The sequence below is a fragment of the Budorcas taxicolor genome, chromosome 16 (assembly GCF_023091745.1).
Source record: "Budorcas taxicolor isolate Tak-1 chromosome 16, Takin1.1, whole genome shotgun sequence".
In the NCBI taxonomy this organism is placed as follows: Eukaryota; Metazoa; Chordata; class Mammalia; order Artiodactyla; family Bovidae; genus Budorcas; species Budorcas taxicolor.
Window position 1 is genome coordinate 38,317,811 of NC_068925.1, and position 118,053 is coordinate 38,435,863.

General features: G+C 40.0%; 3 protein-coding genes and 1 non-coding gene across 7 annotated transcripts; 1 reads left to right on the forward strand and 3 right to left on the reverse strand.

Annotated features, from left to right (window-relative positions):
• Positions 1-12,499: 12,499 nt before the first annotated feature.
• METTL18 (methyltransferase like 18) lies at positions 12,500-13,713 on the reverse strand. The gene has a single exon (XM_052654209.1). The coding sequence runs from the start codon at positions 13,616-13,618 to the stop codon at positions 12,500-12,502; it is 1,119 nt and encodes a 372-aa protein (XP_052510169.1). The 5' UTR covers positions 13,619-13,713.
• A 3,941-nt stretch (positions 13,714-17,654) lies between these two features.
• FIRRM (FIGNL1 interacting regulator of recombination and mitosis) lies at positions 17,655-67,975 on the forward strand. Its single transcript, XM_052653423.1, has 25 exons — positions 17,655-17,765; positions 23,217-23,256; positions 24,435-24,523; positions 25,903-26,007; positions 26,508-26,648; positions 27,409-27,574; positions 30,389-30,473; positions 32,841-32,979; positions 38,552-38,632; positions 43,410-43,474; positions 46,386-46,534; positions 46,773-46,902; positions 47,991-48,177; positions 50,313-50,395; positions 50,742-50,793; positions 52,281-52,370; positions 56,797-56,982; positions 58,772-58,894; positions 59,979-60,074; positions 61,434-61,547; positions 63,146-63,250; positions 63,867-63,947; positions 64,775-64,894; positions 66,613-66,792; positions 67,278-67,975. Exons 1-25 carry the CDS (start codon positions 17,655-17,657, stop codon positions 67,299-67,301), a joined length of 2,742 nt encoding a protein of 913 aa, XP_052509383.1. The 3' UTR covers positions 67,302-67,975.
• On the reverse strand, positions 31,367-31,473 carry LOC128061912 (U6 spliceosomal RNA). The gene has a single exon (XR_008200763.1). It is a non-coding gene; the product is annotated as a U6 spliceosomal RNA (small nuclear RNA).
• Positions 66,966-108,725, reverse strand: SCYL3 (SCY1 like pseudokinase 3). 4 transcript variants are annotated; one of them, XM_052653424.1, is made up of 14 exons: positions 108,584-108,725; positions 103,901-104,118; positions 96,215-96,400; positions 94,281-94,394; positions 92,118-92,174; positions 90,925-91,027; positions 89,610-89,721; positions 87,494-87,571; positions 85,133-85,272; positions 84,299-84,483; positions 72,053-72,224; positions 69,554-69,712; positions 68,095-68,765; positions 66,966-67,460 (listed from the first exon to the last, which is right to left on the reverse strand). In XM_052653424.1, exons 2-14 carry the CDS (start codon positions 104,063-104,065, stop codon positions 67,236-67,238), a joined length of 2,367 nt encoding a protein of 788 aa, XP_052509384.1. In that variant the 5' UTR covers positions 104,066-104,118; positions 108,584-108,725; the 3' UTR covers positions 66,966-67,235. The 4 variants fall into 4 exon arrangements, with proteins under 4 accessions (XP_052509384.1, XP_052509385.1, XP_052509387.1 ...); XM_052653426.1 differs by having other exon boundaries at positions 67,342-67,646; XM_052653425.1 differs by lacking the exon at positions 87,494-87,571.
• Between the last annotated feature and the right edge of the window lie 9,328 nt (positions 108,726-118,053).

Below are 118,053 nucleotides of genomic sequence, written 5' to 3' on the forward strand. Positions count from 1 at the left end.
ATTGAGGACTGTTTGTGAGCATTGAGTGTCATTTGGGCATTTTTGCCAATTGGTTCTGATAACTGACTATCGTTGAGGATCATTTGTGTTGGGGAAGTGTTTGTTTGGGACTCCGTACCAGTCACCAATGGAGAGGGTTTATGACAGATCTGTTGTTTGATGTGTGACTGGGTATTCCATTTCTGTGATTGACATTATTGTTGCCTATGTAAAATGAGAAAATCAGGTTCAATTCATTAAGAAAAAGTCAAGCTATAAAACTATGACTATAGAAAAAGAAAGATGATTTTTTTCTGAACAATGTATGACAACAGTATTCCTTAGACTCCAGAGAAAATTGGTTAAGATGAAACTCTTTTGAAATTACAAAACTTGTTCTTTTTGCATATGCAGTTAGAGAAACCTGGCTTGATAAAACATTTTTTTTCAGACACTAAGAAAATGAATATGCCTAGGAGAAAATTTGAAGTTAGATTTTATCATGTCCTTGAAATACAAACACAGACCACTTTGCCTGGGACTCTAACCTTGGGTTAAATAGTAAAAGTTTAAGCCAAGGGAAACAAAAGGGAAGCCTTTTAACATTGAGAGTATAAATTCAACTATTCTGACTATTATTAATAAACTGATAAAGTTTAATCACAATGTCTAATTTATGAAATGTAAAAAGGTGAAACAATGAGATCTCTGTTTGTCTGAATGTCTATATGTCTGAATATGTGTTTTTGTCTTTGGATAATACTGCTGAGGTTAATTTGTAAAGGAGATCCATTTAATTGGCTTAAAAAATAAGTGCTTACAAATCCAACAAATCTAAATGTATCTACTTTTGTTTTGCAAGACCAAGAAGGAAACTAAAAATGTTTGGATTTATAAACACACCACCTGTACCACATTTAGGAAAAATTTTGATATGAAAAATGTATGTTTTTAGAGGTTATGGAATATGTTCTTGAATTTTCCAATCATAAAATGCTGGTATAACATTTCAATCACTTGTTTCTTGTTTTTGTTAAGGTTTTTCAGGGTTAAAACTTGTGATGTGTATAAATGATAAGGGAAGCATTTCAGTGTGTAAAGCAAGTAGGATATGTGTGTTTTCAGTGAAGAGAAGGTATAAAGAATGGAAATATTTTTTTGTTGAGGAAAAATGATAATAATTTTGTCCTACAGTTGTTTGTTTCTGGATGGGAAAATACAGGACAAATTTGTTTGGATCCATAAAATGGTAAAAGATTTGTGAAAAAGAAACTTTGAGAAAAGAATTTTGTACATTGTCAGGATTAAGATTATGGAAAAATTGTCCAGTAAAGTTGTCACAGAGGATAACTGCTCACGATGTGCAGCACTGATGGCTTTAAGTTCACTGCTTAAAGCACATGTCCAGTGTTTGTGTGACAATTGGGTATAAATGTTAAAATGCATGGCTTATAAAGTGTTTCCCTATGAATATACTTCAGAGCCTCTCCATGATACCTGATTAGTTTTCCCCTAATGTGGACAACTAGGCAGATACATAAACATAAAGGAGGTCTAGAACCGAGGGACATGGATAGACCCAGAGCAGACCACTGAGCCACCCTGGCAATGCTGGGAAAATATACTGATTATCAACAATTTCTATGGAAAGATTTACAATTGAAAAGGGTAAATGATGAAAGAAATTTTCACATGTTGAGGTGTGGGGAAATCATTCTGGCTTATGCATGATTTACTTTGAACTTTGGGCTAACCAAAACAGCCTATTTGTGGCCTATTAAATGTATATCGTATAACTTCCATGGTGGCTCAGATGGTTAAGTGTCTGTCTACAATGTGGGAGACCCGGTTCTGATCCCTGGGTCAGGAAGATCCCCTGGAGGAGGAAATGGCAATCCACTCCAGTACTATTGCCTGGAAAATCTCATGGACAGAGGAGCCTGGTAGACTACAGTCCATGGGGTTGCAAAGAGTCGGACACGACTGAGCAACTTCACTTTCACTTTCAAATGTATATTGTACATTTGCTTTAACCATTAAGAAAAATAGATTCAGAGAACAATACAAAGATGCATTTTGATTATTACCCTCATTGTAATATGTCTAGTAATTTTCAAATGTTTGTCCAGGTACTATGACAAAGTAATATTCCCTTTCTTGCTCTGTGCCTCCACAAGATTGAGGAGTATCAAAGAAAAGGGGGGACTGAACCAGAGCAGGACCCTCCCCGCTCCAGAACCTCCCCCCAGGTCCTCTGCCTGCCTTTTGTCTGTGGAAAACTTCAGTCAAAAAATAACTTTAATCAGAGAAATGAGCACATTCACAGACAAAGGAAAACAGCCAAAGGAGACCAAATAATAATAATGTACTCATTAAGCATCTCAAGGACCTTTAGTTCCTTCTCAAGGGCTATAGATAATATTCTGAACCATGTCCTGTGAGCTGTCTGATAGATAGCAAAAGGCCCACTAGCAGAAGTTGATTACATGATGACCAGGCTGTAGCCATGAGGTAAGCTGCCCAGTTATGAGAACTGACCTCAAAGAAATGGAAAAAACCCAACCCTGGAACTGAAGATTAATTGTACCTAAAATAACCAGGGGTTTCCCCAATGGCTCAGTGGGTAAAGAATCTGCCTGCCATGCAGGAGATCCAGGAAACATGGGGTTTGATCCCTGGGTTGGGAAGATCCCCTGGAAAAGGAAATGGTAACCTGCTCCAGTATTCTTGCCTGGAAAACCCCATGGACAGAGGAGCCTGGCCGACTACAGTCCATAGGGTCACAAAGAGTTGGATACAACTAAGCACGCAGGAACGACATAGCAAAATAACCAAGATGGTGCTTGTCAGATCACCAATGACCAATCTGAGGATGACTGTCAGAGCTGACTGTACTGTTTCTGCATGTAGCCCCCTCCCTCAGCCTATAAAGCTCTCACCTCCTCCTTGTCAGGGGTGGTGGGGGTGGGAAGGGGGTCAGCCTTTGGACAGATGTTCGCCCTCCTCTCCCAGTTGCTGGCATCTGAAATGAAGCAAACTTTCCTTTCCACCAGTCTGGCCTGTTTATTGACTTTGGGGCAGTGAGCAGCTGCACCCCACACCTTTCGGTAACATTACTATAATACTCCTGAGAGGCCAAAACATCATGTGCATATTTATGTGTGATCAAACAGTGGGCCCATCTAAGATGTCTTTTTTTTTAATTGAAGTATAATTGATACACACTATCTTAGTTTCAGATGCACAACATAATGACTCGATATCTGTATATATTATCACAATCAGCCTAGTTACCATCTGTAACAGACAAGGTTACAAATTTTTTCTTCTGAAGATAACTTAAAAGACTTAATTTTTAGCAACTTTCAAATTTGAAATGCAATATTATTGACTATAGTCATCATTGCTGTATGTTACATTCCCATGATTTATTTATAACTGGAAGTTTGTACCTCTTGATCCCCTTCACCCACTTCTCCCACCCCTTCAACCCCCTTCCCCTCTGACAAACTGTTCTCTGTATCTATGAGTTTTGTTTGTCTCCTTTTTCAGATTAACAATGAACTATCAGAAACAGAAATAAAGAAAACAATCCCATTCACAATTCCATCCAAAAGAATGAAATATCCAGGAATAAATTTAACCAAAATGCCTCATTAGACCAATTATGGTAGAGCAATTCACATTCAGGGTCTGACATTTAGCTTTTTCCTTTATTTTTAAGGAATCAGGTAAAATGTTTATATGGTGATAATAGAAGTTAGGAAACTAAAATTACCAAGACATAAAGATATCTAGTGATTTATATCTCTTTCTGCTGAATTACAACATTATGGGATACAGGACAAAAGAGTTTCTGAAGTATTTGGGGGGAAGTTTATAGAATAAGATATTTTTCTTACTCTGAGAAAATGAAAAATGTTTAAAATAAATTTAACATTAAAACATTTAATGTTTAAAATAAAAGGTACTAAGATGTCAGCACACTAGAAACGTGTGCCACTCTTCTGAGAAAATGTTTCTCTGAGCTATTTTCCTTAGTAGAGAGACTCTTTTTGGTTCTTATTGTAAAAATCTTGGAGGAGCTTGAAAACAGCAAAGCAGACAGGAGGCAGAGTTCAATTCCTGAAAAGCTAAGGGAAGAAAAGCGTATCACTGAAAATGTAGCTCCTTCTGAAGATTCCTTAGACACAGAGGTGGGGAAGCAATGATTTAAAACAAAAACAAAACTGGCATAGGGATAGGCTACGGAGAATGTGGTGTGCCAGTGACTAACTGGTCTGTTTTGAGCTTCTAGGGCTTTATTCTACCTTCTTTTTTTTTTTGCTATGCCAGGTCTTCACTGTGGTACACAGGTTTTAGAGTTGAAGATGCAAGGGCATTCTAGTGTTGCAACATTGCTGTCTTATTTGCCCCAGGGAATGTGGGATATCCATTCGCGGAAAAGGGATCCAACCATGTCCCCTGCATTGGAAGGCAGATTCTTGGCCACTGGGCCATTAGGGAAGTCCTCTATTCTACTTTTTTATACAAAATCTTTCCTAAAAATTGCTCCCCAGCCCAAACACTTTTTTCAGGCTATTAAAAAAAAGTTCAGAGTCAAGTTTATAGCAAGAAATGATTAGCTTAGAACAGCAAAGACCTACAAGAGGTTTGAGTTCTAGAAAATTTTAGATACCCCTAAAGAATGCTGTCAAGTCTTGGCCTTGTCTACCTCAGATTTCCATTAACTGAATGAGGATGATACATTTTTCTATTTATCTCTTTGACTAATTTTCTCACAGTGGGTGGGTTTGTTCTTGGCAGGTTCTGGGGCATTGATTTCTTTGTAGCCTCAAATGTGACATATGATCAGGCTGGTTGAATGACTGCTGTTCATCATATTGGGACCAGGAGTTGAATCTTGCTGGTGGGGACCTGCTGAATTTTAGAGCAGACTGAGAAAATTGCTAGAGCTACACTCACGCTATATGGCTAACTGGATATGCTGTGTTAGGAGGCTTTCAGAATCATGCACCTGCTATGCATCTGAGCCCTCCAGGGAACCTCTAAGACTTCTGGATGGGGTGATATGGACAGGTTTCAGTCGCTGTCTGCCTTCATTGCTCATGTTGACAACCTCTGGTGCAGTGTCCAGTGTGCAGGGGGAGATCACATGGGAATACTTGTCTCGGCAGCTCATCACCTAGTTCAAACATTTCCTGTGAGTTCACCTGCTGCACAGTTAGATCCCTCCGACCTTAATGCCATCAAACTGTGCTGGTTGCCCCTGACAGAAAGGCTGTAAATCACCTTGAGAAAAGAAAAGTAAAGAAAAGCACTGTCTCTGACAGTTCCTCACTTCCTGTATTTAGTGGATGCTACCTGATTCTCTTGGTGTTCATCAGTTTATTGCCCATTTTCCAATCCTTTATGAGTCAGAAAGTTGTGGAAGTTTGTAAGGCTAAAGCGCAGGGCCACTAAGAAGTGTTAAGGGGCACATGGAGCTGAAAACAGCCCTATTGCACTTGCCAGTTCTGTTCTCAACCTGAGGCTGAATCTGCCTGGAGGGCATGCAAAGTCGCTTCAGTTTTGTCCAACTCCTTGTGACCCTATGGACTGTAGCCTGCCAGGCTCCTCAGTCCATGGGATTTTCCAGCCAAGAATATTGGAGTGAGTCGCCATGCCCTCCTCTAGGAGGTCTTTCCGACCCAGGGGTCAAACCTGTGCCTGTTATGTCTCCTGCGTTGGCACCCAGGTTCTTTAACACTCGCACTATCTGGGAAGCCTGCCTGGAGGGTAGAGTGTCTTTTTGTTTACACAAAGGCACCACAGTCTAGCAGCAGCATGGCCCAAAGCACTTTGGGTTCCAAGACACCCAATACATCCGATTCTACTGCAAAGGCTTATGCTACACACTGCCAAAGGCAAGGCTTCACATTGACTTTTTCCATCCCATCAATATATACCATGGAAAAAGAGGCAGCATCCCCTTGATTGTATTTTTAAAGATCATAATAACCCTCCTGGCCACTTACCTTGTTCTATAAGGGATAAGAGTTGTCCTTTTTGGATGCTTTGACATTGCGGAGCATGAAGGATGAAGAAGAATGCATCTTGGAAATCTGTTGCTAAAAACTCAGTCACATGCCGGCTATGTTCTGCCTTCAAACTTCCTGTTTTTCAGATTGCCTGTGCTCTTAGCTCCCTTTCCATTGCTCCACAGAGGCTCCCTGCCAGTAGCTCTGAAACTGAGGAGGGTGGGGATGGGGGTGTCTCCGTGCAGACCCGGAACTGACACACTGCCTTTAAAATGTTTAGGTTACTAAGCTGTTTGTTATTATTGTAACTTTTAATGTTTCTTTCAAATCAAGTATTACTCCTTCTCCTGAAAAAGCACTTTGACAACTTCCTGTATAGAGGATGAAGTTACTTTTAAAGGTTATCTGAGTTCACTTTTAATCCCTTAAGAAAACAGCAAAGGGAATTGTGAGAGACTATCTAATTGTGATAAACCGTACTGCGGCTTCCCCCAAACATCCTGGATGACTAGAAGCTACATCCCAGAGCTGCAAAAATGGAGTCTTTTATAGCACAGAGAACTTTCTCTGCTGGGCTGCACGCAAGTTATGATGGTAATTTTGAATTGCACTTAACCAAAGAAAAAATTTAATATCAGCAAATTCAGTGCAACCATAACATAGGATGAGAAGTTCAGGAAATTCTGGCTAGGGTGTAAGCAAAGAATCAAGGTTATGTTGTCACACAGGTTTCTTATTATTTCTTTTTATTCAAATAGCTATTCATTAAACTCCTATTTAACTTATATGCAGAGTACATCCTGAGAAATGCTGGGCTGGAAGAAGCACAAGCTGGAATCAAGATTGCCAGGAGAAATATCAGTAACCTCAGATATGCAGATGGAACCACTCTTATGGCAGAAAGTGAAGAGGAACTAAAAAGCCTGTTGATGAAAGTGAAAGAGGAGAGTGAAAACGTTGGCTTAAAACTCAACATTCAGAAAACTAAGATCATGGCATCTGGTCCCATCACTTCATGGCAAATAGATGGGGAAACAGTGGAAACAGTGTCAGACTTTATTTTTGGGGGCTCCAAGATCACTGTAGATGGTGATTGCAGCCATGAAATTAAAAGACGCTTCCTCCTTGGAAGGAATGTTATGACCAACCTAGATAGCATATTGAAAAGCAGAGACATTACTTTGACAACGAAGGTCCGTCTGGTCAAGGCTATGGTTTTTCCAGTGGTCATGTATGGATGTGAGAGTTGGACTGTGAAGAAAGCTGAGCACCAAAGAGCTGATATTTTTGAACTGTCTTGTTGGAGAAGACTCTTGAGAGTCTCTTGGACTGCAAGGAGATCCAACCAGTCCATTCTAAAGGAGATCAGTCCTGGGTGTTCTTTGCAAGGAATGATGCTGAAGCTGAAACCTCAATACTTTGGCCACCTCATGTGAAGAGTTGACCCATTGGAAAAGACTCTGATGCTGGGAGAGATTGGGGGCAGGAGGAGAAGAGGACAACAGAGGATGAGGTGGCTGGATGGCATCACCGACTTGATGGACGTGAGTTTGAGTGAACTCCAGGAGTTGGTGATGGACAGGGAGGCCTGGCGTGTTGCAATTCATGGGGTCGCAAAGAGTCGGACACGACTGAGCGACTGAATTGAACTGAACTGAAGCTCTAATAAAACCTGAATAAAACACTATGGATGGTACTAAGAAGTATCCGCTAGCTGAGCAGCTGACCCCATCTGACCCATCTCCCCTGAGGACAGAACAGCACACCTATCATTGGCGACTGCATTTGACAAAGACAGTGTGTCAGCTCCGGGTCTGCAGGGAGACAGCCTCCTCCTCAACCCTCCACAATTTCTGAGCTACTGGCAGGGAGCCTCTGTGGGGCAGTGGAAAGGGAGCTAAGGGCACAGGCAATCTGACAAATGGGAAATTTACTTTGTCAACAAAGGTCCGTCTAGTCAAGGCTATGGATTTTTCAGTGGTCATGTATGGATGTGAGAGTTGGACTGTGAAGAAAGCTGAGTGCCGAAGAACTGATGCTTTTGAACTGTGGTGTTGGAGAAGACTCTTGAGAGTCCCTTGGACTGCAAGGACATCCAACCAATCCATCCTAAAGGAGATCAGTCCTGGGTGTTCATTGGTAGGACTGATGTTGAAGCTGAACCTCCAATACTTTGGCCACCTGATGCAAAGAGCTGACTCACTTGAAAAGACCCTGATGCTGGGAAAGATTGAGGGCAGCTAGAGAAGGGGATGACAGAAGATGAGATGGTTGGATGGCATCACTGACTCAATGGACATGGGTTTGGGTGGACTCTGGGAGTTGGTGATGGACAGGGAGGCCTGGCGTGCTGCAGTTCATGGGGTCGCAAAGAGTCGGACATGACTGAGCCACTGAACTGAACTGAAGGCAGAACACAACTTGCATGTAACTGAGTTTTTAGAAACAGATTTCCAAGATGCATTCTTCTTCATCCTTAATGCTCTGTAATGCCAAAGCATTCAAAATAAAAAGACAACTTAGAAACTGAAGGTAAAGTAGGGGGCAGGGTTGTGGAGGGAGAGAATGAGGGTTGGCCTTGGGCAGTGAAAGTTCTTAAAGCTATTCATTTCTCCAGGTTCTGAACTGGGATTTGTAAACTGTAAAGTCTCAAACCCAATTTTTAACAAAAGTGAATAAGGCTTCCTACTTGATTGAGGAAACAGGGTGACTAAATACTATGAGAATTCATGACCATAATAATTTCCATTTATCCATAGTAATCATGTTGATTTGTGTGCATGTGGTTAAGTGCAGCATTTATTGAAAGGCACCAGTATAAGAATGGGTGGTTCATGCTCTAAAACTCCAAACTCCCTGAAAGTTTCCCAATATTCACTATGATTTTTAAAAAGATTTCTCTTAGAGAGATACTACTACAAACCCTGCTCTCTAGTTGGGGAAACTGAATTTTACCCCAAGTATTGAACTCCAAAGCTCATTGTCTTGACATATTAATAGATGCTTCTTTAAATGATTCAGCTATTTACATGACAAAGTGTACTATGCTATGCATCCTTCTCTTGGATTTATATCCATAATTTTATCTCTAGTCTCTTTCGCTGCTAGCTATCTTAGGTAGATATGCTCCCGATCAGCGGTCACCTCCAGAATTATCTTTAATGCCCAGGATTATCTAGTTCCCAGGACTGGGCTTCTGTTTTGACTCCTGCTGTTTTCACTAGGTCCGCCTCCCTTGGGGCTGAAATTGTTCCCTGAGCCCCTGTTCAGGGCCGTGTCCCTTCTACTTCTGGAGAAGCCTCCTGGATGACACCTCTTTGGGTGTCTAATTCATCACAGAGAACGGAGAGATATCTGTTTGTCTCAAAATCACTGATGCTGACCATTGTCATGGGACTCTATCTAATGCTTTGCACCTCCTCAAATAGCCAAACCTGCTGTCAGGGCTATCCTGCCTTATCCAGTAGGTGGGTCTGGAATTGTAGCTGTGACACTGACAGTAATCATGTCTTAAGTACAAACATCTTACTACTACATATTTTCTCAGCAGCTATACCTGTGCATTCGGAGAAGACAATGGCTCCCCACTCCAGCACTCTTGCCTGGAAAATCCCATGGAAGGAGGAGCCTGGAAGGCTGCAGTCCATGGGGTCGCTGAGGGTCGGACACGACTGAGTGACTTCAGTTTCACTTTTCACTTTCATGCATTGGAGAAGGAAATGGCAACCCACTCCAGTGTCCTTGCCTGGAGAAGCCCAGGGGCGGCGGAGCCTGATGGGCTGCTGTCTATGGGGTTGCACAGAGTCGGACACGACTGAAGTGACTTAGCAGCAGCAGCACCTGTGCATTTACCTGAAGGAACACAAATTATGTGTTTATAAATGACTTTCTTCATACTGTAGGTTTATACATGTATATATGCACACATATATATATACATATGATAAATGCATTAAGGGTTTATTTTGTTTCAGTTCAGTTGAGTTGCTCAGTTGTCTCTGACTCTGAGCGACCCCGTGGACTGCAGCACACCAGGCTACCCTGTCCATCACCAACTCCTGGAGCTTCCTCAGATTCATGTCCATTGAGTCAGTGATGCCATCCAACCATCTCATCCTCTGTCGTCCCCTCTCCTCCTGCCTTCAGTCTTTCCCAGCATCAGGGTGTTTACCAATGAGTCAGTTCTTTGCATCAGGTGGCTGAAGTATGGGAGCTTCAGCTTCAGCATCAGTCCTTCCAGTGAATATTCAGGACTGATCTCCTTTAGGATGGACTGGTTATATCTCCTTGCAGTCCAAGGGACCCTCAAGAGTCTTCTCCACCACCACAGTTCAAAAGCATCAATTCTTTGGTGCTCAGCTTTCTTTATAGTCCAACTCTCACATCCATACATGACTACTGGAAAAATTATGACTACAAAAAAATTCTTCTAGTGATTTATGTAAATAAGTTGGGGCTTCCCAGGTGGCACTAGTGGTAAAGAATCTACCTGCCAAAGCAGAAGACATTAAGAGATGCAGATTCTATCCCTGGGTTGGGAAGATCTTCTGGAGAATAAAATAAAAACACAGCCCATGTGTGTTCTCACAAATCACATGGACAGAGGACCCTAGCAGGCTACAGTCCAGGGGGTTGCAAAGAGTTGGACATGACTGAAGTGACTAAACATGCATGTAATGTGGCTTTCATTTCAGAATAATAAAAGGGTCCTAAAATATTTGGCATTGTAAGCCACTGTTAAGAGCTCTGGGGTGGTGAAGAGTAAATCTTCACCACCTTTTAAAAAAGACTTTAGTTCAGATTCAGGTTCTGAATATGAGGACTGTGATAAGGATCAAATTACCTTCTTGAGTCTCAACTTATCTATAAAATGGAGACAGTAATTGTAATTCAGAGCTGTTATGAATATTAAACGTCAGTGTATGTAAATCCCTTCTACCCTGCATATAGTAAATGCTGAAAACTGTTAGCTATTATGATCATTATTAAAATACGGATGATATATACCTTGTAAGATTATAAATATTCAGCAAGAAGTAGACAAGCTGCCTAATTTATCACATTTCATTGAATCCGGGTTGTACCATTATTTTAGTTACCTCCAAGAAAGACAAAAAATGCTGCCAGTTGCACAATAGATAGTAAGGTTGAAAAATGAAATGTTAGTCGCTGAGTCATGTATGACCCTTTGTTACCCCAAGGAGTGTAGCCTGCCAGGCTCCTCTACCCATCGAATTCTCCAGGTAAGAACATTGAAGTGGATTGCCATTCCCTTTTCCGGGGGATCTTCCCGACCCAGAGTTTGAACCTGGATCTCTAGCATTGCAGTTAAGTAAGGTAAATTCCAATTTCAGGTACGTTAAGTGTAAAAAATTTTGCATTAAAATAAAAAATACTTTATCTCTTCTTCTCTTCCCTATTACTTAAAGAATGAAGAATGTTTACTTCTTAGAGTCTGAAATTTTGTTTTCAAAATTCTTTTTTTCTATTCTTTTTCCTACCAAGACCCTAGGATCTCCTACTTACTTGGCTACAAAAGGGCTACAAGCACTGTAAGCTTTATGTATCACTTTTATACTATCACGATTCCCCTTTATTTCTTCCATCTCAGTGTGAATTCAACTGCTCAGCATTCTGATTCTTGTTATATAAGATAAATCAATATTTTAAAAGCCCAAAACCTCTTCCTAGTTACTTAACACCTCCGATCTAATATTTAGGTTCAGAACCATTTATTAATGCATATGTACACCTTTGGGCTTCCCAGATGGCTCTAGTTGTAAAGAACTCACCTGCCAACACAGGAAAGGTAAGAGATGGGAGTTCGATCCCTGGGTCAGGAAGATCCCCTGAAGGAGGGCATGGCAACGCACTCCGGGATTCTTGCCTGGAGAACCTCATGGACAGAGGAGTCTTGCAGGCTACAGTTCATGGCGTCACAAAGAGTTGGACATGACTGAAGCAACTTAGCATGCATGCACGCACGCATGCATGCCTTTAAAGTGAACAGCATGGTGATTGACCAGGCACTCCATGGGAACAGAAACAAAGACTGGGAAGAAATTCAAACATGAAGTAAGAAATGGCAAATTTATATGCCAAAGGTGGTAGAAAGGTTAAATAGAATGAAAGTGGAGAATAGAAAACTTTCTCACAAAATGACTTCCTAGGAAATCTCTTCAAATGCTCAGAAACACTAATTCAAATGTGAAGTAAGAAATGGCAAATTTATATGCCAAAGGTGGTAGAGAGGTTAAATAGAATGAAAGTGGAGAATAGAAAACTTTCTCACAAAATGACTTCCTAGGAAATCTCTTCAAATCTCTTCAGAAACACTCTCTGTCTCACCTAGCAAGTAAAGTGTTGTATATAGTTGGTCTCTTATTTGGCTAAACAAAATTAAACATAATAATTTCAGAAATAAAATAATAGAAATCAGAAATAATTCAAATTAAGGTTTTGGTTATTCTGTTTATTTCACTTAGGACACTCAGTGGACATTAACTGGGGTACTTAAAAGTCATTTCAATTAGGCACCTCTTTAGTCCTTCATCGATTATTTCAAGTGTTTTAGCCTCAAATACATTCCTTTCTTCTACAAACTTCTGAAAGAGATGAGTACCTCCACCCACACCAAAATAATGTACTTTGCTGGCCAAAAGCACCCGTCCATTTTTATCTAACAATCTAAGGAATGTTTGGTGCAAAGGACCATAATAATCTGGATTGTAAATAGTTTCTGAGGTAAGAATGAGATCGTATTTTTCAAAGAGTTTTTCACTGCTCAGTACAAGCTTACAAAACTCAGACCACTCCCCTGAAAAGAAGCGGCATTTACATAGCTCTTGTGCTACTGTTGATCTCCTGAGTCTTTTCACATCTGGTTTATTTACATCATTTTCTTCATCTTCCAAAGTGGAGTTGGCCACTACATTAGGTAAGGTTACTTCATCAATCACCACACTGTTATAATCTTGAAAATGAATTTCTTTGGCACCTCCCTTGAGTGCCATTATACCCAGCAACCCTGATCCACAACCAAGATCCAACACTTTTTTCCCAGCAAATTTCACTTTGGCCTTTGTCAAATATGCCAGGAGGTCAAAGGTACACTCCCAGATTTTCAAGCCTCCTTCATAAACACCTGAAATCAGGTCAGAGTGAGAAGTAAAGCTTTTTGAAATGATGTTTTCTCCAGGGAAGTTCTCTTTCAACAAGGTGGTTTTCATAATTGATATGTTAACGTGTTGGAGACCTGGTAATGTTTCTGTGACTTTATTTTCTAACACTTTCTTTAAATCTTTAGGCATAGCATGCTCTTTGGCAACTCTCAAGCAGGGCTTTTCCTCGTGTGGTTCCAAGTTACTTGAACTGTTAGCTGCACCAAATGAGCTGTCTGGGTCTTGAGAGGGAGCCTCATTTCTCTCTGACTTATGTTCCCACAAATGGTCCTGCAAGTCAGATTGTTCTGTGGAACATTTTTTGTCTCTGTGTGTACCTTTCTGTCTTTCTGAGACTGAAGACTCTTGTGAGGAATGTAGGGCCAAAGCTCCATCTCCAAGAGATGTTAATTCATCTTCCAGATGGTCTTCTATAGTGAAATTAAATTGAAAAGTCATTCTCTCATAAAATGCACACAACCGTTAAACTCTAAGGAAACTTCTTGAACTTCTGGAGAGAACTGATGACACACATGTAAACCTGCCTCAACTGATTATTCTGTTAGTTCTGCTGAAGGTCTATTTCTCTTTAGCTGCTTATACAGTTACAAATATTCAGAGCTATTTCCAAATGACTTTTTAAGAGGTCTTTGCTCTTCTTTCAGTGCAGCTCTAGAGAAAAAAAAAAAATTGTTATTAAGAAGCAAAGTGACACATTTCATTTAAATTGTTCTTTACAGCATCGGACCTTGCTTCTATCACTAGTCACATCCACAACTGGGTATTGTTTTTGCTTTGGCTCCATCCCTTCATTCTTTCTGGAGTTATTTCTCCACTGATCTCCAGTAGCATATTGGGCACCTACCGACCTGGGGAGTTCCTCTTTCAGTGTCCTATCATTTTCCCTTTTCATACTGTACATGGGGTTTTCAAGGCAAGAATACTGAAGTGGTTTGCCATTCCCTGCTCCGGTGGACCACAGTCTGTCAGACCTCTCCACCATGACCTGTCCGTCTTGGGTGGCCTCACACGGCATGGTTTAGTTTCATTGAGTTAGACAAGGCTGTGGTCCATGTGATTAGATTGACTAGTTTTCAAAAGGTCAGTTTTCATTCCAATCCCAAAGAAAGGCAATGCCAAAGAACGTTCAAATTACTGCACAATTGCACTCATCTCACACACTAGTAAAGTAATGCTCAAAATTCTCCAAGCCAGGCTTCAGCAATATGTGAACCATGAACTTAAAGATGTTCAAGCTGGTTTTAGAAAAGGCAGAGGAAACAGAGATCAAATTGCCAACATGCAGTGGATCATCACAAAAGCAAGAGAGTTCCAGAAAAACATCTATTTCCGCTTTATTGACTATGCCAACACCTTTGACTGTGTGGATCACAATGAACTGTGGAAAATTCTGAGAGATGGGAATACCAGAGCACCTGACCTGCCTCTTGAGAAACTTGTATGCAGGTCAGGAAGCAACAGTTAGAACTGGACATGGAACAACAGACTGATTCCAAATAGGAAGAGAAGTATGTCAAAGCTGTATATTGTCACCCTGCTTATTTAACTTCTATGCAAATCATGAGAAACGCTGGGCTGGAAGAAGCACAAGCTAGAATCAAGACTGCCGGGAGAAATATCAATAACCTCAGATACGCAGATGACACCACCCTTATGGCAGAAAGTGAAGAGGAACTAAAAAGCCTCTTGATGAAAGTGAAAGAGGAGAGTGAAAAAGTTGGCTTAAAGCTCAACATTCAGAAAAAAAAGATCATGGCATCTGGTCCCATCACTTCATGGCAAATAGATGGGGAAACAGTGGAAAACAGTGTCAGACTTTATTTTTTTGGGCTCCAAAATCACTGCAGATGGTGACTGCAGCCATGAAATTAAAAGATGCTTACTCGTTGGAAGGAAAGTTATGATCAACCTACATAGCATATTGAAAAGCAGAGACATTACTTTGCCAACAAAGGTCCGTCTAGTCAAGGCTATGGTTTTTCCAGTGGTCATGTATGGATGTGAGAGTTGGACTGTGAAGAAAGCTGAGTGCCGAAGAATTGATGCTTTTGAACTGTGATGTCAGAGAAGACTCTTGAGAGTCCCTTGGACTGCAAGAAGATCCAACCAGTCCATTCTAAAGGAGATCAGTCCTGGGTGTTCTTTGGAAGGAATGATGCTAAAGCTGAAGCTCCAGTACTTCGGCCACCTCACGTGAAGAGTTTACTCATTGGAAAAGACTCTGATGCTGGGAGGGGTTGGGGGCAGGAGGAGAAGGGGACGACAGAGGATGAGATGGCTGGATGGCATCACGGACTCGATGGACGTGAGTTTGAGTGAACCCCGGGAATTGGTGATGGACCGAGAGGCCTGGCGTGCTGCAATTCATGGGGTTGCAAAGAGTCGGACACGACTGAGCGACTGAACTAAACTGAACTGAAACATTCCACCCTCCCCCACCAACAGCTTTTCTATGAAAGCTGTGGAGAGAGAGGGAGACAGATTTGGAAACACACACAGCCTTCAGGGTTCAAAAGCTGAAGATTAATAAACTCTAAAAACAAATAAAAGAACAGCAGCAGCAGCAACAATTAAAAACAATACAGTCCAAAATTCTCGGGCAGAAAATGATTCAGCTTAGTGACTGTCACGGCCCTGCCCAAACATATAATATTTAAACTCTTAAACTGCGAGAATCTCTTCAGTCTGAGAGGTTAACAGGCAGGAAGGCCAGGGGTCTCCAAACAGAGGAAATAGTTTGCAAGTGTCAGACATTTTTCTCTCTCTTAAGCGGCAGGAGGAAACAAACTAGGGATAGTTTTTCCTTCTCTATACAAATTTAAATGGAGGTTTCTCTTAAAATTCTGTGCTGCCATGACACCTGGTTTCACCTGAAGTTAACTACTCTCAAACCTAGAGATAACCAATGCCTTTTTCTTATGGAAATGTTTATCTTAAACTATGCTAATGTACTATGCATTTATCCCAAACTCTGTCTTCAAGTCAGTTCTGCCTTTTGGCTCAGAACCTACTTGATAAACCAGTATGTTATACTCAGATATTGTTCCTCTAATCTATGTAAATGAAACTATTTGTATGATGATCTGCCCTTCAAGATTCAAGTTAATCATTTTATGGCCCAAGATAAACCATTTGGTGCCAAGCTTATCCCAAAATGCATCTTATGGGTGAGGAGCCTGGTGCCATTCTGAGTTTTGAGATATTCCTTTTCCCTGGTGGCTCAGAGGTTAAAGTGTCTGCCTGCAAGGTGGGAGACCCGGGTTCAATCCCTGGGTCAGGAAGATCCCCTGGAGAAGGAAATAGCAACCCACTCCAGTATTCTTGCCTGGAGAATCCCATGGATGGAGGAGCCTGGTAGGTTGCAGTCCACGGGGTCGCAAAGAGTCAGACACAACTGAGCGACTTCACTTTCAGTGACTATATATATAACATCAGGGGGGGGGGGTACTCTTTCTGCCCCCTTCTGATGCCTATGTCAGAAGCTTTCTCTATCTCCTTTATGCTTTAATAAAACTTTATTACACAAAAGCTCTGAGCAATCAAGCCTGTCTCTGGCCCCGGATTGAATTCTTCTCCTCCGGGGGCCAAGAATCCGGCATTGTGATTCAACAACAACCTTTCACGTCTGTTACCATTTCAAGTAACAGGACTTCAGGACTGTATTTTGCTGAATGAGCATCCCTTTAAAAACATGCACAGGTATGCTGATGTGTGTAAATTCATCCAAATGACCTAACTACAAACATTTAGCAGAGATCAGCAGCCCTAAGTGTACTGGGAGTGAGGTAACTCTGGAGTAATTAGTAAAGATTAGCTTGACACAAAATAAGGGTACTGAACCGTGTGGAGAGGCCCGTAGAAAATGGAAGCAACTTAATCAAGAGGGTCTTCTCTGTATCTACTGTGTTAGACACTTAATATATACCATGAGTTCAATCTGCACACCAACTCTGACAGGTGGGTCTCTAGCCCCATTACACAAGATGTACAGAGTAGGGTCAACACATTCAGTGGGTAGGAAGGCGTCTGTTTCTATCCCACTTCACCGCGGGACTTGCAGTCATTCCTGGCCGCGTGCCCAGGTCAAACCCAACCCCAAATGTGCAACCAAAAAGCCCCATGGGATGGAAGGTTGTAAATCTGGGGACTCTCGGCCCTCACCTTCCCCACAGCGTCTCAAAGCAACGTTGACAGCGACCCAAACTTGGAGATGCTCGTCGCCCGGCGGACTACCGATTCACCTCGCGGAGAACTCCGGCCAGATTCGCCAGACCGGAAACGTGCACCAGTGAATCGAGTCCTCCGCAGGCCAGACAAGCCCGGCTTTCTTCCCAGTCGTGTGGGCCCGGGCTCACCAAGGAAAGCGGCGTCCTTCCTCTCTATGGTCTTTGTTCGCAAGGCCTGCCGGGACGTTGGGAGTTTCCGGTCTTGGCTCTGGCGGGAGTGTTTTGAAGCCTTGTTGCTGGACGGAAGCATGTCTCAGGAACGCGCTGTCCCGGCGAGCGCGGTTCCACTGGAAGAAATAAGTAGCTGGCCGGAGGAACTATGCCGCCGGGAATTGCCGTCTGTCCTGCCTCGGCTCCTTATATCCTTGTCATTTCCACCTGGAGAGGGCTGTGGGGCCGGTCTCCAGCCTTCTGTCTCATCTAACGCGTTGCGGGCCTTGTTGGGTCCATGCTACTTCAACCTTCTCTCTTTGTTGACAGTGAGATGAGTAAGCGAGGAAATGAAGGGCGAGCGAGAGCCGTGGGTGCTGAGGCCAAAGTCACGCTTGGCTTTGGCATTGGGAGGGCTCTCCGGTGTTCTTACAATGGTTTTCGGCAGTGGATATGCTGTTTTCTTCCACTTCTCTGGGCCTTCAAGTTGCTCTGTACGTGCAGTTAAGTGTGATGACTTTTGCCTGGTGGAGAGCGGGGGAGACAGGAACTTAGCCTTGAGCTGTAAGGTGAGCCGACTCTGGGTGAAGGAGTGGAGACCGAGATACTCCGAGCGCTCATCTCTAAAATGGGTGGTAGAATCGAATTAAAGGACGTAGTTCTGCCATGGTGCCCGGTGTGTAAAAGATGTTAAGCAAATTCAAATGTTATTCTCGTCCGGTTTTCAAACCTCTTGTTTTATTGCTGGTGAGGAGTTGCTTCGTTTACTAATTGGGTTTCATGTGCTGCGTTTGAGGTACTTTAATGACTGCTTTGTTCAGGTGCAGGCCGTTTAGTAGTTGAATCCCTTTTTGGTTGCAAATGTATGTGGAGGCCTAGCCCTTCATGTTAAAGGGTAACTTTTTTTTTGTTTTTAAACAGCTTTGAGCACAGAAAACTTAAACATAAAACTGCACTCAAAAACAAGACCTTCACTTGAGAAATTCTGAGCACTGCACAAATAATTTTTTACAGATAAAGCCAAATGTAGATATTACTGTCACAAAGAAATCATTCACCTGGACACTGGCAAAATCCCACTTCAGTGCCAAAACCCTTTCTTAATTGTTGTGCAGATATGGAATTTCTGTCCTAAAAGATTTTTGATTCCTGCAGCAAATAGCCATCCTTCTCAAAAACTTCATAGCAGGCAGGGTGTTAGGCTTAGGGGGAACAAAGAACATGGTTCCTCTTTCCCCCCTCAAGCTTATAGGGGATTTCATTAATTGAAAGCAAAAATTTTTATTCCTGCCCCCCCCCCCCCCAAAGAAAGTCAACATTCCCTCCTGGTTTTCATCTCAAAATTCAAAAGAACCAAATCCTGTTCTTTTGATGAAATTTTAAGTTTCATCTCAAAATTCGAAAGAACCGAAACGCCTAGGCTTCTTAAATGGTTTCACAAGCCAAAACCTTTAATCAAGTTCTTTCATTTCTGCCCTTAGACTATATTTTGAATCCATCATCCCCGTTTCCTGTTACTGCTCCAAACCCCCATAACCTCTCATCTGGGCTGTAGTTAATAGTTCTCTTGCTTCTACTCATGTCCTTTTACAATCTCTCCGAAAACAGTTCATATTGAAAGACATGTCATTTCCTTTTTAAGGCGCCCCTTACCACAAGGGCTTCTTAACAAATTAGGAATAAAATCTAAACTTTTACTTTCAAGTCTCCTCATGTTCTAAGCCTTGTCCTCTCCTACTTAGCTCACTACATTCTAACCAGAGATACATGGAGCTCACCTACCTTAGGATCTTCATGTTTGTTGATGTTCCATGTAGCTCTTCTCCCAGCCTTTGGTAGGTCTCATTATTCAGGTTTCAGCTCAAATGTGACCTGCTCAGGTAAGCCCTTTCAGAGTCTTCAGTTTTAGGTGGTTTCCCCAAACCCAGTCAGTAATACTTATCGCATTGCTCTGTTCAGTTTTCTAAAGAGCAGTCAGATCGTTAATAGAAATTATGTTGTTTACTTCGTTTCCTTTTTGCTTTTCCTCACTATACTGTGAAGTTCATAAAGGCAGGAATTTTGTTTTCACTGCATTGTCTCCAGCACTTAGAATAGTTCCTGGCTCATAGTAAGCATTCAGTGAAGGGCTAAAAAATTTTGTCATGTTTTAAAATGGCCTGAAGTCTCATTATATAATTTCGTTTTTCAGCTTTTGGTTTTACTACAACACTTTTTGACAAATGAAAGAAATTTTCTATAAATCCACAGTTCTGTCACCCAAACATTATTTTTATCTCTTGCATTTTACGTGTTGTTTTTCAGTCTTTGCCTGCATGTCTGCATAATCATAACTGAAGTTTAAATTTTGGAAGAGGTAAATATTTTTTTTTTTACCTTTTCTAAAATTTATACATGAGACAGATTCTGCCCTGAACTAAATTAGTTCTACTGAACTAAAATGAGTTAATGACCATGACTCATTTTGATTGCTGCTGTAAGATATGTAGTTGCAAAGTAAGATTTCAGAAGAAGAATGACTTCTTATATTACTGCGATGGGGTTGTGCTTTTTTAATTTTTCTGATTGACATATGCTTTAATAATTCTTATATTATTTTTACAGTAACAACTTTCTAACAATTCTTAATGGTTTGAAAGTGTGTAGTTAATAATGTGATTACTGTTAGCTTTTACAGTGCACATAGGATAGTTTATTATCATGTATTTGTAAGCTCCTATGTGCAGAAGTTTCAGTCTGATAAGGTGATAAGATAGATATGCTAATAACATGAAAAGTAGAAAATGATCGGTGACAGGTGTAGATACAGTACTATAGAAGTGCTAAGGAGAAATAAATTTGTTGCAGAAACCATGGTTTATTATGGATTGTTATCTCATCTGTCAGAAATATGTCATAATTACATATAGTTCGAAGAGATAAGTTTATCCTTGAGTGTTTTGAAAATAAAGTATTTTCATCCTATTGTTTGTTAGCCTAATTAGCATTACTTTTTTAAAAGCAAAATTAAGCCAGTAATTTGAGTCTAATTTTAGTCTCTTACTATCATTGCTTAAACTTCAAGAAAGGTCTTTGAAAATCTATTCTCAGTAGTGAATATCTTACTCAGTTCAGCTCAGTCACTAAGTCGTGTCCAACTCTTTGCGACCCCATGGACTGCAGTACTCCAGGCCTCCCTGTCCATCAACAACAACTGGAGTTTACTCAAACTCATGTCCATTGAGTCAGTGATGCTATCTAACCATCTCATTCTCTGTCGTCCCCTTCTCCTCCCACCTTGAATCTTTCCCAGCATCAGGGTGTTTTCAAATGAGTTAGCTCTTCACATTAGGTGGCCAAACTTTGGAGTTTCAGCTTCAACATCAGTCCTTCCAATGAACATTCACTGGACTGATTTCCTTTAGGAGGGACTGGTTGGATCTCCTTGCAGTCCAAGGGACTCTCAAGAGTCTTCTCCAACACCACAGTCCAAAAGCATCAATTCTTTGGCATTCAGCTTTCTTTATAGTCCAACTTTCACATCCATACATGACTTCTGGAAAAACCATAGCCTTGACTAGACAGAACTTCTTGGAAAATAATGTCTCTGCTTTTTAATGTGCTGTCTAGGTTGCTCATAACTTTTCCTTCCAAGGAGTAAACGTCTTTTAAATTCATGGCTGTAATCACCATCTGCAGTGATTTTGGAGCCCCCCAAAATAAAGACTGTCACCGTTTACACTGTTTCTCCATCTCTTTGCTGTGAAGTGATGGGACCAGATGCCATGATCTTAGTTTTCTTAATGTTGAGTTAAGCCAGCTTTTTCATTCTCCTCTTTCACTTTCATCAAGAGGCTCTTTAGTTCTTCACTTTCTGCCATAAGGGTGGTGTCATCTGCATATCTGAGGTTATTGATATTTCTCCTGGCAATCTTGATTCCAGCTTGTGCTTCTTCCAGCCCAGCATTTCTCATGATGTACTCTGCATAGAAGTTAAATAAGTAGGGTGACAATCTACAGCCTTGACTTATTCCTTTTCCCATTTGGAACCAGTCTGTTGTTCCATGTCCAGTTCTAACTGTTGCTTCCTCACCTGCATACAGATTTCTCAAGAGGCAGGTCAGGTGGTCTGGTATTCCCATCTCTTTCAGAATTTTCCACAGTTTATTGTGATCCACACAGTCAAAGGCTTTGGCATAGTCAATAAAGCAGAAATAGACGTTTTTCTGGAACTCTCTTGCATTTTCAATGATCCAGCAGATGTTGGCAATTTGATCTCTGGTTCCTTTTCTAAAACCAGCTTGAACATCTGGAAGTTCACAGTTCACGTATTGTTGAAGCCTGGCTTGGAGAATTTTGAGCATTACTTTATTGGCGTGTGAGATGAGTGCAATTGTGCGGTAGTTTGAGCATTCTTTGACTTTGCCTTTCTTTGGGATTGGAATGAAAACTAACCTTTTCTAGTCCTGTGGCCACTGCTGAGTTTTCCAAATGTGCTGGCATATTGAGTGCAGCACTTTCACAGCGTCATCTTTCAGGATTTGAAATAGCTCAACTGGAATTCCATCACCTCCACTAGCTTTGTTTGTAGTGATGCTTCCTAAGGCCCACTTGACTTCCCATTCCAGGATGTCTGGCTCTAGGTGAGTGATCACACCATCGTGATCATCTGGGTCGTGAAGATCTTTTTTGTACAGTTCTTCTGTGTATTCTTGCCACCTCTTTTTAATATCTTCTGCTTCTGTTAGGTCCATTACCATTTCTGTCCTTTATTGAGCCCATCTTTGCATGAGATGTTCCCTTGGTATCTTTAATTTTCTTGAGATCTCTAGTCTTTCCCATTCTGTTGTTTTCCTATATTTCTTTGCACTGATCACTGGGGAAGTTTATCTTATTGCTCCTTGCTATTTGGAACGCTGCATTCAAATGGATATATCTTTCCTTTTCTCCTCTGCTTTTTGCTTCTCTTCTCTTCATAGCTATTTGTAAGGCCTCCTCAGACAGTCATTTTGCTTTTTTGCATTTCTTTTTCTTGGTGATGGTCTTGATCCCTGTCTCCTGTATAATATCGTGAACCTCAGTCCATAGTTCATCAGGCACTCTGTCAGATCTAGTCCCTTAAATCTATTTCTCACTTCCACTGTGTAATCGTTAGGGATTTGATTTAGTGGTTTTCCATACTTTCTTCAATTTCAGTCTGAATTTGGCAATAAGGAGTTCATGATCTGAGCCACAGTCAGCTCCCAGTCTTGTTTTTGCTAACTGTATAGAGCTTCTCCATCTTCGGCTGCAAAGGATATATTCAGTCTGATTTTGGTGTTGACCATCTGGTGATGTCCATGTGTAGAGGCTTCTCTTGTTTTGTTGAAGACGGTGTTTGCTATGACCAGTGCATTCTCTTGGCAGAACTCTATTAGCCTTTGCCCTGCTTCATTCTGTACTCCAAGGCCAAATTTGCCTGTTACTCCAGGTGTTTCTTGACTTCCTACTTTTGCATTCCAGTCCCCTGTAATGAAAAGGACATCTTTTTTGAGTGTTAATCCTGGAAGGTGTTGTAGAGGTCTTCATAGAACCATTCAACTTCAGCTTCTTCAGCGTTACTGGTGGAGGCATAGAGTTGGATTACCGTGATATTTAACATCTTAATACTATAATACTAGTATCTCCCTTAATTTTTTTACTCTATGTATCAGCATTCTGACAGTTGGATCGAGCATATTCGTAAGTAAAATTGTCTTAATTGTATGATAGCTTTGATGTCATTAAAACTTGAGTCCCACATCTCAATACAGTTTCATATTCCTTTTAAATTTATTCTTCCTATTGTAGGGTTACAACTTTTGTAATCTTCAGTTAGTTAAAATGACCAATTACCTCAAATTATAGTACTTAAAAAGTTTTAAATTTCAGTCTGCATAGTGTTCTATTTGATAACGTGTGATAAGCACAGTGTACATTTTAAATATTAGTTGTTAAGCTGGTTAGATGTATAAAAAACATAATTTGCAGTCTACTGAATAACTCTCAACCTGTTTGTTCGTGTAGTGTCAATTAGAAAATAACTTTCTAAGTTACAAAAAGCTGATTGTTTGGGCATGACTAATTTGTTATTTGGAAAAGTTGACTTTATCTTCTTTCTGTCTTCATTATTCTTACTTGATGTAATTTATTTACTTAGAAGAAGTAGAGAATTAAGACTATCCTTTCTAGTTTACCAATATATTTTGAGTTCTTTTCTATTTACGTTTCACTTGATTGTGGAATATTTGCTTACCATCTTGAACCTATGTGCTGTGTATGGGCATATGGAGTCTAATTTTTTTTAAGTCACAGTTATTTTTTTATCCTGAGGTTAAGAGTTATGCACATTCAGTATAGAAAATTTGTTAACATGCAGAAAAACAATAATAAAACAATTATGAATCTGATATATTTCAGATTTTGGCATAAGACATCCTCATCTTGATTCTGTATATTCCTGCTAGCTTATCTGTGTATTACTTTTTGTATATACATGTTTATATATATATTAAAATCAGAATTATACCATTTGAAACTCTTTTCATTTTAGCTTAAAGTATTGTGGACATTTTATCATGGTTTTACATAATCTCTAACAAATGTTCTAATGATCATAGATCCTATTCAGTAGATGGACCTCATCCATTAACTGATCCTCAATTACTGGACATATACGTTGGTTTTTTTTTTTTCTAATTTTGGTATTATTTCAGGTTATTTAATTGTTAATAGTTTCTCTACATAGACTATGGCATTTTGAAACTGTTCAAAGCTTTTGGTTGTGTACTTACATATGCTTGCATTGGGAACGGATAGTAATCTTGTTGGCTGATATGACTTAATATTGTTACAAAATATATTACTATTTTCTTTTATAGAAATTCTGAAAATTATTGTGGAAATGTTTTTACCTCATATGAACCACCTGACATTGGAACAGACTTTCTTTTCACAAGTGCTGCCAAAGGTATAGTACTATTATTATCTTAATGTACATGTTTTCAAGGCTAGTAAAATCTAGCCTCAGTTTTAGGCCATTTATTCTTAATTTCTTAATGTATCACATGCTTGAAATACAAATAAAACAGTTAAAAATGATTTCATGTGAGAATATAATGGTGTTAGTGTGACTGTTATGTGAATAAACAACTTATGTTTTCAGAGAGTATGGATTTTTTACTAATTGCATTTTTATTATTTGTAGTTAATTTTAAATACTCATAATTTTTAAAGCTATTCATTGAAAATTAGGATGGATGATGAAGTTAGTTAGGTCTCTTTTTGTATCTTCTCTGTACAGTTTATTAATAATTGTTAAATTTCATTGTCTGGAAAAATGAAGCCAGAATTTATCAAAGCAGCCTTAGAATAAACATGTCTAGAATATTGGTAAAATCAAGTAAATTAAGAGGAAGCATCAAATTCACCACTGCATAGCTACCTTTTAGATATATGTGGTATACCTTTTCTCTGAAAAGCAGTGTCATTACTTTTTTTTTTTTATTATGAGAATTAAAGGTACTTTGCTGACAAAATGAGACTTTTTTTGTAATAACTTCTCTCTTATTAGAATGGACTTTGTGTAGTTTTGAAGCAAATAGTTATCAAAACTCCTTTTAGTCATTCACTCAGTTCTCTAAAAAGATTCTTAAAATTTGTTCTTGATACCAAAAAAAGTCTGGCTAATCTGTGGATGAAAAGGAGATATTGAGTGTTAACAGGCCTAAGGGAAAGAGTACCCTCTTTAATTACAGTGTGTTGTCAACTATGATTGTTCTTGTAGTGCAGTGTTTAGGCCACTTAACTTGTTTAGATCTTAATTTGGCTAACTTTTCAGACAAAAACACTTTATTCTGAGGTCACATACTGTGTCTCTAATGTAGGAATGGTGTTTTGAGTTGGTCAAAAATGGAAACTGGATAGAAAACAAGTAAATAGATAATTCAACACAGATTCGTTACCACGACCAGAAAATATCTGATTAATGTTCACATGGATGTTGATTGGTTAAGATCATCATCTTTTATTTATATACGTGTAAGAGTAGCACTTTTGTTACAACACCAGAACTTTGAGTGATCTCTTTATGGATGTTATTAGAGAAATAGAAGACATCAATTTTTGTTGAAGACTTTGTATTTTTCAAAGAGATTATATTGTGGAAACACTATACAAAAAATACTATACACACACACATTATTAACTTTATTAGGTACAGTTGTTATACTGGACAATATCCTGTGGCTATTAATAATGCAAAATCAAGTCAATTTTTTTTGAACGGTGTGTCTTTCCTTTTCTAGTGACTTCTATTACTGCTGTTTATGACCTGCTTTGTTTTCACAGACTGTGAGATTATTTGATGACATGATGTATGAGTTAACCAGTCAAGCCAGAGAACTGTCAAGCCAAAATTTAGAAATCCAGAGCACTCTAAGAAATATTTTACAAGTATGTCAAATATATTAGGAAGGGGGTTGGGGCAGAACTTCAAGAGTGTGAGAATTTTTATACTAATATTAGCTGTATACTCTTTATATAATAGCCCAATGCTAGAATTAAATTTATAGAATTAAAGATATGAAGATATTGTAGAAGGCCTAAATGAATTTTTATACAATTTTGTGCTTAATAAACATCTTAATAAACTTGTATAAGTTTAGACAAGTAATAAACTAGTATAAGACAAATATAATCAAGATATCATGCCCTATCTATAATTCCAAGGCATATGTGTAGAACGCCTGCCGTATACTTTGATGTGTGGGTTAGTATGCCAACTTCCTTTTTTAACCAAATGTCTAGCCAGTTTTAATATTTGTAATTCTGATAGACTAAAGTTATGTGTAAGGAGGAACAGAGGGTCCATTTTGTTCATTGCTATATCCCTAGTATACAGTTCAGATGCACAGAAAATATGTTCTGAGTGAAACTTCTTTCCTTGCTTCCAGACAATGGTACAGCTATTAGGAGCTCTTACTGGATGTGTTCAGCATGTCTGTGCCACTCAGGAATCCGTCATTCTAGAAAATATTCATAGTCTTCCCTCCTCTATCCTACATGTAATCAAAAGTACATTTGTACATTGTAAGGTGAGTAATGGGTCTAAGTACACTTTAAATGGCTTAGAATCCATGAGCAAAGGGCCTGAGTTGGTAGTGTTTATGTTTGTTCATAAGCTTACATTTATCCTGTGTTATTGCATTGGATTTTTCCACAGAGCAAACAGCTGTAAATGTTTCAAAATAAGTAGTTATAGAGAAATCTTACAAAGGGGGCTCTTGCAGTTTCCTTGTTGTTGTCTTATTCTATTTCCTCTTGGTAAGGAAAGAAGTGATATGGATTCATGTTGAGTCACAGGGATCCTGAAATAGTTCTGTTGTGGCACTGGTGACTCAGGTGAATTCCTTAACAATTAGGTGCCTATAAATGGACCTTGACCTTTGTTTAGTCCTGTGGCAGCTTTAAAGCAGAAAAGCTGGCTTAAGATTTGTGGGTCACAGGCAATTTTGATAATGCTATTTGTTGGGTGAATGTACCTCTCTAGTTACCTAATCCTTCTCTTTGGTGATAGGGTACTAAAATGTCATGCCATGGACCTAATGTTATTAATCTCCTTTTTTGTTCTATATTTGTAAGATCTTAGAAGTCAGAGATTGTATTTTATACATGCTTGCATCTCTCAAAGTACACTATATACGATGAAATTTCATTAAGCATTTCTTTAATGAATATGTCATTCAGTAAAAATATTAAATTTATAAGCTCTGATAGAATGAGTTAAAATAAATTTGGCTCCTGTGCATTCTCTGATTTGCTTTTTTCCTCTCATTGTTATTTTTTTGTGATCAGAATAGTGAATCTGTCTATTCTGGGCGTCTACACCTAGTTGCAGACCTTCTGCAGGCTCTTTTTAAGGAAGCCTATTCTCTTCAGAAGCAGCTCATGGAACTGCTGGATATGGTGTGCATGAACCCTTTAATAGATGAGCATGATGATATTTTGAATATGGTAGTAGGTGAGTGAGGAAAACTTACTACTTAGTATGTGATGTATATTGACTATAAACCATGCATCAACTAAATTATTGAACCCAATCATTGTTTCTAATTAATGATTCATGATATTAAATGTATAAAAAATTTAAATCCTACCCAGTAAACTTTTAATCTTTTCAATTTTTAGGTTTTATAGAGTTGATATTTGATGCATTAACTGATTTATATATTTAGGCTAGTGATTTTCCCTACTTTCTTCAATTAAGTCTGAATTTGGCAATAAGGAGTTCATGATCTGAGCCACAGTCAGCTCCTGGTCTTGTTTTTGCTGACTGTATAGAGGTTTTCCATCTTTGGTTGCAAAGAATATAATCAATCTGATTTTGATATTGACCATCTGGTGATGTCCACTGCTTTATTGACTACACCAAAGCCTTTGACTGTGTGGATCACAACAAACTGGAAAATTCTTTAAGAGATGGGAATACCAGACAACCTTACCTGCCTCCTGAGAAATCTGTATGCAGGTCAAGAAGCAACAGTTAGAAATGGACATGGAATAACAGACTCGTTCCAAATAGGAAAAGAGTACATCAAGGTTGTATGTTGTTATCCTACTTATTTAACTTATATGCAGAGTACATCATATGAAATGCTGGGCTGGATGAAGCATAAGCTGGAATCAAGATTGCTGGGAGAAATATCAGTAACCTCAGACATGCAGATGACACCACCCTTATGGCAGAAAGTGAAGAAGAACTAAAGAGCCTCTTTATGAAACTTGGCTTAAAGCTCAACATTCAGAAAACAAAGATCATGGCATCTGGTCCCATCACTTCATGGCAAATAGATGGGGAAACAGTGAGAGACTTTATTTTCTTGGGCTCCAAAATCACTGCAGAAGGTGATTGCAGCCATGAAATTAAAAGACGCTTACTCCTTGGAAAGAAAGCTATGATCAACCTAGACAGCATATTAAAAAGCAGGGACAATACTTTCCCAACAAAGGTCCGTCTAGTGAAAGCTATGGTTTTTCCAGTAGTCATGTATGGATGTGAGAGTTGGACTATAAAGAAAGCTGAGCACTGAAGAATTTATGCTTTTGAACTGTGGTGTTGGAGAAGACTTTTGAGAGTCTCTTGGACTTCAAGGAGATCCAAGCAGTCCATCCTAAAGGAAATCAGTCCTGAATATTTATTGGAAGGACTGATGCTGAAACTCCACCTGATGCAAAGAGCTGACTCATTTGAAAAGACCCTGATGCTGGGAAAGATTGAAGGCGGGAGGAGAAGACAGAGGATGATGACAGAGGATGAGATGGCTGGATGGCATCACCAACTCAATGGACATGAGTTTGAGTAAGCTCCAGGAGTTGATGATGGACTGTGCAGCAGTCCATGGAGTCGCAAAGAGTCAGAGACAGCTGAGCAGCTGAGCTGAACTGATATATTTAGTCAGTGTTCAAAGTAGGTTGTTTCTCCACAATGATTAGCAAAGAAAGCTGTGCAACCTTGTACCTTCTAAAGCAGTAGCTTTCAGAATTTTTAAGCCATAAATTCATAGTAAGAAAGTTTTCATTCCTTCCTGAAACACACATAAATACACATGTATGTGTATGTTTGTGCATGTGTATATATATACTACATTTATTTATTGTACATGAAATAATGTATTATAGTCTATTTCATTTTTAGAAAGTGCTGATTGCTCATTCATTAATTTCATCACTTGCCAAATGCATCATGTCCCAGAGTTTAAGAAACAGTACTCCATAAGGGCAAAGGTTGCATTCATAACTTCAGCATAAGGAGAGTAAGTTGGTTTTGTACAGTATTATAAGGTACCTTTTGCTCTGAAAAACCACCCCAAAATCCATTGTATTGAAGCAACTACTAGGGAGTTCCTTGGGGGTCCAGTGGTTAGGACTTGGGGCTCTCATTGTCGGGGCCTGTGTTCAGTTCCTGGTGAGGGACTGAAAATCCTGCAAGCTGAGTGGCACAGCCCAAAAAAAACGAAAAAAATATAGCAATTACTGTTTCATTTATTCATAGTTCTGAGTTAGTATTTTTAGGCTGGGCTGAGGTGGGACAAGATTTCTCTGCTTCACAGGGTGTAACTGGCTCACCTGGGTGTTTGTGGCCATTGACCTTACTCATGAGTGGTTGTGAGCAGAGGGAGGAATAATGTGCTGAGTCAGCCATGTGTACCCCATCATCCAGTAGGTTAGCCTGGGATCAGCTACCTGCTGATAGCCTCAGGTGTTGTCAGAGAAGCAAGAGGGTAGGCCCCCGTAGTCAGGCACTTTAAAGTCTTGGCTTGCCTTAAACATTTATTTTTGTCCTTTTGACCAAAGTAAGTTATGTGGCCATGTCTGGGGTCTGTGGAAGGGAACTAGCTAAGCTCATGGACATAGAAAGGGGGTTTATTGTGCTTACTTTTACAAATTATCTACTACAGGCAGAGTAGAAACCTTAATAAGTACTGTACAAATTTGTTGTGATTCTTCTTTGTTAGGTTTTCTTTCCTTAGCAATATATCATTTTTTATTAGAATATCTGCAGAATATTTCAGTTATAATAGGGCACAAATTTTATTCCACTGAACATTTTTCATTTTATTTAGGTCATAGAGGAGCTATAAGCATCAAACTTAATTTTCCATATTTTATAAAAACTCTAAATCAAAAGTGTGACACTTTCACTAATTATTTTGATGTAATTTTTAAAAACTATATTACTTATTTTAATAAATGTTAAGATCATTCATGAGATATTTTTAAACTCACTCCATATAATATTTCAGTGTCCTAAGAGTTCTTTTCTCTTTCCTTGTAGTTATTCATTCATTGTTGGATATTTGCTCTGTTATTTCCAGTATGGACCATGCATTTCATGCCAATACTTGGAAATTTATAATTAAGTAAGTTTTTGTTTTGTTTTTACTTTTTGTAATATATTTTCCATATCCAAAGTCTTAATTATTTGTAAGTTTTCTTAGATCGCATTTAAAACATTTTGTATGGGTTTGTGTAATATTTACTGACACTACTCTCTGATAATCCAGATATTGTACATGTAACTCCCAAACTAAATGTTACTTCTTTATCCTGCCATCTCTAAAATTAAAAAAAAGTTCTACTCAGTTAGCTAGTACATCTGAAATAATAGGGCATGGGTCTTAACCACTTGCCTACTGCTGCTGCTGCTGCTAAGTCACTTCAGTTGTGTCAGACTCTGTGCAACCCCATAGACTGCAGCCCACCAGGCTGGGATTCTCCAGGCAAGAACACTGGAGTGGATTGCCATTTCCTTCTCCAATGCAGGAAAGTGAAAAGTGAAACTGAAGTTGCTCAGTCGTGTCTGACCCTCAGCAGCCCCATGGACTTAAGCCTACCAGGCTCCTCCGTCCGTGGGATTTTCCAGGCAAGAGTACTGGAGTGGGGTGCCATTGCCTTCTCCATGCCTACTGCTACTAGTGTTTAACTATCAACTGTCCTTTTTCCAGGCTTAGGAAAGTTAATAATTATCATTAGAGCTGAATACAATCCCCTCATTATATGCTTTTGAGTTGAGTTTAATTCCATTTATAATTTTAACTAGAACATTGTGTGAGGTTACTAGGGAGAATGTCCATAGCATTCATCAGATTCTTGAGGGTGGAGGGAGTATATTTGAGATGTAAAAATGGTTAAGAACCTCTACTTTATACATATGCATAAAACATTAAAGATCAGTGTAACACTTTCAGGTCTTGGGTGCTTTTCTTTTTTTTTATTTTACTTTACAATACTGTATTGGTTTTGCCATACAGTGAAAAATATGGAACGCTTCACGAATTTGCGTGTCATCCTTGCGCAGGGGCCATGCTAATCTTCTCTGTATCGTTCCAATGTTAGTATATGTGCTGCCGAAGCGAGCACCTGGGTGCTTTTCTTGCACCAGGTCATTACATTGCCAATAAGTAATAAATAGTGCAGTGGTTAAAAGTGTCAACTCACAGCCATGCTGCATACACTTGAATCCTTTCTGAAATCATTTATCCTTTGGAAGTCCTAGGCAAGTTAGTTAACTTCTCTGAGCCTTAGTTTGCTCATCTGAAAATGGAAGTTATAACAAAAGTACCTTCTTTATGGGGGTATACTGTGTGGATCACAATAAACTGTGGAAAATTCTCAAAGAGATGGGAATACCAGACCACCTAACCTGCCTCGTGAGAAATCTGTATGCAGGTCAGGAAGCAACAGTTAGAACTGGACATGGAACAACAGACTGGTTCCAAATAGGAAAAGGAGTATGTCAAGGCTGTATATTGACATGATGGACTCGATGGACGTGAGTCTGAGTGAACTCCGGGAGTTGGTGATGGACAGGGAGGCCTGGCGTGCTGCGATTCATGGGGTCGCAAAGAGTCGGGCACAACTGAGTGACTGAACTGAACTGAGTGAGAATTAATTGAGTTTATCAGTGTGAAGTGCTTAGAACTCTGCAAGGCTAGTGAAGTACTCAGTGAGTTAGTCATACTACCATCACCATCAGGGCTTCCCAGGTGGTACAGTAGTAAAGAATCCGCCTGCCAATGCAGGAGATGCAGGTTTGATCCCTGGTCCAGGAAGATCCCCTGGAGAAGGAAATGGCAACCCACCTAAGTATTCTTGCCTAGAGAATCCCATGGATAGAGGAAGCTGGTGGGCTACAGTCCATAGAGTCGCCAAGAGTCAGACACGATTGAGCAACTGAGCACACATGCCATCACCATCAAATATCGTCTACTCTTGCCCACTTCTGATTCATTTTCTATTCTGCATTCAGACTGATTTGCTTCTAAAAAGTTCAATCAAATCATGTCACTCTACTGTTTAAAGTCCACCCAAGTTAGAGTAGATGTCTCTGTTGTAGCACCCTGAACTTCTCCACCTTAGCATTTGTCACAGCTGCAATCAATCAATTATTCTTACATTATTTAATCTTCTGTCTTGTGTTGGACCAGAAATTCCATACAGACAGGACAGGGATTGTGTCTTTTCATTCACTTCTCTATCTCCAGGCCCTCACAGACTCCAGTGTATAGTAAGAGTTCAATTAATATTTTATAAGGAGAAATAAAAAATTAGCAACTTAAGCTAATATGACAACTTCAGAGGTAAAGTCAGCACGTCTTAATTATGCCATGTCTATTATAAATGATGCATTTTGATTTTTTTATGTGTTCTATCAAATCATATTTTTATGGTCTTAAGTTATTTAATGTGTTACTTGTGGTGATTATATTTTCTTTTTTTTCATTTAGGCAGAGCCTTAAGCACCAGTCGGTTATAAAGAGTCAGCTGAAACACAAAGATATAATTACTAGCTTGTGTGAAGACATTCTTTTCTCCTTCCATTCTTGTTTACGGTTGGCTGAGCAGATGATGCAGTCAGATGCGCAGGTAAAAATGTGGGCTGACAGCACTGTGAGCAGTAGCTCCTTTTCCTTTGACAGTTATTACTACATCTATGGATCAGTTTACCAAAATGGGTTTTAATTTGTTTTGTTTTTGTTTTCAACCTGTGAGATTATTTGTAGCCCAATATTACTTTTCACCCAGACGTTACATTAGACTCCTGTAACTCCTCTACTTTCATTCTCTCTACAGTCAGTCTGTCCCTGCCTTTTAAATACTTGCTGGTTGGTCAAGGCATTCTCCTCAGAATCCTTTCAGTCTTTTCTACTCTTATGCAGAAGTCTAATTCCTTAGTGCTATTTTTATTTAAGGTTGTCTTGAAATAGCCACAGTGAACCTTTTCTTCACCAATCCATTGCAACTTGTAGAGAAGCAGTATACACATGTGTGTATGTGTGTGTATCTGTCAGTCTTCTAAACTTGGTTTATACTTATATATATTTATATTGATTTCAAAAAATAGTGTTGAATTCGCATCAGTTTTATAAAACAGATTGTATTCTAAAAATTTGTAATATGCTTATTGGGAATTACAGTTTATTTTTCTATAACTGTTATACATAGTCTGTTCTCAGACTAGCTCTTTAAAGTTTAACTCATAATAGTCCTAAATTAAAGGACCAAGCGTACTCATGACTTAACAGTTATAACTAATAATTTCAATGTGTTGTTATTTTTAAGTTGCTAAGTCGTATCCAGCGCTTTGTGATACCATGGACTGTAGCGCACCGGGCTCCCCTGTCCTTCACTGTCTGCTGCAGTTTGCTCAACTTCATGTCCACTGAGTTGGTGATGCCATCCAACCATCTCATCCTCTGTCATCCTCTTTTCCTCCTGCCCTCAGTCTTTCCCAGTATCAGGGTCTTGTCCAGTGAAGTGACTCTTTGCATCATGTGGCCAAAGTATTGGAGCTTCAGCATCAGTCCTTCCAATGAATATTCAGGGTTGATTTCCTTTAGGGTGGACTAGTTTGATCTGCTTGTTGTCCAGTGGATTCTCAAGTGTCTTCTCCAACACCACAGTTCAAAAGCATCACTTCTTCAGTCCTCATGCTTCTTTATGGTCCACCTCTCACATCCATACATAACTACAGGAGAAACCATAGCTTTGACCATATGGACCTTTGTCAGCAAAGTGATGTCTTTGTTTTTTGATATACTGTCTAGGTTTGTCATAGCTTTCCTTCCAGAGAGCAAGCATCTTTTAGTTTCACGGCTGCAGTCACAGTCCACAGTGATTTAGGAGCATAATAAAATAAAATCTATCACTGTTTCCCTATCTATTTGCTATGAAGTGATGGAACTAGCCAGGCTTCAGCAATACATGAACCATGAACTTCCAGATGTTCAAGCTGGTTTTAGAAAAGGCAGAGGAACCAGAGATCAAATTGCCAACATGCAGTGGATCATTGCAAAAGCAAGAGAGTTCCAGAAAAACATCTATTTCTGCTTTATTGACTGTGCCAAAGCGTTTGACTATGTGGAGCACAATAAACTGGAAAATTCTGAAAGAGATGGGAATACCAGACCACCTGACCTGCCTCTTGAGAAACCTGTATGCAGGTCAGGAAGCAACAGTTAGAACTGGACATGGAACAACAGACTGGTTCCAAATAAGAAAAGGAGTACGTCAAGGCTGTATATTGTCACCCTGCTTATTTAACTTATATGCAGAGTATATGAGAAATGCTGGGCTGGAAGAAGCACAAACTGGAATCAAGTTTGCCAGGAGAAATATCAATAACCTCAGATATGCAGATGACACCACCCTTATGGCAGAAAGTGAAGAGGAACTAAAGAGCCTTCTGATGAAGGTAAAAGGAGAGTGAAAACGTTGGCTTAAAGCTCAACATTGAGAAAACGATCACGGCATCCGGTCCCATCACTTCATGGGAAATAGATGGGGAAACAGTGGAAACAGTGTCAGACTTTATATTTTTGGGGCTCCAAAATCACTGCCGATGGTGACTGCAGCCATGAAATTAAAAGACACTTACTCCTTGGAAGAAAAGTTATGACCAACCTAGACAGCATATTGAAAAGCAGAGACATTACTTTGACAACAAAGGTCTGTCCAGTCAAGGCTATGGTTTTTCCAATAGTCATGTATGGATGTGAGAGTTGGACTGTAAAGAAAGCTGAGCGCCGAAGAATTGATGCTTTTGAACTGTGGTGTTGGAGAAGACTCTTGAGATTCCCTGGACTGCAAGGAGATCCATCCAGTCCATCCTAAAGGAGATCAGTCCTGGATGTTCATTGGAAGGACTGATGTTGAAACTGAAACTCTAATACTTTGGCCACCTGATGCGAAGAGCTGACTTTGAGAAGACCCTGATGCTGGGAAAGATTGAGGGCAGGAGGAGAAGGGGACGACAGAGGATGAGATGGTTGGATGGCATCACCGACTCAGTGAACATGAGTTTGGGTAAACTCTGGGAGTTGGTGATGGACAGGGAGGCCTGGTGTGCTGCGATTCATGGGGTCGCAAAGAGTTGGACACAACTGAGCAATTGAACTGATGGGACTAGATGTCATTATCTTAGTTTTTTGAATGTTGAGTTTTAAGCCTGCTTTTTCACTTTCCTTTTTCACTTTCATCATGAGGCTCTTTAGTTCCTCTTTGCCTTCTGCCATTAGAGTTCTATGAGGTTGATATCTCTCCTGGCAATCTTGACTCCAACTTGTGATTCATCCAGTTTGGAATTTCACATGGTGTACTCTGCATAGAAGTTAAATTTTAATTGGTAAATGAGTTAAATATTTTTCCATAGGATAACATTAACATCTCTTCCTGTCGTAGACCTGTGAATGGATACAGGAAATTCCTTTGTCCATTGTTCTTTGCCCAGCAACTGTGGGGGTGGGCCTGTGAGGATTTATTCAGTTCCTAAAATTGGTCACAGCTTCTAGGGCCGGGATGATCTGAAAAGAGAGACCTAGAGGAGCATGGAAAGTTTGAAAATGGCTTCTGAAATTGGTGAGGAGTAAGGAGTAGCTTTAGGAAGAAGCAAACCCTTTCCTTCTTGCTTCTCTTCTTTTTATCTATCCTCCCCTTCCATCCGTTTTTTCCTTTTCTGTCCCCACTTCCTTCATTTATCCTTTCTGATTCCCCTCACCTTGCTGAAAGGAGAAGGTATTTCCTTAACCTGTGTCAGTGGCAGAAAGGATGCTCCCTTTTCCTCCTTTATCGTGTACATTTATATCCTCCACCGCAGCCTCCTCTTTTCCCAGCTTCTATCTTGCTTATCTTGACACCACAGATCCCCCAGTTAGTACTTATTCAGAGAGTAAGATTAGACAAGTTCCTTGGAGAGGAGTGAAATGGGGAAAACTGAAGCCACCGTACAGTCTATAGTGGAAGAGGAAAGAGAAGTCCTGAGGGTACCTGATCAGGATGGCTGTTTGTACATAAAGTATATAAGTTCAGTGCATATAAACTCCTTGTATATGAAAATCAGAGAATTGTAAACTTTCCTAACTGTCCAAGTAGATTTTCATGTTCTTCCTTGTTTTTCTTTATTTATTTAGGATTCATAAGAGTAACTAGCACTACTTACTGCTGTCCATTGCCTGAAATGGAGCTTTGAAAAAAATCTCTGTAGTTTCTCCATTCTTAAGTCTAAATTTTAAATAGCAATGCCCTCTGCTGTTTACTATTGATATTTATTGAGGAGTCAAACTGTTTGATTAAACTCTTCCAAGCAGTTTTTTCACCTTGTTTTTAAAAATATCAGAAAGAAACCACTGGATTTCATAGGTAATAGGCTGTTTATGGAAACATATAGATGTATGAGTCCCTGAATTATGTAGTTGAGGCTGCTATATAACAAATGATCACAACTGACTGCAAATCAGGTGGCAGATTTATTCACTCGCAGTTCTAGAGGATACATCTCTGAAACATATCCGCAGGACCTTGTTCACTTGCAGACTCTGAAAGAGTCCACTGCATCCTCTCTCTTTTTCTGGCGTCACTGGCATTCCTGGATTTGCATCTGTACAGCTTCAGTCTCTGCTGCCGTCATCACAAGGTATTCTCTCCTTGTCTCTTCACATTATCTTTATAGTAAGGACACCAGTCATGTTAGATTGAATGCACATCCTACTCCAGTATGACCTCATCTTAACTGATTACATCTGCAACGTCCCTACTTCCAAATAAAGTCACATCCTGGGGTTTTGGGCATTAGGACTTCAACCTGTCTTTTTAGGAGACACAGTTCAACCCATGACAGCTCCTATAAGGGATGTTTTCTCTCCTAAGTCTTGAACATGGTTTCAAAATGAACTATTATATATAGACTTTGTAACAAGCTTTTCATCACCAGTAATTTAGACAGGGAAAATTTATTTGTAAGGCTCTTAGATATAAATTTGTACTGTAATTCCTACTTTTTCTAATGTAATGCTTATAGAAAGTTATATTGAGAAAAACTCATTTTAAATCTGTTGCCTATAGTTGGATTTATTGCTCACTACATTTAGACTTTATCAGTATTTTTCTTTTATCAGTACTTTAAAGAAAGGAAGAATGGCTCAATATTTTGAAACATTAAACACATAGCACACATTTAAAAATAATAATATACAAATTGTTTTGCAGCTTGATTTTTTTACTAAATCTATCTTGAGGCTTTCTGTATCCCTGAGGGTATATCTACCCAATTCCTTTTAATAGCTCTATGCCACTACCGTTTATGAATTTACCTTGGATTTACTAACCATTCTCCATTAACTGGAGAATTTCAATTTTCACAACATAAGAAAGGTTACATTGCATATCTATGCTGGTATTTCAGTAGAATATATTTCCAGAAGTGGAATTGCTACTGGGTCAAGGAGTTTTAATGCTCAAGCTTTTAATAATAATAATAATAGTAATGCAAAGAGGGTGTTATTTTATGCTCCCATAAATGTTGAAGTGCTTATTACTACACTTCCATATCAGCACTGCAATATTATCAGTCTTTTAAATCTTTGCTAATCAGATAGTCACCTTTCCTCCAGCTTCAAAAGATATGTAATTAGGTTGTAATTTGGAGGTTTTCAATATTTATTGGAAATTTTGTAGTTTCTTTTCTACAAACTGCCTTCTCATGTCTTTTACCTGTTTTCTTTTATATCTCATTCTTTTATGGGTTTGTAAGATCTTTCTCTTGCAGTCCATGGAGTCACAAAAAGTCAGACATGACTTAGTGACTGAACAACAACAGAGACCTTTTCCTTTTCGACCAGTTACTGATCCCCATATAGCAAGAGACAATTAAGATATTAAAGTTAGTTTCACTGTCAGGTCAATCAAATATCACCTCCTTTGCTGTTTTAGATAATTTTCAGTAATACAGACTAATTTTTTGAAATATCTTTATCATCATTGGGTGTGTTTTGTATTGCTTCTAACAGTAATTCAGAGAACAATTATTTTCTCATGGAAAATGTTTCCACTCTGTGTTTATTAAGAGATATTTTTAGAAAATCCTGTCTGATTTACAGTTTTAGCTAATTTCATGTTCTTTTCATATTTATTATGCTTTCTTACTTTCTTTTTTTTGAAACAGGATAATGCAGACTACAGATTATTTCAGAAAACACTCAAATTGTGTCGTTTCTTTGCCAACTCCCTTTTGCACTATACTAAGGTAAAGCTTATTTTTTAATAATGCATGAATGTGAAATCTACAATACATTGTAAGTTATCCTGTTTTTTAATTCCTGCCAGAAACAATCTCTTGAAGTTATTTTACCAAGAGTATATTTTGTAGGGTTTTTGGTTTAATATTGTTAAATATTCAGCATCTGTTATATTGTTTAGGTTGCTACCATCATATTGTTACTAGTTTTATTCAATTTTCTGAAAAATTTATTTTGTAAGTATAAATTATTTCTAGAAGCACAGATCAGTTTTTTTAAAAGATAATTCAGTTTATCTTTACTGTTGATAAATTATTTCTAAAGTAGGTTGTTAAAGTTTAAATGTTCAAGCTTATAATAATTTTAAGACCTGTGTATTTGGGAGTCATCAGGGTAGCATAGTGATAGTTGAAGATATATGCACAGAATAGGTAAGTTGTCAAGGAAGATTATTTAGAGAGAAGAGCAGGGGATACTTAGCAGCCAGTGAAAGAAATAGCATTTAAAATAAATGTTAGTAATTAAAAAACTATTGTTCATGTTGAATTTGTTTTTGCCCTTGTCTTCCTCCTTTTTTGACAAAAAGAGAAGGATCTTCAATGACTGTTTATTAGTCAAAATTCCATGACAGGTACACTGACTTCTGACACACTTGCCATCCTGGTTAGTGTGCTGAGTTTGTCCTCTGGGCCACAACCACTTACCGTAATTAGCTGCTCTGACACTGGGTTCCCTGCAGTTTGCAGGGTATGTATTTCAGTGGCAGAGGTACATGATGGGGAGGTCCTAGCTCCAGTGGTACTTTTGGGTAGTTACCCATCTGATATTTACTGATATGTAGGAGGTAAAATGTGCCTAATTATACTGAAGAGACTAAAAGTTGATCAGTTCTATGAAGACCTAGAAGACGTCCTAGAACTAACACACAAAAAACATGTCCTCTTCATTGTAAGGGATTGGAATGCTAAAGTATGAAGTTAAGAGATACTTGGGGTAACAGGCACGTTTGGCCTTGGAGGGCAAATGAAGCAGGGCAAAGGCTAACAGAATTCTGCCAAGAGAATGCACTGGTCATAGCAAACACTCTTTTTCAATAACACAAGAGGCAACTTTACACACGGACATCACCAAATGACCAATACCAAAATCCGATTGATAACGTTCTTTGTAGCCAAAGATGGAGAAGCTGTATACAGTCAGCAAAAACAAGACCTGGAGCTGCCTGTGGCTCAGATAACCAGCTCCTCATAGCAAAATTCGGGCTTAAACTAAAGAAAGTGGGGGAAATCACTAGGCCAGTCAGGTATGACTTAAATCCCCTATGAATATACAGTGGAGGTGACAAATAGATTCAGGGGATCAGATCTGGTAAACAGAGTGCCTGAAGAACTATGGACAGAGATCCATAATATTATATAGGAGATAGCAAACAAAACCATCCCAAAGAAAAAGCAATGTAAGAAGGCAATATGTTTGTCTAAGGATGCTTTACAAATAGCTGAGGAAAGAGAAGCAAAAAGCAAAGGTGAAAGGGAAAGGCACACCCAACTAACTGTAGAATTCTGGACAATAGCAAGGGGAGACCTGAAGGCCTTCAGGTCAACGGACAAGGCAAAGAAGTAGAGGAAAACAGCAGAAAGGGTAAGACTAGAGATCTCTTCAAGAAAATTGGAAATATCAAAGGAACATGTTGTCCAAAGATGGGCACAATAAAGGACAGAAACAGTAAAGACCTATTAGAAGCAGAAGAGATCAACAAGAGATTGAAATAATACACAGTAGAGCTGTACAAAAAAGATCTTAATCACCTGGATAACCATGATGGTGTAGTCTCTTACTCAGAGCCAGACATTCTGGAGTGTGAAGTCAAGTGGGCCTTAGGAAGCACTGCTGCCATTAAAGCTAGTGGAAAGATGGAATTCCAGCAGAGCTATTTAAAATCCTTAAAGATGATGCTATTAAAGTGCTGCACTCAGTATGTCAGCAGATTTGAAAAACCCAGCAGTGGCTACAGGACTGGAAAAGGTCAGTTCTCATCCCAATTCCCAAGAAGGGCAGAAGTAAAGAATGTTCAAACCACTGGACAATTGCACTCATCTCCCATGCTAGTAAGGTTAAAATCCTCCAAGCTAGGCTTCAATATTATGTGAACCGAGAACTTGCAGATGTTCAAGCTGGGTTTAGAAAAGGCAGAGGAACCAGAGATCAAATTGCTAACATTTGCTGGATCATAGAGAAAGCAAGGGAATTCCAGAGAAACATCTACCTCTGTTTCATTGACTACATTAACTGTGGATCATAACAAACTGGAAAACTCTTAAAGAAATGGGAATACCAGACCATTTTACCTGTCTCCTGAGAAACCTGTATGTGGGCCAAAAAAAGCAACAGTTAGAACCTTGTGTGGAACAACTGACTGGTTCAGTATTGAGAAAGGAGTACGACAGTTCTGTTTGTTGTCACCCTGTTTGTTTAACTTATGTGCAGAGCAGATCATGTGAAATGCTGAGTGAGATGAGTTACAAGCTGGGATCAAGCTTGCCGGTAGAGATATCAACAACCTCAGCTTTGCAGATGGTATCATTTTAATGGCAGAAAGCGAAGAGGAACTAGAGTCTCTTGATGCTGGTGAAGGAGGAGAGTGAAAAAGCCAGCTTAAAACTGAATAGTAAAAAAACTAATATGTCATCTGGCCCCATCACTTCATGGCAAATAGAAGGGGAAAAGGTGGAAGCAGTGATGTATTTCCTCTTCTTGGGCTCTAAAATCACTGTGGATGGTGACTGCAGGCATGAAATTAGAAGATGGCTTCTTGGCAGAAAAGCTATGACAAACTTTTTTGTGTGTTAAAAGCAAAGATAACATTTTGCTGACAAAGGTCCATATAGTCAAACCTATGGTCTTTCCAAAGAGAGCCAAACCAAAAATGACACCCAGTTACTTTGCCAACAAAGGTCCATCTAGTCAAGGCTATGGTTTTTCCAGTAGTCTTGTATGGATGTGAGAGTTGGACTATAAAGAAAGCTGAGTGCCAAAGAATGGATGCTTTTGAACTGTGGTGTTGGAGAAGACTCTTGAGAGTCCCTTGGACTTCAAGGAGATCCAACCAGTCCATCCTAAAGGAAATCAGTCCTGAGTGTTCATTGGAAGCACTGCTGCTAAAGCTGAAACTCCAGTTCTTTGGCCACCTGATGCGAAGAGCTGACTCATTTGAAAACACCCTGATGCTGGGAAAGATTGAAGGTGAGAGAAGAAGGGGATGACAGAGGATGAGATTGGTTGGATGGCATCACTGACTCAATGAACATGAGTTTGGGTAAACTCTGGGAGTTGGTGATGGACAGGGAGGCCTGGCATGCTGCCGTCCATGGGGTCGCAAAGAGTTGGACATGACTGAGCGACTAAGCTGAACTGAACTGATGATGGTCTTTCCAGTAATCATGTACAGATGTGAGAGCTGGACAATAAAGAAGGCAGAATGCCAAAGAATTGATGCTTTCGAATTGTGGTACTGGAGAAGATCCTTGGAAAGCAAGGAGACCAAACTTGCCAGTCTTAAAGAAAATCAACCCTGAATATTCATTGGAAGTACTGATGGTAAAGCTGGGCTCCAATACTTTGGCCACCTGATGAGAACAGCTGACTCACTGGAAAAGACATTGATGCTGGGAAGGATTAAAGGCAGAAGAAGAGGGCAACAGAGGATGAGATTGGTGGCATCACCAATTCAATGGACATGATCTTTGGTAAACTTTGGGAAGTGGTGTGGGACAGGGAAGCCTGGTGTGCTGCAGTTGATGGGGTCACGAAGAGTTAGACATGACTTGGGAACTGAACAATAACAACATACCCTTTTAAAATTAGTTCTTTTCTTACAGGGGAATTTTAAAAATAATTATCAGTTTATTTTCTATACCCTATGATAACAATTTATTTCTTTGACATTCTAAGGTATAGCATAGCCATAGTGAATAAAGCTATCACAACTGTACTTGAATCCCAACCTTACTGTTTCTTTGCCATGTGACTCAGCTTATTTGATACGTTAGCCTCAGCCTTTCTAGTCTATAAAATTGGGACAATAATATGTCGTTATAGTTTTTGAAAAGTGAAAGTTGCTCAGTTGTGTCTGACTCTTTGTGACCCCATGGGCTGTAACCCACCAGGCTCCTCTATCCATGGAATTTCCCAGGCAAGAGTACTGGAGTGGGTTGCCACTTTCCTCTCCAGGGCATCTTCCTGACCCAGGGATTGAACCCAGGTCTCCTACATTGCAGGCAGATTCTTTATTGTCTGTGCCACCAGAGAACCTCCAAAGTGTTAGTCGCTCAGTCATGTCCGACAGTTTGTGCCCCAGGGACTATAGCCCACCAGGCTCCTCTGTCCATGGAATTCTCCAGGCAAAAATACTGGAGTGGGTAGCCATTCCCTTTTCTAGGGGATCTTCCTGACCTAGGAATTGAATTTGGGTCTCTTTTATTGCAGGCAGATTCTTTACTGTCTTAGAGAACTAAAGTAATGTTTGTAAAGTCATTTCATGTCTACTGAGCACTTGGACATGTTCATTAAATGATAGTTACTAATTGTGGTTGTGTTGATAGTTAACAGTAAAGAATTTTAGGTGCTTACCCTCATTCTCCTTTTTATTTTCATATAAGAAAATTTGTTTTCCCTATGTGGCACATGTAGGATTTTATTTTATTTTGCATGCCTTTGGTGAAAAAATATATATATTAGCAAAGCATATTGTGTACAAGGAAGTGAAGAGAGTTGCTTTATTTTCAGGAGTTTCTTCCCTTGCTCTCTGATTCTTGCTGTACGTTGCACCAGCTTTATCTTCAGATATACAGGTAAGAATGCTATATGATCATTAACATGTAATAGAGCCATTTGAGCAATGCAGCCCTTTAGTGTATGTCATTTAGAAATCAAGTATCACATGTCAATGTATGGCAAAAACCACTACAATGTTGTAAAGTAATTAGCCTTCAATTAAAATTAAAAGCAAGTATCAGTAATTTTTCTTACTGATTAAAAGCAAGTTTCAGTGTATTTTTATATGCTTGCTTAAAGTAATTAATGGAGATGGAAGCTTTTCAAGAATAGATTTCATATGAGTTATATTTATGTTTATATTCTAACTAGTAGTTTTATACCCAAGTGATGAATAATTGGTCTGATGATAAATAACCAGAGGCAAAAAAAGAGGTTATGTTTACATGTATATATTTTGTATCAGCATACTGTTTTTATCTTAATTTTTATTTTACTTCTGTGAGATTTAAGTCAAGTAGTACTTGACTCCATCTTAGAAGAAAATGATGAGTTACAGAAAGTGTATCATAGTTTAGATAAGGGCTGAATGACATCTAAAATTCATGGTAACCTCAGAAGAACCCTTGATTTGACACTAAAGGACTCTCAGCTCATTCATCAGCAATCCTCTTATATTTCCTTAATCCATTTAGTCTCCTAGACAGCTTTTCATAATCTCCTCTTCTTCAAACATCTTAAATGTCCAGTACCACCTCCCCATGTCTGGTTGTCAGTGTCCTCCCTCTGTGTCACTTAGAAAGATGGAAGCAATATAAAGAGAACTTCCACATTCTTCTTCTGACATATCTATTCTGCCTGTGTCTTGGCCCACATATTTCCTTGTTCCCAAGAGTGAACTGACTGTGCGCCTATCTGAGGCCAGCCACTATTTCTGCATTGGATTTCACCCTCTCACATGCTCAGGGACCTCACTATCATAGTTGCTCCTTTTCCTTCTTGGATCACCAGTCCTCCCTGCCTTCTGGATCATTCTCACGAGTATACAGCATGCTGTTCTTCCCATCTTAAGAATAAAGCAGTCTCAGCTCTGCATCCGCCTGCAAATAAGCACCTTTCCCTTATTCTACATTTGTTACGATAAGACTCCTAAAAACAGCTGTCTATACCACTGTCTTTTTTGAAGCTATTCCAGTCACTTTCCATTCTAACTCTTCACCAGAACAGCTCTTGTCCAGGTCATCAGTGACCTCCACGTTGCTACGTCTAATGGACAGTTTTAGGCCTCATCTTATGTAATCTGTCAGCAGTGTGTAACACTGTCGTTCAGACTCTACTCTGTTGGCTCCCATGCCACCCCCCTTCTCAGCAGGTTCCTCCTCGGCTCTCCAGCTACTTCAAGTTGGATGTGCCCCAGCACTCAGTCTTCAGGCTCTTCTCTCTTCTCTGTAGTCATTTAGTCTCAAGACTTTAAATGTATATCTCTTCCCTTTCATGTCTAACCATCAGTCAGGACTAATTCCAATCCCTGTCTTCTGACCCTCCTCACCACCCCCCACCAAGCTTCCTCATTTCAGTTTAAGTAAGTAACTTGGATTTGCAAATTGACCAGGCCAAAACACCTTGCTGTCATCTTTGATGTTTCTCTGCTCTCTTATGCCTCATCTAGTCCATTAGCAAATTCTGTCCGTATAACCTTCAGAATAAATATGTATATATGCAGTATATAGATAAAGTGAATCAAACTAGGGTTTTCTGTATCATAGTTAGTGTTCCCATTTAGTTTATATTTTCCAATTTCTCTGTCTCCATTTTTCTTTTTTGATGTTCTTATTCAAGCCTTTATCAAGTGTAGTAAAAAAACTTTTGTAAAACATATATATAAATAGTGTGTATAATATATATATTTTAGAAAACTTATGAAGTTTTGCCTAGCTAAAAAATTTATAACATTTTGATTCCACTTGTTTGATTTAGTATGAATAGAATGCTAGATTTCTAATTTTAAAAAATGGATATGCAACAAGTAACAAAGGTTTACTGTATAGCACAGGGAACTATAGTCAATATCTTGTAATAACCTATAATGGAAAATAGCCTGAAAAATAATATATGTGTATATATATGTGTATAACTGAAACACCTTGCTATGTACCTGAAACATTATAAGTTGACTGTACTTCAATAAAATACATGAAAGTGAAGTTGCTCAGTCATGTCTGACTCTTTGCGACCCCATGGACTGTAGCCTACCAGGCTCCTCCATCCATAGGATTTTCCAGGCAAGAGTACTGGAGTGGGTTGCCATTTCCTTCTCCAAATATCAAGTGTTTATCTTAAGGACTTCCTTTTAAATGCTGTCATCCCTAGGATATTCTCATTTTCTGTCAAATTTGCCATAGTTAAAATTAACACTGCAAAATATACTGAATATGTATCTCATTTCACATAAGTGTTGATGAAGTTTAGTTTAAACTGCAGTTCCTGAGACATTTTCTCTGAAAGTCTTTGAATCTTCCTACAGTGTTAGTATAGTTTGTTCTTGTAAAGCTCTTGCTTCCAGGCATTAATTCATTGTCAGTTTAGCCTTCTACCTATTTGAAAACAACTTTCAATATAAGTAATTAATCCAGAATTTATCAGAAGTATCTTTCTTATATAAATTTTTACTAATTATTTGGTTCATATTTTTATAACTTTTTTTGAGAGTATCATTGTCAACAATGTATTAAAATGCATTAATATAATACTAACATTTTCTTTAAGATTATAAAATTTTAGTTGTAGAATTATAGCCATGTAGTTCAGAGGTTCTTCGTACAATTTTGGTATCAATTCAGTACTTTGAGTTTTGTTTTATAAAACACATGCTACTTAATTTTTAAATATATTTTCACTTCTAGGAGAACATCATTTTGCAGTACTTAGCCTCTGGCCAAAATTAGAAGGTAGCTATTAAGTGAATGAGTTTTTTCCCTTTCTTTCCAGTAAGTTTCCTCCAAGCCTGTATGCTGCTGGGATTTCTAAAGCACAGCAGGAGGAAATAGCTGGTACTTTCCTGGTTACACTGAGTCCACTCATCAGTCAGCTTCTCACATTCCAGCCTTTTGTGGATGTGGTTTTGGACAGTAAATTAGGTAAGCTTCAAAACACATTTAATTACAATGTGTTAGACACATGGTAATTTTCCCTTACATAGTAATCTTTTTTTTCAGTTTTAAAAATTTTCTTTAAAGTTTCTTCTACTTGCTTTTCTTGGAGTATATTTCTAACTTAAAAAAATTATAATTTTTTAATACAGCAATCAGAGTTATATAAAAATAGAGTATGTTTTTACCAATTTGCTATAACTTAATGTGTTTTTACCACGTGAAGAGCTGCCATGTGAACTACAGTTTCCCCAGTGTCTACTGCTGGTTGTCATTATGGATGAGCTGTCCTCTCGGTCTGAGGATGTGCAGGCCCTGTGGTGCACAGAGAGCCAAGTCTCAGAAGCTACGGCCAGGTAACAGACACGATGTTGTTTATCTCCGATCACATTACAATGGTTTAGAATGCACTGTTGTTTGCAATGACCTTGAAATTAAATTCTTTGTTATATCACATATTCTAATTAATAGTTACTATGTAGACCTCATACATATTGCTACTTTATAAAAATATAAAATACACAAATCTATGACAGGTGCTGAAAATATTTTAATTTTGTTCACTCTTTTTAAAGATATTGCCTAATAGTGTTATAAACATTGAGTAGAGATGTAGTTGATAACATTTAAAGATGAGCTCTGATAAATAGAATGCTTAGACACTATAAGGTATCCTCTGGGAAATCTCCCTTGTATTCATTCTTCTTGCCAATATCAGGCTCTAGTTCCTACACCTTGGCTGTTGCTGGGTTCTAGTTTTTTATCCTTTCCTTTAGTGGCATCCTATGTACCACTGTCAGGTTAGTCTTCCTAAACCCCAGCTTTTTGAGCTTGCAGTTCTCCTGCTCAGTAACTGAAGCATAATGTCCCATGTCCTCAGCTTTGCATTTAAAACCTGCTATTGTCATCATTAACTTTTGCTCCTTATCCTCTCTTTTTCTACACATATAACTTGCTTCTGTCAGACTGGTGATTCCTGTCTGCCTTTTACTCAGGCTTTGTCATCTTTACCTATTATATTTTGCTTATTTTTAATTTATTTTTAAATCCTCTATGAAGAATTCTTAAACCATTTCAATCTTAAAGTGACCCCTCTCTGTCTGTATAGTAGGGCCTGTTTTTTATTTAATATGATACCTAGTTTAGCTATTTAAGTTTCAGGTTCTTGATGAATTTTGTCTCAGACTTTGTATAGTTCTGTATTTTGTTAATCACTTGGTAAATGATAAAAGATGTATAGGAAAATTCTCCTTTAAGGAATTTCTCTAAATGTATTTTATTTTTATGGATACATGGATACATATTCACATATATTGGAAACTGTTACTGATACATACATCTTGAGACATTTGGCTTTGGTAAAATAACCCTCTGTAGTGTTGTTACACCCACTAATTATTAAATGTTAATAACGTTGGGTTCAATGTTCTCAATTTCCCTGCAGGGTGTCTCTACTCAAAGCCATTTTCTCCAGTTTTGAGCAGTGTTCTGGTGAACTCTCTCTACCTGTTCATTTACAGGGAGTAAAGAGTAAAGGGCAAGCCAAAGTTGCCATCACCTTGTATCAGCATGTTTGCATTCATCTGTGTACATTTATTGCTTCCCTTCATCCCTCACTGTTCCCTGAACTGGTAAGTTTGTCACTTGCAGGGCTAAGCTGAGATTACTTTTGCTTTCTTTTCACTGAAACTGTGAATCAGATATAGAAGAAAGTGTGGGGATAATAAATGTGTATGTATTTATTTACATTGGGGTATTGTTGCTTTAGAAGCCTGGCAGGCTGTAGTCCGTAGGGTCATATAGAATCGGACATGACTGCACATAGTTGTTTACAGGCTTCCCGGGTGGTGCAGCGGTAAAGAATCTGCCTGCCACTGCAGGAGATGCAAGAGATGCAGGTTCAATCTCTGGGTCAGGAAGATCCCCTGGAGACAGAAATGGCAACCCGCTCCAGTATTCTTGCCTGGAAAATTCTGTGGACAGAGGAGCCTGGTGGGCTACTGTCCATGGGATCGCAAAGAGCTGAACATGACTGAGCACTAATAGTTGCTTTACAACATTTGGTTAGTTTCTGCTGTACAGGAAGTGAATCAGCTATATGTATGCATATATCCCCTCCCTCTATTAACTCTGCCGCCACCCCATCCTACCCTTCTAGGTCACCACGGAGCACTGAACTGAGTTCCCATCACTATACAACAGGTTCCCACTAGCAGTTTTACATGGCAGTGCACATACGCTAATCCCAGTCTCCCAATTCATCCACCCACCTCCACCCCGACTGCCCTCCTTGAGCATAGTTCTGTACATCTGCATCTCTGTTCCTTCCCTGCAAATAGATTCATCTTACTATTTTTCTAGATTCTACATTTATGTGATATATATTTTTTTTCTGACTTACTTCACTCTATATGGCAGACTCTAGGCCCACCCATGTCTCCACAGATGACTCATATTATCTTATCCATATGTATCTATATCCTTGTCATCTTTGTCCATTCATCTGTTGATGGACATTTAGGTTACTTCCATGTCCTTGCTGTTGTAAATAGTGCTGTAATAAATGTTGGGGTGCATGTGTCTTCAAAAAATAGATAGAAGACCTAAAGAGACAATTCTCCAAAGAAGACACACACACGGGCAACAAACATGCTCAGCATCACTAATTATTAGAGAAATGCAGATCAAAACTACAGTGAGGTATCACCTCAAACCAGTCAGAATGGCAGTAATCAAAAAAATCTACAAACAATAAATGCTGCAGAGGGTGTGGAGGAAAGGGAACTCTCTTGCACTGTTGATGGAGATGTAAATTGATATAGCCACTATAGAGGTTCCTTAAAAACTAAAAATAGAACTACCATATGACTCAGAAATGTGTATTTATTTTTAACTGTCATTCTCTCAGCTTGCACATTTTATGCTTTAATTCAGTTGGGTCTTAGGAAATGGTAATTTTAAGAGTCCTGTAGTATTCAGATGTAATATTTAGCTAAAATACTTCAGAAAACATTTGGGGTGGAAAGGTATGGAAAGACAGTGTGAGAAGAAGAAAAATGGGTCTATGATTTCACCTAATTCAGTTTCTTAAAAAGAAACAGAGAATAGCAGAATGTAGTACCAAGTCTCCTACAGATCCTAGGCTTAATGTGTTTGTTCTTTTTTTAAAACTGGAATTGTTTGTTTTGGTTTTTTAAAAATTTTTGGCTGCACCGTGCAGCGCACAGGACCTTAATTCCCCAACCAGAGATCGAACCTGTAACCCCTGCAGTGGAAGCATGGATTTTTAACCACTGGACCACCAGGGAAGTCCCTTTTTACTGAAATTAGATTAGAAAAGATTCTGATAAAATTCTAGGGAAAAAATTCTTAAATTTTATTTAAAAATGAGTATCATTTATGATATTATAAATGGGTAATATTCAACACATATTAAATATTGTCTTTGAATAGGTTAAGACAGAAACAGAAGTATAGGCATGTGTATTATATATATTGTTCTAGAGACTTCAGCCTACATAGAGGATTTTTGTGGAGCCTAGTGACTGAGTTACCACATTGACAATCACTTTGCATCTCTATAGCCCAGTCCAGTGCTGAACATAATAAATGTTGAGGGGATGGCAACATATATTCTTTCAGACACTAGAAAGTAGAGCTTTCCTATTGAGGATATGTTGGGTTTTTTTGGATTGTGATAGTATTTTGTTGTTTTGAGAAATGTTATGTTAATGATAATTTATCATAACCATTTGTTTTTCATTAGGACACTGCTCTGTTGAATGCTGTTCTTAGTGCTAATATGATCACCTCTTTGCTGGCTATGGACGCATGGTGCTTCCTTGCTCGGTACAACATACTTTTTAAAATCTGGGGGTTGATTTACTGTAGTGATTGATAGTAAATGACTTTATAGTTGTAAGTTTATAGAAAATTAAATCTTGATAATCCTTTAACAGCCCCCCAAAATGGTTTGATTTCACATCACAGCACTGAATTAGGGACTGAGTTCCCTCTTCCTTTCTTTGGCTCAGATCAACAGAACCTATAGCTTAGGTCGTTTTGTATGTTGTGATATTCCTTTGCCATGGAAATAGCAGTTTTGAATATTTAGTGCTTTATGGTAGTTCATCTTGCTTTTCTGAATAAATTGTATAAATAATTGTATGAAGATTGGCTTCTCTTTCTATCACAGATACGGGACTGCTGAACTCTGTGCTCATCATGTGACCATAATGGCCCATCTGGTAAGTAGAATTGTAAAGCCTAAAACATTCAGCTTCCCATGCATTTCCTTTGGGGATCTGATAATCTTAAAGAATGTGAATATCAAAAGGAGAAATAGCATGTTAGCTACATGATTTTGACAGTAAATTAGTTTTTTTGCTCTGCATTAGTGCTGATGCTGAGCTTCCGTGGTAGCTCAGACGGTAGAGAATCTGCCTGCAATGCAGGAGAGACCCAGTTTCAGTCCCTGGGTTGGGAAGATCTTCTGGAGAAGAGAATGGCGACCCACTCCAGTATTCTTGCTTGGAGAATTCATGGACAGAGGAACCTGGCAGGCTTCAGTCCATGGGGTTGTAAAGAGTCGGAGACGACCGAGTGACTTAACACTTTCACTTTCAATGTTGATGCTATTGAGAAAGATATATTAGAAAGATTGTAACACTGGGGAAATTGTCTCATTTTTTCAAAATTTTTTGGAGTTTCATTGATCTGGGGAAGAAAAATTAGGTTGTTTTAGGATAAATTTAATATTGAATACAAAGTAGAGAATAGGAGTTAGCCTTAATGTGGATGACCCAGAGTTCTTACTCTCGCCTCCTTCCTCCTTTTCCTGGGCCCCTCTCTCCTGCCCCAGGCCCCTCTCTAATATGAGTTAGACATCCTGACTCTTGATTTTGATGTATCTCTTTCTGAGAGGGACTAAATGTGATAGTAATTGATGCCTTTTGGGTAAAGAAGTAATGTGAATAGATACAAAGAGAAAGTTAATGATGACTTATGTTAATCTTTTCAGTGTTGATCTTTTGCTTTTAAATCTCAAGATGTTTATGTTCCATATAAGATGGGTATGACTGGTTTGTTTTATTTTTAGTCTCTGGATTTTGATAAGATTTTATGTGGGCCATGTGTCTTTTGTTTTTTGTTTCATATATTTCTTGGTTTACCCTGTAAGGATATTGTGGACTAAATTCAGAGATGCATGATAACCAGGCAGCTGACATCTGTGTCTCCGTGGCCAATGGTCTGGAGTGCTTACCCAATTATTATCTAAATCCTCATCACATCTTACACAAAACAGTGACTTTTATGTTATTTATCTCATAACTACTTTAAATAAAAGCCCTCCTAGCACATTATGATGGGAATTTTAAATTCTTTTAATGACGCTTCCATCTTACAGTTTATATTCACCTCTGCACTTTTGTGCTTAGACTTAAAAAAATTTCACAAGTTATCTTTCAGTAGGGGGATTAACATATCAAGTTATAATCAAAATGGTAATTAGAAATAGAAATTCCAAAGTATTGTTTTTAAATATATCAAAATTGTTTCCATATTACAAAAGTAGGTTCACGGAAGAGAAAAAATTAGAGCAAAGTGCCAAATCAGAAATTAAAATTCCATGTTATTTCCCAGAAAGAGCTGTTGTTAATATTTTGGCATATAAAAGCTTGTAAAAGCTATATTTTAAGTCTTGATCTCTGTTTTCTCTCCTGTCTTTTCTCAGATAAAATCCTGCCCTGGAGAATGTTATCAGCTCACCAACCTATCAATACTATTGAGGCGTCTCTTCTTCTTCATGGCCCCACCCCAACAGGCAAGGATATCATCTTTGTCACTGTCTTTGAGCAGCTGCTGAGAATTGGATTCAGATACTTTTGAAGGCTTTTTCACCCCCATTTATTCTACATGTAAATGTTAACATCTGAATGTAAATTTTTAATATATTGATTGCTTTGCTTATTGCTTTTAGGTGGATTTAGATTTTGATGTTAAAGAAAAGCCAGAGCTATACTTTAACATTAAGTTAAAGTGATAAAAATAGAGCTTATTCAGAGCTGTCGCAATAGGAGAGAAGAGATTTCAGTATAGAACTGGGCTCAGTTCTGAATACAGCATAGACTAGTGTGAATCTAGGGTCAAGAAGCAGGGTAGGAGTCTTGTGGATAAAAATTCCTAAAAGGAAACATCAGAGGTAAGGGGGTCATTCTGGCTTGACCAGATTCTTGCTGAACACAGACCAGGATGATCAGATACTAAGGGTGAGGGATTCTTTCTAAATTTAGTTATGATTCTTGCTAAAACTGGATAATGCAAGACCCAGAAAAGATGGATACAAGCCCAGGGTCAAAGTCTTCTCAAGAAGAGAGCTAAGAAGAGCTTGACTCAAGATTGGTCAGAGAGAGTCCTTTTCAGTATCTTTACTGCAAGTTACAGAGAATCATTCTAACTCTGTCTTCAGAGAGAACAAGATGGTGGAGGAGTGGGTGGACGTTGAGTACATCTAACTCTGTCTTCTTTCTTCTTCTTTCTCATACATTTAAGATACTTGGAATGAAATGGTTCTGTATCCCCTGTCCCTTTAACTTATTTTGAAGAGCTAGAATATTGCTTATGCTCTAAATGAAAATGATATCTTTATCTTTTTCAAAGTAAACAAGTTGAACTTTCTGGGGAAAATTTTAAGTATGATGAGCCCTAGTTGTTTGCCATTGTGAGGAAGACAAGCTCTGTGTGACAGAGGAGATTCTCCAGTTATAGGAACCTTGGTAGCCTGGTGTAGTCCCTTGGATTAGTCACTTTGGAGCTCTTATGAGCTTTTTATAAAATACAGGTTCCAGGACCTAAGCCTGTGAATAGAATGGGTATGGAGTGGTGGCTGTTGGGTGAGGCTCAGTAACTTGTTTTTGTTATTATTAAATTCCTACATGATTCTGACATGGATACAAGCTGGGGAAACACTAGGTTAGTGAAGTGGGTTAAAGGCCTTGGTGTGAATCCTGGCTTAATATGACCTTGGGCAAGTCATTGTTTCTGAAACTGTTTCCCTGCCTACAAAGTGACAGAAATGTGTAACTGTTTTGAAAAATTTCGTAAGGATTTAGAGATAATATATATGAAATACTTAGCATAGTGCCGAGTTTAGAGGGTACTCAATAAAGGCTGAGTTATTTCTGACCAGAAGTGTTTACCCCAAGTCCATGCCTGCTTTCCTGCCAAGAGAGGATGGCAGGGCAGTGAGGAGCCACACTGACCTTCTGGCCCTCTTCCTTAGGTGTCTCCAAGGCAGAAAAGCACAGCAGGCCCACCTCATTGCCCTCCAGAAAACATATTAGGGTTGCTGTTCATGCCTCTCAAACTCCTGAAGAGTTGTCTGCTCCTAATGCAATTTTACTACCTTCCACTCCCCTGTCTTTAAAGGTCATACTCTTGGTTCCTGGTATATGGTTCTTCCTAGAAGCCCTGTTTCACTGGCAGGCCCTTCCTGAAGAAGTGGGATTTGGAAGAGATCCTCCATTTTCTCACTTTATAGGAATAAAATTCTTTTCCCAGAGTTGAGAAATTTTAACTTTTAGGATAATACAGCTCAGAATGAATTAGCCCCAAGTGAGTTCTAGAAGGTTTGTTATAACAAACTCTAGTGTATGTTTAGAGATCTCTTACATACTTCTCAGTTTATTTTGAAATTTCCAAATAATTGCAACTATCAGATATGAAGTTACAGATAAATGAGGGGTTACTTGTAATATTTTCCTTCATTTACTTCATTTATCAAATACTGATTTTTCCTGCTGTGTTCAAGTTACTCTATAACACTTAACAGTAAGGGAGAAACCTGAATTTGAATTCCTGTTCTGAGAGTCCTTGGGAGAGTTAGTTAATCCTAAAATTGAAATATTATTACTTAGATGGCAGTTGTGAGACTCAAGGAGATAGTGTATATATGCATCAGGTGAGCATTTAACAAGTGTTAGTTGTTCTGTCATGTCATGTCATGTCAGCTTTTTCCTTTTCTCTTAAGACATGATCCAGCATCTTAAAGGAAGCAGCAGGGAAACCTGTATTTTTTCAGACTATACTATGGACCAGGTTTTGTAATAGGCACTTTAATTCTTTTAATCCTTACCTCAGCCTTGTGGGATAGATGATATGTTATCATGTCCATTTTACAGATGAAGATTCAATAACTCAGGATAATTAAAGACCTTCTCCAAGCTCACACATAATAAATGACTGAGCTGGGATTCAGATACGATCTGTTTTGCTCCCAAGTCTGTCCTCTTTCCATGGCTCCCGTATTGTTTTTAGCTGGTTTTCATGCAGCTGCTTCAGGGGCCTCCTCTGGGATGTTGCCTCTGCCTCCTTACTCTCTTTTACCCTAGGAAATATGCTTTTTTATTTCCTGAGGTTACCTGGGCGAAAGGATATTAGTATGGTCTGGTTGAAGCACACTGGCAGCTGTGCTACCATTTTCATGTAAAGGAAAGATTATATATTTGCATTTTAAGCCCACTGGTGTATTTTTCTCAGTGTTAAGGAGGGAAGTCATGAGCTCTGCACATTAGATCCCCTTATATTTCATTCCTTGTGAACTGTCAGCACAAGCAGTTTTAAATCTTGAAAACTGTGTTGAGGCCAAGGTTTTCAAACCCAGAATAGTAAATAAATAAATCAGTCTTTATATGTAACAGATCTTGGCAACAGCTACCTATGTTGTCCAGGGTGTTACTATTTATAGTTCTGTTTTGGAAAGGGAACTCATTCACTCGCTGGACTTTAAGAAAGGTCTTGTTTGAATTGATGTTAGTTGGCACAATTCTCTTGGCTTTCCTGATGCAGTTTGGTTTCATGAATAAAGCTGCCTGTTGTAATTGATGCATAGCTCATGAAGGGATCCATTTTTCTGGCTTTATCAGCTGTCCCAGAAAATAGCCATGTAATTTCTCCCTTGTTTTGACAGCTAAGTATTTTCTCCAAACAAATAAAATTCAAATATAAATATGATATATAATGTAGAAGAGTTTCTCTGTCAGATTGAATATAGTAGTGTGTTTTTTCTTTTCTCATTTTTGATGTAAGAAAATTTTTTTTCTTTCATTAAGTAGACTTTGGATATTTGTAAATTGAATTATTCTTCTTAAAAATTACATCAATATTCCTAGAGTATACCTTAATTGGTAATTAAGTACACTATTGCTTTTGCAGTTTTTCTACCAGAAACTGATTTAAACAGTTTAGTGCTTTCTTAAAATAACTTTTGTTTGCCATTTTTATCTAGCCCGTTAACATGGCATTTTAGAACAGTACGGTTTTTCTGTTAACCTGGCAAACCCTTTGAATTATTTCAGTGGTAGAATTGTTTTGCCAACCATACTGTTATGAACACTTGCGAATGAGTTTCATATGTTGTCTAAAGTAGAGCAGAGCTGGCTAGCCCATTGGAAAACTGAACCTGTGACCTCTGCTTCTCTCTGATAGCTAAGTAGTAAGCCACAAAGGTTGGCTAAATCAATCTTGTTGGTGTATTTTGTAATATTACTGTACAAGTTGTTGAGTACACCGATTCTTAGGAAAAAAATAGACTTATTGGGTAGAAGCATTTAAATAGCTGATGTGACTAATAATTTAACATTTCTTAATGCATTTATTAGGGCTTCCCTGGTGGCTCAGAGGTTAAAACGTCTGCCTGGAATGCAGGAGACCTGGGTTCGATCCCTGGGTCGGGAAGATCCCCTGGAGAAGGAAATGGCAACCCACTCCAGTACTCTTGCCTGGAGAATCCCATGGACTGAGGAGCCTGGTGGGCTACAGTCCACAGGGTCGCAAAGAGTCGGACACAACTGAGCGACTTCACTCACTCACTCACTAATGCATTTATATAGTGTTCCACTTAACCTGTGTTTTTCAATTTGGAAACAAATGCAAAAACAAAAAATAACTAAAATGCTTGTTCATTTAGGCTACAGTGATCTGGTACCTTGTGACACTGTTACGCAGTTAAGAACTATTATTTTTTGTCATACCACCCACACAACATGTGGGATCTTGGTTCTCCTACCAGGGATCCAACCTGCTCCCCTTGCACTGGAAGTGCAGAATCCGAGACTTAACCATTGGACCACCGGGGGAAATCCCAAGAACTTTAAAAAAAGTATTAAATATCGAAGCTAATACTTCGCTTTGGTGTATCAGTTCACTAGACTGTCTTATGTTACTTTTGTTTTTTTAACAATTAATTTCAGGTGGAATTTATCCAGAAATTTCCCCCAAAAGAAACAGAAAATCTGCTTCTGTGGCAGTATATTTCCTTTCAGGCATTACCTGCTGAGCTTAGGAAACAAACTGCACTTGAGGTCAGCAGAGCAGGTATTGCATGGTGTATGAAGTGGCTAGGCAGTAACCGCACGCTGGAAGAACTTGAGTCTCTGGTAAGTGCATTATGATGGCCTTGATTCATTCTGTAGCTGTTTATGAAGCTGCTTTAGTTACTGGGGATGTGTTGTTAAAAAGACACAGTTTGTGCCCTCGGAATCTAGCAAGAGTTTCATATTTTTACACTGTAAGAGTCTGTGAGAAATGTACTGTTATTTTGATTGATGTAAATATGAGAGGGGAGGGTGGAACACATTGCGAAATACTTATTTGTAGTATATTTGCTGACATATTTCTAGATTTGGTAGAGAAGATTCTTCTTTTTGTACAACCCTCATTTTATGCAAATCTCTTCTGAGTCTTTATATATCTTTCTATTTAGAATGCTCCCTCTTAAAATAATGGAATAAAAAAGAAGTTGATCTGTAAGTCAAAATACAATTTTAAAAACTGGATATAGTACATGTTGTTTGGTGTTTATTTGCACATTCTTTGATTCATTCATTCATTCAGCATATTTTGAATGCTTATATGTGCCAAGCTTTGTTTTAGGCATTGGAGATAAAAAATATATCAAAGAACAAAACCAACAAAAATTCCTGCTCTCATGGACTTACATTCTTTAGCTGTAGACAAAGAAGTAACATATATATATATATATATATGTAAAACTTAGATACATACTATATATCAGTTTTTGATAAGAGACAAATCAAGCAAGGTTGGGCACAGAGCATTTGAAGGGGTGAGGGCTTATTTGCAATTTTAAATTGAGTTCAGGGTTTTCTTGAGACTTACATTTCTAAACTGAGTGTAAATGTTCTGATACTCTATTACATTTGACTGTAATCATCAAGATAATTTAAAGCATTTACATATATTGAAAGGAAATATTTCTATGTGCCTTTAAGAAACCTATTAAATACCTAGTTAGGAGATGGTGAGATTGTTCAGGTTTTGTATTCATACACAAATTTCTAAAGTAAAGACAAAAACTTCTGTATTAGATAAAATAAAAGCACCTATTTTCTAAAATTCAACAGATCTTTACTGTATGACCAAAACTAGATCAGCAAGTTATTTAATGTTTATTGTAAAAGGAAATAAGTAAATAATAAGTTAAAAGCTGTGTGGTGATTACATAAAATTAAGTGTGGTTGTTGAAGTATAATGGATGAAGGGCAAAATTACTGATTATTACCACATGCCAACCAACCCCATTCCTGGCCAGTCAGAGAGACAGACATTTGATATATCATTAAGAGTGAATCCAGGAAAAATTATCTTTTGTTTCAAATCCTAAATAGTGTACTTAGGTACGATATTTGTTTATTGAATGCAGTGTTGCTAAAATTTTTGAAGATTAATTATACAACAACAGCAACAATAATTTAGTAAACTTTAAAAGGTTGCTAAGTACATAATGTGAAAAAAATTTAGTTGATAAATAGTATGAATTAGCTTGACCATATTGGTCATTTGTATCAAATCTATTTATTAAAATATGATACAGTTTCCATTTTGTTAAATTTTCAACCTAAAAGGAAAAAAAATTTTTTTAGGAAAATGAAGCAAATGTTTCTGTGTATAAGGAAAAGTTGTTTTAACAAAATATATTGGTTGGCCAAAAATTTGAGTGTTTCTATAACATCTTACATCTTATTTGGCCAACATAATACATGTATTAAGACATCGCTGAAAAGATGGCTTTGGGTCTTAGAGATAGATACACTTCTAGTATTTTTATTAAGAGTTAGAGGTAACTCAAAACGTGCAGGTAATTGGGTTCCAGCTCCTTTAGACTGATGTCTACACTCAGGTCCTTTCCCTGTCTCTCGCCTTTAGAACACAGTGCTCTCTGCTCTGCTTGCTGTATGTAATTCTTCTGGTGAAGCTCTGGATATGGGGCAGCAAATGGCAATTAAGGAAGTTGGAAGTCAGCTTTCAATTCTTTTAAATGTTAAACTGGTAAGGAAAGCAACTGTAATAATTTTGCTGAAGAACAAATAAAATATTGAAAGAATGAAATTTCCATACAGAGTAAAATGTATATAATTACTTTAGGTTCTTGGTAGCACTTGTGAAAATGCCTACTTTTACTCTTTCAGCCAGTTCTACTTAAGTGTGACAGAATTATATTAATAGCCAGAAACTAGTGAAGTGACAGTGACAGTCTAGCTACTATTTTCAGGACCAGTTGGACCCTCTTTTCTTTAAATTTCTTCTCCTACTGTTTCTTCTTCTTTGTTTGCTATGGCCGGTTTCTGTGATTCTGGAGTTCTTTTATAAAATCTTTTGAGCAGTGCGAGAGTGGTCTGGCTTAGTACTAGAAGGGGCAAGTAAATGGATGTGGCTAACTTGTATTCCTCTTCTCCAGAAAAGCCAAAATCAGGCTAGAAGTAGAATGATATATGTCCCACAGATCATTGTAATTTAAAAATCATATTTAGTTAAATATTTAACTATTGATAAGTTGAAATACTGGCCTCTGGGTGTCCCAGTCAGTGGAAGTTGAAAGCACCATTCACATTTGTGAAATAACAGAAATGGTTTTGCAGATTATATTTTATCATTAAAGTTTATGTATATGGTTAGATTTCACTGTTGTAGCATTTTAGCTTCAACAAGTTATTTCCCCTGATCCTCATTAAATCATTGAATAAATATTCACTGAGGATCTTTCCTGGTGATAAAGCTTATAATATAATAGAAGCAAGAGTTCTGGAGAGGAGAATTTTAAGACGACTAAGGAATAAGCAAGCTTTTTCTGAGACAGATAAAAATAATGAGATGCCGATCTGAATTAAATCTGGGTTTAGAACATGGCTATACTTTTTCCTAACTGTGTGTCTAGAGGAAATTATTTAACCTCTCTACCCCTTTTTCTTAGTAGTAAAGTGAGGGTAATAATACCTGCTTCATAGAATTATAAGGAATAAGTGAAGTAATATAAAGTGCTTAGCATATTTCCTGGAATATAATAAATGTGAATGTGGCTAGTCTTATGTAATGGAAAATTTTCACCAAAATTATTTTGTGCTTCTTATTTAAGGTAATAGGTCAACCTTATGTTCAGCAGACACTCAGCCTTTTACTTCCACTGCTGGGATTTTTCATTCAAGCTTTAGATCCTCAGCTGATAAGTCAGGTAAGAATAGTGGGCAAGCTATCTACTCTCTTATCTCTTTGATACTGAATAGTCAGACCTGTTTTGCTGTTGCTGGTAACTGCTTAGGAAACCCAGAGGTTAGGAGTCAGTTCACCTGGGAACCCTGCCTTCATAGCATTTTCAAAGGTATGCCAGAAGCTGTTGTTGAAGTTATGTTAGTCACTCAGTCCTGTCCAATTCTTTGGGACCCCATGGACTGTAGGCCTCAGGTATGCCTCGCTTTGGGTGGTTCTAAGTGATGGAAAGAGGGAAAAGGGGAGAAGGCCTTCATCTTACCTGAAGTGATTTAAGGATTTGGAATGAGTTCATAATAGACAGACCTGATCCCCTAATTCAGTTGGTTTAAGCTTACTGTCACTTAAGAAAAAAACTATTTCGAGGTAAAGCTAGCCTTTCCTATTTAGGAAGTTACAGCATATTGCAGAGAGTGAGACTAGCAACACCTTGTATTTAGTAGCTCTGGTTTTGGTTGTGTACATGAAGAACTTAGCATTGATGGACGGCAAAACCAGTCCAATATTGTAAAGTAACTAGCCTCCAATTAAAATAAATAAATTTCAATTAAAAAAAAATGTTTACTAATGAGGTATATTTTTAGTTAGTATATATGTATTTACAGAGAATATAGTAAAATAATTGACTCAAATATGTTGATTCTGAAGATTCTAATCTTTTTTGAAAAATACTGATAGTTCTGATGTAATTGTACCTACCTTTAAAAAAAAATCCTAAATAACTAATATTTTAAAATTTCAACATAAGTAAATTATTCATTGAGACATTGCTGCCATAGAGACTATCTCAGTGTCCTTTACACCAGGCAAACTATGGCCTCCTGACTAGGTTCTGTTCTTCTGTTTTCAGCATAGCTAAGGAAAATTTTTTACATTTTTAAAGGTTTATTAAAAAAAAAAAAATATATATATATATATATATATATATGCATGCAACAAAGAACAAGCCCAGAATATTTACCATCTGGCCCTGTACAGAAAGTTTGCCAATCCATGTTTAAAGAATGAACTTCTCCCTCTAGAAATTAAAATAAAAAATAATATTTAAAGGAAGAAGGCTGGTGTATTGTTTTTCAGAAACACATGAATTTTTAATTTTTTATTTCAGTGGTTGGTAAGACTAATATTGTGGTAGTAACTGAATGAGTGATTTTATTGTTTTATTCAAATTCCACCTGTGAAGTATAGGCTTTGTAGAATCTTTGACTGTCCTGGGTTTGGTTTTGTTTCCCGTCCTGCATACCCATCAAAATCTTAGTTGTGTCTCTACAAAGCACTTGTTTTATAACTGCTTGTAACTATTCTTTGGTCTTTGCACCTTCAGGTCATAACTTTGCAGACCTCACTGCTTAAATTAGAGCCTCCTGACCATGTTCGATTGGCATTTCTGGATTTTCTCTCTTCTCTGGGAAAACTTTTTATACCTCAAACTATCCAGGTAATACTCTCTTAATCCTGTTGTTCCCATGTTAACAAAATCTCTAATAATTACTGAGGGATTTTCAGGCTTTAATTTCTGGAATTCTGTGGATTGCTGACAAATGAAAATTGGAGAAAAACTCTTTTGTGAAGAGAGGGTGACTGTCTTAGTAGGACTCGAGTCATTTACTTTTAGAAAAATATATGTTGACATACAAATAATTTATAGAACTGGCTACAATAAGATTTATGATAATTGGGTTCTAGCATACAGAGTTCCTAAGGAAGGAAAATACGTCTTCTAGGCAACAATGTATAGTGAGAGGGAACAATGTATTGGGTGATTTATCAGTTATTCTCTTGGTTTCTATATCCACTAAAGGGAGCCTATTTGTTTTTTTAGAAGATATTTTTGAAAATTTTGCGAGGTATATATAGTTGACAAATAACTATTTATAAAACTGTAAAGGCCTGGTGATACACTTCTACTGAATCTTAAGACACACTTCACAGCAAAAAGAAGTCTTCCTCCTAAATTGAGTTTTTCCTTCCTTATTACTGTGGTTAAGACAATTCTAGACACTTGACATTTTCCCTCTACTTCTAGATCATACTAGGAAGATTTCAGTGCTGAGAACTTTTTATGTAAGTGGGGCAAAAATATGATGAATGTTTTCTCAGTACATGTTAAATAATTAAAACCTTGAAACCAAAACTTGAACTGGTTAGTTTGTAAAGGGCTCTCTTGTTCAAAGGGAGACAATCCCATACTCTTGGTTTTCATCATGTAAAGTTGTGTTTCTTGAGGTAAGTGTAGACTTGACAGCTTCTTTTCAACTCTCTGGATAGAAGTATTCAAAGATACTTGCATTTGAGCTATCTTTTTAGCATAAAGTGAATATAAATATATTCTGAAATTCTGCTTCATCAGTGCCATAGCCATGACCCTGATGGGCCCAGAACCTACGGAACAAATGTTTAATAAAAGCAGAAATTACCTTACATATTCCCAGAGTGAAGTTCTAAAGAAATTTGGGGGAATTCATCAGCATGAGAGGCATTTAACCCATGTGATATTGATTCATTTATTCATTCAAGAAAAAGTTAAGTTCTTGCTATATGTCAGGTGCTATTTTAATCCCTATTTTAATACTGGGGATTCAGTATTCAGTAAATCAAACTAATAAATACCCTCAGCCTGTTGAGAAGCAACAGACTACTAAAGTGGGGATATAGGAAAAGGACTAAATTGGTGGTGAGTGCTATGGAGAGAAATAAAGCAAGAGAAGGGGAAGAAATACGTGGGAGTAGAGTCTGAAATCAGACTTGGTCACTGGAGTCCTCACTGTAGTGATGTGGGTAACACCTGACGCTGAGGGAGCAAACCAGGCAGGTACCTGAGGAGGCATCTCCAGAACAGGGGAAATGGGAAGCGAACACCCCCCAGCTGGAAGCACATTTGATAGGAGAGCTAACACAAAGGCAGTGGGGCTTAGAGCAAAGGAGGGACACAGTTTAACACGTTTTATTGTGTTCCCTGGGACAGAATTATGGAAAACTGGTAACGAATGTACTCTGTTGAGGTTCTCCTCTAATAAGGTTTGGTTTTCTTTGTAGGACAGAATTCTGCCCAGCCTGTCTTCTGTTTTTGCTTCACTGCTAGCTGACAGGAACTGGCTATTAGAACAACATTCCTTGGAGGCATTTACTCAGTTTGCTGAGGTAATTAATTAGAAGGCCAGTCTGTCACAATGATGTCTAAAACATTTTCTGATATTGCAGAATATTCCAAAAACATGTATAGAGCTGCTTTTTGTATCTTAGCCATAAAATTTCTGGAAGAGATATTACTAGCCTTCTGTTTTATAGGATCTAAAAAGGAAGGCCAGAGAAGGGAAGTGATTTTCCTAAGGTCCTCAGTAGTAATGATCAGAACAAGCATTCAGACTAGGTGTCCTAATTCAGATGCTGTTTGGGGTTGAATGATAATATATTTAATCTCCACCTTTCATAGGAGCTAAGTTGATGAACACAGACCTGTTAGCTCAGCTCTGTAGAGAGGGCGACCCTGCCCTGGGCTGCTTTTACTCTTAGCCGCCGTTGTACAGTCCTGCCCTTCATCATAATGGGACCCAAAAATGTTGGGATGATTGGGCAGAAATCGTTACAGCTCACAACTTTATATTTGTGCACCCTCAAATAACTATAAGCTTATTATCTTTTGAGCGATTTTTCTTTTAAAGTTGCATTTTTAATTAAAGTAACTCTTAAAACTTGTGTACTTCTTTTTGCAGGTTATTAAAATGTACTGAAATAAGTTTTACCAATCTTTTAATAGGGAACAACTCATGAAGAGATAGTTCCACAATGTCTCAGTTCTGAAGAAACAAAGGAAAAAGTTGTATCCTTTTTGGAGAAGGTATTTTATTTGTATAGCATCCAAGTAGCAGAACATATTTTGTTATGTTACTTTTTAAAAAATTATTGCCAGGTTGAATATCCTGTTAGCTTATTAAACAGTTGGGACCTCACTGCAAGTCAGAAGTGAAACACTTGGGTCACTATGGCTGTAGTCTTGGATACTGCAGCTTTGATCATCCAGGCCCAGAGAAAAAGAAAGCGGATCCCTAACCAGTAACTCACCATCATTAGATTCACACGTGGAACTGTAGGCCCAAGAGGGTCATATTCACCACCATAATCCAATCAGGGCTTTTCCAAATAGTGGCTCCCATATTTTGTGTGAGCTTTGAAACTTACTTGGGGACAATGGTAGGATGTAAGTTAAAGCTTAACTGAAACACTAATAGAACAGTTAAACCACAGATTTAGAATACTAGGATAAAGTGAATTATGCTTAAGTACTTAATTTTAAGAATATCTCATTGAAGTGGACTATGTCTCTTTTTTGTATATATGCATATATTACATATAAGCTGGGTATAAGTGTGTGTGTGTACATGTAAAAATTTCTCACCCTATTCAGTAAAGGCTGGCAGATGATCTTTTTTTTTTCTGTAGGGAAGACGTACACTCTAAAATACTTTTACCCAAATCATACTGAGGGTAATTTTTACAGATGAGTCCAACTTACTTCCAGAATTTGCCTAGTTCACAAGCTGAGCCTTGTAGTTAAACATTCGGCATTTAATACACACAGGTCTTTTCACTGAGTATCACACCATTTTGATAACAAGTTGAGAGTGCTAATGTTGGTATTTACTTGGTTCTTCATATCTCTGGCAGACAGGGTTTGTAGATGAAACTACAGCTGCAAGAGTGGAACGTATCAAACAGGAAAAAGGTACTTTCTGGGAGCCTTTTGCTAAAGTTATTCAGGAAGAAACAAAGATGTCATCTTTACAGGTATGGACTGCTCTTCACTGTGGATCAAGCTTTAATAAAAAATTTGCTTCATCACTTACAAAAGTAAAACAGGAACTAGCGTGGTTCTTTGCCTCACACAGAATAGACATGGGAAAGTGTTTTATGGTAGCTGCTCTCTTAAAGATCACATTTCTTCTTTCTGGAAGGCTAACAACACAGAGAACAGAGGTTGGACTCCAAAAAAAGTTTTAAACATCATACTGAATATACTTTTAATATAACTTTAAATTATTTGCAGTAACCTTTGGAAAAGTTATGTCTTTGTACCAGTGATGCTAGAAATGCAGTAGTTTTTGAACCACCGAAGAAAACTGATTCACATACCTTCTTAAATGTTTAGTTTGCTCCTTGGCCGCATTCATCACACCAGAAATTACATCTATCAAAAGGCAGAAATCTGACATTTCTAAGGATATTCAAAATTGTTTGAGCACTAATAGTATATTTAGAATGGCAATCCATAATGGTAAATATGTTACAACTCTTAAAAACCTAATAACTGGTTTTCAAGACATATCACTTCATGGGAAATAGATGGGGAAACAGTGAAAACAGTGTCAGACTTTGTTTTTGAGGGTTCCAAAATGATTGCAGATGGTGACTGCAGCCATGAAATTAAAAGACGCTTACTCCTTGGAAGGAAAGTTATGACTAACCTAGATAGCATATTAAAAATCAGAGACATTACTTTGCCAGCAAAGGTCTGTCTAGTCCAGGCTATGGTTTTTCCAGTGGTCATGTATGGATGTGAGAGTTGGACTGTGAAGAAAGCTGAGCGCCGAAGAATTGATGGTTTTGAACTGTGGTGTTGGAGAAGACTCTTGAGAGTCCCTTGGAGTGCAAGGAGATCCAACCAGTCCATTCTAAAGGAGATCAGTCCTGGGTGTTCTTTGGAAGGACTGATGCTAAAGCTGAAACTCCAGTACTTTGGCCACCTCATGCAAGAGTTGACTCATTGGAAAAGACTCTGATGCTGGGAGGGGTTGGGGGCAGGAGGAGAAGGGGACAACAGAAGTTGAGATGGCTGGATGGCATCACTGACTCGATGGATATGAGTTTTAGTGAACTCCGGGAGTTGGTGATAGACAGGGAGGCCTGGCGTGATGCGATTCATGGGGTTGCAAAGAGTCAAGACACGACTGAGCAACTGAAGTGGACTGAAGACATGTCAACTTTTATGTCTTAAATCTACAAAGTTAAATATATCAGTAGTGTGAATAAGCCCTAAAGAATTTATATATTACGACCATCTTTAGGAAGACAATGATTTTAAAAACTGTATGGCTCTAACCCTTTGTCCTCCTTCTGGTGCAGTGAAAGCATCATTATAAACTTAGCATTAAAAAGAAAAGGGCATTAAAAAAAATTCATACTTGGGGCTTTTTTGTAAGGACAGATTATATGGCTAAAGAACACTCACCTGGAGTCACTGGACAAGGCAGCACCTCTTCGTTTCCTCAGACCCTGAGCATCAGTTGTAGCACCCTGAATCCCTGTCACAAATCGACACTGCCTTCATGTCTCTCTCCAGATGAAGGTGGGGGTAGGGGTCTCCTGCCCCTGTGAGCCAAAGACTAGAATAAAATTTCCGTATAAAACTTTATAATTTTAGAATTTGTCCTTGTAAGCTTTAGTCCAAAAGGAAAGTTCTATTTGGAATGGGGATCATGGCATTACATGTTTTTCTCATTTATCAGCCTTGTGTGAAAAGAGCCCGTCACGAGCTCCCCTCAGAAGATGAGTACAGGTCAACACTGCAAGCAGCAATAGCAGCCTTGGAGGCGATCGAGTTACTACTCCAGAAGTCTCCTCCTCCAGACTGGCTCCTGATGGAAATGGAGACACTTCAGGAAAGGATTGATAAGCTAAAACGGCAGGTACTCTAAGGTGAAGAGTTAGTGGACTAGACCATTTTGTCAACTAGGTAAATGAGTTGAATATGATTTTTTTTGTTACCCTATAGTACATTTTGTAAATGAAAATATTGACATATCTGTACATGGTCTAACACATAAAACTTTTCTGAAGTTGAATCTAGTGAAAATAAGTCTTTATTTATGGACATTTAAAGAGCAGGATTGTGAGGGATATTTCTCATTAAGGACTTTGGTACAAGGTAACAAGTAGAACAGTCGGTAACTGCCCAGGTCTCCACAGGGCCACTCACTCAGATAGTACCTCTGTAAACAAATAAATAAGCTGCCTAAGGAAACCTTAGCAATTTAAAATCATTTATATACTTTATAGCTAAAAGTTTTTCAGTAAGTTGTATTCCATAATAGAGTTTACTCTTCTGACAAAGAAATGGCACAGAATTAAGCTAATCAGCTTGAATTTTTGAATTTATTTTCTTTACTTCCAGAAGTGCTCTGGAAGAAAGCAGTAAGTTCCACCTTTCCACAGCCACTTGCTCTTCACAGAAACTGGCCTCCGTCAGACGCACAGGCTCTTCCTCTGAGAAGGGCTGTGAACCTCTGCACTGCCCAGGGCGCTCCGCCAGCAAGCCAGGTCTCTCACTTCCATTGGCAGACTGGATAAAGAGCTCCTGACATGAGAAAAACAGGATGCTGGGGCTTTCTCATCTGCAGTGCCTGCTCCTGAGGTATTAGTTTGATATTTTTTCTTTGTTTTAAAGATATCCTTTTTCCTGAAAAGTGACTTGCAGCCACTGTCACCAGCTGTTATCGTCCCAGTTCAGATCACCATCTTCCCCCCAGCCTGCAGACTCTCCCTGCAACGAAAGAGAGCAAACAGGGGCAACCTGCTGAAACAAGTCACATTCAGATTTGAAAGATTGGGAATTTAAAACAGGCCCAACACGTCTTTCGATGCCAGAATACATTTCTTCAGACATAATTTACTATAACAGAAACGTGAAAAGTAGGGTCACTTTGGTTCCGCTATTACAAAATCACAGCATTAAAAAAAAACTTTCACAAGGACTATTTAACACTTAGCCCAAGCACTTCTATTAATACATTTTCCTGGGGAAGAAAAAAAGATGCCATTGACAGGAATTGATTTTGTTCATTTTCTGATCACGTTAATAAACCAGTTGTGGACATCAGTCTTCTCTCATTGGGAAAGAGTGTATTTTTTTTCCTTTATAAATGGGACAATATAACTGCTGCCTGTGAGAGGGAAATAATGTAAACTAATAAGAATTTAATGATCCTCACCTCAGTAATTTCTGCTGCAGCAAATTTTGAGGAAAAGTGCATCACTGATGAGACATTATCCTTGTTGGGAACCACTGTTTCTGTCCTCAGTTCAGGCAAAATAAGAATAGCAGCTGAAGGCTTAATTTCTGGGATCATATCAGCAAACCAGTCCAACTCTGGGTCTTTCACTGGCTTCTTTTTTACCTGAATGGTAAACTCCTCTCCTAAACCCAGTTCTGATGGAACTTTAAGGCGCCTTTCTTCTGACAACACTTTTGGTGGCTTGGTTTGGCCTGGGTCATCCCTGCTTTGTGCAAGACTGGTCTTTTGGGGTAGGCTTGATTTTGAAGGCAAAGCAGGAGTGGCCTTTTGCTCCCCTGAGGTAACAGGTCTTGTGGCCATCATTCCACCTTCCAGGTTTACTTCAGTATCTAAGCTGCCAGGCTCAAAGTCATCCCAAAGCTCCTCTGCATTCAGGTTAGTGAGCGGGGACTGGGCCACTGCGTGGGGATCTGCAGGACAAACCTCTAGGTTGACAGTTTTGTTCTCGGGCTCCTCAGGCTCACTCCAGTCAGGCCACTCCTCAGACTTTTTAGAACTTGATGGGAAATTTTCACTGTCTCCTGAGGTAATTTTCACTTCAGAGATGCCATTGATGGGAAATTTGATAGGCTGAGAAAATTGATCATCTGTGGGGGGATATATATGTACAAGAGTTATTCTCATAAAATGTTGGTTAAGACATGCAATATATTTAGGAGAAAGTTAACACTGAAGAAATGTATAGACCCAATTCCTTGGAAATAACCCATGTGCACTGAACTGTGATATAGCCCAGCAGAACATAAACCAACAAAGACACAAGTTAAACAAATGTGATTTGATGCACATACCAAGCAACAATTAACTGGAGCACCTAATCCTTTACTAAATACTCAAACATACTATATAACAAATACAAAAATGTTCTAGCCAGGCACTGATACACCTTAAGACGTTAATTATGTATACACCTTGAGGAAGTGTTGTAAGCTCAAGTAGGCTGCCTCACTTTAACATATCCTCATTTTAAATATATTTTCATTAGCATAGTCAAGTCATGAAGTCCTTTTTAGTATGGTCTGACTGTGTGCTTAATCCCACCAACTTACTTAACCACAGAACTCCTCTGAACTCCTCTTTCATGGTATACCTGATAACATCTTCCAGAATTATCATACTTTGATATAATTTGGGCAGAGTCCCCAAAGTGAAGTATCTGGTGCAAAAAAGAATGCAAGCAATGTCTCCACCAGTTACGAAGAAAAGTATTTACCCTGTAGTCCAGGGAAAAAAGATGCACCCAAGCTGACTACATAACTGTAAAAAGAGAATTAAATCTCAATAGTCCCAAAGTGCCCTTTAGTTTCAGAATTTTAGTTACTCAGCAAAACATTCACCAAGCAGTGGAACAGCTGTATAAATTTAATAAATCTACCTGTCTGTAGAAAAGTACTGTAGTAATCTCGTGGTATGTGCTTCTTGCTGTTGATGGGCATGTTGCCAGAAAAACATTTAGGGAATATGCCAGGGGAGGGGTTCTTCATGACTGGCAAGCTCTGACTGCGCTGGCTGCAGGTGACATGCACAGGAGAATCTGAAGATAAATAAAAACTCCAAAAAATGAAAGAGTAGTAAATTGCTTCTTTTCCTATCACATGTTAGGTGAGCAACAGTTAAGAGGAGGGGTATATTTAACACAGATAAAAAATAACCTGCTGGGAGAGGACATCTCCAAATATTTGGAGAATCATACCTACTACGGAAGTGTCCACATGGTGGTAAACAAAGGATTCAAGCATTAGGTAAGCATTTGGAATAGAGAAAACCTTTAGGATACCTAGTTATAAAAGTTAACAGCCTTTAAAAACATCTCAGTGGTGACTTAAAACTGTACTTGATTCTACTTTCCTTTTAAGAATAAAGAGTACAAGCACACAGATATGAATGTACTTAATGCCACAAAACTGTACACTTTAAAATGTTGAATGAAGACAGTACATTTTATGTTATGGACATTTAACTCCCAACTGGAAAAAGAAAAATGTTTTAAGAAAATGTAGTCTTTAGCACCTTTTAGAAAGTTGATACTTTTAAGAATGAGTACTGGTCAAAAGGATCCTAGCAAAATTTTTGACTACTTCGTCTGCCTTAGGAAAATGAGGGGGTGGCCTGGGCTGAGTCAAGTCATCACAGGCCGTACCTCCCCTCCTCACCCCAGTCTGATCTTTGCAAGCCCGCCACCCTCTTGCATATTTCTACCACCATCCTCCCTGCTGAAACCCTACTAATTTTTCTTACAAATTGTCCCCTTCTCTACATTGTCTTCCCTAACTCTTGTTCATGCAGACTTATTTCCCTCATGTACATTTTTCATAAACCTTAGTATCAGCCTTCATTCTTAAGTCTGATCATGCAGGTAAACTATAAGAACAGAAGGAAAAAAATCTAAGAGTACCTCCTTTACACACGCCCCTCTCCCAGCAGCCCCTCTGCCCTATAGGACGAGGGCCTCTCTTTACCATAAATCTGGAATACAAGCTGCCACCAGGGTCTCAGCCATCCTGGATGAAGAGTCTAACATGGCAAGTCAGTGGGATTCAAGTTTTCAGGAAAATATTTTAATAAAAACTTATCCACTGTTGATGCTTTGGTGCCCTTTTCTGTTTCCTATTCAGATTACAGAGTGATCCAAATGGAGAGTGTGTAAAATACCTAGAACCAGAAAACCCCACCCAATAAATAAAGTTGTTGGGAGTGGGGACTTTTGTTAATTCAACATGTAAAGCTGTCCCTAGAGACTGACCCCTAAACCTTACCACAGAACTATGCATATCCTCTCCTCTGGCCAGAAATTCCTCTAGTATGAAATATAAACCCTTCATCGGCTCTTTGTGTGCTCTGCTAAAAGAAAAACTGGTAACAGTAGACCTCACTCAGTTTGGTGTGATGTTTCATGGCTGAAGAGGCGGTGACAGTTTCTACATCACCCTCTTGAAGCTCCTCAGAGTCGCACTAACACTGACTCCGTAGCACCAAGGAAGCACTGACTCCTCAAAATTTGAGGAAGTCAGTGTTACTTTAAAAATTCTCTTGGCAGCAAAATTAGAGAAAAGTCTGGCAGTTCTTTTTTGCTAATAACTGTTTCCATGCTGTCTACTCACTATCATTGAGAACTGAATCAGAGATTCAGAGCTTCATAACATGGCCATCATCCTTCAGGGTTATACAAAGGAGCAAAAAAGCAATGGCGCTGTCAATACAAAATTATTCTTTTATAGCCTATAAAGACCAGAAATTACTGCTGCTTCCCAGGTAATATTTCAATGGGAACATCAGAATTAAGGATTTTTTTCTCTTGATTTAAGTACGTAAAAATCAATAGCTTGTCACCTAACAGGCCATCAAAATCAAAAGAACGTGAAACACTAAGGTGTCACTAAGAGCTGCTACAGCTTTTTTGGAAACTGACACTATTAAGATGTAAATATTCTGTATATTCTTTGACTCAGTAAGAAATTTAGAAAGGAGTGCAACAGCCATCAACAGGGAGGGAGGTCACTGAATGAATTATAGTCAATGAAATATTAGGCAGCTATCAATAAAACATTATTAGGTAGTTATGTATTGACCTGGAGACAGGTCCCTGATAAGCTGTTACATGAAAAAAGTTGTGGAACTGCGTAGTATTTTTTAAAAAAATCCTGTGTGTGTGTTAAAATACATTTGTGTCTTTGTGGGCTTACAAAAAGGATGAAAGAATTTCCATTAAGCCAATTTTATTGGTTACCTTAGATGCCCCAGAAGGAGGTGAAAAAGGGAAATGAACTTTCTCCTTTTAATTCTCTGTGTCATTTGAATATAATCTACCTGTGTTACTTGTATAATGTTTAAAACCTAATAAGACAATAACACTGGACCTTTTAATGACTCTCACCTTCTGGGGAGAGGTCCACAGGTTTAGTGAAGCTTGGGGCAGTGCGTTTGAAGATCTTGGTTCTCTCTCCTCCCACAACCACCTCTGGTCCAAGTAGCGAGACCAACACTGCTAGGCTGTGAAGAGTAATGGCCACGATGGAGTCGCTGGTATCACGCAGGCCCAGTAAAACCTAGGAGTAAATTGGGTAGTAAATGTACACAACCATATTGCCTGTCTCTTCTCCCTTTCCCCCAACCCCAACGAGTAGTTGGGCTGCAATCAGACTGTGTTTGTTCAAGTGAACTTCATTTCTTAGATGTGTTCTAGGTCAGTGGCTCTCTATTTGTGGTCAAGGACCATGTTTTCCCTTCCCAATCCAGCACACCCTGATACTTTTTTGAAGACAATAAAAATGAAGTCAAATAAATGCATGAGAAATATATTAGAAATAAGACTACTCTGTTAAGTTGCTATAAAAGTTTTTAGATTATGATGCCTGTCAGCTCTTGCCTCCAAGCCACCACCACAGAGTCCTCCCAAGGGCTCAACCCTTTTAGGTCTACAGCACCAAGTATTCCCAGGTGGTCTTCTTCCATTCAGGTACTAACTAGGCCCGACCCTGCTTAGCATCTGAGCTCAGATGAGATGGATGCATTCAGAGTGGTAAGGCTGTAAGCAGTTCCCCAAATTGTTGGCGAATCTGAATACTCCATCCAAAAGACAGAGTTGCTGTATGAATTAAAAAAAAAAAAAGACTCATCTGTATGACACCACAAGAGGCTTCTCATATAAGGACATACATAGATCGAAAGTGAAGGAACAGAAAAAGATGTTCCATGCAAATGAAAACCAAAAGAAATCTAGGGAAGCTATACTTAAATCAGACAAGACAAACTTTAAAACAAAGAGTAATAAAAGAAGGCATGACATAATGATACATAAATCCAATATTTATAACATTTATACATACTTTATGGCTTCCCTGGTGGCTCAGAGGTTAAAGCGTCTGCCTGGAATGCTGGAGACCTGAGTTTGATCCCTGGGTCGGGAAGATCCCCAGGAGAAGGAAATGGCAACCCACTCCAGTATTCTTGCCTGGAGAATCCCATGGAGGGAGGAGCCTGGTAGGCTACAGTCCATGGGGTCACAAAGAGTCAGACATGACTGAACGACTTCACATGCACCAAACATAGGAGCAGCTAAATTAAAGCAAACACTGGTAGTCACTCAGTTGTGTCTGACTGTAGCCCGCCAAGCTCCTCTGTCGATGGGATTCTCCAGTCAATACTGCAGTGGGTTGCCATTTCCTTCTCCAGGGGATCTTCCAAATCTAGGGATCAAACCCACGTCTTGTACATTGTCAGGCGGATTACCTACCACTGAGCCGGCCACCTGGGAAGCCCCACTAGGAACAATTAATGTACCAATAAATTTGACAAACTAGAAGAAATGGATAAAGTCCTAGAAACATACAACCTATTAAGACTGAGTCATAAAAAAGTAGAAAATCTGGACAGTCAAGTAAGGAGACTGAATCAGTAACCAAAAACCTACCAACAAACAGAAGTCTAGGACAGACAGCTGCTCTGGTGAATTCTACCAAACATCTGAAGAATGAATACCAACTTCTAAAATTCTTCCAAAAAAACAGAAGAGAAGGGAAACTTCTTCTTCTTCTTTAAAACTCCTTTTAAAAGGTTGACATCACCCTGACACAAAACCAGAGAAGGACACCACAAAAAAATTACAGGCCAAAATCCCTTCAAGAAAATTAGAGAAACCAAGGGAACATTTCATGCAAAGATGGGCACAATAAAGGACTGAAAGTTATGGACCTAACAGAAGCTGAAGATATTAAGAAGACGTGACAAGAATACACAGAAGAACCATACAAAACAGATCTTTGTGACCCAAATAACCATGATGGTGTGATCACTCACCTAGAGCCAGACATTTTGGAATGCAAAGTCAAGTAGGCCTTAGGAAGCATAACTATGAACAAAACTAGTGGAGGTGATAGAATTCCAGTTGAGCTATTTCAAATCCTAAAAGATGATGCTGTGAAAGTGCTGCACTCAATATGCCAGCAAATTTGGGAAACTCAGCAGTGGCCACAGGACTGGTCAGTTTTCATGCCAATCCCAAAGAAAGGCAATGCCAAAGAATGCTCAAACTACTGCACAATTGCACTCATCTCACTAGCAAAGTAATGCTCAAAATTCTGCAAGCCAGGCTTCGACAGTACGTGAACCGTGAACTTCCAGATGTTGGAGCTGGATTTAGAAAAGGCAGAGGAACCAGAGATCAAATTGCCAACATCTGTTGGATGATAGAAAAAGCAAGAGTTCCAGAAAAAACATCTATTTCTGCTTTATTGACCACGCCAAAGCCTTTGACTATATGGATCACAACACACTGGAAAACTCTTCAAGAATTGGGAATACCAAACCACCTGACCTGCCTCTTGAGAAATCTGTATACAGGTCAGGAAGCAACAGTTAGAACTGCACATGGAACAACAGACTGGTTCCAAATCGGGAAAGGACTACAGTCAAGGTTGTGTATTGTCACCCTGCTTATTTAACTTATATACAGAGTACTTCATGCGAAATGCCGGGCTGGATGAAGCACAAGATGGAATCAAGATTGCTGGGAGAAATATCAATAACCTCAAATATGCAGATTGACACCACCCTTATGGCAGAAGTGAAGAACTAAAGAAATTCTTGATGAAAATGAAAGAGGAGAGTGAAAAAGTTGGCTTAAAACTCAACATTCAGAAAATGAATTTCATGGCATCCAGTCCCATCACTTCATGGCAAATAGATGGGCAAACAATGGAAACAGTGACAGACTTTATTTTTTAGGGCTCCAGAATCACTGCAGATGGTGACTATAGCCATGAAATTAAAAGGTGCTTGCTCCTTGGAAGAAAAGCTATGACCAACCTAGACAGCATATTCAAAAGCAGAGACATTACTTTACCAACAAAGGTCTGTCTAGTCAAAGCTATGGTTTTTCCAGTGGTCATGTATGGATGTGAGTGTTGGACTATAAAGAAAGCTGAGCACCAAAGAATTGATGCTTTTGAACTGTGGTGTTGGAGAAGACTCTTGAGAGTCCCTTGGACTGCAAGGAGATCCAGCCAGTCCATAAGGAAAATCAATCCTGAATATTCATTGGAAGGACTGATGCTAGGAAAGATTGAAGGTGGGAGAAGGGGAAGACAGAGGATGAGATAGCTGGACGGCATCACCAACTTGATGGACAAGTTTGAGCAAGCTCTGGGAGTTGGTGATAGGAAGGGAAGCCTGGCGTGCCGCAATCCACGGGGTCACAAAGAGTCGGACATGACTGAGCGACTGAACTGCACTGAATTCCTGATGAATGTAAGATGCCAAAATCCTCAACAAAATTAGAAAACAAATTCAACAATATATTAAAAGGATCATATACCATGATCAAGTGGAATTTTTTTCTAGTGATGCCAGGATGGTGGAACATCCACAAATCAATGCAATACACTACATTAACAAAACAAAGGGTAAAAATCATATGATCATCTCAATGAACACAGAAAAAGTATCTGACAAAATTCAACATCTATTTATGATAAAAACTCAACAAACTGGATACAGAAGAAACATACCTCAATATAATAAAGGCCATATACAACAAGCCTACACTTAACATTACATCGAAAAGCCGAAAGCCTTCCCTCTGAGATGAGGAACAAGCCAAGAATGCCCACTGTTGCCAACACAGTGTTGGAAACCCTAGCCATAGCAATTAAGCAAGGAGGGGGGAGGGAGGGCAAAGACATTTAAATCAGAAAATAAGAAGTACTGTAAAACTACACAATATACAGAAATTTGTAGCATTTCTATACACTAATAATGGATTGTCAGAAAAAGAAAAAATAACCCCATTTGTAATTGCATCAAAGAATAAAATACACAGAAATAAATTTACCCAAAGAAGTGGAAGACCTCTACACTGAAAACTATAGGACACTGATGAAAGAAACAGAAGAAAACAAATAAATGGAAAGATATTCTGTGTCATGGATTGGAAGAATTAATATTGTTAATAAACTGTCCATAGTTCCCTAAGCAATCTACAGACCCAATGCAATCCCTATCAAAATTCCAATGACATTATTCACAGACCTAGAATCAGTTCAGTTCAGTCGCTCAGTCATGTCCAACTCTTTGTGACCCCATGAATCACAGCACGCCAGGCCTCCCTGTCCATCACCATCTCCCGGAGTTCACTCAGACTCATGTCCATCGAATCAGTGATGCCATCCAGCCATCTCATCCTCTGTCGTCCCCTTCCCCTCCTGACCCCAATCCCTCCCAGCATCAAAGTCTTTTCCAATGAGTCAACTCTTCGCATGAGGTGGCCAAAGTACTGGAGTTTCAGCTTTGGCATCATTCCTTCCAAAGAAATCCCAGGGTTGATCTCCTTCAGAATGGACTAGTTGGATCTCCTTGCAGTCCAAGGGACTCTCAAGAGTCTTCTCCAACACCACAGTTCAAAAGCATCAGTTCTTCAGCACTCAGCCTTCTTACAGTCCAACTTTCACATCCATACATGACCACAGGAAAAACCATAGCCTTGACTAGACGGATCTTAGTCGGCAAAGTAATGTCTCTGCTTTTGAATATGCTGTCTAGGTTGGTCATAGTTTTTTTTCCAAGGAACAAGCATCTTTTAATTTCATGGCTGCAGTCACCATCTGCAGTGATTTTGGAGTCCCCAAAAATAAAGTTTGACACTGTTTCCACTGTTTCCCCATAAACAATCCTAAAATTTGTATGAAACCACAAAAGACTCTGAATAGCCAAAGCAACTTTCAGAAAGAAGAACAAAGCTGGAAATCTCACGCTCCTTGATTTCAAACCATATTACAAAGCTACAGCAAAATAGTATAGTATTGGCATAAAACAGACACATAGGTCAATGGAACAAAATAGCCAGGAAATAAACCTATACATATATGGTCAATTAATTTATGACAGAAATAGCCAAGAATACACAATGCAGAAAGGACAGTCTATTCAATAAAGTGTTGAGAAAATTGGACAACTGTCTTATAACACATTAACTTAAAACGGATTAAGGATGTAAACATAAGACCTGAAATGATAGAACTTCTAGAAAAAAACACAGGCAGTAAGCTTTTTGACAACAGCCTTGGTGATGAATTTTTGGATCTGACACCAAAAGCAAAGGTTACAAAATCCAAAACTAAGAAATGGGATTACATCAAACTAAATAGCTTCTGCAAGGCAAAGAAAACCATCAGAAAGTAAAAAGATAATCTACTGAATGGGAGAAACTACGTGCAAATAATATATCTAATAAAGGGCCAACGTTCAAAATATACAAAAAGCTCATACAGCTCAAAGGGAAAGACAATTTGACTAAAAACTAAGTTGAAGATATGAAGAGATGTTTTCCCAAAGATGACATAAACATGGTCATGAGGTACATGAAAAGATGCTCAAGATCACTAAACATCAGGGAAATACAAATCAAAACCACAAGGAGATAGCACTGCATACCTGTTAGAATGGCTATTATCAAGAAGACAAGAATCAAGGGATGGTGAGGATGTGGAGCAAAGGGAACCCTTGTGTGCTGCTGGTGGGAATTTTCATAATGGGTACAGCCACTATGGAAAACAGTATAGATGTTCATCAAGAAATTAACAATGGGATGACCATACCATCCAGGGACTCTACTTCTGGGTGTTTATTTGAGGAAAAACCTTACTAACTCAAAAAGGCATATGCACTCCCATATTCACTGCAGGATTATTTACATCAAAGTATCTATTGATGAACAGATAAAGAAAATGCAGTATGCACACAGGAAGATTATTCAGCCATACAAAAAGCATAAAATCTTGCCATTTGCAACAACATGGATGGACCTGGAGGGCATTATGCTCTGCTAAGGGAAATAAATCAGACACAGAAAGACGAACGCTCACTTACATGTGTGTGTGTGGTGGGGGAGGTGGGGTAGAGGACAAGCAAAAAAAAACAACACATACAGAGAACAGATTAGTGGCTGCCAGGCGGAAGTGAGGAGGTAGAGAGGAAATAAAATGGGTCAAGAGGCATATACTACATTCTAAAATAAAAAGGTCATGCAGATATAATGTACAGCATAGTGACTATAGGTTATAATACTGTATTGCATATTTCAAAGTCACAATATTTTTTGAAGTTTCATCATGAGAAATTTCATAACTATGGTGACACATGGTAACTAAGCTTATTGTGATCATCTGCAATATATACACATATCAAATCATTCTCCTGTGTACCTGAAACTACATGTCCATAATATACCTCAATTAAAAAAAAGATTTTAAATGTTAATTTTCCATATCTGTACTCAGCTCAATGTAGCAGGACCATAACAGACAGTTCATGGACAGGCAATGTTCTGCAGAGCACACTTGAAACACTCATCTAGGTCACTAAGAGCTGTGTCCTTCACCTTGTAGCTTAACACACAAGAACAGGACTGTGAAAACTTTTTTGATATCTGATGCATGTAACACCTGTCCCTAACTGAGCCAATTATGATCTCTTTTCCAGTAATAAAAACTGGAATTTAGAGAAACTGGTTATCTCTGGTTTGCTTAAAGGCAGGACAGTAAACTCGGAAACTATGGGGCAACTACACTTCAGTTCAGTTCAGTTCAGTCATCAGTCGTGTCTGACTCTTTGCGACCCCATAAATCGCAGCACGCCAGGCCTCCCGGTCCACCACCATCTCCCGGAGTTCACTCAGACTCACGTCCATCAAGTCCGTGATGCCATCCAGCCATCTCATCCTCTGTCGTCCCCTTCTCCTCCTGCCCCCAATCCCTCCCAGCATCAGAGTCTTTTCCAATGAGTCAGCTCTTCGCATGAGGTGGCCAAAGTACTGGAGTTTCAGCTTTGGCATCATTCCTTCCAAAGAAATCCCAGGGTTGATCTCCTTCAGAATGGACTGGTTGGATCTCCTTGCACTCCAAGGGACTCTCAAGAGTCTTCTCCAACACCACAGTTCAAAACCATCAATTCTTCAGCACTCAGCCTTCTTCACAGTCCAACTCTCACATCCATACATGACCACAGGAAAAACCATAGCCTTGACTAGATGGACCTTAGTTGGCAAAGTAACGTCTCTGCTTTTGAATATGCTATCTAGGTTGGTCATAACTTTTCTTCCAAGGAGTAAGCGTCTTTTAATTTCATGGCTGCAGTCACCATCTGCAGTGATTTTGGAGCCCCCCAAAAATAAAGTCTGACACTGTTTCCACTGTTTCCCCATCTATTTCCCATGAAGTGATGGGACCAGATGCCATGATCTTCATTTTCTGAATGTTAAGCTTTAAGCCAACTTTTTCACTCTCCTCTTTCACTTTCATCAAGAGGCTTTTTAGCTCCTCTTCACTTTCTGCCATAAGGGTGGTGTCATCTGCATATCTGAGGTTCTTGGTATTTCTCCTGGCAATCTTGATTCCAGCTTGTGTTTCTTCCAGTCCAGCGTTTCTCATGATGTACTCTGCATATAGGTTAAATAAGCAGGGTGACAATATACAGCCTTGACGCACTCCTTTTCCTATTTGGAACCAGTCTGTTGTTCCATGTCCAGTTCTAACTGTTGCTTCCTGACCCGCATACAGATTTCTCAAGAGGCAGGTTAGGTGGTCTGGTATTCCCATCTCTTGAAGAATTTTCCACAGTTTATTGTGATCCACACAGTCAAGTCAATAAAGCAGAAATAGATGTTTTTCTGGAACTCTTCTTGCTTTTTCCATGATTCAGCAGATGTTGGCAATTTGATCTCTGGTTCCTCTGCCTTTTCTAAAACCAGCTTGAACATCAGGGAGTTCACAGTTCACGTATTGCTGAAGCCTGGCTTGGAGAATTTTGAGCATTACTTTACTAGCATGTGAGATGAGTGCAGTTGTGCGGTAGTTTCAGCATTCTTTGGCATTGCCTTTCTTTGGGATTGGAATGAAAACTGCCCTTTTCCAGTCCTGTGGCCACTGCTGAGTTTTCCAAACTTTCTGGCATATTGAGTGCAGCACTTTCACAGCATCATCTTTCAGGATTTGAAACAGCTCAACTGGAATTCCATCACCTCCACTAGCTTTGTTTGTAGTGATGCTTCCTAAGGCCCACTTGACTTCACATTCCAAGATGTCTGGCTCTAGATTAGTGATCACATCATCATGATTATCTGGGTCGTGAAGATCTTTTTTGTACAGTTCTTCCGTGTATTCTTGCCACCTCTACTATGGTCAACTACGCTTGGCCATGTGTATACCAAATAACAAAAGCTGGTCTTCAAAAGTCAAATGTGAATGGATGTAAAGAGAAAGGAAAGGAATGAAGACCATATGGCTGAGTCCCAGCTGCTCTTGATTTCCCTCTTAGGTAGACTGACATCCTTTGATTAAAGTCTCTCTTTTGGGCTTTAGCCCATTAAGTGGGTTTCAGTTACTTGCAACCAGAAGAACCTTGATTAAGACATTCACAAGGAGCTATCAGGAGAGGTTTTGCTCTGAATTGGCAAACATGTATAGAAGAAAGACAGAGGCAAAGCGTCTGCACCAGTCAGACACAAGGCCAGGATGACTGGACTGCCTGGTGGAGGGGGCATCACGGGTTCAGGAATCCTGGGTTCTGGTCCAATCTTTGCTGGGAATTCGCAATATGACTTAGCCAATTAATAGTTTCATTTTTCTGGTCCAGTTTCCTCATTTACCCAAGATAAAGGTTTCCAACAGGACTCAATAAAGAAGTATCAGTTCCAGTGCTAACAAACCAGGCACTGTCTCAAAACACAGCCATACAAGTAAACTAAATCATGGTTAGAATTCTGTCAGCTAATTATGGTAATCATAAGAAACCACCCAAGCCAAAAACCCAACAGTCATCCTCAAAACTCGCCCATCGAGTGGAAAACGGAGTCCTCCCCCTTCTACCTTAACCACTGCCACCATGTTCCCCCAGTCCTTGCCATCTCTTAGCAGGACTATTCTATACTGTCCTCACTGAACCTCCTTGCTATAGTCCATCTTCTACACTGCCACCCAAGTGAACATTAGAAATCAGCTAAGTTATTCCTCTGCAGGGGAAGTAACTCCACTGAGAGTTTTCATTGCTTTTCATGTGCTGAATATCTACTTGTTAATAGGTTGTTGCAGAAGTAATCACTGGTTTGCACTGTTGAACTTTTCCATTTGATACTGGAATATATTCTTAAATGTGGTTATGTCACACATCATTTTGATGCACATTTATTGCTTTATGTTTTTTACTAATTATTATTACTTGTTGTTTATATGTATTTTAGACTATGGAAATGATGTTAGACCCAAAAGCAAATTTGAGCGATTTTCTTATTCAAGTTCAAAATGGGTCAAGAAGCAAGAGACAACTCGCAACATCAACAAATGCATTTGGCCCAGGAACTGCTAACGAATGTCCAGTGCAGTGGTGGTTCAAGAAATTCTGCACAGGAGATGAGTCTTGATGATGAGGAGCATGGTGGCCAGCCATAGGAAGCTGACAACAATGAACTGAGAGCACCACTGACTGCTCCTCTTACAACTACACAAGAAGTTGCCCCAAAACTCAATGTCAATCATTCTACAGTCCTTCAGCATTTGAAACAAATTGGAAAGGTGAAAGAACTTGATAAGTGGGTGCTTCATGAGCTGACCGAAAATCAAAAAAACTGTCATTTCTTATCCTATCCAACAACAATGACTCATTTCTCAATTGGACTGTGATGTACAACATAAAGTGGATTTTATATGACAACCAGCGAAGACCAGCTCAGTGGCTGGACTGAGCAGAAGCACCAAAATACTTCCCAAAGTCAAACTTACACCAGAAAGGGGTCATGGTTACTGTTTGGTGGTCTGCTGCTAGTCTGACCCACTACAGCTTTCTGAATCCCAGCAAAATCATTATATCTGAGAAGTATGCTCAGCAAACTGATGAGATGCAATAAAAACTTCAACACCTGCAGCTGGCACTGGTCAATAGACTGGGCCCGATTCTCTGTAACAACACTCAACCACATAGCACACAATCAACGCTTCAAAAGCTGAATGAATTGAGCCACAAAGTTTTGCCTTACCTGACCTCTCACCAACCGACTACCACTTCTTCAAGCACCTTGGCAACTTTTTTGCCCAGAAAATGTTTCCCCAACCATCAGGACACAAAAATCGCTTTCCAAGCGTTCGTTGAATCCTGAAGCACAGATTTTTTTGCTACAGGAATGAACAAACTTATTTCTTACTGGTAAAAATGTGTTGACTGTAATGGTTCCTGTTTTTTATTAATATAGATGTGTTTGAGGCTAGTTATAATGATTTAAAATTCAGAGTCTGAAATCACTATTACTTTTTCAAAAACCTAATACTGATCTCAGCTCAGGACCTATGACGGGACCTCTGTTTCAGAGTTAGAGTGCTTGGTTCCTCTTCTACATTCTCAGACACAAAACAGCTACAGGTAGAGTGACAGCTACTGCTGCAGACGTGAACAAAGTGCTGTGCTAGAGTAACAAGGCTGTAAAGCCAGCCCCCAGTGAGCCACACCCCAGTACCCACGGCCTTGTATAAAGCCACCCCACAGTGAACCTGGCCTGACTTCTGTGACTCACTTCAATCAAGAGAATGTCACTGAAGTGATGTGGTCAGTTCCCAATCTATGCCTTAGGAAGGCTGCTTGGGCTCTTGTGGTCACCTTGGGCAGCCATGTAAGAAGTCCACCAACCTTGCTAGGGAAAGCATGTGGAGATGTCACGTAGGGGAACAAGGGCCCTGAGATGTCCAGAGACTTTGTGAAGAGAGAGCCCCAGAGAAGCCTGGCTTTTCCGCCCTCCCCTCTGAGGTGCCAAGGAGCTGTGTGGATGTGGGCCCCAGATGACTGCTGCCTCCACTGACATCATGTGGAACAACAGAACCCACAAGCTGAGCTCAAGCAATCCAAAGAATTGTGAGAATTAATAAAGTGTCGTGGGACTTCCCCGGTGGTCCAGTGATTAAGAATCCACTTTGCAAGGTGGGGGCACAGGTTTGATCTCTGGTTAGAAAACTAAGACCCCACATGCTGTGGGGCAACCAAGAGTGTGCACCAGAGCTACAGAGCCCTGAGGCTGCAACTGAGTCCCAACGCAGCCAAATAAATCAAAAGGTAAATAGATGAATGACTGTTGCTTTAATATACTAAGTAGTTTTGGGGCGGTTTGCTACACAGATAACAAATATTCATTATCTCCCATCTTCTCACTTCTTGAAAGCAGGGAGTATGTTACACACCTCTATGGCCCCAGTACTTAGGCATAAGAACTGGCCTAAAACCAGGCCTTATCATCTTTAAATAAATTAATCTCATAGCAAAACAGACAAAATCTTTCCAAATCTCATACTGAGTTGAACAGTGTCTCCCCAAAATTCATGCCCACCCAGAATGTGACCTTAAATGAGGTCATACTGGGTTAGAGTGGACCTTAAATCCAGTGACCAGTGTCCTTATAAAAAGGCCATGTGTCAACAAAAGCAGAAACTGAAGCAACACAGCGACAAGCCAAGAAACGCCAAAGGGCTACCAGAAGCTGGGAGGAGGCACGGAAGGACTCTCCCCCAGCGCCTTCAGAGGGGGCCTGGCGGACACCCTGACTGCGGATTTCTGGCCTCCAGAATCATAAGAGAATAGATTTCTATTGTTTAAGCCACGCAGTTTGTGGTAATTTGTTCCATCAGTCACAGGAAACCAATACAAACCCAGAGGCCCAGGGTGGGCAAAGGCAACCAGAGCTGGACCGATGCTGATCAATGGCTAAACCCACGGACAGGGACCATCTCCTCTCCTCTCAGCTACAGCCTAATTATTTTATAGTGAGTTAATTATGACACGTGCAGCTTCTCTTCACAAAGCATCCCACAAACGAATCTTGTTAGTTTTCCTCCAAAGAATTAGCAAGCAGAATTACAGGTTTCCGGTTATAAAGAAGCGAAGACTGACTATGCTGGTTTAACTGCTTCGCCTGGGTGACTGGCCTGGAAGTGCAGTTTTCGTGTCCACCCTTTGGGTTCCAGGAGGCTTCCACACTGAAAAGCTGTCTCAGGCCTTCTCAGCTCTTATCCAAATGCCCCCAAGCCCCCTTTTCCTTCCAGCCCACTCCCCGGGTGACTCAGGGACCGTCCGCCGCTGACCCGAGCACCCCTACCTGGGGTAGGATGACCTTCTTCAGCTGCTCCTGCGTGAAGTGCTCCACGTAGGCCTCCAGGTGGGACAGCAGCACCATGCGCACGTGCTCCTCGTGCACCTCGAACAGCCGCAGCAGCTCAGGGATCACCCGCGCCTGGAACAGGGCTGGTGAGAGGAGGCGGGGGGCTTCTCCCTGCGTGTTGTCTTCCCCCAGATCAGACGGGGAAAAAAATCATCACTTCAGTGAAAGGAGCACGAAGCCTAGTGCATAAACTGAGCCCAGAACTTCACACACAATCCTAAGTACTCTTCGAAATTCTTGTGTCCCAAACCAAAGGCAAGCTCTTCACTGACCCCATATTACTCAAGGCTTAACTGTCTTAAGTACACTCCACCTTGTAGGAGCGTTTCTGATACACTCTTATCATACTTAACGTACTGCAAAGAAACCTTATGTTTTAACATAATTCTGAGTGGATAGCTCTCTGTATTAATACATTCATGTCTAATCAAGGAGAAATTTCATATACTAGATTCAACTGATATTATTGTTGCAGTTGTTCCTGCAAAGCCAGGAAGTGTTAAATGCTACAACAGGAGCTGGTCCTCTCTTCTGAGCAGTTAAGGAAGGTCCTTCAACAGAAACAGGCATCAGAACCATTTGGGGACCTTTGAAAATATGTATTCACCTGTCTTCCTTCTGTTCCAGACCTAGGGGGCCAGGCACAGGCAAATTTAGAAAAAGCTCCCCAGGTCATTCAGATCACCACACAGTAAGCGTGCACTGTTTAAATGGGGACGAATAATTCCCAAACTCCGTAATTACCAAGAATACTTTGAAAAAAAAATTCACCTTTTTTAGGGCCGAGGAGGTAAGGAAGAAAACTCTTAACAGCTACTGGCTCTGCAAACACCAGCTGGTTAAGCAGAAGAGGCACCAACCGTGAGGCTATTAATTCCTCTGACAGGCAGCTGACTCTGTCCAGCAGGAATCTGGGGGCAAAGAAGGAAAGCCTGGGACACTGCAGCAGCTTACTTGCAGTTGAGACACATGCAGCCTTAGCCCACATCATCGAAGTGATGCATCTGAAATGTGGCTAGGGAGACTAAACAGGTGGGTCCCCAGATTCTTAAGAAAAACACAGAAGGTGTGAGACAACGCCAGCTAGTCAGTACATATACAACCTCCCATCCAAGCTAGGAAATTTTTTTCAACAAATTGCCCCTCATTAATAATAGCAAGAGTGTTCTCTTTCCCCCCTAATAACCCAGTCTTTTTAGTCAATAAAAGGTACTTTCTCAAATTTAAAACACACGTGTGCTTAGTCGCTCAGTTGCGTCTGACTCTTTGTGACCCCCATGGACCGCAGCCCACCAGGCTCCTCAGTTCATGGAATTCTCCAGGCAAGAATACTGGAGTGGGTTGCCATTTCCTTCTCCAGGGGATCTTCCCGACCCAGGGATCGAACCTGGATCTCCAGCACTGCAGGCAGATTCTTTACAGTCTGAGCCACCAGGGAAGCCCATTTTAAAACACATAGGATATTACATTACTTAAAGTTTCTATGGTAAACGAAACACTGGCTTTTGTTAGAAGCAGCTAAGTACAAGCACTTTGTTAAGAAATACACAGACATCAGGTATTAACAGTAATAACATGCCACCATACAATCATCCTGAGCAAGTATCTTGCCTCCTACCTAATGAGGAAATGGACCACACCAAGCATTACCTCCTTCAAGCCCCTCAGCCACTATCCACAAACAGGTCCACGGCCAGAATAATTCCCACCTCTTTTCCAGGTACCAAGGATGTGAGGGATTCCTCTTATTTAAGGCCATCGCCACAGGGCCATCGCTCCAACATGCCCTTCTACCCCAGGGCCACAGGCCAACAGCCCCCCTGCACAAGGAGGGCTTCAGTTCCTCCCTCACTCCCACCAGCTCCATTCTGTGAGTCCAAAGACATGCTCCCATCTTTTCCAGCCTTAAAAACAGCCTTACTTGACTCCCTTAGCAATTCAGTAGCAATTCCATGTTCCTCTCCTCCAAGCTTTTCAGGAGGTTTTACCCAAAGTCCATGTTCTCACCTTCTGCTCACATTTCAATTCACAGCAGTTTAATTCTCTGCTGAAATGGGTTTTTCTAAGACAAAGTTACAAAAGCTCTCTTGATGGCAAAGTCATTACTATCTTTCTGAAATTCTCTACCGTTGGGAATACCATTCCTCCTGTTTCTGAATCTCCCCTAACCACTGCTTCAGCCTCACTTGTCAGCCACTCCCTCCCCACCAGCCCCCTGACAAGCTGGGTGCCCCAAGTCCTTTTCATGCTACCCACTTTCTCCGGGAAAATGTCAATGACTACAGGCTAATGAACCTTAATATTCACCTCCAGCTCATCCTCATCAGACTCCTCTCCTGAGATGCAGACCCATCTGCCCAAAGGCCCATGTCCATCTCTACCTGGAGGCCCACAGCCACTTCCAACCAACACGGACACCAGATCCTATGTCTTCCCTGCAGTATTTTCCAGCTCGTTTAGTGATAATCACTAACGCTTGCCAGTTTTTATGTTTTAATATTTCTTATCTGTGTCTTTACTCTACCTTCGCTGCCCTTACATGAGGCCTCCCATCTATTGCTGGCCTGCCATGGTCTGCCAACCAACCCAAATCTTACATGAAGTAAAGCTGTGGCCCCTCCGTAGAAAACAGAGTAATCCACCCAAGGTAAGAGGCATCTGTCTCACAGCCTGTTTTCACTCCTTTGACAGTTTCAAGGCCTGAAGCCCACTGCTTACCAATAGCGTCAGTACTCCTCTCGGCTAGATCCGAGGGTGCCTGCCCTAACCCCTCCAGCAGGACTCAAGCGGTCATCCCTCCACACACAAGACCTACTGCGTCTCACCTTTCTGCACTGGTTCACACTGCCTCTCTAGGACAGCTTTTCTCGAACCTCCTCCCTGCCCCGTCCTCTGCGTTCTCAGGACATCCCCCTCAAGCTCCACTACTGTCTACGGATTATCACTCTGTATCTGTTTCCTTCTCAGAACTATGCTTCCCAGGGTCTAGCAGAGAGCCTGACATAGAGGAAATGTCACTGAACTCTGTCTAAGAAACCCAATGACGGACTCGTCTTCTCTAGGACACCTGATGTGATTACATGGACTTAATCCAAGTTACTAAATTTTAAGGCCTGAATTTTCTGAACTTACTTGAAAAATTCAGTTTTTTCCTCTTCGCTCTTCAATGTTAAACTTTTCAAGAAATTTACAACTTCTAGAAAATCATTCCTAAATGCCAAAAAGAAAAAAAAAAAAAACAAACACGCAGGACAACAGATTAAAGAAGGCACATTAAATATCAAAGCCATAATCGCAGACCACACGATAATACTACTCAACAAAGACACATCTCCCTGACCACGTGGAAGATTCTACTGTAACTAAGTAGTTTAGAAGACAAGTGCTATAGGACAAGCCCATAGGGAATTTAATATTAATATCAAAGAGATCTGTGAAGAGGATACATGCTTAACCACACACATGTGTGCATATACACACGCAAACAAATGCTGTGGTTTTAATAAAATCATCATAGTCATCCAAACATTTTGTTGTAATAGGATGTGGTTACATGAAATGTCCTCAGAGAAATGCTTTTACCGTTACAGAACAGTTGCTGATTCTCAAGTCTCCTCTGGGGAAGTAATAACTATTAAAGAGGGTTGCAGAAAGAGGCATTTCTGGTACAAGTCACAGGGATCTTCCCATGTCGCCTGTTTTGTCTGGTCACTTTTCCAGCCAGGCAGGGAAGAGGGTGACAAGAGTGGGTGGTTTCCTGCAGGGCCTGCAGACAGTCCCAAAGCCAGCTCAGCTCCAAGCAAACGCGGTCCCTGGGAGGGAGGCTTTAGCAGCAGCCAGCAGCCCCCACCAGCAGGGCTGACCTCCTCTCCTGGGTCTCCACACCTCACCTTTGCACCTGTTTCCCTATGGCATGGCAGAAAGAGTGCAAATGCCTTGACCAGAGAGTAAAATCAGATGGCTCAGCTGCCTCGGCAGGAGCTTCGGCCCTGCCTCCTCCTGCTGCCCCTGGCTGGGCTTTCCCCTCACGGGCAACAATCCCCCCATGGGCAACAATCCCCTCACATGTAACAGTTTATGAAAGAGGGGGCCGGTGTGTGGTTCTGCCTTCCCTCTCCTGTTTTTACTGAAGGATAATTCAATTCAGCTTTACAATGTTGTGTTGGCTTCTGCCAAACATCACCATGAATCAGCCAGAGGCATACCTACGCCCCCTTCCTCTCCCTTGTTTCATCCACAAGTCATACTAAAGAACTCCTACCACACACAGTGATGAGAGACTCTATTTACTGTAAAGGATTCTTCTCCGCAGAGAGTCTGAAACATCCCCCCCAAAAACACATGGAGATACCTTGGTTAAAGGACTCATAATGGGAAAGGTTTGAATAGCTCTTTTGGAACATATGTAACAAAGCCCATGTGACCACAAGGAAAATACCCCCTCTGCTGTGTTTAATGATATACCTCATCCTACCTTAGAACCCCCTCCAGGGATAATATCAACTCTCCCTTCACTCTGATTTCTCTCAGGCTTTCCGACTGCAAACCCATAAGGATTTTTAGTTTCACAACTGACATGAGTTTGATTTTGCTAATAAAAGTTATGAATGAGGAGTTAACCTGTGCAGAAGTTCTGCAGACACGGAAATTTAAAAAATGAAGGACACAAAATTAAAACTAACCTTGAAGAGAGAGGTTCAAAAATCTCTCTGAATCCAGCGACAGTATTGACAGCTATACTGTGCCCTCCCTCTAAATTGACTTCTTTGCTGTTCCATCACGAATTACTAAACAAAGAAAACAATCTTCTGCCTGCCTGAAGAAAAATAAGCTCATTTCCATGCCCATCCCCCACCAACAAGTAAAATTCAACAATAACAAACTCGTATAAATAATACAATGTCAGCAAAACAGAGAGGCTGTGTTAACATTAAGTTCCTCAATTAACTTCTCCAACTCTACACCACTGGACACAGCCTAGCTTCTTCACGTTCACAGAAGTCCTAAGGAATCCAGCTATAATGTCTAGACCCAGGTGTCCACGGTGAAGGGGTTCTAGAACTTCCTATCTGTGAGAGGAACGTGAGAGGCAATGACCACGTCTCCCTCTACTTCCCACGTGGACATGACTCACTCTCCCCTAACACTGAGGGGCAACAGCAGCAGCAGCACGAGGGCCCGCACCGCCCGAGTGCGGCCGACAGGAGGGCCGGCAGGGGCAGGCAGCGCGCCGCACCGGGCGCCTCACCTGAATAAGTCGTGGCACAGGAGGCTGCAGAGCGCTGGCCGGCACTGCGGGCTGGGACTCAGCAGGGCTGAGTGCAAGGTCTGTTGAAAGCTGGAGAGAATATCCGCTGCAACTGAAACCCAGAGCGACAGTTAGTTCCCACTGCCTCCTCCCTCCTGTTAGGACCTCTACAGCTGGAGGCTGACGGGAGCAAAAACCAACCTGGAAAAAGCCCAAACAAAGAGAGCTCTGGCTGGTGCGCAACAGCTCCCTGCCTGCCTGAAGTCAAACTCCTGGGCAGGTGGAGAAAACCATCCTGCCAATACATCTACCCCCCCTGCTCCCCTTGGAGGCCCCCACCTTTCCTGACTGTCAGCTTAACTCAGCTCAGGCCTGGAGGAGGAAGCTGAGTAAATGGCAGGTTTGAGGGCCTTTTCGATCAAGTCTCCTAACCCTCAAAACACAGGAAGTTATTTGAAGGACTGTATTTCCTCTCAAGGATGGTACATAATTGCCACCATGCTAGAAACAGTGAAGAGCAGTGAGTTCATCACCCACAAAGGATGTCCTAGAGCTTAATTCTCAAATGTTTAGGCTGGGACAGGGCAGAGCTGATGGCTGAATGGTGCTTGTAACTTCAGAGGATGGAATGAACCAGGCAGAAGAAACTGCGTTGGAACTGCACAAAGCTGCAGCAAATGAGATACAGGCTGGTAAAGGGGCTTAATGTGTACAGACCCCAGTACATGTAAAGGATGGACATCTGAAGGCCCGGAGCAGGTGGAGGAGAGGAAGTGGGCTGTCAAGCATGCCACCAGAGAACTCAGAGGAGAACTGTGTGCTCAGTAGCCTGGCCTTTAAGGGCCAACCAAAGAAAACAGTAATGAGTAAATGAAATCATAGCCAAAAAAAAAAAAAGAATCGAAAGGACTTTGAAAGAATCAAGATAAAGAAATGTTCATCTTAATTTAGAAATTAATTGTAAAAAACTCTGAATCTTATCCTCAGATCATTACATACACATCAACAGTACCATTCATTTATTTAAAGGCTGGTTTGATAAGGAATAGTCTTTAGACCATAAATACAGTACCAATCAATAAGATCATAATATAAGATACCCAAAGCCATAGTTCCAAGTGCTTCCTACTTAAAACTCTTTTAACTGTTCAAAGTGACGAAGCCCAAAGCTTCTGCCCTCACTGCTATTACGATCTGCCCTGCACAAAGTTTCTTGGTAAGCAACAGTTCCGTACTACAATCAAACGCTGCAGCATCCACCGTGGATGGCTGTCCCACTAATTCTGCAGATGCAGAGAGCACAAGTCCAACTCACCCTGTTCACTTAAGACTGTGAGCAAACTTTCCACCAGTGTCCCAAAAGAATAGGCATCCCGGGCGTGTCCGTGGGACGCTGGCAGAGTCGTGAATTCTGGAGACTAAAAGCAGTAAAGACCATTACAACCAGAGGATCTGCTTCAGAAACCATTCCTAATCTTCTCTGAAGCACTTTCTCCCATTTTTGTGTTTAGTATCCAAAGTTAACTACGCAGTATCACACACAAATTTCTAAGCTCTTAAAATGATTAGTGAATAGAATTTATCAAAGATATTAATATTAAATAAGGAGGGGGGAAAGGCCATAATATATGTTTGTGGCTTTCAGAAATATTTCTGACTACAAACTGGAGTAAAAAAAATTATCAGCAGCATTATATGCATATATATGTGTAAGTACATAACAAAAACAGAAGTTTCAAAAAACAGTTCTTAGTCTTGCTCCTCAAGATGTCCGGTGATACTTTCTATTTACTCCCTTATTTTTCTCCCTTAAAATGCCAGTCAGGAACCCTAAATTGATTCAAACCTACAAATCATTTGAAGGTTTGAAAGACACTAGTATATACACATAGCACTGCTTTGAATAAACCTGAGTTATTTCAAGTCCTAGGTTTATACTTAAGTTTATTGTTGAGTTTGTGTTTCTTGCAAAGCACAATAAATACGTCTTTTGGGATCAAAGTCTATAGTGGTTAAGGACAAACTTAGAAAGAACAAGTGCTTTTGAATTTATTGTTAAATATTATCTTTCTTTACCAGCACCATAATATTAATAATCACTCTTCCTCACATCTTGGAATCCCAACTAACGGCAGATAAGCAGACGACCAGCTTGGGTGAAGCACAGGAAAGGGCTGGGCTCTTGTTTCCTCAACTCTCATGGCTTCCACAAAGGCTCACCATGGAATGGTATGGTGCCCCCACTCTGCTCACACCGAGGTGCCTCTTCTCTTTCAGTACCATCACAGGGGTCTACATGACCAAAATGTAAGTTGAGTTTCAAGAAAAAAGGCTCTCTGCTGTGATGACATGATCAGTCTCAGAAGCCTTCAAGGCCAGAGGAATTAGGAAGTGTCTATGACTTCGCAAAGAGGTGGGCAGAGGAAAGGTTTGTTTGTTTGTTTGTTTCAAGTTTCATACTCAGTTACAGAAAGAAGTCTTCGTGACATCTGAAGTGTATCATCTTACCATCTCTTCAGGAGGAATAGATGCCGGGTCTCTTACTGACCGAATACTCCTCAGAAACTAAGAGAAATAAATTAAGGAAAGTAAATTCAAGCATATGCTTGGTGAACCAATCTCTTACATCAAGTTACAAAAGCAAAGAACAATCAACACCAATGAAACCTTCAAACCAATGCTACAGGCTAAATACAAAAATTAAAAATCTTCATCACTGAAAAATGGAGATATAGTGCCTGGTATGGCACAAGACTTAGTGGAAAATAAGTATCAGTTCCCTTTCCTTTTCCTTTCAGCTGGTTTAACAGACACCCTCTGGTGTTCAGACGCATCTCTATCTGATTAATTTATAAGGCAATTAGAAATACTTCTTTCTCATCCTACATGAAAGTGAAAGTCGCTCAGTCATGTCCAACTGTTGTGACCCCATGGACCATATAGTCCACGGAATTCTCCAGGCCAGAATACTGGAATGGGTAGCTGTTCCCTTCTTCAGGGGATCTTCCCAACCCAGGAATCGAATTCAGGTCTTCCACATTGCAGGTAGATTCTTTACCAGCTGAGCCACCAGGGAAGACCCTCATCCTTTGGAGATATTAACAAATAAAAAACTTCTCTAGCATAGGACAAATCTATCATTAATCTGCTCTCTGAATCAAGCCAGTCATAAGTTGGTTGCCACATGAGATAATGTGAGGACCTTATAAACTAGAGAGACAGAGCCAGCATCCACAGAACAACATTCATCTACTGATTCATCAAAGATCATTTCTCAAGAGCTTGTATGTTCCAAACGCCATCTAGGGCACCAGGAATACATATTGAATGCAAGAAATCCCTGTCCCCGGCCAGGAGCTCACGACCTAAAATGTAAACTAAGCACTTTGACAACGTGTGCTGGTCAAGCACCTGGGAAGCCCAGGAGGAAGACTACTCTTGTTGGGCAGGGGACACCTCGGGGAGGGCTTCACAAAGAGGAAACTTAGCCTGATCTAGACTTCAGCGAGATGTCAGCCTCATCTTACATCCTGCAGAGTCCAGGGGAAGAAAGGCGACAGAACGGCACACAAGGGAAAATGGGGGTGAAGGAGGAGAACCCTGCTGGACTGCACGGAACAGGATGCAACCGGAGTGGAGCTCAATAACCAAGTGGCACCTGGAGCTGACGGCAGGCTGGGGAGGAGCTGGAGAAGGGCCTGGGACCCCGTGGTCCAGAATCTGGGATACACCTCACGGAGGGAATTACGCTGTTATACTGATTAGCTGGAAGCTGACTTCTGAGAAGAAAGGGATCAACGGGGACAGAAATAACAGAGGAACGTCTTCATGGTGGAAGGAGCATTTGCGCTGAGCCAGAGCCCCTGAAGGTACACAGGCAACAAGGCCCCTGTGAAACCTGCATACAAGGGAACAGGGGGAGTAAGGTGGAGCCAGAAGTCAGGGAGCCCCCGCGTCAGTAAGGAAATCATGATGTGTGTGTTTGTGTGTGTGTGTTTTAAAAGGCTAAGTCTAGTGGCAACATGCAAAATTATGGAAATAAGAAACAAAACAGAGAACAGTAAGACTGCTCAACTCCGGAGGGGAATTTGTAGACCTCTGTCAGACAAAATTATAAGACGGAGCACAGGCAGCAGTACCGTGGCCCACGAGGAGTTGGGATGCACAGTCCCTGACGGCGGCTCTTAGGGCCTAATGTATGACTCTGGAAAACACGAACAAGTGCTCAGTGAGCATGTCCAATGTGCCTAATATGTGCCAGGCCCTATTCCAGGTGCATGGATAAAGCTACGTATACAACACTATCACCCTCAAGAAGCTCAGCCACTGGTAAAGAAGGTAGACACACGGAGGCAATTCAACATTAGACACTCAGTGGGAAAACTAAGTGCAGGTTACTACAGGAGCACAGAGGGGAGGTACTGAATGGAAAATTGATCAAGCCTCTTCCAGTCTCAAGATCCCTTCGCTCTAAAATGAGAAAAGAATAGATGATGCCTAGCCCCTCTGGACAGTAAAAGCCGACAACCCTGTGAATGTGAGTACTGACAAAAAAGCCAAGTCTCCAAACCTCAGCTCACACTATTGCTGGAGCAAAGTCCCTACGGGAGAACCACACACCAAAATGCTATCAGACTCTGAGCGACACAGAGGGCCTGGCACCTGGCTTACCTCTGGCGTGGCCTGAGCAACTTTGCAGACTGTTTCCATTCCTCCCAGCTTCCAGTGCCCATCCTCGCTCACAAACACAGACGATACGCAGACATTGTTGTGTGTGAGGTGTCCCTGGGAAAAAAAGAACAGGAAGAAGACTGCCATTCCCATTTTCTGAGTAGAAGTTTTATAAAACTAAGAACTCATCACCCAAAAAAAAAAAAAAAATATGGCAAGTCTTTCTACTTGTGGCATAATAAACAGAACTACCACTTTAAGAAATGACAAATTCAATGATCCAGCTTAAGCATTATGAGGTTAGGGAAAAATGAAAAACACAGTGGAAAGGCTTATCTCCCCCTGCCCAGTGTGGCAGGTTAGTAAAGACATGAAAGCCACCGCGCAGACGCTGTACATCCCCATCTCCGTCGGAGTTGGGGGATACAGGTGTCCTTATAGGTAAATTTACAAGTCTCTTCAGCCTACATCGTGTGCTTCAAGCGCCTTTAAAGGAAAAATTTATCTTTGCTCCCATAAGGTTACTGGATTAATTTTCTCTTCTAAATTCTTTCTCACCTACATTCTATCACGAACCCAGATCCACTTCACCTGAAATCTTGTCAGTAGGCATTAAAAAAATTCTGCCTGAAGAAGAGGAAAATGGAATGATAAGGACCACCAGAAATGTCCCACAGACCACAGAAGTGCCAAATTTAAACCTATGTAAAAAAATAGTCCAGTCAAATAAATGAGGGAAGAAGAAAACAAGAACGGGGATGAAGTATGTTTTTTTCTCAAACCAGAAATTATTCCAGTAGATAAGTGCACTTTAAATACTCTACCTATCAGATCCAATAGGTACACATTTTTTATATACAACACTCCAACGTATATATACATATTTTTAAAGGAAAGCTTAGAATAGTATCAGGGTGTGTTTCCGCTTGAGAAAAATAAAGGCAAATAAACACTTAGATATTTGCTTAAGACACACAAAGAGCACCTGTGGCCTAACACACTGATCGCTGAGGCTGTCTATGGCAACAAGCAGGGCCCCGGCTTCAAGGACAGGGACTGGTTTCCTTGTCTGCACTCTCATACTATTCAAACTTTTTACTGCATTCAAATATTTTCCCAACAGAGAAAATATTCCACCACAGTGCAGCATTAATAATTCTACTTATGTGTATCTTAGAAATACTTTTAAGAGACAATAAATTCAAAGTGATATTTGGAGAGTCTATCTCCCATTAATAGAAAAAATTTTTTAAAAACACATTAAGATGAGTCAAATGCAAGGGCTTCTAACCTGTAACTGGTGTTTCTTAATCTTGGGAGGCTGCCATAGGCCTTTATACTTCAGAATGTAAATCCCATTAAGAAACTAGTAGTTCAATAATACTGTTAAGAAACAGACCACAAGTAAACAATACCACTTTATCCCCATAATAGTAAATACTGCCGTGGTATTAAGGGGCTGCCTATCTTTGGCACCACCTACTTGAATGAGAAAGGGTGTGTAAAACTCTGCCTCTTTCTAAGAAATGATCATTTCTTTCATTAAAAAAAAAAATTCCTGAAAACAAATAGAAACATGGTCCACACCAGCACTAATGTTATTAAACTTTTATCTCATCCTAATAACAAATACCAGCTGTAGATATTTTTAGGTAAAGACTTATCCAAAACTAGAGACAGACTATATAGTAAACTGAAATAAAGTTCTATAAATAACTACCCAGGGACAAAGAACTTGTTGCCTGCTCCACAAACCACTTGTCTGTCTACAGCATCTCATGTGCTCTTTTCCCTCAGGAAGCTTTCTGATGAGAATAGTAACTTATGATTTCTATAGATACCAAAATTCACAAGCACTACCCCATACATCAGCCTCCATCTCCCACTCCTGGTCTAAATGAACGGCTGTGAGGCAGACTGTCCAGGTTACTTACTCGGTCATGAAGGAAGATAAGAGCCAGCAATATGTCATAGATCCCAGCACAGACCTCTGCAGAAGACAATGTTTCCAAAACCACTTCCAGAGGCTGCACTCGCTCAGTGACGAGATGAATGCCGTCTGTTTCCACAGTGCAAGATAAAAACCTCAGCAAGCACGGGTGACGGAGAGTCTTCAGGTGCTTTAAAAACGCAAACAGAAAAGTCGGTAAAGTTAATGACTCCACGCTTTACCGTCTGAGCCACCAGGGAAGCCCAAGATTAATTATAGTCTCAAATATATTGTAATCAATTCAGAAAATGTATACTTAAATTCAAGGTCTTCTCTAGTTTCTTACCTCCCCCACCTAACCCCCAAGAAGGCAAAGAAAAATCCATGACTTGTTCTGACAGTGTTTACTTTACCAGCATTTATATTACTCTATAGAGACTTTCATTTCCATGAGTGTAAGCCCCCAAGAGCCCAGATTTCCAATGATTATTGCTATAAACTCTGAACAAAGCACCGAAACACCACCTGAGAACTCTGAAAAGTAAACAAGAGCATGCAGACTATGGACGGCAGTCACCCAGGGGGTGAGTTTCCTGGTTCGGGGGATGTCCCTTCTCACAGCTGTGCGCTGAGGGGAGGCCCCAGGTGCAGAGCAGTGCAGCAAAGGTGGCTGAAACTCAAATGGAAACTCTGCCATCTTTGTGGCCAGGAGAACCAAAGCAGGTTTGAGTATGAGGAAGCTGTCCCAGAGGAGAGAGAGCCAAGGGAGGGAGAAGAAGAGGCCCCAGTTATCTGTATACCCACACAGGTCTCAGACCAACCCCGGAACCAAACACGCACAGGACAGACCCAAATCAGCACAGCGAAGTTTTGAAAATGAACTACGGTTTGAACTACCATGCACAGGAAGGGTGAGAGAAGAGTAGTTTAAAAAAAAAAAGGCGGGGGGAAGCTTGAACCCAAGGGAATTGACCATCTGCAAACGAAAAACATCAACATTCTTCAGAGAATTATAACAGAACCAAGAGTCTATGCAACAGGGCATTCAAAATGTCCAGGATGCGATCCAGAATCACTCAGAAGACAAAGAATCATGAAATGTGAAAAAGCAGCCAACAAATACCAACCCCAAGACTGAGCAGACACCAGATACTAGAAATTATCAGAAGGAATCTGAAGCAGCTATCACCACCATTCCCGCCTGGAGAGAGAAGGAAAAGAGTTATAAAATAAGTAGAAAAATAGAAGCTCTTGGAAGAGAAATGAATGTTACATAAAAGAACTAAATGGAAATTTTATAAATTAAAAATACTACAAATAAAAAAATACAATGGATGAACTTAATAACAGAATGATAATGACAGAGACAAGACTCAGTGAACTTAGAGTTGTTAACCAATTTAAAGAACAAAGAAGAAAAAATAAAAGAAAAGGTCAGGGCTTCAGAAACCTGGGTAACAAAAACAAAAAGTTTAATGCACATAACTGGAGTTCTAAAAAAAAAAAGAGAAAATTGGGACATAAAAAAATATAATGGTTGAAAACTCCCCAAATTTGGCCAAATACTTAAGTTTACAGATTTAAGAATGTCAGTGAACACTAAATAAGATAAATCAGAGAAAACTACACCTAAACACATTATGATCAAACTGCTGAAAATCAAAGATCAATTTAAAAATCTTAGAAGTAGCTAGAGAAAAACAACACAGATGGAGAGATAAGAAACTAAATGATACTAATTTCTCATAAGAAAACAAAATCCGAAAGATAAAGGGAAACTATGTTTAAAGCAATGAAACAAAAAAAATCATCAAACCTGAATTCTGTACCTAGCAAAAGTACCCTTCAGGAAAGAAGGCAAATTAAAAGCATTTTTGATCAAGAAAACGGAAAAGTTGTTGCTAGATGATCTGCTCTACAAAAATGCTACAGAAAGTTCAAGCTGAAAAGGAAACACCAAAGGGAAACCTGGATCTTAGGATTGCAAGAAGAGCATCCGAAATAGTAAATATCAGGTTAAAGCTGAAGGTTACATTTTTTCCCTCTTATTTAAAATATATATGACTATGCAGAGTAAGCACTGTAACACTTGCCTGGTAAGGTTTTCCATGTGTGCGATGTATATGCATGCCTGTGTGCCTGTGTGCACACAGTTAATATACATGTAACAAAAGGACAGCAGGGTTGGAGGCTGCAGACATCTATGTGATTCCAAGGCTTCCACATTTTATGTGACTGTGGTACAATGCTAACCACAATGAGTGGTCAGTACTAACTAACCACAGTTAATAACCAGAACTAATTAAAAGTTAGTCATGTATACTGAAGTCCTCAGTGTAACTAGTTTTTAAAAAATAAAGAAATATATAGCCCCCATTCAAGATACATTAAAACAGAATACTAAAAATATTAAAATAATTCACAAGAAGGGGGAACAGAAGAACAAAAATCAGAAGGGGATGAAAAGAAAACAAATGATAATTACATTAAATGTTAAAAAACTAAACACTCCAATTAAGAGTGGATAAAAAAGGAAGATCCAACTATATGCTGCCTATAGAAGACATACTTTAGACAAAAGACAGAGATAGGTAAATGAACAGAAAATAAATGAATTTGATGGAAAAGGATATCAGTAAGCAAAAGAAGGCTGACATGGATATATTCCCATCAGACAAAATATACTTCAAGACAAAGAGTATGGCCAGAGATAAAATGGGACAATTACTTAAAGAATAAAAGGGATAATTCATTAAAAAGACATAACTAATTATAAATGTATATATGTATAAGAGCAGAAACTCGATACACATGAAGTAAAAACTGGGAAAATGAAAGGGAAAAACAGACAATTTCAAAATCATGGTATCAGAGTTGGAGATTTTAAAGCTTCTGTCTCAACAATCGACAGAAAAAAAAAATCAATAGAACTAGCAGAAAATAAACTAAATAAATAAAAACTTAGAAAACCTGAATAATATCAACTACCTGAATCATACTGAGATTTAGAAAACACTTTATCCAATTGCAGAATACAAATTCTTTATTTGATGATCGGTTTTCTAGTTAATGAAAAGAGAAAAGTTTAAAGATAGCGTGCTGCGATTCATGGGGTCGCAGAGTCAGACACGACTGAGCAACTGAACTGAATATGATTAAGGGGATTAAATGTTTGATAAGTAAAAAGGCAAAAAATAAGGAAGCAAGTTCAACAAAATTAAACAGTTTATCGTGGATCAGGGTACTACTAATCCATTCAAAACTGTTTTATGATCCAGTGGTGGATCAGGGTACTACTAATCCATTCAAAACTGTTTTATGATCCAGCGCATTATTCAACCATCTTTAAAACTTTTCTCTTTTCATTAACTAATTAGGTGTCCCAAGTGGCTTCTTATTTGTTTAAATGAAGGAAGAAAGAATGGAATAAATCTTGCATGATTCTGAATAAGGCACTTAACTTAGCAAAAACCTTGTCACTCCTCTTTGGCATATGTAGTTATGCATAAAATTATGCATAAATTCACAGGAAAGGTTAGCAGTTAAGAATGAAATAGAAATACTTCTTGATTTAAACTTCTGCTGTTCCAAAGAACAGACGGAATGACAAGATGTACTTGCTAAGTGTAACTAGGATATTTTCTCAATGAACATCAATTAAAGAGAAAAATGGTTTTGCTCTGGTGGAGAAAAGTGACTGCTGTCGAATGAGTGATTTGAAACCATCTGTTGCAAAGTTACCAAGTATCGATCACGTCTCATTCACTCCACCAGGTAAGAGAATTCTGAGTAAGGACCTTTATATTATTAAATTTCAGTAGTAGAAGATATTTTGCCGATCTATGCCCACACACAGATGTTAAGTGTGTGGTATTCCTACTATTCAGCAATCAGTTATGATTCAGCCATTCAGAGAATTAATTCAAGCCTCAGGGGCTTGACTTTTCCTTATCATTCTACCTTGAACTTGCTACTTCACTTTGAAAACAACACAAAGTAGTTCTCAACTGTAGCTTAAATTCACTTGTTAAGGTTTTAGACAGGGAGAAAGCTTTACTGTCACTCTGCTAAATACAACAAAATAACAAGATGCCTAAACCCGTGAGCAAGAATCTTCAGGGAGACAGATTCTTCCTCCTACCCCTAAAATGCAAATTGGAGAAAAAGGCAGAAGAGCGTTCTCTTTAAATGTTCACTGCCTGGAGGCAGGATCATAAACCAAGAATAAAATGTAGGAAGGTAAAGGGATAAAGAATTCTATGCTGGAAAGCATGCTTTTGGGTTCAGGAGATACTGAATAGGCAGGGGGAAATAATAGCTCTGGAGCTCAGACAAGAGGTTTTGACAGCTATTTAGAGACAAAAGGGTGAGAATGTGAAGTCTGAGAACAGTGGTGGGAACTGGCCAAGGGCCAGTGCCCCCTGCTGACCCTAACACCTGAGGGAGCGGTAACACTTCCCAAGTTCTTCTGAGCGGGTGGTGCTTGGGAGCCTTGTAAGAGAACCAGACTTTGATCATGAGGGGAAGGAAATCATTTTTTTTCAAAACTGAAAAGATACAGGGAAGTTGATTTACCAGAATGGGGGTTGTAAATAGCATAAAAAAGGCTGAGAGGGAGTGGAACAAAAAGAAAATGTCAGTATAAGGAAGAGCAATAAAGCATTTCCCCAACAGAATTCAAGCTCCTTTAAGCAGAGCAATCAGCCCTTCTATTTCTTTCTCATGCCCACACAATGTGGGTTCTCAAGTATGTTGACCAACAGCAGCGTGAACCTACCCTGGAATTAGAGCATGTCTCCTAAGGCAGTACACAGAGCACCTACACAGCATCTAAATACCTATTCTGATGTGGCTGCTTGACAGAAAGACACTCAGAAACCATTCTTTCAGCCTGCACTCATCATGAGGCCCTAACTAAGCACTTACATCATATTATAGCAAACCATAGAGTAACCAAGTTACTTAGTTAGGACTTAGGATTTACCACCCCTTGCAGACTACTGGTTAGAAATGAATCATAATCCCAGTGAGAAAATTATACTGCTGTATCAACAGCTAATGAATTCAGGATAAAATGAGAAGCTAGGATGGACTTGAAGTATTTCTGATACTGTTTTGTGGCCAAAGGTTATACCTGCATTTCATCTTGCTTCAGAGGTTAAACAGTGTGCTGAGACTGCTGTTTTTTATTTACAACATGGTTAGAAGAGTATAATCATTACCTAACAATGTTTGGCTACGGAAACACTGTATATCTGCTTGAAATGGTAATAATCCTACCATTGACAGCTATGAGAAATGTCAGTGGTAGGATTAGGAACCTGATCTCTAGAGAAAGGAAGCAAGCTAACGATGGTACTTCAATATTTTAGGTATCTAGGAAACCAAGTTTCTAAAACCCATTGCAATGCCATTCGTTTCTCAAGTACTGTGACCTTCATCTAAACTCCTTATCATTTTTTTGCCATTTCAAATTTCTCAGATTCATGGTTCAGGTATTCAAAGCCACACGATAGCCCGAGGAACCTAAGGGACAAGTATGAGCTACTTGAGAAGAGTCATGGCTCAGGAGAGTATGTGTAAATACCAAGGGCAGAAAAAAATCTTCCTTCTCAAGTTTTGCAATTCCTACAGTGTGGAAGTCATCAAACACTGCATGAGCTTTGCTTCTTTCCTTTAAAACTTCTATGACTTGGGTTGTTCAACTTCCATGCTACATACACCATAAAGATTAACATAATTTAAAAAATCTTATGGTCTTACAAATGATTATAAATTTCTAGTACTTCACTAGTAATAGTCAATTGTTATTTTTTAAAAATGTGCAATCTTATTAGATGAAAATAACAGGAAGTACGTCAGATATTAACTGCACCTAAGCAAAAGACAGGGAGGCAAGGCATTGTATCTTTTGTAAAATCACAATAAAAAATTATTATCAATTCCCAGATGGGCTGGAGAAGAGACAAATGTGTGGTCTTACCAAAAAGCACAATTACTTAGTGATACAACAGCCAGCCACACTTTTTATCAGAGCACATTAATGGAAAATGCATTCTGAGTAAAACATTTTCCTTAGGAACCATCTTACAACTGTTCATCTCAAGGCTGATCAGAGACATCAAATAATGAACTGGTTTGACAGACAAAATGCCTAAATTATATTCCTAACACTACATATTATAATATAGCCCTTTATAATCACGATCAAGGTATAAACCATTTAAACAGATCTATGAAATACAGGAGTGGGTTGCCACTGCAGGGGAGAAGGCAATGGCACCCCACTCCAGTACTCTTGCCTGGAAAATCCCATGGGCAGAGGAGCCTGGTAGGCGCCAGTCCATGGAGTCGTGAAGAGTCGGACATGACTGAGCGACTTCACTTTGACTTTTCACTTTCATGCATTGGAGAAGGAAATGGCAACCCATTCCAGTATTCTTGCCTGGAGAATCCTAGGGATGGGGGAGCCTGGTGGGCTGCCATCTATGGGGTCGCACAGAGTCGGACACGACTGAAGCAACTTAGCAGCAGCAGCATGAAATACAGGGCTTCCCTGGTGGCTCAGACAATAAAGAATCTCCCTGCAGTTCTGGACACCCAGGTTTGATCCCTGAGTCAGGAAGATCCCCTGGAGAAATGGCAACCCACTCCAGTATTCTTGCCAGAAGAATTCCATGGACAGAGGAACCTGATGGGCTACAGTCCATCGGGTCACAAAGAGTCAAACACTGAGCAACTAACACTTATGAAATATATATCAATGTTTCATTCTTATTGTTAGTACAAAGAGACTCAAGGTAATACAGATCATAACGTCTAACAAAATAAAGATAATGAATCAACCTGAAAGGGCTTTCCTTTTTAGAACCTTCCTGAAGATAATCTCAATGCCTGAACACCCAAGGAAATGGCTAACTAGCCAAAGAAATATCAGCTAATACTTTCCTTTTCTCTAATCTGAAAAGATACTTAGGGCTATTTTCTTGAATTATATTCCAAGATAGTCATTTTTTCTAATGACAGCCCAGGATGCCCTGACAGCAGGTCAGCCAGCTTGCTAGCTCACTGGCGCTCTTCACAGGAGCAGCAGTTAGGAGGCCTGAAGTGGGAGGAACTTCTTCATAACAATAAAACTGAAGCTGCTAGAGGTTAATGCTCTAGCGTCCCTCAGCAAGAAGTAGGGCCCAGGTCAGTCTTTCTGGGGCATCCCATCCCACATTCCAGTTTCACATTCTTTCCGGGAGCACCACAATGCCTCAGGAAAGGAAAAAACAGCAGTTACCGTTCCTAAAATATATAATTTCCAGGTCCATCCCATCATCAACACATCAATTAAAATGTAGTCCGTACTTACAGCATTTTTGCTAAGCTAGAATTAAGTCCCTTTATCTTCTGTGAGCCATGTAAAATCCCTTCCCAAACTCTCTCACTAAAAAAATACAAAATGATGAGAAGAGCTATTATGCTGAGTTGCATAAAGCTTTTGGCTTATCTATGGTATTTGACCTCGTGATGCAAGCTGGTGACGTTCCCATGAAGTAAGGACAACTGTATTTTCAAAGGCCATGAATGAAAATATTACTATGACCTACCTCCTTGGAACTTTATTAATTTCATGATTTTTTTAAATAGAAAACAGGAAGACAGTAAAAAGTACTAGCTATTAGGTTGTCACCTATGAAGGTACCTTGGCAGCTTTATTAACCTTATCTTCGTTTTCTCTCTTATACACAAAAACTGACGCGAGTTTGCCATCTTGCAATACAGCGGGGTAAACAGCAAGTCCGGAGGGTAAGGTGAACGGCGGTTCCTTCAGGGCATAGCTCTTCAAAGCGCTGTTCTCTGAGCCCATCCCTTATTTGGTGAGACAGGGGTGCTGCAGCTCCTTCTCAAAGCCAAGCAGACCTGAAAGCAAACAGAGAACATTTCCAAACGCTGAGTATCTGAGCTGTGAGCCAGAGACAGCCAAGTAACCAGACCCAGGCACTCGGCTGTAGAAACTCCTACCACTGCCTACAATCCTCATCAACTAGGCCATTTGACAACAATAACAGTCAAAGTTCAGCAAGTTACCTGCAAGGCTTGACAGAAAAACAAGTAATAGCTCTAGAAAAAAACGCACTTTACTAAACAGACAAATGCCGTTACTGTCGTTCCCAACCCCCAATGCACACGCACAACTTCCACAGAGGAAGAGCGATCCAATACAGAACAAGGGCTCTCTGGCTCCCTAACCCACTTAGATCCAGTCTCACAGAATAGAGTGCTGCAAAACTTGATCATTCAAAAATGACAAACTTCTGGATGTCTAAAACAACTCACAATTATATGGAGAACACTACAAACTGGAAAATGTTTCTAAAAATGTTGAAAACATGTTAACAAATGGAAAGCTTGCATAAATCAAGAAAACATAAAACACCAGCAGAATAATGGGAAGAGACACAGATAACTCACTGAACACAAATGACAACAAATAAAAGAAAAAATACAATCCCATGACTGCTCTCCAAAGTATGCTAAAAAGGGGGGAAAAGCAAAACCGTATAATCCCAGACATTAAAAAGACGTGAGATTCTAGGAAATGCAAACTTTTCTTTAAGGACAGGAAACAGGTAAGTGGTTGCCTGGGGTGAGACGAGTTAGAGGAACCATGGGAGAGGACAGGAATACGACGGGGTACAAGGAAACTTTGGGGGGAATGGATATATTCAGTATACCTTGATTATGATTACAGCGATGAGTGCTCTACTGCTATAGCTACACACACACACACACACACACACACACTTGAAAGATGTGTTAAGTATTAACAGGTTTGTTGTGGATGTCAGATCATGGATGATTCACATACATGAATGTGAATGTATGTGAATTCACATTCTATGTTTGTCACAAACACAGACACACATTTGCCTGCACCTCCCAATTGTTCCACAATAAGAGCATATCTTTCCAGGATACAAATGTTGTAACCACTCATATGGTTACAACAGGCAATACACAGAGGTTCAGCAGTATTGGTGGAGTAGCAAAGGGCTTACTGTGCACACAGGCACCTACTGTGACTGGGTTTACACTATGAAGGGAGCCACCATCAGAAGGTTCCAACCAGAACTGCCACTTCAGAACTGCCAGGTCACAAGATTTACCAATAAAGAGCCCAAAGCCTGAATATTTATGTGGAAATTTCCATATTTTTTCAACATTGGCTCCAACATTTTTAAACCTGTATAGGCCAAACAACACATGTCTGAAAAGTTTACAGCAGTCAGTTTTTAGTTCTGGCTTTACCATAACTTGAAAAATACAAGATAAAAAGAGTTCTTACTAACTCTGGCAGCATGGGAAGCAAGTTGTGAGCTCTAAGTAACAGCCAAAAATTCTAGGTGGATCTTTAAAAAATTTACTTTAAAATCTTCATCCTTTGGGTAAATATAAACCCAAGAATCATTATACATAGACCCTCTACTTGGGACTTTTTTCCCCCACTTTGGTAAAGTTCCATTCAACACTTACTAGGTTATCAGAGTATGTAATACTGTTTAAAACCAAAGACTTTCAAAGGGCTACAGACCTACATATAAACCTGAATAAGGATTAATAACATGTATAAGGGCTAAAGTTATCTAAAATTGATGTTTTTTTTAAAACTCAAGAATGTTTCTGAGGATAAGAACTAAGCTGGCTTTGTAACAAATCCACTGAGCTCCTACCTACCAATGAAACTCCAATACTTTGGCCACCTCATGCGAAGAGTTGACTCATTGGAAAAGACCCTGATGCTGGGAGGGACTAGGGGCAGGAGGAGAAAGGGATGACAGAGGATGAGATGGCTGGATGGCATCACCGACTTGATGGACATGAGTTTGAGTGAACTCCGGGAGTTGGTGATGGACAGGGAGGCCTGGAGTGCTGTGATTCATGGGGTCGCAAAGAGTCGGACACGACTGAGCAACTGAACTGAACTGAAGAACGACAGAGGCAAAAAAAAAAAAAAAAACCCCAAACAAACAAACAAATACCCCAAATGACAACAAGAAATAGTATTAAAAAGTATCTCAACAAGAGCTGACCCTTTAAAATCACAGGAAATTAGGGGTACCCATACCCTCTTCGTCAAAAACCTGAGAATAACTTTACAGCTGACCCTCCGTATCTGCAGTCACACATCTGTGCATTCAACAAACAAAGGGGACCCAACCAACCACAGGTCATGAAGTACCGCTCTAGGAAGATGTTAAAACTGGGTTTTATTTGGGTCCATGACCTAAAGAAAAACCACCTGAAAATTTAAAGGAATGAACCCCTTCCTTGTGAGAACTAAAAAGGATGACATTTTCTTAGTTTGAAAGCATGATTAATGTTGACAGCAGTCTACTGATACCACTCTGCAGTGCTTACAGTAGCTGGATTACAGCCTACTTTCAATAAAAACTTCCTAAGTTAGTTAGTGTTGATCGCTCAGTGGTGTCTCTTTGCCAGCCCATGGACTTAGCCCACCAAGTTCCTTTGTCCATAGAATTCTCCAGGCAGAATACTGGAGTGGGTTGCCATTTCCTTCTCCAGGGGATCTTCCCAACGCAGGAATAGAACACGGTCTCCTGCATTGCAGGAAGATTCAATACGGTCTGAGCTACCAGGTAGGCCCTATTGAGAAATAAATATCAGGAGGGAAATAAAAAGATGCGCTGTTGACTGCAATTTGTATATGTCTTATAAGCAGTAATTCTTAATTTATAGCTTCACAATTCTGTATCCTAAGAGGCACAAAAACTTGCTATAAAAAATGCTTTAAAAATGACAATTCAGCTAAAAAGGAGTTACTGAAATGTAATACTGGTAAACAAGAACACCTGGACTTCCAAAATGCTCTTTTTTGTTTTGAAGACTAAAGGGGAAAGCACCAAATCATTTAACTTTGAAATGATAAAGTCACAAAAAGGCAGAAAAAGATATTCTATTAGCATAGGTATTTTTCAGAATTTACCACCTGGTGGCTCCGCTGGTAAAGAACTCGCTTGCCAAAGCAGGAGACCATGAGACACAGACTCCATCTCTGGGTCAGCAAGATCCCCTAGAGAAGGAAATGTCAACCCATTTCCAAGCGCCAGTATTCTTCTCTGGAAAATTCCCTGGTCAAAGGAGCCTGGTGGGCTAGTCGATGGGGTCGCAGACTTGGACACGTTTGATCTCCTGCGCGCGCACACAGACACTACAATAAAATATTGGGTAGTTTCTGACTTGTACAGGTATCATCGTCTTCTCTTTAAAATGCTGTTCACCTATCTTCCTTCATCCTTTTACTTCCTTGGGCAGCACATCAGGTTTCTAGGCCACCTGTGGGATTAAAAGTCCTTGTCTATGTTACTGGGCAACTCATACACTAAACTAAGAAATGAGTGTTCTTTAGGGAACTCGCTCTCCTTCTCAAGTAATTGGGATGATCGTGATCTTAGCTCCCTCAGATTGGAAGTTCCAACGATAAGGTTTTACACTAAGAGTTCAAAGGACATCTGGTATTGATGGGTATTTTGTTATCAGGTGATAATATTACTTGAGGCCCTTCGCTTTGATCTGTTTCACGTATACATTCCCTATAACGAACTCAGTCCAGCAATATATAATGAAGCCTTCGCGTACCTCAAGAACCTAGTGTGATTTCAGCTAAGGCACGGGATGTTTTGGGGGTATGCGCACGGGTCCTTAAAAACAACAGTAACAGGGATTCCAAAATTCAGGACCCAACTGAGTATTCGTACGGTTTCCTATGTATGTTTCATCTTTATTCTAAACAAAATGCACTACCCAGAGACAGGAGCCAGCGGGGCCTCTGGGGCCCCGCACCGGTTTCCGATCGAGAATGAAGGCAGCATCCCAGGGCGGGCGCGAACCCAGGCTCCCGCGGCTCGGCCCCAAGCGCCCGGCACCTTCCCGCCCCGCCGCGCACATTCGCCCTTCCGGGGGCCAGCCTGGGAGCGGAGGCTGGAGGTCGGCGGGGATCTGACCGCGACTCCTCGGGGTCGCTTAGAGGCCGGGCCGGCGATTCCGCTTCGCTGGCCGCTCACCTTCCACACCTGCCCGCGAGGCCGGGCTCAGCGGCTCCCTTCCAGCGCCCCACCGGGCGGGGGTCGTCCGCGACGCCCAGATTGGCAGGGGCCCCGGCATTGAGCACAGAGAGGCTGCGCGGAGGCGGCAAGCAGCGATCAACCGGCAGCGGTGCCGCGCCGAGCTCGCCCCCGCGCGGGCCCCAAGCGCGGACCCGCGAGCGGGGCGCGCGCCCCCCGCCTCGCTCCCGGCCCGGGCCGGCCCCCTCTCCGGCGGCCCAGGCCCGCACTGACGCAGGACGCAGCCGGCGGCTCCCTGTTACCTGCGGATGGGCGGTGGGGGAGGCGGCCAAGGGTCTTAGCTCCGGTCCCCTCTTCGCCCCGTGTTGACACCAACCACCCTCGCCTCCCCCGTGACGCTCTGGCCACTACACCCACAATCTTCTGAGTCTGGTCTCTCCGGCACCATAGAGACGGGTCCGGAAGCCGGAAAGAATGCCGGCCTTCAGCCCTCCAACGCCACCACGAGGGCGAGAGTACCCGGAACCGAGACAGAGCGGCCGCGCAGGTGTTTCTCAGGCCAGTGCCATCTTGAGTGTGGGCGCCAGTGCGGGCCCACGGCTCACTCTCTGCCCCTAGTCTCCTAGCTGGTCTGTGAAGATGTCTCTTCTCTTGTACTCTGACTTAAACGTGAAAATCAGCCTTGATTTTAATTTTCAGCCTTTCATCTGCACGTCTTAACTGGATTTCCGCCCGAATCAAAAATGGCCGCTGGTGGCCTCTAACAGTTAGAAAAGGGGCGGGACGGAGAAGAGGCATACTCTGGAAATTGGTGAGGACTTTTAGGAGAGTGACGTGGCTAACCCCGCAGCTCTGATTGGCTGTGCTGCGTGAGCCGAAGTCCTAACAATCCCTGGTTAAAGCTGGCAGAGGTGGAAGTGGTTCTAGTTGAACCCCTTTCAGATAGAGAATCTGAAGTTACGCTTAAATCAGCGGGGAGTGAAATTGGGATTATTAATAGTGTTTGTGGGTCCCTGGGTCAGGAAGATCCGTAGGAGAAGGAAACAGCAACCCACTCCAGTATTCTTGCCTGGAAAATCCGTGGCCAATGGGATCAGATGGAATTGGACACGACTGGGCTTGCGCGCATACACACATTATTAATACTGATAGTTTCTACTTAATAGGATCTTGTGAAAATAAAGTGAGTAAACGTAATATTTTTGGAACTAGTTGACTCAAACCCAGTATATTTTCTTTATTATCTTACACATGATCTTAGTCATCGCTTCTATGTAATACTTTTACAACCTCACAGTTGACATAAATCATTCAATCACCTAAAAGTTTTAAATTCTTTCTGGCTTATTACAGTTTGGATAAGGACCCTACAGTTACTTCACCAGATTAAGTGAGTGAAAGCAAATATCAAACCAAATTTTGTCCCTTGTTCAGAAATGACTATTTATTAGAAAGTAGGCACAGTTAGTATTTAATTGTCTTATTAGCTGGCTGAAAGTGTTGCTGTCCGTCCCAGGTCAGCACTGCCCTATAAAAATAGAATTTGAGCCACAAACATATTTTTAAGTTTTCCAGAAGCCATATCTGAAATAGTAAAAAGAGGGGCTTCCCTAGCAGTCCAGTGATTAAGGCTCTGACTTCCCACTTCAGGGGCATGGGTTACATAGCCAACATGCACCCAATATAAAAAATTATTAATGAGATACTTTACATTTTTTGTACTGTCTTCAAAATCTGATATCTATCTTTTACAGTTTAAACTAGCCATATATAAATGCTCAAAATTCACATGTAGGTAGTGTGATCACACTATTGGAGGGTGCAGTTGTAGTTAGGTTTGACCACCAGCTTGTACTGCCAAGTTGAGAAACAGACCCACAGGGCTGCGGAGGCAGGATTCCACTGTCAGCATCAGGCAACCGAAAATCTTGCAGATGAGTGGGAAAGCCAGAACCAACAGGGATGAAGCCTCAGATGGCATCTGCAAAGGTTGAGGACTAGAATTTTTAAACCCTGATTTATCAGGAATGGAGAGCATTCTTTTGAGATTTCATCTCTAGTATTCATCATGATAATTATTAAGCTGTTATTTTTTTCTGGTAAAAAGCCATTTCTGGCATTCACTATGATAATTCACAAAATATCCAGTGTTATCAGAGATCAAGGTGACTAAATTATTTGTAACTCCATCTCTGGAATGTGGCCTTTCTGGTATGATGCTAGCTAACTATTTCTGGAGTGCGGATTCATAGTTATTAGAATGTTTGCCGCTTCTAGGGCATAGCTGAAACCAAATAACCACAAAGAATATTACACTGTCCAGAAGAAATTTGAAGTCAACCACAGACATTGTGCACCCATGTTGTAAGGAATATTGGCCTGCTTTGTAAACTGTAAACACTACACAAATGTTAAAGAACTTACAAGCTTATGTTACAAACTATGTGTATCCCATAGATATTTAAGACACACCTTTCTGAGCCATGAACTGTGCTAATCAGTGAGAAAAGAAGATAACAGTCATTACAGAAAAGTGTGTTCTTTGAGGGGGTCCAAATTAAACTTTTTAAGTGATTGAGGTGATGGTGCTAGGAATGTTACTTTTGTTTTTTGAAGTGCCTGCCCCACCACCAACAAATAAGTTTCAAACTACTGTGTGTAAAGCTGGGTATGAGCCAAATGACTCTACGATTCTCTGGTTACTCTCTTGCTTTTCTGACAGTTGCTCTCTGTTCATTTAGTTAGCCAACATATACTTTATAAGTGCTCACTATATGCCAACCTCTGCTCTAGAGACTGGGGAAACATCCTGGCAAATAAAAGAAGATAAATTTCCTGTTTCTACAGACCTCACATCCTGGAGGGGAGGTGTGGGGTGGGGTGGGGATAAGGGGAGAGAGAGACAATAAGCATATAATTGAATAATGGTAAATCCTCTGAAAAAAGTGAAACAAGGTAAATAATAATAGCAGCTAACATATGTTGAGTATTTACTGTTACTGTTTAGTGTTAATTCATCGAAGCTGTACATCAATCCTATTTTACCCATGAGGAAACTCCCATGAGGAACCTTATGTGCAGAGAGCTTAGGTAACTCGACCAAAGTCACACAGTGGTAACAGCATTGAGTAGTTTGCCTACAGATTTCATTTTCTTAACCACCATGCAATACTGCCCCCCTAATATGATAGAGAGTAACAGGTGGTGGTGGGGGGCGGGGAGGGGTGCGGATACAAGACATGCCCTCCAAAGAGGGCCTCTTTGTAAAGGTGATGTTTGATCTGAACACTGAATGACAATTATGTGAAGACTAGTGTGTAAACCATTCCTGGCACAGACACAGCAGTGGAAAAGTTCCCAAAGCAAGAGCTAAATTGAAGTGTTTAAGGAATAAGAAGAGGGCCTGGCGTGCTTCGATTCATGGGGTCGCAAAGAGTCGGACCTGACGGAGCGACTGAACTGAACTGAGGATTCTATGCAAGAAAGTAACGATTTAGTCTACAGTTTTAAAAACACTGGCAATTATGTGGAGAACCATCATAAGAAGAGAAAAGGGCAACAAAGAGACAGCGTAGGCAACTTTAAGGATAGTCTGTGTGGGGAGTGATAGTGACTTGGTCTAGAGCACAAGGAACAGAGATGGAGTTAAGTGGTCAGAAACATATTATGCGGTAGAGGGCTGTGGAATGAATGGTGTACCGCCACCCCCACCCACCATCACATCTAGATGTCGAAATCCTAAACCCTAGTTCACGGATTGAAGTCCTAACCCAAATGGGGATTGGGCCTTTGGCCAATAGTTTGGGTTAGATGAGGTTATGGGGGTGCGATCCTCATAATGGGGTTAGTGCCTTTATAAGAAGAGACACCAGAGGGCTTACCCTCTCTCTCCGTCTCTGCCATGTTAGGACAGGGTGAGCGGCAATAGTCTGCAAGCCAGGAAGAGCGCTCTCACTAGAACTGTGACTGTGGATGTAAATGTCTGGTGGTGAAGCCCCTGCACCTATGGCATTTTGTTTTGGTTGTGTAAGCCCACTAATAGAGTTAATGGTATCTGCTGGTAAGAGGAAGTGAAGTAAGGGATCAAGGTTGCTGCCTGGGGTTTGGTTCTAGCAATTGGGTGCATGGTGAAACCATAACAAGTTCACAGAACCTGTTAGATATCCCAGTGGAACTGTGAAATTGGCTGATAAAGCTTTGAAGAGTCACTGGAAAGTTCCAGACAGGAGATAATAAAGGGATGTCATGTTCTCATAGGTTGCAAATATCCTGATATATTGTATGATTCAGTTATACTTAATACATAAACAAAGAAAAAAGAAAGAATAAAACAGCTATAGCACAAGAGAGTATCTGAACAAATGAATTTAGAGACTCCTGCCTCTCTGTGTAAGATTCTTTCTCCACTATTCAGTGCTGTGCTGGTAAATGGTTAACAGCTTATAAAGTTTATTATATCAAAGATACACAGCACACAATTTACAAATGTAATAATAAAACACATAATATTCTCTATTGTAGATTCCACATGGCCAATCAATTCTCACAATATGCTTTCATTGATTTTTGCGGTACTCTTGTGTTCACGGTTAACCTATGGCTGCAGTTGGTGAATGAGTGTAGTTCTGATATGAATGGAGGTTACTATTTTCATTTATAGTAACAGTTAAAATGCAAACAAAACAACAAAGACATATGTTGGAACTTCACTCATTAATCAATGATATGAGTTATCTTCTGTGCTGAATCCAATATAGCTTTTAACAGTAAAATATTTTCTCAATTCTTATTGCTATCACAATGTAACATCTACAGTCAAGAAGGACTTTTAAATTTAATTTGTATTGTTATTAACATTCTTCATCACTTCATTAAGTCTAGACACTCAGCAAAATGTTACACAAAGCCCTGATTTGCAGCATTTGCTGAATTCTGTAGTGTAAATACTCCCACCATGGTGAGCTTCATGGTACCAATATGACATTACTGAGCGCAGAGTTGGGAAAAGATTTATTGTTTGTTGTTTGTTTTTTAGTCACTCAGTCCTTTCTGACTCTGCAACACCGTGGACTGTAGCACACCAGGCTTCCCCATCCATGGAACTTTACAGGCAAGAATACTGGAGTGGATTGCTATCTCCTTCTCTGGTGATCTTCCCGACCCAGGGATTGAAACTGCCTCTCTTGTGTCTCCTGCATTGACAGGTGAATTCTTTACCATTGTGCCACCTAAGAAACCCTCATAGAGATATAACAAATGTAAATAATCTCTGATCATGGATAATAACAATAGCTGGTGTCCAAACTCTCAATTTCAATCCAGCAAAACTGAGGACCAGACACTAGAGTCTAGTATGCACGATCACCTGTGGCCCCCCTTCAGAGCTGCGTCTGGGAAATATGCAAGCCTTTCTCCTGTCATGCCCTACAATCGTCACTGTGCATTGTTTTCAAAATCACAGTATCACTTTCTGACCAGAGCCCTTCTAGCTATTTTCCTATTTTGCTTTAAGACTATTTTCAACTTCATCATATATTTCCTTCCCATATGGCAGGTCCCAAGAATTGATGCTTTTGAACTGTGGTGTTGGAGAAGACTCTTGAGAGTCCCTTGGACTGCAAGGAGATCCAACCAGTCCTTTCTAAAGGAGATCAGTCCTGGGTGTTCATTGGAAGGACTGATGCTGAAGCTGAAACTCCAGTACTTTGGCCACCTCATGTGAAGAGTTGACTCATTGGAAAAGACTCTGATGCTGGGAGGGGTTGGGGGCAGGAGGAGAAGGGGATGACAGAGGATGAGATGGATGGATGGCATCACTGACTCAATGGACGTGAGTCTGAATGAACTCCGGGAGTTGGTGATGGACAGGGAGGCCTGGCGTGCTGCGATTCATGGGGTCGCAAAGAGTTGGACACGACTGAGCGACTGAACTGAACTGAACTGAAAGTTAGCAGAGCTCGGTTTGGGTACACGTTTGCTGCTCACTGTCTGTAGTATTCTTGGGGAAATTCATTTTACTCAACCTCTGTGTTCTCAGCTGCAAAACAGAGATTAAAGTAGTACCTATCTGTGTCTGTGAGGGTCAGACTAGGTAAACCATGTTGAGGGCTACCACACGCCAAATATTTCATTATTGTTACATCTTGTTACTGCTGTTCTGTGGCTGGTCCAGACCCCAGGGGGCCTGGCTTTATTCACCAAAGTTGTCATTGAACCCTCGGTTCAACCTTTGGGTCTGAACCCAAAGGTTCAAACCTTTTCACCTTTGAACCCTTGCTTTTCCATGGCCTTTGGGATGCAAAGCCCTAACCTCTGATTCATTTACCTGAGAGACCCCATCCTATCTTTTTAAACAATTATATTTTAATGATCTCTTTCTCCTCTGCTGTAATATGAGTTCCACAAGGGAAATAATCTTTGCTTTGTTTATTGATCTAACATTCATTGTAGGTTGTCAACAAGCATTTACGGATGAATGGTGAATGGAAAGTTAGACACTAGTCTGTTAACAGTAACTATGCAGGCACTAGTTAACAGACACTAGTCTGTTAACAGTCACTATTATTTTTTTCATGATATACCTGACTATTGTGTGCTGTATGTGATACACTGGGCTTCCCTGTTTGTTCAGATGGTAAAGCATCTGCCTGTAATGCAGGAGACCAAGGTTTGATCCCTGGGTCAGGAAGATCCCCTGGAGAAGAAAATAGCAACCCACTCCACTATTCTTTCCTGGAGAATCCCATGGACAAAGGAGCCTGGTGGGCTATAGCCAGACACGACTGAGTGAGTAACACTTTATGTGATTCACTAAGCATAGACTACTTTTGTAATTTTAAAGATAACTTAATAAAGGAATAAGGAACTGAAATGTAAACTTAGATTGGAAGCTCTTGTAGTCTTACAGCTAATAAAACAGTGCTCTGTGCTGTGCTTAGCCGCTCAGTCGAGTCCGACTCTTTCTGACCCCATGGATTGTAGCCTGCCGGGCTCCTCTGTCCATGGGGATTCTCCAGGAAAGAATACTGGAGTGGGTTACCATGCCCTCTTCCAGGAGATCTTCCCAACTCAGGGATCAAACCCGGCTTTCCCTCACTGCAGGCAGATTCTTTACCATCTGAGGCACCATGGAAGCCCAAGAATACTGGAGTAGGTAGCCTATCCCTTCTCCGGGGGTCTTCCAGACCCAGGAATCCAACACTTGCTTTGCAGGTGGATTCTTTACTAGCTGAGCTGTGTTCATAGTTCTTTATTATGTGGTAACAATCTTGGCATGTGAGAACCTGAAAGAGCAGCTGTGAAGCATTTGACAGGAAAGATGAAGGGATACAGCATGTGCACATTTCCTGACAAAGTGCTAAGTTATTGTTACATACTTAAGGTGAGAAATAGTAACACATGATTCTCTGCTAGTTTCTCAGTTCTCTCCAAAGCTGTGTTTCTAGTTCAAGTTAAAAACTATTTGCTCTGTTACCTTTAAAACAAAAAGTCCCCGTTCCTCTCCATAGCACTCCATGAGTCCTCCCCTAAGAATCTCAGGGCTGCCTTGTCTCCTGAGTTATACCCCTCCTCCTTGCAAACATCCACCCCAGTCTAAGTTCAAAATCAAGGAGGAAGAAGCAGGTTTGTTAGGACAAATAGCTTCCCTGGTGGCTCGGATGGTAAAGAATCTGCCTGCAATGCAGGGGACCTGGGTTTGATCCCTGGGTCAGGATGATGCCCTGAAGAAGGAAATGGCAACCCACTTCAGTGTTCTTCTTTCTTTCTTTCTTTCTTTTTTAATTGAAGGATAACTGCTTTACAGAATTTTGTTGCTTTCAGTCAAACATCAACATGAATTAGCCATAGGTGCACATATGTTCTCTCCCTCTTGAATCTCCTTCCTTATTGCATCTCTCTAGGTTGATACAGAGCACTTGTTTGAGTTCCCTGAGACAGAACAGCAAATTCCCATTGGCTATCTATTTTACATATGGTAATATAAGTTACTCCAGTATTCTTGCCTGGAGAAATCCATGGACAGAGGAGCCTGGCAGGCTACAGTCTATGGGGTTGCAAACAGTTGGACACGACTGAGCAGGTAACACTTTCACAATCAGTTAGGACAAAGGGATTCTGTGAAAAGTCTGTCCAATGGTCAGCAAACACTTTAATAAATAAACAAATGATCCTAAAGATTTTAGATTTTGTAAGCTTTTGTCCTCACTATTGTTACTAAAGTTTATTAAAAAGTATGTTTTCTTTTACTCCTGGCAGCTGTTCTCTCACCAATCCTTTGTATTCTTTCATCTACTTTTCTGTTCCAACTTCCACTTCTTTTTTTATTTACTACTTTTTCCGACTGTATGGAGCAAATCAAGTCCATGAGGCATGAAGTCTTCAGACCAGGGACATTCTGGGCAGGAAAGACCACACCAGTGTGTTCAAACAAGTGGACAGGAAAGATGCCTGTGTCATAAGAGTGCAGGGAATGGTACCACTGCTACTTCCCATCATTTTGATAAGAGACAGGAGGGGAAGAGCAAGGGTTTATTTGCCTTTCTTACCTTCTCTAGAAAATAAGAAAGCAAGAAAATGCTAAAAGAATCAGGTAGGGATGTGCTGAAATCAGAGTAACCTGGAACCAAATAAACAGGTCATATTCATAACCGGAAATCAGATCAAGGAAAGGAAGTTAGGGAGTACAATAAAAATGTGATCACAGTAAGAGGGTTTTGGGAGAGATTAACCAAAACAGGACATGCCATGAGATTAAGCTCAGAACAAAAGCAGGGCTGAGGTGTGAGTCTGGTCAGGTCTCAGCGCTGACTCACTGGTGCTCTGCTCCCCATCATAGTAAACACATGTCTGCTCAAGTGGATGTGTGCATTTGGAAATTTACTTTTCATTCTGAGCATTTTATTGCTGCCCAAAGAGGGACTGGAATGATGAATGGATCAAGAAAACGGGTCTATCCATAGGATGGAATATTATTTGACCATAGAAAGGAATAAAGTACAGACTGTCTCTGACTTCTGGTGGTTTGACTTACAATTTTTCAACTTCATGGTGGTACTAGAGCACTATGCATTAAGCAGAAACTGTTACTTTGAATCTGAGCTTTTCCTGGGCTAGTGATGTGTGGTGTAATACCCTGTCATGATGCTGAGCAATGGCAGCAGCCACAGCTCTCCATCAGCCACACAACCATTCTGCACCCAGACAGCTATTCTTTTTCACTTTCAGTACAGTATTCAATAAATTACATGATATATTCAACACTTTATGAAATAGGCTTTGTGTTAAATGATTTTGCCCAAAATTGTAGAGGAACTAAAGAGCCTCTTGCTGAGGGTGAAAGAAGAGAGTGAAAAAGCTGGCTTAAAACTGAACATTAAAAAATAAAAAACAAGATCATGGCATCTGGTCCCATCACTTCATGGCAAATAGAAAGGGAAAAAGTGGAAGCAGTGACAGATTTTATTTTCTTGGGCTCCCTCCCAAATCACTGTGGATGGTGACTGCAACCGTGAAATTAAAACACGCTTGCTCTTTGGAAGGAAAGCTCTGACAAACCTAGACAGCATATTAAAAAGAAGAGATATCACTTTGCCAACAAAAGTCCATGTAGTTAAAGCTATGGTTTTTTCTAGTAGCCATGTACAGATGTGAGAGCTGGACCATAAAGAAGGCCAAGTGCTGGAGAACTGATGCTTTCAAATTGTGGTGCTGGAGAAGACTCAGTTATCAATAAAAAAGCCCACGTAATGTGTATGAACCTGAAGGACCACGG

Bases quoted from the DNA above. Each gene is read 5' to 3' on its own strand.
- FIRRM (XM_052653423.1), top strand. From the start codon at position 17,655: ATGTCTCAGGAACGCGCTGTCCCGGCGAGCGCGGTTCCACTGGAAGAA. The intron at 50,794-52,280 runs GTAAGTAGAATT...GTCTTTTCTCAG, and splicing joins TGACCATAATGGCCCATCTG to ATAAAATCCTGCCCTGGAGA. The intron at 64,895-66,612 runs GTATGGACTGCT...CTCATTTATCAG, and splicing joins CAAAGATGTCATCTTTACAG to CCTTGTGTGAAAAGAGCCCG.
- SCYL3 (XM_052653424.1), bottom strand. From the start codon at position 104,065: ATGGGCTCAGAGAACAGCGCTTTGAAGAGCTATGCCCTGAAGGAACCG. The intron at 69,713-72,052 runs GTGAGAGTCATT...ATTTATCTTCAG, and splicing joins TGTGGACCTCTCCCCAGAAG to ATTCTCCTGTGCATGTCACC. The intron at 68,766-69,553 runs GTAGATTTATTA...ATCCCCCCACAG, and splicing joins CAGTACTTTTCTACAGACAG to ATGATCAATTTTCTCAGCCT.
- METTL18 (XM_052654209.1), bottom strand. From the start codon at position 13,618: ATGACTTTTCAATTTAATTTCACTATAGAAGACCATCTGGAAGATGAA.